At 41.4% G+C, this 144,179-nt stretch overlaps 2 protein-coding genes and 1 non-coding gene across 9 annotated transcripts; 1 reads left to right on the top strand and 2 right to left on the bottom strand.

Moving 5' to 3' along the window:
• The first annotated feature begins 30,002 nt into the window (after positions 1-30,002).
• Positions 30,003-89,244, top strand: NSMAF (neutral sphingomyelinase activation associated factor). 6 transcript variants are annotated; one of them, XM_061172152.1, is made up of 31 exons: positions 30,003-30,170; positions 47,361-47,450; positions 50,322-50,400; positions 50,498-50,565; positions 50,645-50,681; positions 56,338-56,388; positions 58,922-58,993; positions 59,292-59,339; positions 59,444-59,496; positions 65,575-65,704; positions 67,367-67,438; positions 68,939-69,047; positions 71,081-71,257; positions 72,299-72,378; positions 73,038-73,128; positions 73,228-73,291; positions 75,235-75,286; positions 75,395-75,515; positions 75,908-76,039; positions 76,766-76,808; positions 77,122-77,285; positions 78,745-78,844; positions 81,123-81,181; positions 83,403-83,470; positions 84,234-84,301; positions 84,695-84,818; positions 85,759-85,842; positions 86,702-86,852; positions 87,296-87,398; positions 87,526-87,635; positions 88,567-89,244. In XM_061172152.1, exons 1-31 carry the CDS (start codon positions 30,112-30,114, stop codon positions 88,659-88,661), a joined length of 2,754 nt encoding a protein of 917 aa, XP_061028135.1. In that variant the 5' UTR covers positions 30,003-30,111; the 3' UTR covers positions 88,662-89,244. The 6 variants fall into 6 exon arrangements, with proteins under 6 accessions (XP_061028135.1, XP_061028134.1, XP_061028133.1 ...); XM_061172151.1 differs by having other exon boundaries at positions 78,736-78,844; XM_061172150.1 differs by lacking the exon at positions 88,567-89,244 and having other exon boundaries at positions 78,736-78,844; positions 87,526-87,966.
• Positions 89,245-89,775: 531 nt separating this feature from the next.
• SDCBP (syndecan binding protein) lies at positions 89,776-122,004 on the bottom strand. Of its 2 annotated transcripts, none has more exons than XM_061171811.1 (9): positions 121,854-122,004; positions 105,543-105,608; positions 101,179-101,257; positions 99,950-100,059; positions 96,894-97,055; positions 94,954-95,129; positions 93,398-93,569; positions 92,545-92,636; positions 89,776-90,892 (listed from the first exon to the last, which is right to left on the bottom strand). In XM_061171811.1, the coding sequence occupies exons 2-9, from the start codon at positions 105,591-105,593 to the stop codon at positions 90,838-90,840; spliced, it is 897 nt and encodes a 298-aa protein (XP_061027794.1). In that variant the 5' UTR covers positions 105,594-105,608; positions 121,854-122,004; the 3' UTR covers positions 89,776-90,837. The 2 variants fall into 2 exon arrangements, with proteins under 2 accessions (XP_061027794.1, XP_061027795.1); XM_061171812.1 differs by having other exon boundaries at positions 96,894-97,052.
• A 13,918-nt stretch (positions 122,005-135,922) lies between these two features.
• On the bottom strand, positions 135,923-136,052 carry LOC133077505 (small nucleolar RNA SNORA33). Its single transcript, XR_009697773.1, has one exon. It is a non-coding gene; the product is annotated as a small nucleolar RNA SNORA33 (small nucleolar RNA).
• Positions 136,053-144,179: the final 8,127 nt, after the last annotated feature.

Below are 144,179 nucleotides of genomic sequence, written 5' to 3'. Positions count from 1 at the left end.
AATACATTAAAAGAATATCTTATAATAGCAGTGCCAATGAGAAGTATCAACAGCATATGAGAGATTTCGACAAATTGGCGGACCATGTAAAGTGGGTGGAGGGACTTCCCTGGTGGTCCAGTGGTTAAGACTCCACACTCTCAATGCAGGGGGCCCAGGTTCCATCCCTGGTCAGGGAACTAGATCCCACATGCCACAACTAAGAGCCTGCATGCAGCAACGAAGATCCCGAGTGCTGCAGTGAAGACCTGGTGCAGCCAAATAAATAAATATTAAAAAAAATTAAGTGGGTGGAATGTATTGTCAGATGAAACACAGCAGAAGGGGCAACCGTCAGGAATGTGCTCCAAGGGTGCTGCGCAAGAGATGGGAGCCGTCTGCCTTTGGGAACATGTATGATTCTCCAGGCTCAGAGTCAGAAGATCTGACAGAGGCCAGGAGCAACAAGTGGGGCTGAAAGCAGGGAATCTATTAAAGGTCTGGGTACACAAAGGATATACCCTTCAGTTACTCAGCCTGCCTAACCACTCAAAGTAATCAGGAAATCTAGCATTTAATTCTGGGGGAAAAAAAAAATCCAGAGGACTATTTACTAAAGATGTGAACGTTCCCTGGAGAGTTTTATAGCTTCTAGTGTGGGTTTTGGTTGCCTAGAGAGATCACACCTGATCTCGTTGTAGCATTTGGGGCTCCCTAAGCTTTCTCTTAAATAGGAATGTCAATCATAAATCACTAGGAATAGGAGAAAACCCAGCAGCATAAAAGTCAGACATAAAGAAAGAGAAAACAGAAAATTCAGAAAATAGAAAGAGGGGGCTTCCCTGGTGGCGTAGTGGTTAAGAATCCGCCTGCTAATGCAGGGGACACAGGTTTGAGCCCTGGTCCAGGAAGATCCCACATGCCGTGGAGCAACTAAGCCCATGAGCCACAACTACTGAGCCCATGCGCCGCAACTACTGAAGCCTGCGCACCTAGAGCCTGTACTCCGCAACAGGAGAAGCCACCGCAATGAGAAGCCCGTGCACCGCAACAAAGAATAGCCCCCACTCGCCACAACTAGAGAAAGCCCGCACAGCAACGAAGACCCAACACAGCCAATAAATAAATAAATAAATATATTAAAAAAAAGAAAGAAAATAGAAAGATTTTTTAAAATGTATTTTTAGTATACTCAGGAAGAACTGAGATATTATAACCACACAAAAACAGAACAGTGTGCCATGAAAGAGAATAATCAGGAAGCCAAGTAAGAGCTCTTGGGAAAAAATCTTTAATGTTAATAGTAAAAGCAGAGTTTGTAAAGCATAATAAGTGGGTAAAGATATCCCCTCAAAAATAGAGAATGAGAGAAAAGAGGCACAAAGGATCAATTGAATATGGAAAGTTGGTAAATAAAGTTGAGCAAATATCCCAGGAAGTAGAACAAAGAAGACTACAAAATAGGAGAGAAAATACAAGAAAAAGGATCATTTTTTTAGGTTCAACATCTGAATAAGAAGTCCAGAAGGACAGGACCTACCAATTGAACGGGACCATGGAATGAGTGGGGAAAACATTTACACACATTGCTATGAAATTTAGATCATCAGGATAAAGAGAATTTCCTAAAAGCTGCCAGAGAGAATGAACAGGTTACCTACAAAAACTCAAGGATCAAACTGATGCCAGACTTCTCATCAAGAACAATGGATGTGAGAGGACGATGGAGCACGGCCCTCAACGTTTTGACATAAAGTGAGTTTTAACCTAAATGCTGTACCCAGACAAATGATCAGTCACATGTGGGGGCAGAATAAAGACATACTGAGCCATTCAAAGAAAGACTTAGAAAATTTAACTCCTTCATACCCTTTCTTAGGATGTTACTTGGAAGATTAAAGAAAATAGAAGAAAGAGAAAGATGTAAGGTTTGGTTAACCATTGAGAGGTTGAGCAGTGAAGACAAACCCAAAGGTGACACAGTTCAGCAGCTCCAGAGAACACATGACCCAGATGGGGGCAGAGGACAAAGCATGGGGAGGACTCCCCACTGAGAAAGGGGACCCCAAGCAAAAGGGCCCCACACAACAGGTAGCACAACTGCAAGAATGTGAAAATATGAGGATGCGAGGATATCAATACTACTATTTTGTGAACAAGAAATAAAAGTTTATTAGAAACTCTAGGCAAAACCAAATGCTGTAAAAGAAAACTATGGTCCAAATTAGCAAATTCAAATGTAGTATGATTTTTATGGACCCACCAAAAAGGAAATATAATCCTAGCATACCACTTGGTCTAAAAGTAAATAATAATTTAGTAACCATAATAAGGTAACTGCTTATCAGAAGTAATTCAGCATATGAAGAAGGCAAGGTTACAGAATATAATACAATGGTAGCAAACTTTAGCAATATTTACAATGTGAAAATAAAAGTATAATTTACAAAGGAAGGCAGGTAAGGGGGAAGAAATTTAGATGTGCCAATATCTTCATCTTATATGCAGATGAAGATGAAATAGAGTTTTATTTCATGCAGATGAAATATGAGATAGAGTTTTATTAGTGTAAGTTTTTAGAAGAACTGAAAATAGTTGTCAATCAGAGATGAGTAGTATAGCTCAGCTCAATCTAAAATTAAAATTTAAATTTTATCTAAAATTTATAAATCAAGAAATTTTACTTAGTGTTCAGAAAGTAACCACTAGAAGAAATTAGCATACTGTAATAAATGCCTCTGCAGAATGAGTCTAGAGGGTGGGGAGGACCAGGGGGAGGTTGTTGCTTGTGTCAAAGCTGTTATCTACTATTGGATACTGTCAACGAAGGATTAATCAGTCCATTTAAGAAGGAAATGGAAAATTTTATTCAAACCAAATTGAGGATTAAAACTCAGAAACAGAACAGAATCTCAGAAAGCTTCGAGAACTGTTGCGCCCGTTAGAAGTCAAGGTGTGGTTATATAAGTTTTTTGAAACAGAGGGCTGTACATTAAATGATGTATTATTGACAGTTTACACAATCCAGATCTGGCCCCTTACATGATCAAGTAGGAATGTTATCTTCTAAGGATTTGTCCTGTTGATGTTAGAAGAATGTTGCTCTTCATGGTTAAGCAGGTATTTCTGCCGATGGGGCAGGTTTGGTCAATGCATTATGTAGATATACACAGTGCACAGAAGTGGGGAGAGAGGAGGCCAAAGGGCAGAGAAAATTTTTTATGTTTAAATTTTTCTTGTCTTGCCATAAATACGAATTTTATTTCACAGTACTTTACTATATGCATGTATTATCCTGATAGAGCTTTTAAAAATATTTTTCAAAAGTCATTGAGAAAAAAAAAAAAAAGTCAGTCATTGAGAAAAGCTATCTTTGTGGAAGATTGCCGAAGGACAGACAATCTAACCCTTCCTCTACTCATATTGTTGGACTAAGGTCAGAGTGTCCTAGTGTTGGTTACAGGGGCCATATTCCTTAGGCTCCCTACCCAGAAAGTTGCTCATTGAACTGTGATGGATCTCTATTGAGATCTTCTCTATAAGAAGCAGCCCTGAGTAATTCATTACTCTGTTTACAGTATGGATATTTTTAAAGATATTGTTCAGTCCACTGCTCCTGTCCTCCTGATAAGAACCGCCATAAAAACATTTTCTCTGGACTTAGTGCCAAAAATAAATGTGCTTCTCCTAAGCCGTGATTAAGTCTTCTCTTATGATCACTGACTCACCTGAGACACCACATTTCCTTCTCGATGTCATCATCTCAGAGTCCAAGAGGTGGTCCACTTCTAGATCATCCAAGCAGACATTATTTCAATTCACTTGCCCTATCTGAGTCTCTCTTTGCCCAAATTTACTCACTTAATTATCTTTACTTTTGCTTTATCTAGTGCATGTTTGTAAACTGCCTTAAATCCTTTCTGGAAAGAGATGGCGGGAAGGGAGTCAGGAAATTTAGTCCATAGATTGAATAATGTTCTTAAGGAGACCTTAACCCATTCAGGTACTTATGCAGAGAGAGACGATAAAAAATAATATCTCTATGCTAATAAAGAAATATTTTCTCTATTTATAGAGAAGATATTAATTTAATTTTACCAGTTAAGATGTTATAAATCTAATACATAAAAAATAAACTTTTGATAGTTGTAAAGAAAATTCTCAGAAAAATAAAAAAACAGGAATAGGTAATATATGGCCTACGGATGGTGCTTAGATCGCCCACAAATTAACTATAGACAAAATTCTGAAATCATGTACATATTCCAGATGAAAGAGTTCACAATTTTCATTAGAATTTCAAAGAGGTTTTTAAACAAATAGATCAAAGATCACTAAAAAAAGTCCAACCCCACCATATGTGTTCTTATTCAGTTAGGAGTTTAGAATAATTTCTTCCTATATACATTTTCAAGAATTTATCTATTTAAAAAAAAAAAAAACTCCTCCTCTTCTGAAAATTTATTTAAAGAAAATACAAATTCAAGGAAATGTAAATTTAAAGAACAATGAGATACTACTACACACCTATTAGAATGACCACAGTCTGGAGCACTGACACCTCAGTGCTGCTGAGGATATAGAGCAACAGGAACCTGCGCGTGGTTATTTACAGCAGCTTTATTCATAGCTGCCAAAGCTTGGAAGCAACCAACATGTCCTTCAGTAGGTGAGTGGATAAACTGTGGTACATTCAGCCAATGGAATCTTATTCAGCAGTAAAAAGAAGTGACCTACCAAGCCATGAATAGACATGGAGGAACCTTAAATGTGTATCACTAAGTGAAAGAAACCGATCTGGAAAGGATGTACACTGTATGATTCCAACTCTGTGACATTCTGGAAAAGGCAAAACTATGGAGACAGTCAAAAGATCAGTGGTTTCTGGGGTGGGCAGAACACAGGGGATTTTTAGGGCAGTGAAAATACTCTGATATCATCATCTTACATATATGATGAGTATATGTCATTATGCATTTGTCCAAACCCATAGAATGTACAACAGTAAGAGTGAACCGTAATTTTTAAACTATGGACCTTGGGTGATTATGATGTATCAAGGGAGGCTTATCAGTTGTAGCAGATACCCCACTGTGGTGCAGGATGTTGATAACGGGGGAGGCTGTACAGGTGTGGGGCAGGGGGCATATGGGAAATCTCTGAACCTTCCCCTCAATTTTGCTGTGAACTTAAACTGCTCTAAAAAAATAAAATCTTAATAATAAAAAAGAAACCATGAATTGTGAACTCTGCAATTAGTTCTTTTGAAATTGATTTTATAAATAACACCTTTTTTCTGATTATCAATACATACATACATGTTGTTTCAAGAAGAAAATAATATCATGTTACCATTCAACTGTTAACGAGTTGGACAAATATTCTTCCAGACTTCCTTCCCATTCATCAGATAGTTTTTTAATGTGACAAATGTATAGGTTTATGATAAGAGTTATCTGATTTTTTTCATAAAGCAAAAATACCATAAGCTATATCTCAAATAATGTCCCTGAACAGCTAGTCACTGTAGAGTCGTGGTGGAGCTAAAAGAACATGGGATTTGCTGTCCCATGTCCAGATTAATCACTCCCACAGTGGACGACTACAGCACCTTGAACCAGACACTGGACCTCCACAGGTCTCTGTTTTCTCATCCACATGCTGGGGACAATAATAATAATAATATCCCTTTCATCTACTTTTCTGCTTTGTTATGGTTAAATGAGAAAATAAAGTTGAAATGCTTTGTCACCTCTAAATATCTCGACACCTTTTTTTCTTTATTCCAAAAAATGCTGCTATTTCCCAAGACATTTTAAAATTTCCTCTTTGGGAACTGCCTGGAAAATCCATTTACAAGTTATATAGGAAAACACATCTCCTTAATTAAGTTGAGGTTTATTTTTGACCCAACTAGATATGATTCAGCTTTGCCCATCTATGTTATTAACCATATCTCTTCTGTCAGTTTCTGAAAACCAAACCTATTTCTGAAGACGGATGATTCTGCAGCAAGGAAGACATAACTCACATTCAATATTCGCTGAAGTAAAAGCCAGAATTTTAGATAAAGTCTTTCTAGTAAGTGTTTAATTTCCCAAGGTTGTGACTTTGAAAAGAACACTCATTTTGATATACATCTAGGCTTGGTTTTTTTCCGTTTTTGAAAGTTTTTCACAAGGTTTTCTGGTCACATCATAATGCGGGCCAATTTATCATTGTAATCCTTATATGTTTTATTTCATTTCTATATCAGTACTTAAGTGTTATAAGTAACAAGGAAAAGGGCATGATCAGACGGAGAGGAAAAAAAAAAAAGTCAAGTCAGAAAGGCACAGAAACTGCACACTTTAAAAGCGCTAAGATGGTAAATTTAATGTGTTTTTACCACAATAAAAGACAAATAGTAAATAAAAAGAAAGGCACAGAGACCTAGATCATAAGGCAAAAGAGCAATGTGAACACAAGTCACTGAGCTCTTTCTTCTAACGATTCATCACCAAGTAATAAAAAGTCTTGGAAGGAGCTAATAATTAGTCATATTGCCCCACTCTGAGACCTTAATATGAGCAGATATAACATAAAGCCAAGCACTTTCTCTACCTGCACCCCAGACTGAAAATTAGCCAAATTCAGCAAGCAGTAGAAATACAAAATGCATCCTTCAGAATGTTTTATAGTTCCAGGTGGAAGAAGAGCCATTTGCTAGAGTGGTTGTAACCTGCCTCCCCAAAACTCTCCTGTCCTTTTCCTGACAGTCACAGTTGAGTAATTATTCTTAATTTGTAAAGCTGAGCATCCCTCTGCTGCAATCTATTGCCCACATAACTTCTATTATTGTTTTGGTGAGCAGGTCTTAGCAATCACCGTGAGATGGAATGGATGCAGATGCTACAGATGGCTGTGTCATAATAGCTTTAAACCACCAGAAGGAGCTCTAAAACAGACTACTGGGAAATATTACACCTGCTGGCAAAGAGGGGGAAATAATATATTGTCTACAGATGGAGAGTTTAAACACCACATTAAAACTTAATAAAGAATTACAGAGTGGTTGAGGGAATTATAACACTAAAAAGTCTACAGAAGACAAAATACAGGTTTCTAAAGGCATTGGGTTAGTACTGTATTTGGTTTTATTTTTTAAGAGAAAAAAATACACAAGAAATATTGATCCAATTAGTGAAGCCAAACAAGCCATGAGAGTACATTTTCACGAGCTTCTCAACCCCTCCATCTGCCAAAATATTCCTTTTAGTGGAGTCAGCCTTTTGCATGAGCTTTGGAGGATGATTTGAAAGATGCTGAAAGTTTCCTTTACTCAGAAATCTCTCTCCTGATTAACTCCTGGTACCTGAAATTCTTAAGACTTATATCCCACCTTAAGAGCTTTAATTATGTCGTAGCATTCTTAACATCTTTGAGTAAAGGCTTTACCTCAACTTGGAGGGCTAATATTGATTATTGCCAGGATTTAGCTTAAACGGCTTAATCTTTTGCTATGCACCATCATATGATAGGAAGGCAAGGCTTTGAAGATTAACCTGATGATAATTTTTAATTATGGGGAGAAGGCCAGGTGTACAAAGCTCTGACTGTAGCCGGTGGAATATTGTGTTAGGAAATCTGCCAGGAACATGGGCATCTGTGGAAAGAGAACAGTATCAGCCACAAAGTAACCGCAGAGAAGCACAAAAAAGGTAACAAACTCCCTGTGCGGGTTTGCTTGCTAGAGGCTGTCATAACAAAGCACCACAGGCAGATAGCTTAACCATCAGAAATATCAATAGACTTTTTCACAGTTCTGGAGGCCAGAAGTCCAAGATCAAGGTGTCAAGGTTTGTTTTCTTCTAAGGCCTCTCTCCTGTGCTTCTGATGGCTGCCTTCTACCTGTGTCTTCACACGTACATGTCTGTGCCCAAATTTCCTCTTTTCATCAGGACACTGGTCATATTGGATTAGGGCCCACCCTACAGACCTCATTTTAACTAGAGACCACATCTCCAAATATGATCACATCTGAGCTACTGAGAGTTAGATCTTCAACATATGAATTTGAGGGGGATGCAGTTCAGCCCATAACACTCCCGTGCTTTCCAGCGTTGCCCAGTATTTCTTACAATTCTGCAGGGCAGCGGGGTGGCCACGAGGCAGTGGAGAGGGCTTGAGTGTGGCAGTTAGGTCCCTATTAAACGGCCGGCTTAAACATTTCCTAGCAGTGTGACCTGGGGAAATTATTTAGCCTCTTCTTAGCCTTGGTCTCCCCTTTTGCAAAATAAGGCTAAATATACCCTCCTTGCCAGGCAGCGGCGGAAAGCAGAAGGAGCTGATAAATGTGGGAAAATGGGCACAGCACTTCTCAGGTGTGGACGGACCCCTCTGAGGCTTCCACTGCCCTGGGGAGACGAGTCCAGTCCTTCCACAGCCCGCAAGGCCCGTGTGGCCCGACTCGGTCTCACCAGCAGAACCTGAGGAGCCAGGGGCCCCCGCCACGTAGAATTTTAGAGGCTGTGATGGAAAAGAAACCCCCAGAAAGATAAAACGGGGAGTGAAAAACTACGGTATGTTTTACAGTGTTTACTTACCACACCAGTGCTTTAAACACTCACATACTGTGACTGTAGACACAGCTTCAGCTGGAGAGACGGTCAGTCTAAAGTTGAGGGTCTTCTGAACTCGGGGCCACAGCCTTTTGCCACAGATTCCCTCACAAGTCTGCGCTCCTGCGACTCCGGCTTCCTTCACTTCAGTCTCCCTCCTGCCCCAGGCTCCTCGCTGGCCACACAGGACGGCGGGACAGTCGGTGTTTCAGGTCGAGCCTCCGACAGCATTTCCTTAGGGAAGGATCCCCGCACTGGGGACGTGAGCGCGCCACACGCACACGGGTCGGTTTCCATCACACCCTGACCTCCGAGGGCTGCGTGCTCAGTCTTTTCAGCAGTGACCGCAGTTGCCGTGACGTAACTCACTGCATCTGGGATGTTTAATCTCTGCCTCTGCTGCTGGAATGCGGGCTCTCCTTTCCAATCCCAAAGTGCGTGCAGGCTCTGCACAGCCAGTCGGGCAAAAGCGAGACCCGCCCTCCCTCCTGCGCCCACGCCCCGCCGGCTCGCGCCCCCTGCGCTCTGCCTTCGCCGCCGAGGACGACCCGTGTTCCCCAGTCAGGCCACGGCCTCTCATGATCTGTCTGTTTTATTCTCCCTGAAATACCTTCCTTGCCCTCTCTGCTTGGAGAAATCCAATTTAAGGCCTAACTCCTTCTTGAACTACGTGGCAGAAGGACATTGTTGCTGCTTCTGCCCCGCGCCCTCCGTTGTGGCACTTACCGCGTGGGTTCTATTTAATTGTGTACGTGTCTATTTCCTCCGCTAGAGTATACGTTCTCTGATGACAAGCAATCATTTTGTTCTGATCTCCGTATCTCCCATGTCTGGCCTAGGGTCTCGCACAATGCCTGGGGCAGAGTACATATTCTGCAGTGATTCTTGCGTTCAGTTCTTTGTTCTCATGGATGCTTGAGGTGTTTGAACTGACCGAGGTTTGAGGGATTTACGCCAGCACTCTTGCACACGACTAAGGCTAATGCTCTTTAGGCAGCGTGATATTACAACTCCTCTTAGCAGGTTTAAAGGTAATACGTGTATGGACACTTGCTTATACGGGTGTGCTTTGGTTGCAAGCCAAAAACTGGGTGTTTAGGCTCTGGTTAACTTGATCAAAAAGGAAGTTTTGTGGACAGATATCAGGAGTTGAGAGACTCAGTGGCTGGAGAAGCAGGGCTTTATGGTCGGAGCCCAGGTAGCTCCAGGGACCACTGACTGGAGCAATAGGAAGGAAATGGCAGCAAGAACAGCTTTTTCTAGTTTGTTCCTCTAGAAGAAATCACTTAAGTCACCCTCAGTTCTGTCATTCTATTCAAGATTTAAATTGAATGGAGGGTGCATCACGTTTGGGTTATGTACCCAACCATTGGCGTGGTGGGGCAGGAACATCTGTCTAACAAGAAGCTCCCCCAGATTAAATTCAGTGGGAGATCAGATAGTCCTCAAAAGGGAATGAGTGTTCTATGGGAAAGAAGCAAGGGAGGCTGGTTGCCAAAAAACCCACAAACGCCTTCTACATTTGTGTCCTAAAATTAACTGTAACCCAACACTATAACGATTGTTATGCAGTTATTATTAAATCATATGAGTTTTCATCTATAGCTTCTCACTCAGAGTAGACCCTTAATCCAATTTAAAAAAAAAAAGCTTTTATATTTTTTTCTAAACTGCTAACTTATGGGGACTTCCCTGGCAGTCTGGTGGTTAAAACTCCATGCTTCCAATGCAGGGCGCTCACGTTTGATACCTGGTCGGGGAACTAAGATCCTATATTGCTGCACGGCGCAGCCAAAAAAAAAAAAAAGAAAAAAACTGCTAACTTATGAGACAGTAGATGTGCTGTGACAGGACTTAAGTGAATGAGCAGTAAAAAGAACGGCCAGTGGTACAGTGACATCGGTGAGTTCTAGCCGTCCATCTGGATCCCCATCAAGTCGTTATCCCTGTGGCGGGGTGGTGTGGAGCAATGGAGTTCTTCAGCAGCCCTTTCGGGCCAGTGCTGCATTACAGCCCATTTAGCTCCTGCATGTACTTAGTGGAGCCCGAGTGATGAAGCAATCATTGGCTCAATTAACTAGCATTAAAATACTGTATCCCTAGAATCATAATCAGGGGAACATGATCATTTACTCTGGAAAATATCTGAGACATTTTCCCTGCTGGGTAGAGAGGGAAAATTAAATTACATGAAATGAATTCCCAGTTCTCCATATGTGGACTATTCACATGGCAGATCATCAGTTCAAGGGCTGTTATGTGTCACCATGGCCATGACCATGACCCAGCTAGTCAGTGACATGGCAGCTGAGACATTGTATGGATAAAAAATATGTTTTCCCTGGTTATTTACATTGATGGTATACTTTATAAAAACTACAGGAATAAAGAATGTTTCTTAAACTTGAGGTTTTATTTTAGCTGCCATATTACTCTTTTTGTTTCAAATATCCCTTCAGTCAAGTTAGAAATTCCAGTCTTTTCATGGTCTATAATTCTGTTTATCACAAAGTGTCTTAGCAGCTATTTTCTCTAGAATGGCTCCAAAACTCTTACCTTCTGGTATCAATTTCCATTCATTTTTTTCCCTCCTTTCTTTTAATAAAGTACCATTTTCCCCCGTAGCAAAGGATCAAAATGTCTTTCATACTTTTGCACTTTTTATTACATATAGGATAGGAAAATCTCTTTTATATTAAAGTAATTCATTTACAGTTCAGTTTATCACAACAACCAGAAATCTTAACAGTTGTGTGGATAACTGGAACTATTCTTAGAACCTTTATATTTTTAACCCTTCCTGAAATGACAGGTGTGTCAAATAAACAAGACATTTCTGGCTAACAAATTTTGCAATCTCTCTTTCAGAAGCTGTCAGATTCTAGAACTTCCTGATGGCTTTGTTTACTTAGCCGTTCTCAAACTTCCTCTCCCAAACCCATTACTCTCTTAAAAATTATTGAGAACTTTTGTTTACAGGAGGTTATATCTACTAATATTTACCATATTAGAAATAAATAGCGAGATGTTTTTAAAATATTTTAAATTGACTATAGAGGCTTCCCTGGTGGCGCAGTGGTTAAGAATCCGCCTGCCAATGCAGGGGACATGGGTTCCAGCCCTGGTCCGGGAAGATCCCACATGCCATGGAGCAACTAAGCCCATGCACCACAACTACTGAGCCTGCGCTCTAGAGCCCGGGAGCCACAACTACTGAGCCCGCGCGCCACAACTACTGAAGCCCGCGTGCCTAGAGCCCGTGCTCCGCAACAAGAGAAGCCACCGCAACGAGAAGCCCGCGCACCGCAACGAAGAGTAGCCCCCACTCGCCGCAACTAGAGAAAGCCCGCACACAGCAATGAAGACCCAATGCAGCCAAAAATAAATAAATAAATTTATTTAAAAAATTAAAAAAAAATAAAATGACTGTAATAAACCCACTGCCTGTTAAAATGAATATTTGCATAAAAACATGTTTTTGGAGTAAAATTGATTAGAAGAATAGCATTGTTTCATATTTTGACTCTTTCTTTAATGTCTGGCTTAATGGATTCCCACAATATGCTTGTGCATTTAATCCGTTGTGATATCTCATTGTGACTGAAGTATATGGAGAAAATCTGATCCCACAGGGATATGTAATTAGAAAAGGGAGGAGTATTTAATAACCTTCTCATGTATTGATAATTGGATTTTCTTCTTTGGTACAACACTGGAACTCAACAAGTGGTAACTTCTTAAAGGTTGGTTGAATGGGGAAACCAAAGCCATATCAGCGAACTTCTCTTCCTCTGTTACATGAAAACCCATCAATCTGTCTCCTACTCTGAATGGATCTTTCACCCACGTATGATTTTGTAACTTCCAAATGTTGACAAATTTCATTATTACTATGTTAACAAAAAATCACAGTTGCTAATATCCTCACTGATTTCATCAATAACACTCTTTTGAATATTAGGAAACTATCAAGCTCATGGCGGTATATGAAGGTTTTTAAAAATTCTAAATTTTTAAAAAATTAATTAATTAATGTATTTATTGGCTGTGTTGGGTCTTCATTGCTGCGCGCGGGCTTTCTCTAGTTGCAGCGAGTGGGGCCTACTCTTCGTTGCGGTGCGTGGGCTTCTCATTGCGGTGGCTTCTCTTGTTGCGGAGCACGGGCTCTAGGTGTGCGGGCTTCAGTAGTTGTGGCACACGGGCTCAGTAGTTGTGGCGCACGGGCTTAGTTGCTCCGCGGCATGTGGGATCTTCCCAGACCAGGGCTCGAACCCGTGTCCCCTGCATTGGCAGGTGGATTCTTAGCCACTGCACCACCAGGGAAGTCCCTAAAAATTCTAATTTTTGATTCACAGATGTGTGTGTGTGTGTGCGCACGTGTGTGTATGTTGCTACCTTAGAGTATTTAGAAAGAGAATTTCTTACTGACTGGAAAACTTGCTCTTGGGTCATGATTTTTGGTATGAGTGACCTTTGAACCAGATCTTTTTGCAACAAATCATTTCTTCTTTTGCCCACTTCCATTTGTTGTTGGCCAAATATTTTGTTAATATACAAAGTGATATATATTTGTTGTAGAAAAATTAAAAAACTAAACAAGTATATAGATAAATAGATAGGGGCTATATATATGTGTGTGTGTGTGTGTGTATATATACACACGCACACAGTGTCCCCCCCCTTATCTGCGGGGAATATGTTCCAAGACTGTCAGTGGATGCCTGACACGTGTAGGACCAAACTCCATGTGTACTGTTTTTTCCTATACATACATACCTATGATAAAGTTTAGTTTATAAATTAGCCACAGTAAGAGATTACTGAGATAAAATGTCTATGTGATGAGGTGGAGCGAGGTGAGTGACGCAGGCACTGTGACCTAGCGTTAGGCTCCTACTGACCTTTTGACGCGAAGTCAGAAGGAGGACCATCTGCTTTGGGTCAGCTGTCAGGAGCAGATGACATCTATGGCTGGGACCCTGCGTGGGGTGGAGATTTCATCACGCTACTCAGAACGGTGCACAATTTAAAACTTATGAATTGTTTATTTCTGGAATTTTCCATTTAATATTTTCAGACTGAGGTCGACCATGGGTAATTGAAACCACAGAAAGTGAAACTACAGATAAGGGGGGGACTGCTGTACCCACAATGCCACTAACTAAGACAACACTGTGAGCAGTTTGGTGCATATCATGTTGTCTTTTTCTCTATTTTGTTTTGTTTTTTGTTTTTTTTGTAAACTTCTGGGTTTATTTATGTATTTATGTATTTATTTATTTATTTATGGCTGTATTGGATCTTCGTTTCTGTGTGAGGGCTTTCTCTAGTTGCAGCAAGTGGGGGCCACTCTTCATCGCGGTGCGCAGGCCTCTCATTATCGCGGCCTCCTTGTTGCGGAGCACAGGCTCCAGATGCGCAGGCTCAGTAGTTGTGGCTCACGGGCCTAGCTGCTCCGCGGCATGTGGGATCTTCCCAGACCAGGGCTCGAACCCGTGTCCCCTGCATTGGCAGGCAGATTCTCAACCACTGCGCCACCAGGGAAGCCCCTATTTTGTTTTAAGTAGTCATTGGACCTGTCTAGAAAAAAAATAATCACAAGTAATTCATGCTCCAAAGTTACTTTCCTCATTTCCATCTAAATTAGATACAACTCTTAGCCAAGTTTTCACTGTTTTTTTTTTTTCCTTCTGGAAAGCAGTTCTATCACTTTTACAATACTATCAAGTTTTAGTTTCCTATGGCTGCTATAAACTCAGTGGCTTCCAACAACACAATTTATTATCTTACCATTGTGTAGGGTCTCACAGAGCTAAAACCAAGGTGTCAGCAGAGCTGTGTTCCTTTCTGGAGCCTCTGGGGAAGAATCTGTTTCTTTGCCTTTTCCAATTTATAGAGGCTGCCTACATGCCCTGGCTCACGGCCTCTGTCTTCAGAGCCACCAAGCATGGCTTGAGTGCTTCTCGACTGCCATCTCATGGTCACATCTCCCTCTGACCACAGCTAGGAAAGGGCCCATGTGATTAGATTGGACACATGCAGATAATCCAGGATAATCCTGCCATCTCAAGGCCCTTAATTTAATCACATCTTCAAAATTTCTTTTTCCATGTAAGGTAAATATTCATAGGTTTTGAAGATTCAAGTGTGGACATCTTTGGGGAACTATTCTTTTGCCTTCCACGATTATTGGCAGCATTCTGAGGAGGCTTCATTGTTTTCAAAAGCAATTGATACCATTTAAAAAACAGTATGCCATATCTGCATAGTCTTCACCAAATATCTTATTCATTAATCTGTGCTAAAGTAGATTTGGATGTTTTGTATTGTCCTAACCATGACTGTGTTCTAATTTCCACACTCTCTATGTATCCAGAAACAGGTAATCCGTTTACACCTGTCATTTGTCAATGCCCTTTAAATAAATGATTATATTAAATGTGGCAAGCAACACAACACTCAGTGATCAGAAATCTAGTCTACTTTTCAGTTAAAATCTCTTGAATGTTAAGGCCGTGTGTAGAGTGATATTTTCCACTCATTCACACAATGACAGCCAGGCCTGTTTTCAGTCAGCTTTCCAAGTTGATCTTAAGCCCTAGTGAAGAGATTAAGAAACAAAAGTAGGGTGAAGCAAGTAGTGCTTTTTGAATAATGAAACAAAGGGAGTCTATACTTATTAGGGTGGAGAAGGGCAACTGATGTGACTGAAACGATGGAAGAGAGAAGGTTCATTGGAAGAACAAGCTGCAAAGTGTGGACGCTTCAGTTTGTCGGGATATAGGGTCACACAGCACACACAATTCTAAAGCATGTGAGTAAGATGAGATGGATTTGGGCTTCCCTGGTGGCGCAGTGGTTGAGAGTCTGCCTGCCAATGCAGGGGACACGGGTTCGAGCCCTGGTCTGGGAAGATCCCACATGCCGCGGAGCAACTGGGCCCGTGAGCCACAACTACTGAGCCTGCGCGTCTGGAGCCTGTGCTCCGCAACAAGAGAGGCCGCGATAGTGAGAGGCCCGCGCACCGTGATGAAGAGTGGCCCCCGCTTGCCGCAACTAGAGGAAGCCCTTGCACAGAAACGAAGTCCCAACACAGCCAAAATAAATAAATAAATAAATAATAATTAAAGGTGCTAATAATTTAAAAAAAAAAAAAAGATGAGATGGATTTGTTAGCTAAGCTCAAAATACTAAAGGAAGGAGCACCCGCTGAAACTTGAACAAGGTAAGTACAATAAACTTGAACAAGGTAAGTACAATTTATTGTACTTATCTTGTATAAGATAAGTACAATAAACAATAGATAAGTAAATAAATGACCTCACAAAGCAGGTAATAGACCGCTGGAGTTGAATTTCTTATTCTTTCCGTCAACTTTCGTTGATAAGGTGTGCATGGGACAGACACTCGTGAATTGCTATGATTGCTACAAATCAGAAATGAGTGACATGATCTCTGTCCTGAAAGGGCTGTTGTGAGAGTTAGGTAAACAGGAATGTAGACCGATAATTACATTATAGTGTGAGCTGAACCTAGACTCTGAACGGGAGGCTGTGAGGACGCTCGAGCTTCCGAGTCTGCTCTGTCTCACTCAGGCTGCGGGTTGGTAAAAACGGTGATGGGGGAGCTCAAAGAGGAAGTGAAATTTGACTTGAATCGTGAACGGGAAGTCAGAGCACAGGGAAATGACGGAGTCAAAACAGCTTTGCAAAGGCCTGAGTGTGCGGACGAGCGTGTGCAGACTCCCAGTCGAAGCACCCCTGTCAGGCTTCTGAATCTTGGAGAAAGCAGAAGCCATGGAACCATATATTCAGGACCCCGAACTACAGTTTTCCCACCCATCCTCCCATTTCTCATCTATTTACTCCTGTTATCATTAGTAGCCCAAACTTCTCAAGCCATTGGCACAGGACACTCACTCTGAATCCCATCTCCTTGCCATTCTCCCCTATCCTCCCAAACTCTTTGTCCTTTGTCCTGTGTAATCCTGGGTTCTTACACCCAAGTACCTTAAGACCAAGAGATAAGCATCTTCCTTGCTCCATTTTGCTGCAGTCAAACGATTTCTTTTCCTTCCTCCTTCAAAAACCAGAATTCCTTAGAAGTTAATGACATCAGGGTTTATCATCTACTGACGTCTTGGGAATCCACCTGCTTCGTGAAAGGCTTTGGCTCTGGGCTCACCGAGTTCCTCTTTCCTACCCTCCTAATCATTACTCCTGATGACATCTGCACCCACACGGCTGACCCAGCCGACCTCCCAGTCTGTTGTTCTATGATCTTCTCACCTCCAACCATGTTTTCCTCTGCCCTATGACAGCTAGCTAGTGTCATCTTATCTCTTGTTTCTTTTGTAGCACTCATGATCTGCAATCACTTTTTTTTTTTTTTGGCCATGACGTGGCTTGTGGGATCTTAGTTCCCCAAACAGGGACTGAACCTGGGCCCTCGGCAGTGAAAGCGCGGAGTCCTAACCACTGGACCGCCGGGGAATTCCCTGCAATCATTTTATATGTTTGTTTGTTTATAGTCAGTTTTACCCACTAGATGCTCTGTAAGGGCTGGGATTATCTCTGCTTTGTTCATATTTATCCCCAGCCCTTCGCATTGTTTGGGTGCACAGATGTTGGATTAATGAATGAATGGACTACGAACTTTGTGTCAGAAAATATTTAGAGATACAGTGGGAAAGATAGACAGAGAAAGCCTCTTAAAAAGTATCATATGCCATGCTAAGAGCTGGGTTTTACCCTGGGAACCTCCAGGAGATAGCCCCCAGGACATGGGAGAAAATATATATTTCGGCAAAGACTTGTACTCAAAAATGTTAATAGCAGCTTTAGTCATAATAGCCCAAAACACTGAACACATCCCAGATTTCCATCAGCTGTTGAAGAGATAAACAAATTGTGGTGTATTCATACAAGGATTACTGTTCAGGAAAAAAAAAAAGAATGAACCAGTAGTCCAGGTAAGCACACGGATGAATCTCAAGAACACTGTGCTGAGGGAAGGGAGTCAGACAGGAGTTACTACATACTTCATAATTCCATTTATATGAAAGTCTAGAAAAGAGAAATCAATAGAAAGCAGATCAGTGGTTGCCAGGAACCAGGAAAGGACGCGGGGCTTCCTTACAACAGGGCACAGGGAAACATTTTAGGGTGATGGAAATATCTGTACCACAAGCAAGGTGGAGGTCACGGGGCTGTACACGTTTGTGAAAACGCATCGCGTGGCGCACTTAAAATTGATCAGTGTTATTGTATGTAAACTGTACCTCGATAAACCTGATTGAAACACAGATTTACAGATTTACAATATTTGTACAGATTTACAAATATTATAAATTACTAAGAGAAACAGAGGAAAAGCAAACTTTAAGATGATGTCAGAAACATGAGTTTGCCCTTCCCCCTCCCACCTTCTTCCCTTTGAAGCCACTGCTCTCAGGGAAGATTGTCCAGGAGCAGCTCTCACTCTTTGGGGCTCCCCTTGGGTGTATTGACAGGAGTGGAAAAATTTGTTTTCTTCCTGTGAGGTTACTTAGAGCTTTACTACAGGAATGAGGACTTCTGATTCTTAGTTTTTTTAAAGGCCTCAGAATTGCTACTAGAAATGTACAATTGCAAAGAAAGTAGTCTCTAGTCAGGCAGACATGAGATCAAATCTTGTCACTGTCACTTAGTAATTGACATTGTCACTTACCATTGGACATGTTATTAAACTGCCTAAAGCTTCAGTTGTTCTCTTCCAAAGAATGGAAATAACAGAGCAATCTTAGAGATTTGCCAGGAAGTCAAGCAGTTCCTCAGGAGTGGCCGGTGACAGCTGCTAGATCGTCTTGGCAAATGTCCCTAGATTTGGCTGGTATGGGGACAATGCACCCACGTGGATTTGGATAGTGTGTTACTTACGGCGGAGCAGGCAGCATGAGCTTCGAGTCAGCATCAGTCTCCTTGCCCCTCAAGTCACATGGGAGAAATGAAGAGGCCCAGTGGACGTGGGTGTACAGTGGTCCTGAGTCACAGCTCAGGAATACTGAGCTTCAGAAAACCCCAACCGCATCCAGAGGCTGCTGGCAAACCTGGCCACTCTGTGCTCTGGAGAGAACTGTTACATTAATTATCCTGAGATGTTAGCAAGTCTTCCCTGGGGCAGGGAGGGTGAGGTCTTCATCGTTACTCTCCTGGATGTCTCCAGGGAGAGGATGCTCTCGATCTTTACTCTCCTGGAATGGAAATACTTCTGAACAAATTGACTGATGATGCCTAACGTGGAGAAATGTGAGAGATTCATGGAGAATTAGCTCCCAACAGGATTGAAGAATAAATGAATGCAAAGTACTAAGCGTAGTGTTTGCTACAAAGTAATCACATCATAGATTCAGATGGCAATAATATTGACAATTATGATGATGAGGCAACACAGTGCGGGAAAAATGGCATCTTTCCTTTAAACCTGGCACACAATTCCTTTGAGAAAGGGAGCTGTATTTGTTGGGGAAAACGTGCTGATAAGTGCTTGCAGTTGCAGTAACATGTGAGCACCCCAGGGTTTGCGTATTTGCTGACACCAGGATGAATGGAAGGGAGTGGAACTGCTCTCTTTAAGACTGGAAAGGAATTTGTTGTTCTAAAGCAGTGTTTCTCAAAGAGCGGTCACAAGACCAGCATCAGTATTACCTGGGAGCTTAATAGAAATGCAGAATGTCAGGTCCCACCTCAGATCTACTAGATCAGAAACTCCAGGGTGGGCCCAGCAATCTGTGTTTCTAACAAGCCCCCAGTTGATCCTGAGGCAGAACTACTTAGTCCTGGAGAGGCTAGATGGAAGCGGGGGTGGGAATTTGTGAGCCTGGACTCTTTATGGAAGAACATGAGGAATCCTCAGCGGTAGACCTAAAATGACTAAGAAAATATTAATATGGATTTTTAAAAATTAATTATTTATTTTTAAATTTATTTTATTTTTGGTTGCATTGGGTCTTTGTTGCTGCATGCGGGCTTTCTCTAGTTGCGGTGCGCGGGCTTCTCTTGTTGTGGAGCATGGGCTCTAGGCGTGCAGGCTTCATCAGTTGTGGCACGTGGTCTCAGTAGTTGTGACTCCTGGACTCTAGAGCGCAGGCTCAGTAGTTGTGGCTCACGGGCTCTAGAGCGCAGGCTCAGTAGTTGTGGCACACGGGCTTAGCTGCTCTGCGGCATGTGGGATCTTCCCGGACGAGGGCTTGAACCCGTGTCCTCTGCATTGGCAGGCGGATTCTTAACCACTGCGCCACCAGGGAAGTCTGCATTTTGTTTTAATTTTCATGTATTTATTAATGAAGTTGACATTTCTGTATTTGAGAGGAGATAATGTATATCTTTAATCACTGTTTTATTTATCATTTCCTGCTTACCTTCTAATCTAATCTAATCTAATCTGTTCTAATCTCCGGTGGATAATGTGCCTGGTAAAAAGTTCCTGGATTTACAAAGTACAAGGGAGAAGATCCTAAATGAGGAGTGGTTCTAGCAGTTACCGTCATCTTTACTCACGCAGGGAAAATAAACTGTGCAGGTGACAGCTGACAGGTGCCCTTGGACAGCTGTCATTACCCGGGGAGGGGACACTGATGCAAGCATGGGCATATGTAGCTCCTGACGCACACAGTGATTTTGCAACTGGATGTAAGAATCAGCGCTTCAGAAACAATATTATCTACGTGGGAAAGTCATTAAAATTTTTTTTAATCTAGTTTGTAAGAATTGTCTGAGAAAATGTGAGGTCTTCATCCTCCAGTAAGCTCAGCACTAAATCAAAAGCCTTGACAGGCATGAAAGGGAGAAGGGGTGCGCCCCACATTGCTTACGGTGAGGAAACACAAGTGGTACCCGTGGTGCCTGCCTAGCACCTCATTGCTGCCTCACAACCTGGTCCTTCTCACATGCACATTTTCACTTGTTTTTCCTCCCCTTCTTCACTTAGCCCATATGCTCTGGGGAAAGCTGACTCCCACCTTCAACTATAGAGATGGCCTCCGTCTAAATCCCATGGACGATTCCATTTCCTTCGACAAAGTCTTTGACATACAAAGGGTAGCCATGACCTAAGGGGTCTGATCAAGGGCAACCCTGGTCTGTTGCTATGCACATTGGGCTACCCGTGACCTCTCGCCCTGAGGGAGAAAGTGCGCAGCTGGTTTGCTACCAGCAAATACCCATCAGCCCTGTGCGGAGGGGAATTAGACTTCCAATCCAGTTAAATGATGCTGAAGGTCTAACATAGATGGAGGGAAACTGTCTTCGATGACATTGTTAAGCCACTGGCTCAACGAACCCTGAAGCCCGTTATACCTCTGATTTCCAGGTACCTAAGCTGAACATTCTCTCTGTTATTTAAGCAAGAAGTGAAAAGGAAAAGAGCTGGTAACTGTTCCCATCGCACTTTTAAAGCTGTCCGTTTAGGTTCTGAGCTTCTATCAGGCTAGTTACACTGTAGTCAGATTTTAAAATTTAAATCAGATCATGTCACTCCCCTGCTCTTAATCCTGTAGTGGCTTCTGTCACACATTACTAACAATGACAATAATAATAATAATAATGATGATGAATCATCTAGCACCCTCCCTGGCCACATGCCATCTGGCCCCTTGTTGCCTCAGCCCCTCCCTCGGGGGCTCCAGCTGCTACAGCTCTTGTCTCAGGGCTGCTGCACTTACTATTCCTCTGTCTGGAATGCCTTTGCCCAAGGTCTTCACATGTAAGTCTCTGACTTCATTCATTTACCAGTTCAACGATCAGTCATCAGAAGGGGCTTCGATGACCCCCTTATCTAAAGCAGTACCTACCCCCTTCACACTGTCCCTTACTCTGCTCTATTTTTATTCTTGGTACTTATCCCTTCCTGAATTTATATCACTTGCTCTTTAAATCTGTCAATCTCACCAGAATGTAAGTTCCATAAGGGTAAGACTTTACTTTATTCACAACTGTGTCTCCAGCACCTAGAACATTTCCTGGCATACAGTAAACAGTCAATAAATTTTTATTGAAGAGAAGATAAAGAAGAAAATAAAAGTCTCTAAGAGTGATCTTCCTGGGCTTCCCTGGTGGTGCAGTGGTTGAGAATCCACCTGCCAATGCAGGGGACACGGGTTCGAGCCCTGGTCTGGGAAGATCCCACATGCCGCGGAGCAACTAGGCCCGTGAGCCACAACTACTGAGCCTGCGCGTCTGGAGCCTGTGCTCCGCAACAAGAGAGGCCGCGACAGTGAGAGGCCCCTGCACCGCGATGAAGAGTGGCCCCCGCTTGCCGCAACTAGAGAAAGCCCTCGCACAGAAACGAAGACCCAACACAGCCAAAAGTAAATAAATAAATAAAAATTAAAAAAAAAAAAAGTAATCTTCCTTAAGAAGAGCCATCAATGTCCAGTTGTTGGCTATTTTTATCTTAGTAATGGGGTACACACTGCTGGTCAGGTGACCCAAGAACATTCCCTACCCACTTCTTCCTGGATGCTTTCCACTATCCTGCTGGCAAATTTTATTATTTATTTATTTATTTATTTTTGGCTGCGTCGGGTCTTAGTTGAAGCATGTGGGATCTTTCATTGCAGTGCGCTGGCTTCTCTGTAGTTGTGGCCCGTGGGCTTAGTTGCCCCGCGGCAGGTGGGATCTCAGTTCCCCGACCAGGGATCGAACCCGCGTCCCCTGCCCTGGAAGGCGGATTCTTAACCACTGGACCACCAGGGAAGTCCCAAGCCTGCAAATTTTAAATACTTGTTTTTCTTAGTCTTCACTGCTGCTATGGGCTTGCCAATATAACAGTTCTGGCTGATGAGACGTAAGTGGGAGTCTGGAGTGTGTTTCTGGGAGTGCTTTTGATTGCCTGGCAAAAGGAACAAGCAAGGCAGACTGTCTTTCCTCCTTATTTCAGCTCAGAAGCCAGGTTGATCGTGGTGATGAAGCAGTGATCTTGTGACCAAAAGACTACAGGACTAAGAGAAAAGTCATCAGACGACTGAGCTATTCAAACAATACCAATAATGAGAAAACTCCACTTGTTGACTGAGTTTTCTATTACTTATAGTGCAACAAATCATAACAGAGTGGTGACCAAAAAAAAGTACAATATTAAATATTTATTGAGCATCATAAGTGCACAACGCTGTGGTGAGTGGCAATGTGGCTACAATGACAAACAACTCACTGTTCCTGGTCCCCAAAGATTCCAACCTAATGTGGAGACATACCCTAATAAGGTGGAATGGGATCACTGCTAAAGTCCCCACCTGACTGTGAGATTTGTGAAGTCACTACCCAGTGCCCACCACCTTGCCTGATGTATACAGGTGTGAAATAAACGTACTGAGTGAATGGATGTGAGATGAACTCCCCTTGGGTGCATCGGGGAAGACTTCAAAGTCTTGAGTGGCAACTTAAAGTATGGGTAGGATTTCAACAGGGAGAAATGGTGGGAGAAAGGTAAACAGGCAACTTAGGCAGAAAGAACACAGGCTCAAAGGCCTCATGGAAGGAACTCATAACATACATAAGAGAATGGAGATTGCCCTTTTTTTTCTAGGTAAAAAATAGGCATTTTTTCTAGGTAAAAAAATGTATGCTACCGCTTCTAACTTAAGAAAGGGTGATAGGTAAATATTTATGTCTTCATAAGATTCTAAAAATGAACTTAAGCAGATACACACTAGTGAAAAATATTTATTTTGCAAACAGAATACAGTAAAAACAATGTTCTTGTTTACTCTGACAAGTGATACCTTGCAAATGGGAGGTACATAAATTTGCATATCCTCATCAGCAACCAGATGCAATTTTTTTTTAAATTAATTAATTTATTTATTTTTGGCTGTGTTGGGTCTTCGTTTCTGTGCGAGGGCTTTCTCCAGTTGCGGCGAGCGGGGGCCACTCCTCATCGCGGTGCAGGGGCCTCTCACTGTCGCGGCCTCTCTTGTTGCGGAGCACAGGCTCCAGACGCGCAGGCTCAGTAGTTGTGGCTCACGGGCCTAGTTGCTCCGCGACATGTGGGATCTTCCCAGACCAGGGCTCGAACCCGTGTCCCCTGCATTGGCAGGCAGACTCTCAAGCACTGCGCCACCAGGGAAGCCCCCAGGTGCAATTTTTAAAGACTGATGCGTACAAAGCTCTTTAACGTTTTTAGAGCTTAGTCTGTGAAGTGAAAATAAAAACATTATCAAGAGCTCAAAGATGTGTTTTGTGTATGCAAAACAGCTCTGAATGGAAATTGTTTCAAGAGAACAAACCTCTGAGTTTTATGGGGATGAGAATCAGGGGGCCGGGAGGAAGGGATAAGGTCTCTCCCAGAGCTTACCGTATCTCCTGCGATGTGCAATTGAAACAGGAGGGAAGGGGGCAGGCACAACCTTTAAAAGAATGACATAGCTGTTGAGGACACAAGAAAAACTGGTTAGAACCAACTAGGCCCTAGATGGCAGAAGACTGAACTTCCAATAGACCTTGATCCTCATTATACGCTCATTGCAATACATCAGCTAAATGACACACCCGTGGGCACCATGACAGTTCTGAGTCTGACCATAAAAGGCCAAAAAGTGGGCAGTGACCCAATTCATGGAAATGTCTGCCCCGTCTCCAAAATAGTTGGAAGAATCCTCCCACTCATTAGCCTGTGAAATTACCCAGCCTATATTTCGGGGCATCTCACCTTCTGAAACGGCCCGCACTCTGTCTGTGGAGGGTGTATCTCTCTCAATAAATCCACTTCTTACCTATCATCTTGCCACTCACTGAATTCTTTCTGTGATGAGACATAAAGAACCTGAGCTCCATTAAGTCCTGAGACCAGGTGTGTGATCTCAATATAAAAGACAGTGGGTTCAAGTCCCAATCTGAGTTATGTGGTTTCACAATCACCTTCATTTGAGGTAGGTATTATTACCTCAAACTATGGTTGTCGGCAACTCAAGGTCAAGGTAAGACTGGCTCAAGGTTTTCCTCAGCTTCAGTGGAAGTCCAATGTTCTAAAACTTCTATTTCCTGAGGGGCATCCATTTCAAAGTAACCTCTCACTCAGCCTCCACTGAAAACTTTTACTTGGCTGTCTATCCTGAGATTTTTTTCCCCCATGTCTCCCCTGGTAGATATCCATGTGAGAAAACCATGGAAATTTGCTACTAAATTTAATTCACACACACACAAACGGAAGATGTTATCCTCCCCTCGCCCACCACCCAGTCACGGCACTCGTTGGAGTGACCTGTACAGTGAGTCCAGAGACTCAACATTAAGAAGTTATGCAGGAGAGAAACCAACCAAGGAGACTGGGAAAGAGGAAGAAGCAAGGTAGGAGGAAAGCAAGGAAACGGGGGGGTCTCGGAAGTAAAGGGGGAAGAGCCCCGGCGAGGAGCTGTGTTGAAGGCCATGTTCAACTGCACTGAATTCTGCAGAGCATTCAGAAGAGTCGAGGGTGGAGAAGTGACCAGTGAGTGTGGTGAACTGACAAGAAGCATCAGAGTGGAACCAGAAGTCCAAGTGGGATGGATCGACGACCAGGCAGGGAGAGAAAATGGAGACAGCATGGGAGGCAGATGTTTCAAGAAGTTTCGCTGAGAATGGGGAGATGGAGGGAGATGTGGGATAAAGGGAACATTTTTTGAAAACTATATTTAGGGACTTCCCTGGCGGTCCAGTGGTTAAGACTCCGGACTCCCAATGCAGGGGGCCCGGGTTCCATCCCTGGTCAGGGAACTAGATCCCGCATGCTGCAACTAAGACCCGGCGCAGCCAAATAAATAAAAATATATTAAAAAAAAAAAGAAAACTATATTTATATTCAGATGGGAATGGCTCAAAAGTGAGGGAGAAATAGACAAAGCAAGAGAGAGAAAGAGGGAAGAGAGAAAGGATAATTACAAGGGCTGAGTTGTTGAGTGGGAAGGAGAAGTTTGCCTTTGATGGGAGCAAATATACTTCGAAAGAGCAGGAATGAAGAGAAGGGAGCAGATGCCGGGGGCTGGTGATTTGGGGTGGGAGGGTGAGGGAGCTCCCGCCTCAGTTCTCCCCAAACACACACCCTGTGACAGCAGAGGCGTATCCTTCTGAGCTGTTGTTCAAGAAAATCCTTTTGGGTGAGTTTCCTCCCCTTCTCTTGTGGAAGATAAGGCTGGGAAGTGCAAAATCACAAAAAGTCGGTGTAAATGCTGTGTCTCCATCTGCTGGCTGGCAGTTGTCTTCCCACGGAGACCAGGAGACAGAAGCCCTGTCCTTCCTGATGACTGTATTTCGAAGGAATGGCATTCAAGTCCTTGAGAAAGGCACTGCTGGGTTGTAAGAGATACAAATACATCTCACGGGGTCAGAGAAAGAATTCACAGCTGTAAGCCCTTTTTAGTAAATGCCCTAAGAAACAGCAGTCGGGGGCCCATGTCAGGTGTTGGCTATAACAAACAGTAAATTCTTTGGGCAGCATTGAGCTTTCTCAGGCAGGCACTTAAGGGGGGTTGGGGTCATCTTAGGGATGAGGCCTTGAGCTGTCAGAAACTGTTAGTGTTGGGACTTCCCTGGTGGCGCAGTGGTTAAGAATCCACCTGCCAATGCAGGGGACATGGGTTCGAGCCCTGGTCCGGGAAGATCCCACATGCCGCGGAGCAACTAAGCCCGTGAGCCACAACTACTGAGCCTGCGCTCTAAAGCCCACGAGCCACAACTACAGAGCCCGAGTGCCACAACTACTGAAGCCCGCACGCCGAGCCTGTGCTGCACAACAAGAGAAGCCACCGCAATGAGAAGCCTGCCCCCGCTCGCCACAATTAGAGAAAGCCTGCGCGCAGCAACGAAGACCCAACGCAGCCAAAAAAAAAAAAAAGATAGTTGTTTAAAAAAAGAAAAAAGAAGCTGTTAGTGTTTGTACAAGTCTTTTGATGTGGCGGGAGGGTGGTGGGCAAAATCATTTGTGCTGAGGGTCTGTAGTTTTTCTAGGCCAAGGCTGAGGCCTAGTTGAGAAGAAAGCTCAGAGGGGCACGGCTAGAGTTCGGTCAGGGAGAGAATCATCACTCTCCACCCACCAGGGTCACATCATCCTTTATCATTTAACTAAATGAAGAAAACTTGCATGCTGTTTTCTTGCCTTATTCCAGCCAAGCTGAATTCTCTCTTCGGAACTCATAGCATCTATTGTAGTACTTCTCATATAGAAAGTTATCATGTTGTACCTCTTGGCAAATTTTATTATCTTATTTCATCATGTACCTGCTCATGTTTGTCTTGGCTACCCGACTACATCACAATTTCCTATAGGAACATCGGGCTAATGTTGCCAACATCTTTTTACAGTATAGATTCTGTGTAGCACTTGGTCATTACAAAACAGGAGGGAAGGGGGCAGGGCACAACCTTTAAAAGAATGACATAGTCATAGGACATGACAAAAATTGGTGAGAACCAACTAGGTCCAACTAGGCAGAAGATTCAACTTCCAGTGGACCTTGAGCTTCATACGCTCACTGTAATACATTAGCAATCTAAATGACACACCCACCAGCTCCATGACAGTTCTGAGGCCAACCATAAAAGGTTGAAAAGTGGGCAGTGGCCCAGTTCCTGGAAAACCCCACCCCTTCCCCCAAATAGTTGGAACAATCCTCCCACTCATTAGCCTATGAAATTACCCAGCCCGTATTTCGGGCGCTCTCGCCTTCTGAGATGGCCCACACTCTGTTTGTGGAGGCTGTATCTCTCTGAATAAATCAACTTCTTACGCATCACTTTGCCACTCACTGAACTCTTTCTGTGATGAGACATAAAGAACCTGAGCTTCATTAAGTCCTGAGACCAGGTGTGTGATCTCAATTAAAAGACCGTGGGTTCAAGTCCCAATTTGGGTTTTGGCTGGGTTCCAGTCCTGGCCCATGGGTTCAAGTCCTAATATGAGGTCCACGGTTTCAATTAGACTCAATCCAGGTCACAGGGCACCCATGTACCTTTATTCATTCCAAAAAATTGTAATGGTGGCCACCTTATGCATATTGTTTTCCACATACTACAGAGCTGAAATACACATTGACCTTGAAGCTTTAAAAATTTAACCCTTCAGAACCTGGTCTGTAAGACAATATTAGGTATGTGTCAGCATATATACAACTTAAAGTTTGTTATTTAAGAATCCCTCAAAGGTGAACAACCACAGGCTCATTCTTAGGATATATTAAGGAGTCATAACACATCCACTAGGATAGCTATAATCAAAAAGTCAGATAATAACAAGTGTTGCTGAGGATGTGAAGAAATTGGAATCCTTATACACTGCTGGCGGAAATGGAACTCCTAGGTATGTAGTCAACAGAAATGAAAACATATGTCCATACAAAAACTTTTACATGAATGCTCATAGTATTATTCATAATAGCCAAATGGTGTAAACAACTGAAGTGTTCATCAACTGCTGAATGGATAAACAAAATGTGGTAAATCCATACAATGGAGTATTATTCAGACATAAAAAGGAATGACGTACTGTTACCCGAAAACTGGGTTCACCTCTTGGTGGGTGTAGAGGCAAAAGACACAATCAAGCCAAAGACTGGGAGAAGAAAGGGTTTATTATGACTTGCAGTGAATACGGAGAACACTGCGAGTGTTTCCTAAAGCAGTGTCTCTCCAAACAACAAAATTAGGGAAGTCCTGTGCCATGGGTACATGCATATTCATGAAGGGGCTTGGGCAGTAGGCAGAGTCCAAACTTTAGCTGATTGAAGTCGAGGGTCAGAAAAGGTCACCATCATCATCCCTTAGATTCCACTTGATCTGGTGGTTGGGCACCGCAGGCGGGATTTAAATTCTGCAAAACAGCTCAAGGCAGTGTTTTAGGCTAGTCTTTACCATTGAAATAGAACTGGGAGTCTTTACAACTGATTTGTTATCTTTGCTGTTGTTGCTTCTCCTGCCTGATAAGTTTGTCCTTTTATTCTCTTAAGTTCATTATTACTGAGACCGGTTCAAGGACAAGCATTGTGTCCAGGCTTAGATCACAAAATGCTTATGTCAAGAAAGCCATGCCTGGTTCACTTTCTCTGTGGACCCCCTAACCCTCTCTGTTTACGGTATTGAGAGGAACCTTGAAGACATTATGCTAAATGAAAGAAGCCAGACATAAAAGGCTATATAATCTATAATTGCATTTTATGAGGTGTCCAGAATAGGCAAATTCCTAGACACTAAGTTGATTAGTGTTTGATGGGGTTGGGAGGCTTGCAGGGATAACTAAAGGGTATTGGTGGGTGGGTTTCTTCGGGTGGTGCAAATGTTCCAAAACGGTGCTGACAAACCCAAGTTCGCGGGCCTGACGCACAGTAAGGCCGGGCAAACTGAAAACGTCAGAGTCTGGAGCAGAGAAAGGCTAACTGCAGGGGCCAGCCGAGAAGAACCGGTGGCCCGTGCTCAAAAGACCTGAACTCCCTGGATGGTTTCCAGGGGAGAGTTTTTACAGCCGAAATTTGGGGTGAGCGACGAAGGGTGTGTGACTTATCTGATTGGTTGGTGGAGGTCACAGGGCGGAGCTCCAGGAATCCTGGGCTCAGCCTGAAGTTACCATCCTCCACCTGGTTGGGGGCCTTAGTTCCTACAGGATTCTGAGCTCAGAGATAGATTATGTGTTTCCCTTGAGGAGGAACTAGGAGTTTGCTTTGTAGAAGCACTATTGTTTGACTGCTTTCCCTTTGTTTCTGCCTTCCCTCACTTCCCTGAGTAGTAGCTGTTTGAATCTGCCCTTTGCAACTCAGGGAAGGCCTAGGAGACCAAAGCCTTTTTCTTCAAACAAAAAACAAGGAGCACAAGGTTTTGGTACCCAGGATCCTCCAGCCCCGCGGGTCCTGCTTAGTGTCAACGGTAATGATAATTGGACATACCTGTGAATATACTAAACACCATTGAATGGTACACTATAAATAGCTGAATTATTTGGCATGTGAGTTTTATAAAGCTGTTCAGAAAAAGAGAAAGTCATGTGACTAATTATTTCAATTACCAAGAGATGAAAGGCCCAAATGTTATTCGGAACCCCTGTGGCCAACAAATTAGCAGAGATTACGGGCCGGCTTCCGCCTTCAAGCGTAAAGTATCGAAACGGAGCTGCGGAGTGGCTGGTGAAGCGGCGGACGTTTGGGGCCTAAGGAGAGACCCTAGGCCGGCCTCTGGGTCCCGCGCACCCGGCGGCTGAGCTCGGGGCGCCTCGGGTGACTGCTCGCCCCTCCTCCGGCCTGAGTCACGGCGCCCTGAGTCCCCACGCCGAGAGGATGCGGCGGTGAGCGCTGCCGGACGCCGGGCGCAGCGTGGGCTCCGGGCCGCCAGCGCCGCCGCTCGGGACGCCAGGCCGCAGGCGCGCTCTCCCGGCCGGGCCTCGCAGGCCGGCTGCCGGGCCCGCCTCCGCGGCTCCCCGACCTCCTCGGCCGGCGGCACGCGGAGCGGCGGAGGAGTCCGAGCCGGAGCCGGAGCCGCGCGCCCCGCCCGCCCGCGCCGCCCTCCCTCCCTCCCTCCCTCCCTCCCTCCCTCCGTCCATGGCGTTTATCCGGAGGAAGCCGCGCGAGCAGCAGCTGCAGCTCTACTCCAAGGAGAGGTGAGCGCCCGGCCCCGGGGAGGGGCCGAGCCGCGGGCAGAGGCCGGGCCCGCTGGGGGCCCGAGGCCGCGGGGGCAGGAGCGGGAGCCGGACCGGGGCCCACCCCGCGGCGGAGCCGAGCGCAGGCGGAGCCGGGCCGGCCACGCGGGACCCGCCGCCGCGGCGCGGCTCACCCGGAAGGGGCCGCGCGCGGGTGAGGGGGGGGGCGTGGGGTGTAAGTGGGCTTGGCGGACCCCGGACGCCCACCCCCAGGCCCCCGGCGCCGGGTCCCAGCGCTCGGCCCCCTGCGGCCGGCTTGTACTCTCGGGCGGCACCGCGCGGCTCGGGGACCCCCCGCCTGCGGGGTAGACGTAGGTGCCCCCCATCACCGCGCCTTGTTACCGCCGACTTCAGCCCTGAAGCAAATGCCTGGGCAGATCCCTGCCCTCCTGGGCTGGGAGAGAGCCTCTGAGGGAGGCCTGATACTGAGAAAAGCCCAGTTCCAACCCGCCAGACGTTGTCTGCCGAGCAGTGGACCTTGTTGTAAGTGCACGTGAAGGCTCTGAACTCCTGAGCGCTGAGGCACGACAGTCATGATCACCGGCATCCCGGTGAGGATTTGGGGTCCCACGAGCAAAGGCTGCAATGGCCTCGAAGCAGTTATGGTTCAAGAGTTTCTGATCCTCAGCCTCCAAGGGGGTCCCGTATGAGAAAGCTCGCTTCTTCTAAGTAGACGTCCAGTGCATTTCTAGTGAAACAGCTTGCTGGTCCTTGGGTCTGTGCTCCCAGGTGCCAAAAGGAGCTGGGAATGTCATTTTACAGAGTATTTTGGATGTGGGAGCCAGTTCCTCGGAATGCTGCTAGCCCGTCCTGATGTTGTGTGATCAGTGGGGACCAACGAAGCAGATTGTACATGAGATACAAGGGCTTTAAGGCTTGTGCGATCTTGCAGCGCCCACACTTCTTTGTATGGGGATTGACTGGACCCCGGTGCAAACATTCATACCTTTTTCTCATCTCTAATGTTGGCCTCTGCCAGGATATCCATAGCCTGAAATTTCATTTTCCACTGTAGAGAAGAAGATATACCAAAAAAACGTATCTTGGATAGGGCTTCTAAGAACGATTTTGGTAGCGTGATTAGGCTTTATCCACAGACAGGCTTGTTTATTGAGTAATGATAACTGGATCCTGAATAAAGTAACTCACCCTTGTAAGAGGCTGTTGGGACTTCATTTGTAATGCTTGTTTCATGTGGAAAGAGCATGAATAGTTTCTTTGTTCAGTACCAACAACATTAAGACTTGGTGTTCTGTATTAAATAGATGAATGTTCAAATTTACATTGTAAGAACTTTGAAACACTTGAATTGCCATCATGTTCTATGATCTAAGAGTCATTTGTAACAATTCTATGGCTTTTTGATATACAGGGAATCTTGCTTTCTTTAGACCTGCCAGTTATTTCTACGACAGTAATTTGTGTTAGCTTGTACAGCTCTGCCGCGTCACACAGATCTTAAAGTCTGCACTGGCATTTCTGTGTATAAGCTGCTTTGTTGGTATCCATTGATCGGGCAGTGTGACAGGCTAGCAGCACTCAGGGATGACTGTAGCTCTCACAACAAAATAATTGTTCATCAGTCAGGAGGCAGCAACTGTTCTTAAGCATCGGTAATCTGAAAAAGTCAGTGCCACATATTTTTTTTTTTTTTTTTTAATTTTATTTATTTATTTATTTATTTATGGCTGTGTTGGGTCTTCGTTTCTGTGCGAGGGCTTTCTCTAGTTCCGGCAAGTGGGGACCACTCTTCATCGCGGTGCGCGGGCCTCTCACTATCGCGGCCTCTCTTGTTGCGGAGCACAGGCTCCAGACGCGCAGGCTCAGCAATTGTGGCTCACGGGCCTAGTCGCTCCGCGGCACGTGGGATCTTCCCAGACCAGGGCTCGAACCCGTGTCCCCTGCACCGGCAGGCAGACCCTCAACCACTGCGCCACCAGGAAAGCCCAGTGCCACATATTTTTATTTGAATCCTACTTCCTGACTGCCCCAATTCTCTAATGCCCTGCCCCGTGGCTTTGCAACCTTGGGTTGTTGGGTACACTAACCAGGATGGTGTCCCTAGAATAGCAGTTTAAATGACAGGAATATGTCTCACAATCAAGCAGTCTCTTTCTAAATCTTAGAATTCTTTCTGAAAGACAAGAGTATTTTATTTTTTTAATATTTATTTGGTTTTTTTTTTTTTTTTTGGCTGCATTGGGTCTTAGTTGCAGCACATGGGATCTTTCGATGCAGTGGGCCCTTTGTTGCAGCGCGCGGGCTTCTCTCTAGTTGTGGCGCGTGGGCTCCGGAGCGCGTGAGCTCTGTAGTTAAGGCGCATGGGCTCTCTTGTGGTGCAAGGGCTCAATAGCGCCGCAGCATGTGGGATCATAGTTCTCTGATCAGGGATCGAATCCGCGTCCCCTGCATTGCAAGACGGACTCTTAACCACTGGACCACCAGGGAAGTCCCAAGATAAGAGTATTTTAAACCAACTTTATTGAGCCCCAAGTTTATCGTGGCTGCACAGGTTTTTTCCCCTAGCTTATCTCTTTGTGGCAATAAACACCATTTAGCAAAATGATGGACAGAGATCATTGACTCCGGCATACCCAAGAGAACTGTTACTTTCCTTGGAACTGTTTCAGAGGTCACCATGAAAGCCTCACCTCTTTGGAGTTGCAGTTTCATTGGTCCCTGTCACGCTGCTTTAGAGATTTGAGATTTCTACTGCTACTCAATAATGACCCAGAAAGGAGAAACTTGAAGTCAGCACCAACTTCATACTAAGAGAAGTAAATGCTGATATATTTAGAATAAGTGATATTTCTACAAAAGTAGAAGCAGAGAGGCTGTTGGGAGATTCTTAGATTGGTGGCTTAGACCAAGGTGGTGGCAGAAGAAATGGAGAAAAATGGATGGATTTTATTTTTATTTTTATTTGTTTATTTATTTTTGGCTGTGTTGGGTCTTCTTTGCTGCACGCGGGCTTTCTCTAGTTGCAGCGAGCGGGGGCTACTCTTCGTTGTGGTGCGCGGGCTTCTCACTGCGGTGGCTTCTCTTGTTGCGGAGCACGGGCTCTAGGCGCGCGGGCTTCAGTAGTTGTGGCTTGCGGGCTCTAGAGCGCAGGCTCAGTAATTGTGGCGCATGGGCTTAGTTGCTCCGCGGCATGTGGGATCTTCCTGGACCAGGGCTCGAACCCGTGCCCCCTGCATTGGCAGGCGGGTTCTTAACCACTGCGCCAGCAGGGAAGCCCATGTGGATGGATTTTAGGTGTTTTTAGGAAGTAACATTGATAGGTCTTGGAGGAGTGGGCTGCATGTAGAAGGTAATAGAGGAAGAATCCCAGCTTAGAGTTCTCAGATAAAATACAGGATGCCCAGTTAAACTTGAATTTCAGATGAACAGTGAGTAACCTTTTATATAAGTATGTCCCATGTGATATTTGGTACATACTTATACTAAAAAAATGTTTGTAATTTATCTGAAATTCCAATTTAACTAGGTGTCCTGTGTTTTTACTTGCTAAACATAGCAGTCCTACTCTCAGGTTTCTGATTTAAACAACTATACAGTGGTATCATTTATTGGTGATGCTATAAAGAAATGCTTTGGGTAGTTTTCAGTATTAGAAAACAAGAGGTACTTGGCTATTTAGATTAAGTACACTGTTATCCTGCTTAAAACTTAGATGGAAAGAACCATATTGATCTTACTCGTGTTCTAAAATGTCCATTGCAGGTGTTAAGATAAATGCAAAAAAATCTAAAAAGACAATTCACATAGCTTCCCTTGGAATTGTTGGGAATGGCAGATGTGTACAGTGGGCTAGCATATGAGGATATTCTACAAACAGCTGCTATTTAAGATATTTCTATTTCAAGATTTAGGAGTAAGCTAATTGTATATTTTTTACCTTCACATCTAGGAGTGGTGTGGTGGAACCACAGCTGTTTTCTTTTTGGATGATCTAGAAATTGAGATAGTTGAGGCATGTCCCCACTGGAAGAGAGTCAGTTTTCTCTCTACAGTGTCACAGAACAAATTACTTAGCTGTGGCTTGTAAGCTGTCATTCCAGGATAAAACATGATGATTATGAGTTCTGTATTGGGCTCACATATTACATTAATCGTTTTACAGGCATTCCTTAGACTTCAACTTTGCTTCAAACATTCCATGTGTGGATAATTCTCTTGCTTATGCTGATATTAAATTTCTTGGCTGATATTAAATATCTTTTACTTAATAGGTTTATTTTGTCAATTGATTCTGTATTTGTTATACTGAAAATACTTGCTGAGATGGCAAAGTGATTTGTTAGACTCTGGTTTAATCTTTCGTTTTTAAGACTGGTCATCCTATTCCTTTAATACCTCTCTGGGATTTGCCAGGTGTCGAAAATGGAGATAAACTGCAGAATCAGCGCTCAGTTAGTCAGGACTGCTGATGGGCTGAGAGAAATCGACGTAAATCCTACTTCTTTACATCATAGTTATTTTTCTTACATAACAGAAAAACAGTGAAAGTGGACATAAATGTTGCTAATTTTTTGATTGACTTAGCATTTATACTGGCTTTCCCCAAAATCCGTTACTAGCCTATCACCTTATTCCCTTATTACTGTCTCAAATTAGCGTCTTCCAAAATGGCTACCATTTAAGAAGACACTGGAATCTCCCATAAATGGATTTTGAGTGTGTTTGCTGTATGGTTTTTCAAATGTGATATTAAATGGGAATGGGCATTTAAGGAATTCATCGCTTGGTTTTTTCCTAAATGCCACTGTGATTTCATCTTTTACTCATCAGATATTTAACATTTCCAACTCATAGATTTTGAAAATTTTCTTTTTGTTTTTTTTAAATTTTTTAACGTGTTCAGTGAATGGGGTCTGTATAACACTAATACTTTGAAATTTTGTATTATGACTTAGTATGTAGTCAGTCTTCACAAATGTTTGATGTGAGGTGGAAAATAGATGTATATTAATATTGGTACAGGATTCTGTATATATATCTATTATGATAAGCTTGTTGGTTGTTTAGATCTTGAATGAATTTTTTCTGATTGAGAGAGGGTTCATGATGCTAACTTCACCTTGTATTTCTATCAATTTCTGCTATAACTATTTTCAGGGTATGTTATTAAGTCTATTTAAGCTTAGAATTGATGTCTTCATAGCAGATTGAATCTTTCATCAATGGATAATGACCTCCTTATTCCTAGTAATGATTTTTTTTCCATTTTGTCTGATATTAATATATTAGTTTTCTTTTGGTTATTTGCATTATATATAATTTTTCATTCTTTTACTTCCACCTTTTCTTGTCCTTAGATTTTAGGCTTATTTCTTATAAACAGTTTGTAGTTGGACTTTTTATTAATTTGTTCTGATATTTCTTGTCTTGACAGATTAGTCCATTTACATTTGTTAATATTACCAATTTATTTGGAATCATTTTTACTTTTTTATTTTGTTCTTTAATTTTGTCTTATTTTTCCTTTGTTTGGATTAACTAAGATCCCCTTGTTCCCTTTCATTTTTCCTGAAGAGTGTGGAAGTTATATATTGTTTCTGTTTTTCTAGTGCTTACCCTCGAAATTTTGACATTTATATTTAACTTAAGGTCTGAGGCTAATCATTCTCCTTATCCTCCTTCCTAACAATATTGGAACCTTGGAACACTTAATTCCTGTTGGCGCATCTTAAATTATAGTCTGTTATTGTCTAGTATTTTCAATATATTTTAAGCCTACAAATTAGACATTATAATTATTTAGTTAATGCTTGTATAGTTTACATGCATATTTACCATTGTCTTGGCAATCCTTCTTGCATATAATATCTTCCCTACAGAATTTTCTGTTTCCTGAAGAATGTCCTTTAGAAGTTCCCCTGATGAGGGTCTGATAATAGTAAACTATGTTTGTTTTTGTCTGTCTGAACATGTCCCTGTATTGCCCTTGTTTTGAAAATCGGTTTTGCTGGATGTATACTTCTCTCAGCCTTTTGAAGATTCTGCAAACGAAGGCAAATGGCCAGGAATATGCATCAGGCTTTTGCTGGAGCAACATTGGTGGGGGAGACTCAACACAGGAGAGAGAGGTCAGTAACAGATGTGCTGTGCCCTCCTGGTGTGGCTCTTAGCTCCCTGGCAGGGTCAGGCTGCAGACTCCAGGAGAAGCCTGGACCCCATGGGGTGACCCAGGGCTGGGACGCAGCGGAGTTATGCTGTGATGGAACCTTGCTCGCCAGGCCCAGTGCAACATTTGTGGCTGTGGGTTGACCTGGTCCCTTCCCTGGCTTGATTGGGGGCTGTCTAAGCATTGCACTTGAGTCTGCATAATATGGCCGGGTAGGTTCACGTGTCTGTGTTCATGGTTAGCGAGCTGCCAACACTTCCTCTGGCATGATTAAGGTACTGGGGTCCAACCTTGTTTTTTTGTTTTGTTTTTTAATATTTATGTATTTATTTATTTATTTGGTTGTGCTGGGTCTTAGCTGCAACAGGCAGGCTCCTTAGTTGCGGCAGGTGGGCTCCTTAGTTGTGGCATGTGAACTCTTAGTTGCGGCATGCATGCGGGATCTAGTTCCCTGACCAAGGATCGAACCCGGGCCCCCTGCATTGGGAGCACGGAGTCTTATCCACTGCGCCACCAGGGAAGTCCCAGGGGTTCAATCTTGTTGACCCAGACTGTTGCCTTTAACACAGGTCAGGGCAGGTCTCTGTGGAGCTTAGTGGGCGGCCACCTTCCGTTCTGGGAGACCAGCCTGCAACAAACCCCTGTCATTCATCTCATTGCTATTTGTAAGGAATCTGCCTTTTCTCTGGCTGCTTTTTAAGATCTCTTCTTTGTAGTGTTTTGCTGTTTGTCTACATAGACATTTCCTTCTATTCATCTCTCCTGGATGGGGTTCCTAAAGCTGGAATAGTGTTGGAAAATTTGTAGCCAAGCCTTTAGCTCTTGGAATATTGCTTCTCCCCATTCTTTTAATATCTCAAAATGACTGTTTAATACTTATCTTGATTTTTTCTGTGCTGCATTGTGGCTTTTTTAAATCCATCTTACAGTTTACTAATTGTTTTCTTCTAGTTGCCTTTAAACTTATCCTTGTAATGATCAGATACAGAAAATAATTATCTGTAGCCTTTATAGGTTTCATTGAGTAGTTTGCTACTTGTACTGACCTCCATTTAGTAATCTTACTTCCTCACTTGATTTATTATTTTGGATTGTGGCCTTTTGTTCCTTGGGTTATTTTCGGGAATTCTTGGAGATCTGGGTTTAAAGTGTATTTTTCCAGAAAGTGTTTGCATGTATATCTGCCTGGGGCTGGGGGAGAGACCACAGTGGTTTGTTCTGAGTTTTATTGGGCTAAAAAGGTAGTGTGAATTCTAGCCCCAAATGTGTGTCAAGGCAGGCTTGTGGTTTCAGACGCTAAAGGAAACTTCTTTTGTCCCCAGCCCAGAGCCAAGGTCCTACCATATCCCTCTAGGGAAGGTAGGGTGGGTGGTTTTTTATTTCCACCCTCAAAGGGTGTTACTTTAGGGATCCTAGCTTTTTCTGCTCCCTCCCCCTCCCCCCATGACTGTCCCCTCCTGAATTCAGGCTCTGTTACTCAGAGTTGGGAAAAGACTGCTCCAGTGCCTGCTGACTTTTGTTTCTCTCTTCTAAGACTTTCCCTTACTTTTCCATCACCTCAGCCAAGCATTTGAAATTTTTAGCGATTTATCTAGCAGTTTTAGAGGATCTGTATCGAGATTGTTTCTTTGGACATCTAGTCTGCTGTGATGCCTGAAATGGAATTCCTGCTGATTTCTTTAAGCCCAGGTTTATTTAATTTATAAACCCATTGGTTAAGAAAGGACTTTTGAGGTAATCTAATCTATAGCTCCCTCCCCTCGCTTTGTAGCTGGAGGCCTGAGTAAGCAAAGTGGTTTGACTAAAAGTCCAAAAGCCAAGACATGGCTGCACTAAGCCTAGAGCAAATGTCCTCTGATCCAGCGCAGCCCCTTTTCTGCTACAGCATGCTGCTTCTGTTTTAAATTCTAGGCCAGTGCTTATTTTTATGGTATCTCTGAAACTTAGAATGATTCAGGAATGCGCCACGCCTGGTTTATGGCGACATTAGTACCTTGTTTCTAAATGTGGTCCATGGGCCATCCCATCAGCTCTGCCTGGGAACTTGTTAGAAAATACAGAATTTCAGGCTCCACTCAGATCTTCCACATCAGAATCTGCTTTTTTTTTTTTTTGTCTTCTTTTTTAATTTGATTTTTTTCTTTTATTTTGGCTGCACCACACAGCACGTGGGATCTTAGTTCACCGACCAGGGATCGAATCCACGCCCCCTGCATTGGGAGCACAGAGTCTTACCCACTGGGCCACCAGGGAAGTCCCCCAGAATCTGCATTTTAACAAGATCCCCAGATGCTTAAAGCTCGAGAAGCACTGTTGTAGATTACAGTAATTAAGCATTCATCTAGATTTCTTGTTGTCTGTTCCTTCAAACTGTCTTCCACCTTTATCTTCTTGATAGTGTAGAGAAGGCTCATGGAAGCATCCTCCCTGGGGCTGTGACCCTTGGTGAAGAAATTGAAAGACTTTGAGAGCATAGGTGATACTTTGACCATTTGTTCTCACAGGTTGTTGAGACTTGAAAATAGAAACGACTTGCTTTATGGATGGTGTCAGTGAAAGGGATTTCGATATCTGAACCATCTCGGCCCGGAAGTAACTGCATCTCACATAGTCAAAGGCGAATGTAATTTCCTAGGGTCTGATAGAGTTTTAAACTTACTCCCAAGGGAAGGGATCAGAAGGCCAGATGAAATAGTGAAATTGGTTACGCTGGGGGACAGCGGGCACGAAATGCTGCTCCGGGGGGGAAGGGCCAGTAATTTACATGAGAAAACAATTGGTTCAGGGACTAGAAATAATATTTAATCACTCAGGTGTCTCTATGCAAAAATGCATAGAACATGGATAATAAAATGAGTCAAGTTTTATTACAAAAGGGGATTAATATGTGTTTAGGTGTCACTGAAGCTTGATGGGATGGGACTCAAGATCAGAATCGAGCGCTAAAAAGCTGTAGACCTATTCAAAAAGGGGAGACCCATTAGGAGGTGAGGCAGTGGGCTCTGAAGGCCAAGAAGATCTGTGTCTGCAGGGGGGAGTCCATGAACCACACGGAAAAACCCAGAGGACTTATTGGAAAGAGGAACAGAGATAACATAGTTGTGTTCATTTGTTACAGGCCACCTAAGTGGGTGGAAAAAAATGGTGGATGTGTACCTGATGGAGATTGAAAACAGGAAGTGGCAACACAGAAAATGAGAGACCTTACCTAGCCAAAGCTTGATGAGATCTAATTCCCGTTCCTTGCCTTCCCTTGTTGAAGTTTTAAATTATTTTAAGGCAGAGAACTTGAGAACTTTTCAAAATTCTAAATATTAAAGAGTAATTAACCAAGTAGCAATGACAGAAACCATCAGAAAAGGCAGTCTATCAAGTTATTTATTGTTGAAGCCCAGGGGGATTAAGAAGGATTCTGACATGCATAGAAACTAAATTTTTCAGAAGGTAGATATTGTAAGTTTCAAGGAAGGGGAAAAAAACAGGATCATTACTGGACAGTTCTGAAAAGGATATTGACCTAGGAAGTTTGTCAAACTGTCAGAAATATAATTCAGAACGTCCAGTCCAAATGGTCTTTGGTGAAGAGTTACAAAAAATCAGACAAGCAAATAAACATAGAATGGTGGTACATGTAGTGTTCCTCCAAGCTTATAATTTAAAAAAATATATAAATAAAGCAAGAAGGGCAACAACCAAGGACAGATTAAGAGGATGTCACAGTGCTATAAGTTAGCATCAAGAAAGTTAAAGCCCCAGAGGAGTGCTGGCTTTAAACGATGCTACAGATTAAAATATATATATATATTTTTTAAGTCTCCTGAAGTTGTGTGTAAAACTAGGCTCCTGCCTAGGCCCAGCCCAGCAGTGTAAAATATTACTCATGACAGAGGAAGTGGCTCTTATTTTGTATTCTATTAATAATACCATCAGACTGAAAGTGACAGGCTAGACTTTCAGAAGATGGGTAAAGATGCAGAGGGCACCCATGTGCCTAGGTCTCCTGGTGTAAACTCCTGGGAGAGTTTGAGTTTGGAAGCACAGCATATTTCCATGATGTAGGAACTTGGAAAGGTGCAGAAAGAGCATATGTGCATAAGTAGGTTTAGTGCTAATTCTAGATCAGACAGATTTTTATAAACGGCTGGAAGAGGAAGTTGTCATCCGTCTCCAGCTTGAATTCAGTATGAAGTCATCTCATGCTAATCTGATCTTTTTTGACAGAGTTCTGACTGGTAGGTCAGGAAAATGCAGTAGATTTAGTTCAGCTGAACTCTGGCAGAGAATAAGGTTTGGTTTTGTGATGTCTTACTAGCAGAATTGAGAAAGGAGAAATTGATGTTCGTATAGTTAGGTAAGGTTTGTTTGACTATTCAGAGGTTGCTGTCAAATGTATTCTTGGGGGCACATTTCTAACAGTGGGTCACAGGACAGTGTTCTTGTCTCTTAAACATTTTCTTAATTCATTCCTTGTTTCAGAGGCCATTTTAAGAAGCTTACCAAAAATGCCCAGTTTCGTTCAACCAGCTCTCTAGGTAGTGGGGGCCCTACAGCCTAGCTTAATCCAAGGATAGTGGGGTGTTCAGAGGAGAGATGCAAATACAGGCCACTCGGGCCCTTTCTGCCGCCGTGCACATGTCACTAAGGTGTCCTGGCACTTCCTGTGGTCTCACAATCCTCCTCAGCACAGTGAAGCTACATCTGTGCTTTTACATCTCCAACTAGAGAAATGATTGACTAGCAAGATCTTCTGGCTCCATTATAAATACTGTTTATCAACAGGCTGTTGAATAATTGTTGGGTAGCCGTGAATGCAGGGTTACCTCTGAGGGCTGCCTGGAGTGAACTTGTTTTATGTTGTTGGTTAAGTGTTGAACAGTACGCTTTGCACTTTAGGTGACATGAGGATGGGACAGCATCTTTTTCAGGAAAGTTAAATTGCGGAATGAGTCAGTTTATCTCACCTCTGTAAAGATGGAGTAAACTAAGAAATACCCAGGAGCAGGGCCCCGAGTCTCCTAAAGAGATAATTTACAGTCTGATACACCACTAATGAGGGAGATCATAAAATTATAAAAGTGTTTTTATTTATTTATTTTTTTTAAAGCTTGGAACCTTTTACTCCATGGAATGCACTTTGAAAATCATTGTTCAGAACACCATGAAACTTTACTGTAATGCTTTTTACATACAAAAATTTTCAAGCAGGTATAACTGAATACTTCAGTAAAAAGAAAAAAATAAACTCAGAAAAGTTTCTTAATCCTTTGACTTTGAATAATATGATTTGGTTATATCCCTTTGTCATGTGTTTTACATTACTTACAAAATAGGCATATTGGTAAATTAAGGAGGATATAATTCATTTACCAAAATAATGACTTTGGTCGTACAATAGCTGATGTGATTATATTTTTATTGGCATAAAAAACACATAAGATACTTAAATAAAATTTTTAAAAATCCAAAAAGAAACTTAAAAAAACACACACCTAAGATTTACTATTTTAGCCATTTATAAGTCACGGTACAGTAGTGTTACGTATGTTCACATTGTTGTGCGACAGACAGATCTCTAGAACCTTTTCATCTTGCAAAACTGAACCTCTGTCCCCACTGAACAACTCGCCTTTCTGCCTACCCCCAGCTCCTGGCAACCACCATTCTCTTTTCTCTTAGTAAGAGTTTAACTACTTTAGATACTTCATGTAAGTGGAATGATGTGGTGTTTGTCTTTTTGTGACTGACCTATTTCACCTAGAGTAATGCCTTCAAGGTTCATGTGTGTTGTAGCATGCGACAGGTTTTCCTTCTTTTTTTAAGGCTAATATTCCATTCTGTGTATATGCCACATTTTCTTTATCCATCTATCCATCAACGGACATTGAAGTTGCTTCTACCTCTTGGCTGTTGTGAATGATGCTGCCGTGAACATGGATATGCAAACAGCTCTTTGATAGTATGTTTTCAGTTCTTTTGGATATATATTTGTAAGTGGGACTTCTGGGTCACATGGTAGTTCTATTTTTATTTATTTATTTATTTTTAAAAATATTTATTTATTTGGCTGCACCGGGTCTTCGTTGTGGCATGCAGGATCTTTAGTTGTGGCATGCGGGATCTAGTTCCCTGACAAGGGATCGAATCCGGCCCCCCTGCATTTGGAAAGTGGAGTTTTAACTACCCGATCACCAGGGAAGTGCCTTCTATTTTTATTTTATTTTTAAAATTTTGTTGGAGTATAGTCGATTTACAATGTTGTATTAGTTTCAGGTGTACAGCTAAGTGATTCAGTTATACATAAAGATATATTCATTCCTTTTCGGATTCTTTTCCCATATAGGTTATGACAGAATATTGAGTAGAGTTCCCTGTGCTGTACAGTAGTTCCTTGTTGGTTATCTATTTTCTGTATAGTAGTGTGTATATGTTAATCCCAAGCTCCTGATTTATCCCTCCCCCACAACCTTTTCCCCTTTGGTAAGGTTGTTTTCAAAATCTGTGAGTCTGTTTATGTTTTGTAAATAAGTTCATTTATATCATTTTTTAAAATTAGATTCCACATATGAGTGATATATGATATGTCTTTCTCTGACTTACTTCACTGAGTATGATAATCTCTGGGTCCATCCATGTTGCTGCAAATGACATTATTTCATTCTTTTTTATGGCAGAGTAACATTCCATTGTACATATGTACCTCATCATATTTATCCATTCCTCTGTCGATGGACATTTAGATTGCTTCCATGTCTTGGCTATTGTAAATAGTGCTGCAGTGAACATTGGGGTTGTATGTATCTTTTCAAATTATGGTTTTCAGGACTTCCCTGGTGGTGCAGCAGTTAAGAATCCGCCTGCCAATGCAGGGGACATGGGTTCGATGCCTGGTCCGGGAAGATCCCACATGCCGCGGAGCAACTAAGCCCATGTGCCACAACTACTGAGCCTGTGCTCTAGAGCCCACGAGCCACAACTACTGAGCCCACGTGCCACAACTACTGAAGCCCGCGAGCCTAGAGCCCGTGCTCTGCAACAAGAGAAGCCACCGCAATAAGCCTGCGTGCCGCAACGAAGGGTAGCCCCCGCTGGCCGCAACTAGAGAAAGCCCGTGCACAACAACAAAGACCCAACGCAGCCAAAAATAAATAAATAAATAAATTTATTTATTTAAAAAAAAAGAAAAACAACAAATTATGGTTTTCTCTGGATATATGCCCAGGAGTGGGATTGCTGGATCATATGGTAGTTCTATTTTTAGTTTTTTTAGGGAACATCCATACTGTTTTCTATAGTGGCTATACCAGTTTACATTCTCACCAACAGTGTAGGAGGGTTCCCTTTTCTCTACACCCTCTTCCAGTATTTATTGTTTGTGGACTTTTTGATGATGGCCACTCTGACTGGTGTGAGGTGATACCTCATTGTAGTTTTGATTCTGGCTCTAAGCATGGAGTATTGGAAGCCAAGCCTTTTAATGAACAAGAGTCCATAAAAATGTCCTGGTTGCTGGAGCAATTAGATGACTTGAAAGGGCTAAAAAGAATAGCTAAAGAAGCAGGTAATGAGAGATACGTGAATCCGTGAGGCTATGATGGAGGATAGAGGTCATCTGCCTACCGGAGGGAACCTGAATATGGTAGTTCTTTTCTTAATTTTTTGAGGCACCTCTATACTGTTTTCCATAGCAGCTGCATCATTTTACAATTCCACCTGCAATTTCTTCACATCCTCGCCAATGTTTGTTATTTTTTTAATAGTGTATGAGGTTTTGATTTGCATTTTCCTGATGATTAGTGATGTTCAGTGTCTTTTTCATACACTTTCTGGCCATGTGCATATCTTCTTCTCTGGAGAAGTGCCTATTCAAGTCCTTTGCCCATTTTTTAATTGGGTTAATTTTTGTTGTTGTTGAGTAGTTGTAGGAGTCCTTTATATATTCTAGATATTAACTCCTTATCAGATATGGTTTGCAAATATTTTCTTCAGTTTTATAGGTTGCCTTCTCAGTTTGTTGACTGTTTTCTTTGCTGCATAGAAGTTTGTAAATCTGATGTAGTCACATTTATCTATTTTTGCTTTTGTTGCCTGTGCTTTTGGTGTCGTATCCAAGAAATCATTGCCAAATCCAGTGTCATGAAGCTTTCACCTTATGTTTTCTTCTGGGAGTTTCATAGTTTCCGGTCTTAAAATTAGGTCTTTAGTCCATTGTGAGTTAATTTTTATATATAGTATGAAGGGTTCAATATCATTCTTTTGCATGTGAATATCCAGATTTCCTAACATCATTTGTTGAAGAGACTGTCCTTTCCCCATTGTGTGGCTTTGAATCTCTTGTCAAAAAGATCCAGAGTTATGAGAGTTTAGTTCTGAGCTCTCCATTCTGTTCCTTTGGTCTATATGTCTGTCTTTATGCCAGTACCACACTGTTTTAATACTGTAGCTTTGTAATATCTTTTGATATAGGAACTGTGAGGCGTCCAGCTTTGTTTTTCATTCTTGATTGTTTTGACTTTCTGATTCTGTATGAATTTCAGGATTTTTTTTTTTTTTTTTCTATTTCTGGAGTAAATGCCGTTGAGATTTTGGTAGGGATTACATTGGATCTGTAGATGGCTTTGGCTGGTATGGACATTTTAACAGTATTAAAGATAGGATTATATCTTAAAAATTATATGGAAGAGCTGGTTGTCTATGAAGGCTATTTTTATAGCAACAAAATTATGCCATTGTCTTGTTGACGAATACTTATTTTACCCTCTCTCTAAGAGGAGGAGTGAGGACAGGAAGAAGGAGGAGAGAGGGTTGCATAGCTCCAGCCCAAGCAAAAGGTTTCAACTTATTAATATACAAGCTAAAAGTAAGGGCCAAGGTACTTAGTATCTCTCTGATTTATACCTTCTTGGAAATTATTTCGGGCATCAAAGGACGCTCCTACCAATCTGAACTTTTGTGGTTGCACTGAAATTCAGAATAAGTACTAATAGTGAGCATTTTACACTGAGCTATGGCAGTTTAGCCTATGATTAATTCTTTTTTTTTTTTTTTTAGCCTATGATTAATTCTTGTTCATGGATTTTAAAATGTAGAACAGGCCAATAAAAATTGCCTGTTTTGATGGTAAAGCTAGTTCCCGCTGTCATCATTTTTAATTTATGAGTTATTTTTCTGTTGGTTCAGTTTGTTTTACAGCAAGCAGTATCTTGTTTCATGGATATAATTTCTTCTTTGTAAGGATATTAATTATAGTCTTTTGACCTTTTCTTCTGTTCATTGTCTCTAGTCTTTCAAGCTGTGTTCTTCTGCTTGCTTGGTCTAGTTCTTTCACATTAGAGGCTGGTGATGTTGGGGTGTCCATATTTAAGGGTGAAGCATGTAATTCTGTGTCACTGTGGGTAGGCCTTTTCTGTTGGACTTCAGTGTGGGATGATGTTGTAGAAGGTTCTTTGAAATGTTAGTATCCATGGGTCTTTTCTCTAGGGCTATTTAGTTTTTTTCCAAAAATAACCCACAGTCTGCTGCTTGGAGTGTTATATGTCTTCCTGCTTTCTGTTTAATCACTATCTTTTCATGCAGTAGCACTGCTCTCCACTGTGCTTGATGCCTAGTTTGGAGTCTCTTGTTTAATTTTGGTATTGAAAAACCATGTGTAGGGAGAACCATCAGGGGAGGAATCTTGGCTGCTGGCCTCATTTGGACTTTCAACCATCCCCCTAGGCTTCATCCCTACCTTCTTGGTACCTGATACCTGCAGTTGTAGAACTTTTGGTTTTCTCCTGGTTGGTACCTTTTCTGGAGGCATCTGCTCTTCTGGCTTCTGATCACTGCTGATTCCTCCCATCTGCTTTCTGTGTCTCACAAATTTATTGGTATCTCTCATCTGCTTTTATGTCTCTCCAATTTCCTTTAGTCTGTGGGTTTTACTATTTTTTTGGAGGGGGCGTTACTATTTAAAAAATATTTTTGTTCATATTGTAGTGTTTTTCCAGAGGGAGCAGAAATAAACATTTATGTTTATTCTGCCGTATTTAATCTAGAGGTCTTCCTCTAAGACACCGGAACTTCAAGATGCATCTCAAGTACCACACTTTTCATGAAAACTTCTCCCCTTAACTCTGGATGCCGTTGATGTTTCCTGGTCCTTACCACAAAACAAACAAAACAGTTGTTTTCAGTTCTTTGCCATATATTTGTTTCTGTGGCCATGCAACTAAATTAATACTTTTTCTGTTACTTTATTTTGTTTTTAAAAGTTTAAAGTACTTAAAGCTTTAAAAAGAACTGATTTTCATTCCCATTTGGTTCAGCTTACTTGTTTTATCTATTAAATACCTGTTGTGTACAAAGCCTTAGATTGGTTATAACAGGAATATCTAAAGATCTGCCTCTCAGAGGCACTGGTCTTGTGGGAGTAGCAGGAGAAACTCACCCACCCACGAGCCATGACAGTGGAGAATGGTATGTGGTGGGGAAGAGGGGGTGGGGAAGCCTCGTGTGTAGTCATGGGGAACAAAGGATGAACACTCTGTAGGTGGGAAAGCTCCGAGCTCTGTTCGGGCAACAGTAAGTTTTGTTGTTGTTGTTGTTTTATTGGAGTATAATTGCTTTACAATGGTGTGTTAGTTTCTGCTGTACAGTGAAGTGAATCAGCTGTATGTATACATACATCCCCTCCCTCTTGGACCTCCCTCCCACCCACCCCCATCCCACCCATCTAGGTCATCACAGAGCAGGTTCCCACCAGCTATCTGTTTTACACATGGTTTTATTTCATGAAATTTGGAGTTTCTGTAAAGGAATAATAAATCCACCTGGTAAACAATTTTATTTATTTTATTTTTGGCATAGCTGGGCAGGTCTGTCTTGATAGAGAAGAGTGCCTGGCATATAATATACACTTAATAAGTGTTTGTTGATGTAATGGATGGAAAAGCACTTTGGGAACACATGCTTGAAATATTCTGCTTTCTTATACTTAAAAAAATAATAAAATAAACATGTGGTTTTTTTTTTTCCCCCAAATTTAGATTTTCCTTGCTCCTGCTTAACTTGGAGGAGTACTACTTTGAACAGCATACAGCTAATCATATTCAGCGCAAGGGCAGTCAGAATGAAAGGTAAGGAAGATTTTCGGATCTCTGAAAAGGCCTAGTGAGAACGCAGTAGCAGTGAGCTACTCTGAATGCTACTCTCCACTAAAAGGAATGAGTGCTCTTTGGAGAAGTGTCTGAGTCTAAATCAGGGGAGGAAATGTGGGAGGTGAGCCTGGACCATCTTGTCAGACTGGAAAGTAAGGAAGGTATCAAAAATGACTGCATGTGAATTAAAAGGACACAAGGCCACCCTGAAGAGCTGGGCAAAAAGTGGGACAGATTGAACACCAAAAAAGAATACTGAGGGCAGTGGATTGAAATGTATCAGAAGGGCTCAAATCCATGAGTTCATAATGACGTATATGTAATATAAACATATTATTTCATATATGTGTGTGTGTATATATATGTATATCAGTTACCTCTGAAGAATACTAGGACACCAACTCATTTTTCTAAAACTTGATAAAAGTAAAGAATCAAGCATTTTTCCTGCTTTCCTTGTACAAATTGTACTTTAAGGTAACCAAATCACAGATAATTAAAGCTGCTCTTTGTTGATGAATTCTAGATAATAACACAGGGGGAATGTTAAAAATTTCAACCCCTAGTGAATAATGGATCTATATCAGGGGTCGACAGACTGTGGTCAGATCTGGCCTGCTACTTGTTTTTGTAAATAAAGTTTTATTGGAACACCCACTTGTTTACATATTGTGTGTGGTTGCTTTCCTGCAACACAGAAGTAGAACTGAATAGTGACAGAGACCAAATGGCCTGCAAAGTCGAAAATATTTACTATCTGGCTCTTTATAGAAGAAGTTTGCCAACCCCCGATGTAGACAGAATCTTCAGTGGCTGCTAAACCAGCAGATGAAAAGCTGCTGAGAAATTTTTTAATGCACGTATCAAGATAGGCATTACCTGAACCCACTGCGGCCTCCTGATATGAGGGAAGTACATGTGCACTGCCGCTGACGAACTCTTACCAGAAAATCAAACCCCAGCTGGTCAAGTCTTTTAATCTTAACCAATTATATAAAGGAAATGGGATAGAGGAAAACCACAGAGATGCGTTTAGCAAAGTTCGTAATGCGGGAAAATGAAAGTTGCCTTAGATTAAGAGATATTAAGAGACATGTCAACTAAACGTAATATGGACTTTGTGTTCCAATTTGAACAAACCAACTATAAGAACACACTTATGAAATAGAAAAATTTGAATCCTGGCTGTATCCTTGATGACATTAAGGAATTATTAATTTTTTTAGGTACGACAATGATAGGTCATTTATTGAAAGAGCTTATCTTCAGAGATTCATGTTAAAGTATATATAAATGAAGTATAGGGTGTCTGGGAATTTATCTGAAATCCAGCAGGGTTCTGGGGTGTTGTACACAAAACAAGAATGACTGCATGTTAACAACTGCAGAAACTAGGTGATTGTTACTTGGGAATCTTCTATTCTATTTGTATTTGTTTAGCAATTGCCATAAAAGTACTTTTCTTAAGTTATTATTAGGGAATTTAGGGTGTTAGGAAAGTAAATGCAGATAACAGCATGGAAAGAAATGATATAAAATCAAAATTTAAAAGAGCTTTTGAGGAAGAAGAATTGCAGGCTAAATCATGACCTTCAGCATGAAGAGCCTTCTTGTTCACTGGGTACATATTATCTACGTACACAGAGGTAGGCCTTTCTCAGATTGTGATGGGACTTTATCCTGTGGGTTAGAACGCCATTGGCGTACCTGTAAGCCAGGAAGGATGGGAGATTTCTTTGATAGAAGAAGAATTGACTCGGCCGGCGGGGTTTGGGGGTGGTGGTGGTACAGAAGCAGGAAGAGCAGGTTGGTCTTTCTAGAGTATAAGTAAAATAATTGCTTCAGTTAAGAGACCCTGGAATGGCCAGAGTAAGAAGCGTTCACTAGGACACTGAGGAATGACTGGCGAAAAAGTCCAGATGTCATACAAGTGATTTTAAAAAACATAAGATACTTAGAGCTTCACTTGTAGATAAAATGTACTCTTGGAAACTAATCTTAAGGTGATTTTTTTATAAGATGATGTTCCAGCATTTCTTAACCTGTGTTTTGATTACATAATAAGTTATTGCCTTGGTTTGATCAATTGATAAAAGTCATCTAGTCAATAAAAGACAATCAAGTGTGTAGATTTTTATTGGCTTCAGGCAAGTGAGGCACATTGGCCTCTAACATGCTCAGGCAGGCTTTTTCCCAAAACTCATTGGAGCCTTATAAATGTCCCAAGAAAGGAGGAAAATGGTGAAGCCATTAACTGATTTATTTGATATTATAGTAGTAGGCAGATAGTCTTTAAAATTGCTTATTATCATAGAACCAGTTTTTCCCGGAATTCCTATGTATCCCAGAATCACCGGTAAAAGCATTTTGTGTTCTAAATTCAAACTCTTGTTATTCTTGCGTGATTATAACTAAGAAAAAAAAAAATCCTCTACCTAATCAACGTTAGATACTTAGTATTGCTTTCTGAATAGTTCTTTAAGATATAGGAAATTAAAAGTCAAAGGAATTTACCACAAACAGGATGGAATCAGCGTTTCTTAAGGATCAGAAAACTGTTTCCCTTTCACAGTAGTTGTGAGGACCAGATGAAGTAATGCGAATAAAATACATGCGACAGCGCTCAGCCAGTGAGACCGTATTACAACACATGCAGATTCTTTAACCTCTAGGGAGGGGGAGATGAGGAAAATATTTTTCCTATATTTTCCAACCTTTCATACCCTTCTCTTTGTTGATCTTTTATTAGTTGATACTTTAGTCATCTACATTCTAGTTAAAATGTATTATGATTCTTTTGTGACTTTTGTTACGTTCATTAATAATAACCTTTTGTACTTTCATCTCTAGGAAAATCAGAGGCTCCTTAAAAATATGTTCAAAATCAGTTATTTTTGAACCGGATGCAATATCCCAGCCCATCATTAAGGTAAATGCATTTTAAATGTGAACAGAAACAGTCCTATTTTTTGTATATATTTTACCTTGGCTTATTTTTATAATATTTCTCTCTCAATTTTATCCAGATTCCTTTGAGAGATTGTATAAAAATAGGAAAACATGGAGAAAATGGAGCCAATAGACACTTCGCAAAGTACGTCATTGTCACAACTGCGTAATTTTACTTCTACCAAAAAATTACATATATTTAATAACTTTTATCTGCATTTTAGGGCAGTATCCGGGGGGATCTCACTCGTTTTCAGTCAGGTAAGAAGCACCTAGTAAACATTTTTTTCTAACCTGAATGAACATTTAAATGAATAAATACATACATATGTGTGTGTGTGTGTGTGTGTGTGTGTGTATACATACATATATATACACTTTTTTTTAAGCACAATGAAATTATTTGTAGAAATCTCAAATGAAGACCACAGGAAATGATGTTTAAATTCTTTTAAATTTGGTCATTGAGAACTGTGTGTTTTAAAAGATGTGATCCCGGATGAGCTCCTTAATGGTCATTAAGCGTGTGGTGCCTGCAGGCTGTGTGGGTTGAGATAAAGGACTGCAGGTGGAAGGTGGGAGGCCAGCGCCCCCTGCTTCAGTGAGCTCAGATGGACTCATGGTGACAGCCAAGGCCACGGCTCAGGATGTGTAGCCTTGTCTAATTATAGTATAATGCTTGGGGTCATGACCTTTTCTTCATTTCACATTTACTCAGTATAGATTTGCGCACCCAGTACTGTGTGAACACTGGCAATACGGAGATAAATTACACGTTTTTGCTCCTGTCATACACAACTGACCCTTGAACAAAGTGGGAGTTTGGGGCACTGACCCCCGTGCCCACACACACACACACACAGGTGAAAATTTATGTATAACTTTTGACTCCCCCCAAACTTACTACGAATAAGCCTACTGTTGCCTTACTGATGACATAGACAGTTGATAACACATATTTTGTATATGTATTATATACTGTATTCTTACAATACAATAAGTTAGAGAAAAGAAAATGTTATTAAGAAAATCATAAGGAAGAGAAAATGCATTTGCAGTATGTACTGTAGTTATCCATACTGTAAGTTTGTCATCTGTTTATAAGATGAAATCATGTCTGTCAGTACCTACATCAATATTGTCGTAATGTGATACAAAACACTGTAGATGTTAGATGTGTTACTAACATTAGACATCAAAAATGAAAAGATAATGTGAAAAAGAAATGTGTTATTCACAAGTATGATTCATGCACCGATAATGAAGAAGCAGCAAGATGATTGCTTTATCGTAGCCTGTGTCATCAATACGATTGCTTCCCAGTAGCCCAGCCTGTACACTATTGAGTGAATCATTATAAAAGTGTTATGGCATACAGTGTTGTATCAGATTCATAATTCAGTATGGGAAACATGGTTACATTTTATTTTTCAAATTTTTAAAAAAAATTTATTTATTTTATTTATTTATTTTTGGCTGTGTTGGGTCTTCATTGCTGCACGCGGGCTTTCTCTAATTGCGGTGAGCGGGGGCTACTCTTCATTGAGGTGTGTGGGCTTCTCGTTGCGGTGGCTTCTCTTGTTGCGGAGCACGGGCTCTAGGCGCGCGGGCTTCAGTAATTGTGGCTCACGGGCTCAGTAGTTGTGGCTCGCGGGCTTTAGAGCACAGGCTCAGTAGTTGTGGCGCACGGGCTTAGTTGCTCCGCGGCACGTGGGATCTTCCCAGACCAGTGCTCGAACCTGTGTCCCCTGCATTGGCAGGCAGATTCTTAACCACTGCGCCACCAGGGAAGCGCCAAACATGGTTACATTTTTTTTTAAAACCCGTGATGATAGAGATGATAGAGAAAGAGACATCTGAACAGTAATGTAATTCTTTGGAAGCAAAGTTATGAAACCAGGAAACTAACACATGATTAATCTTATATTAAAATCACTCCCCTTATGCCTATGCAAGGATAGGCTGTCCACTTCAGTACAAGTCTCGCACACGATGTTCTACACTATGAATACTTAGGTGATGATGACAGTGATGAACACAGAAATGTATCATACACTTCTTCCACATGGTTATTAGATGTTCACATGAAGACATACACAAACACAACAGGTGAGTTTATTAACTGCATGGCAGGATGATTGTTTACTAGTCATTAGGTGGGAGTGCAGCCTCACAGAGGTCTTCATTCCTGTCGTCTGTCTTCACGTTGAGCAGGAGGGGGGGGGTTGGTCTTGCTGTCTCAGGTGGCAGAGAGGGAGGAGGGGGGACAGGAGGGGTGGCTGGAGAGGCAGACACATTCAGTTTAACTTTACGGAAATACATCATGATTTCTGGCTGACTTTTCTGCTTTTTTATTTCTCTAAAAATGTTGCTATACGGTACCAATCCTTCTTCCACCGTTTGCTTTAGTTTCAGTGCCTGTGTCATAGAAGGGTCCATGTCATAAAAGAAGTCAGAAAGCAGTCTCAAAAATCAGAGCCTTCTGCTAGGTGGTCTCATGTCAGTTTGTTTCCTGGCACTGCTTCTTCTACATCTTCTTCCTCATCATCTGGCGCTGGTTTGGAAGTTCTCATCTCCATCTGGTCGTCTTCTGTTAATTCCTTGAGTGTGGTGTCCATTAGTTCTTGAATTTCTCCAAGATCCATATCTTGAAATGTTTCAACCCCATACCTTTTTTTGCCATATCCATAATCTGATTCATGATTTCCTTGATAGGCTCTGTTGTAAATCCTGTAAAGTCATGCACAGCATCTGGACACAGTTTTCTCCAGCAGGAATGTATTGTTTTTGGCTTGATGGCTTTCATGGCTTTTTCTATAACAACCATGGCATCTTCAATGGTGTAATCCTTCCAGACTCTCATGATGTTCTCTTCCACAGCGTTGACAGTCCTTTGCACAGAGTACCATATGTAATAAGCCTTAAAGGTTCTTAAGACCCCTGATCTAGAGGCTGAATTAGAGATGCTGGGTTTGGGGGCAAGTAGACCACTTTGACACCTTTGATGTTGAACTCATGGGGTTCTAGGTGGCCAGGGGTATTGTCCAGTTAAAAGAACATTAAAGGGCAGTCCCGTACTGGCAGAATACTTCCTGACTTCAGGGACAAAGCATCGATGGGACCAATCCAGAAAAAGGGTTCTTGTTGTCCAACCAAAAGACTGGCAGCTGGGGTTCCCTCTTCCCTTCAAGGCTGGGGGTCAGCAGCTTTATAGATCAGGGCGGTCCTGGTCATCGACCCCATTGCATTTGCACAAAACAGCAGAATTAGCCTATCCCTTCCTGCCTTAAATCCTGGTCCTCACGTCTCTTCCTTAGTAATGAACGTCCTTTGTGGATTTTTTTTTTTCTCTCAGAAGAGGGCACTTTCATCTGCATTCAGACCTGATCAGGCAGATATCCTTTCTCCTCAGTGATTTTCTTAATGGTGTCTGGGAGCTCGTCTGCTGCCTCCTGGTTGGCAGAAGCTGCTTCTCCTGTTATCTTGACATTTTCAAAGCGAAATCTCTTTCCAAAATTATCAAACCATCCTTTGCTGACGTTAAGTTTTCCAGCTTTAGATCCTTCACCTTCCTTTTGCTTTAAGTTGTCATATGATGACTTCATGTTAGTCATCACGCAGCCACCCTGCACCCACATAAAAGCTGCATTTTCAATACGTGATAAAAAGGTAGTTCACAAAAAGTGCCAGGTTCTCCCGCCTGCTGGGTAGCTGCCTGATGGCTTCATGAATTTCCTTTTCCTTTTTACAATGGTGTTTACACTGGATTCATTTATCTTGAAATGGTGGCAACCGCAGCTGCTGACCTCACCTCAATCAATGGTACATATCAAGTAATTCAACTTTTTCTCGTAATGTCATGACTTTGCTTCTCGGGAACACTGCCAGCATCACTAGTGGCACTTCGTGTGGGTCGCATGGTGTTACTCCAGGTTTACGATCTTACGCTAAACACGATGAAAAGTGCACAGCAACCAGGAGGGATCACTTTTTACTGTGAAGCCCGATTCACTGCTGCTTACGTGGAGATGAATAGCGTCCCGTAGCCTTCTGAGGTTACTCTCAACACTTGACCTCAGCGCAGTATCACGGGAGGCGGCTATGAAGTTATGACCGTGGTACAGTGTGAACTACGGTGAACGTATGCAGCTGTGATTTCATACTGCATCTTTACAGTTATTTACATTTCTCTCGACTAAGATTGGTGCCATCCATGTACGGTCTGTTAGCATGTGCATAAGTTTTGATAAGTTTTAACTTTTTATAATAGATTTGTGTATGTTTTATGGTTGTAAATGATATGATAGACTAGTATCTACATATATTTTATGCACTCATGACATAACAATTTCTTAATTTTTCTGATATTTCTAGGCTACACAGTTCATCTTCTTTCAAATTGTCCCAAATCTCCACAAACTTTTCCGGTATATTTACTGAAAACAATCCACATGTAAGTGGACCCATGCAGTTCACACCCATGTTGTTCAAGGGTTAGCTGTACTTAATTCCTCTGTAGATCTTTAAAAACTTACAGATGAGAGAGGAGTAGAGCTCATTACCACTGCCTCTTTGCTGTGAATCTCACCTTCCTCACCTTGGAAATGAAAGGGTAGAGGAGGTCAGCGCTGGCTCCACTCTCTGCGGAGCCCCAGCTCCTTGAAGTGTTCAAAGAAAAGGATCATTCTGTGATCGAGCAAGCGTGGGAAAAGCTGTGGGAAACAAAGATGCAGAGATTTCTTTACGCTAGGGCTGGACGCGAAGCGCTGAGATTCTCAAGGGGTGAATGGTCGGGAGCAGAGAGCCTCCGGTGGTTTTTGGGTCACTCAGCCCTCTTGCTCATGGCTCTTTTTAATGCATATTGAAAATTATTTTATGAAGCCTGGGAGATATCAGATTAGGTGATTTTCTAAGTCTGCCTTCGAAGATTCTAATAATTTTAGGAAGAAAACATTTCAGAGGCTATCTTTGACTTCATGTCGTTTTGACTGGCAGATATGAAAGCAGTTATGGCCGTCTGTCTGGGGAAGGAACCCCACTATTGACGATTCTGGTCCACGCCTGTGTTCTCATTATTTCTAGAGTATCGTTCTACACTGTCACTTTATTCTAGAAAGTCCATATCTTGAAAGGAGTAGGTACTTTTTCAGTTGAAAGTATGGTTTCCATTATAAAAGTATACATTTTAGTATAATTTTAATAAACTTGGGAATAAAGCCCCCAAATCCTTCCACCTCCTTTCAATAGTTTGTATAAGAGGTCTCGTATCAAATAAACTCAAAATCAGCTTTACATCAAGGCGTGACTAGATATAAGCTACTCTTGAAAGTATTAAGCTTCCTGGGTTAAGCACACAACCAAATAAACACAACTTTTGTGTTTTTTGATTACTTACCAGGTCACAGTGTTTCAGAAATATGTTACGGTTCTTTAGGCTTTTAGAGTTTTGCTTCCAAATATTCTTTTGCTGATAGAATAAAGAGGAGTGAGTGTGTGTGTGTGTGTGTGTCTGTCTGTCTGTCTGTGTCTGTCTAGAGAAGAGAGTTTTCTTTATGTTGATGAATGGATTTCATACCACAGTGACTTTGTTTTACTCATTTCTTAGAAAATCAGCCTTAGATTAGCTTCCTTCACTTGTCTGGTTACTGGGTACAAGTGATGACATTCATAAGACATCTTAGACATTGTATTTATCCAGCAGCGGTTGCTACCTTGTTGCCTTGATGAATCTCTTTTTAATTTAATGTTTGTTATTTTAACATCAGAACTTTAAAGCCATACTAATATTAATGCAAGTGCTTTTGGAAACAGATTATGTAACAATGATTTAAATTCGATTCATAACATCCTAATTAACAGTAACTCATTACTATGATAATGTTTAATTATTTTACAAGTATTGATTTGTCTTTCTCAGGTATATTTCATTAAAGAACACAACATTGTTGCACCATATAAAATAGAAAGGGTAAGTAAAGCTTTTCATTTATCCCCAGCAATTTACATAGTGATTTTGAGCAATAAGATTCTGTGTCTCTGTTCACTTCTTTAATGCAATATAATGGGTATTTAAAAGCTTGTTACCTAGCAGTTATAACAGAATTACCCAAGGGAATGACAGACTTTAGTCCAAGAGATTTCAATTAACTTTTTAACTTCAAAATAGGTGTGTCTATTAGGGGAAAAAAGAGCTTAAATTATTAGGTTAAAAGTTGAAATCAGAATATGCGTCATTTAAAAGATTATTTACTGGATATCACTGAGAACTTCTTTTAAATGTTTGAGAAATACTTATAGGCTATAAAATTACCCTTATTTAAGAGCTCAGTAATAATTTATAAATGCTGCTGATTGGGTAGAAGCTCTGAGGGGCCGTGAACACAGGACTTGTAAGTAGACGTTACATCCAACCATTCTGTGCTTTAATTAATGCTTTATGCTGCAGCTTAGTTTGCAGTAAAGGGATAACTCCTAGCAGAAGAGTTTACGAGACCTAGAGATGGGACTAGTGCTCCTATAAACGACACCTCTGAATTCGGAAGAGCCACCCTCTCTGAGCAGACGTCCGACAGGCTGGATGGCAGTTCCGGTCACAGGCCAGCCTGCGGGTTCTCAGCAGCAGCTTGGGGGGGACGCGCCAGCCACGTGCAGCCCCCTCTGAGTTTTATGTACAAGAAACATCTGCATGCGCCAGTCGCTCAGGAACGGAGAGTACTGAGATCTCGTCACTCACAGGCGGTGCTATTGGCACTTTGGGAAGGACGGTTCTTCATTGTGAGGGGCTGTCCCTTATATGACAGGCTGTTGCCACCCACGGAGTGCCCCCTCTGCACTGCCCCCCTTTGTCGTGTGGCACCACACATTGCCAAGTGCCCCGCAGGGGTGGTGGAACGCCCCCCCGCCCCCCAAGTTGAGAACCGCTGCCTGGTGTGCTCTCCCTGCAGAGGCTCTCCTGTCACCCACCTGAAGTGCAAAGCTGCTGAAAAGTTACGTAAAAGGAAATGAGTAAGGTTTTCTGAAGCAAAGAAAAGCTCTTGTGAATTAGGACACCAAAGGATTCTCAGGTTTAAAGGGGCGGGGTTGTGACTTCGACAATGATGATGAGACTTGGTAGAGTAGGAAGCCCCAGACCCTTGTTCCTCTTATGGAGAGACTGACTCAGTTCCCTTTGTGAGAAATCCAGAAACCAGTTAAGAGTGCCCTGCGCCCCAGGTGAGCATGAAATGAGCCACACTGAAGCTGTGGGAACACTGTAGCATCCTTTCACCGCAGTCCCTCCCCCGGCACTGTGTCACGTGACTGGAGGGGACTCCCAGCTCCCATCTTCTCCCTGGGGAGGGAAAGACAAGACGGGACCGTAGGTCCAATGTTCTGGCTTTTGGGGGCAGCTGCCTGAGGGTCTGGCTTCTGTCTCACCTGTCCTGGACCTCTGACAGGACCCCTAATGCTCTCGATGCCTGGGGACCCCTGGAAACAGGAAAGAGCTGGGCACTGTGCAGCTGCTCCGGGGGACCCTGCCCCAGAGACACAGGCAGATACAGCCCAGGAGACTCACCCTCAGGGGAAAGAGAAGAGTGCAGCTTGTGACACATGAAATTAACTGTCACAGCACTTGCACACCCAGCCTCAGAGCACCTGAGTGTGTGAAGCCAGCACTGACAGGACTGACAGGAGAGACTGACGGCAGCACAGGACAGAGGACACTTCTGTCCGTGCCCCACCGTCAGTAATGGGTAGATCATGCAGACAGAAGGTCACTCAGGAAACGGAGGACTCGACCAGCACTAACCAGATGGACCTCACAGACACAGAACATCCTGCCCAACAGTAGCAGGACACACACTCTTCTCACGTGCACACGGGACCTTCTCCAGGACAGGTCACAAAACAAGTCAACAAATCTAAGAAGATTACAACCACCGTGGAGTGAAATCAGAAATCCATAGCAGCAGGAAAACTCACACGGATGTGGAAATTAAACGACACTCTTGAACAGCCAATGGGTCAAAGAAATAAAAAAGAAATTAGACTCAAGAGGGAGGGGATATAGGTATACATATAGCTGATCCACTTTGTTGTAGAGTCGAAACTAACACAACATTGTAAAGCAATTAGAATCCAATAAAGAAGTAAAAGAACAAAAACCAAAAAACCTCAAGATGATCAAAACGAAAACAGAACATACCAAAACTGAGAAGATGCAGCAAAAGCAGTCCTAGGAGGGAAGTTTAGTGTTAAACGCTTACCTTGAAGATCTCAAATTAAAAAACCTAACTATACACCTCAAGGAACCAGAAAAAGAAGAGCAAACTAAGCCCAAAATTAGCAGAAGGAAGGAAATAGTAAATATAGCAGTAAACCCAACAGACTGCTCCCCCGGGGCCCTCATTCTGTGCGGGCTGCGGGAGGACATGCCAGGCAGGTCCCTGCACAGGTCAGCAGGGGGCTGCAAATGTCTTAAAGTGATGGGTCCTGACGTGCTTGGTCTCCCTCTTTTTTAGGGCACAATGGAATATGTCTTCGAGTTGGATGTTTCAGGGAAGGTGGAAGATGTCGTGGAGACATTGCTTCAGGTAAGCCAGGGCTTTTCTCAGACATTCACTGGCAAACTGAGGCATAAACTTTTTTTTTAAAGAATTTCATACTCATATGTCTTACCAAAACCATAACCTTTTGTATAAATCTGAAGCAGATTTACTTGAATATGTTGAACTTGAAAACTATACATTAGGAAGAAGCCATAGATATATCAGAGTCATTCTTACCTGTTACTAAGTAACAGAATGGTGGTTGTGTTTCATTGTTTCTAAGGAAATATCTTCAAAGCATCTGAGAGAAAAAATAAATTCATGTATATTTATATAATTGTAGCTTCACAGAGCATCCTGTCTGGACAAACTTGGGGACCAAACCGCTATGGTAAGAGTTTCTAAAGATCTGTATCTTTATTGTGAATGAACGTGTATTGATATGTCACTTATAAATCCTTATGTCCATACTTTTTAAATGATTCTGTTTTAAAGATTACAGCCATTTTGCAGTCCCGTTTGGCTAGGACGTCATTTGACAAAAACAGGTAAGTTTTCAATGATTTTGTTTCCTGATGACAAAAACAGTGGCATCGTCACCTCGTGCCTCATTCAGTGTGTCCAGAACCGATAGTGGATGTTACCACCTGCCTCACCCCAAGCCTGCGTGTTTGGGGGAATGGCCCCGGCGTCAGTGCCAGGGCAGCGCCAGGGGCCTCCTTGCCACTTCTCCCAGCTGACACCTGTCCGTCAGAAAGGCCTGGTGCCGGGTGCTCTCCACCATCTTCCCGGTCTACGAGCTTCTGTCTTTCCACATGTTAGTGCCTCCGTTCAGGCCACCAGCCCCTGCCACTAAGATCACGGTGACAGCGTTTAGCTTGTCCCCAACTCCAGCCTTCCCTGCTCCAATCCTGTTTTCCTCACTGTGTCGAATGTACTTTTAAAATTCATTCTTTCTAAAGAACTTATTTCTTTATACCACTTGTCTGTTTGAAACTCTTCCAGACTTCCATTGCTTTCAGGGTAAAGTCTTAGCCTCACCTGCACACGGGGCGCTCTGGTTTAGCCTTTGTTACTGGTCCGGCCGCCGGTGGCTCTTGAATGCTCTGCTCTGGATCTCTGCGTTCTGTGCGATTCCCGAGGTGCCTTATGGCCTCCTGCCTCTGAGCCTCTGCTCAGAACACTCAGCCTCCTGCCTCTTCTGCACCTGCCCAACTCTTCCTTACTCTTCTCATTTCAGCTGAGCTGGCAGTTGTTCTGGAAAGTCTTTCCCGTCCCGTCAGGCTGTGTTAGGTACCTTCCTAAGGTGTCCTGCAGGGACCTAGAGACCACATTCTTACTGATCTAATGGAGTTTTGTTTCGGTTTTTGGTTTTGGGGTGTGTGGGGTTTTTTTGTTTGTTTGTTTTTGGGTTTTTTTGGCTTTTCTAAGTATCCAATGTATTTTCTGCAAGTAAGTATACTTTTATATTAACCTGTTCTCTTATTTGTTTCTTGCCTTATTTTAAGTAGATTTCCTTCTATTAAGTAGATTTGGGCTATTTGTCTGTATCTCCATCTGCAGTACCACTGTATGAATTACTGTAGCTTTAGGACAACTCTTAATATCAGGCAGTGCAGGGTCCTGCACCATATTTCCCTTCTTAACTTATGTCTTCACTGTTCTTGGTCTTACGCACTTCTGTATAAATTTAGAATCAGTTTGTCAAGTTTCATAAAGGAAAAGCCTGCTGGGATTTTGACTGTGATTGCAGTGACTCTTTGCATTTATTTAAGTCTTCTTCATGATTTTTCTTTATAAACTTCTTTCTTCTCTTGTGCTAGATTTATTCCAAGTACTTCGTATTTTTGATGGTGTTGTAAATGATATCCTAAAATATTTCATTTTATTGTTGATACTTAGAATGTAGTAGATTTTTGTGTATTCGTTTTGTTTTCAGCAACCCTGCTAAACATTGTGATCCATTCCATTAACTTTACATATAGATTCTCTAATATGTACAAAATCTTATGTAGCGATTGTTTCAGTCTCTAGTCACTAGATATCATTTTTATCTTAATATTTATTTTTAGATTTTTGTATTTGGAATCCTCAGGCCTAGGACAAAGTAGAAAGTAGTGGTTGAATAGATTCATTTATGGATTATTATGTGCTAGGCTTTTGCTAGAAGCTTATGTGTATAAATGAGATTCGTTTGTAATATTCTGTTTTATTGCTACCTTTGTGAGATTTGTGACCCTTACACTACATTTTAAAATGTTAAAGAATTTGCCAGAAAAGCCATCTGGCCAATAACGTGTTTTCTGTGTTTATGTTTGTTTACTTCTTTTTCTGTTTCACCTATATAGCATTAATTTTCTTTTCATTTTTGTACTTGTAGGATATATTAGTTAAATGTTGGGAGGAAAGAATAGCTTCCATCTTAGGAAGGAAAAGGAGTAATAAGAATTAGTTTCTTTTGGCCTACTTAGAATGCGTAATTTTTCTAAGTAGCAATTTCGACTTTAATCCTGGGCTTCAGCATGACATTAATTTTAAAAATGGTTCACTATGGGACTTCCCTGGTGGCGCAATGGTTAAAAATCCGCCTGCCAATGCAGGGGACACGGGTTCAAGCCCTGGTCCGGGAAGATCCCACACGCCGCGGAGCAACTAAGCCTGTGAGCCACAACTACTGAGCCCGTGGGCCGCAACTACTGAAGCCTGCGCGCCTAGAGCCTGTGCTCTGCAACAAGAGACGCCACCGCAATGAGAAGCCCGCGCACCACAATGAAGAGTAGCCCCCGCTCGCCGCAACTAGAGAAAGCCTGCGCACAGCAACGAAGACGCAACACAGCCAAAAATCAATACATTAAAAAAAAAAAAAAAGGTTCACTATGAAACTTTTGATTTATCCAGTCTCCAAAGTGTTAGGCTGAAGAATTTGGGGAAGACTTTTTTGCAGCATGAAGTGAGATATTTCAGGATTGTATACTTCCTCTAAAAGAAAGAAGGTAAATTTTTGCTGAGATGAATTTTCATCATACTTCCAAGGAAATGCTTTTTTATTGAAACTGTATTTATTTTTCCCTATTGTTCATTCTGAAAAAGTTCAAGTCCTCACAAGTTGAAAGATAATATAGTGAACACAGATACCCTATGAGTCACCAAGCGTTAATTTGTCAACATATTGCTGAATTTGCTTCGGTTCTTACATGCTCATGGTCCTGCTTGCTGTGTGTGTGTTTGTGTGTGTGTGTGTGTACATGTATAAATAATGCATATATGTCTATATATATGTTATATGTATGTATATATGTATAGCTGATGTGCATATGTATGTACGTTTGTGTGATACATATAAAATATATGCATACAACTTTTCCCTGAACCATTTGAAATGACACTGCAAGACTTCCTGACACTTCACCCGTAACTAATTCAACATGTATCTATCACAAGAAAGTTCTCTGACATTCCTCCGTACTGTTATAACACTCAAGTAGCAATATTCTGTATGCCGGGTAATTTATAGCTCCATATTCAGGTTTCCCCATTTGTACCCCAAAATGTCCTCTTTAAAATACTTTGGACTAATTTAGATTTAAAGAAAAGATGTAAAGACAGTGCAAAGAGTTCTTTTCCCCTCATCCAGTTCCCCCATTATTATATGTTTAGTGGGTGTGGATGCTGTAATCCTAGATTTGTTGGCTGTAATCCTAGATTTTTTATTTTTTTGATGCTATTGAAATTTTATTTTCCAATTATTTGTTACTGGTATATAGAAGTAGTTTTTTGTTGTTGTTTTTTATTTTTTTGTTTTTTTAGAAACAATGACCTTGTATCCTGTGACTTTTCCAAATTCAGAATTTACTCATTAGTCCTAGCAGATTTTTTTGTAGATTCCATAGAGTTTTCTATATCCATAATTATTTAATCTGTGAATAATGACAGTTTCACAGAAATACTTGTGGCTTTTATTTCTACTTCTTGCCTCATTGCACAGTTTGATGAATAGACGCAGTGGGAGCAGACATTCTTGCCTTGTTCTTGATCTTACAGGAAAAGGGTTTAATGTTTCACCATTAAAGAATGATGCCAGCTGTAGGTTTTTCATAGATGCCCTTTATCAGAGTGAGGAAGTTTCTTTTTAATCCTGGTTTGCTGAGAGTATTTTCAAAAATAGGTTTAGAATTTTGTTAAGTACTTTTTGTGCATTTATTGAGATGATCTTTTTTTTCTTTAATTCTGTTAATGTGAATTATGTTGTTTTTTCAGTGTTAAAACAACCTTGTATTCATGGGATAAATCCAACTTGCTTATGATGTATTGTTCTTTTTACATATTGCTGGATTTGCTTTGCCAGTATTTTGTAAAGGATTTTTGCATCTCTGTTTATGGATATTGCTCTGTAAATCTTAGTGTATTTGTGAGGTTTTGCCATCAGGGTTATGCTAGCCACATATATGAGTTTAGAAATGTCCCTTTATCTTCTGTTTCCCGAAAGAGTTTGTGTAGGATTGTATTTCTTGCTTAAATTTTTAACCACATTTACTGGTGAAGCCATGTAGGCCTGAAGTGTTCTTACTTGGTCAATCTATTTGCTTGACACATAGGACTAGTTAGGTTGTCTGTTTCTTCTTTTATCTATTTTGGCAAGCTGCATTTTTCAAAACCTTTGTCCAGTTCATCCAAGTTGTCAGATGCTGGCATCAAGTTGTTAATGTCCTCTGAACGTCAGTAGGATCTGCAGTTATGGTCCCTCTTTCATTCCTTACGTTGATGCTTTATGTTTTTTCTTTATCAGTATTGCCAGAGGTTTGCCAATTTTATTAACCTTTTTAAAGATCCAACTTTTGACTTTATTGATTTTTCTCTATTTTTATATAAAAATCATTTTATATAAAATTGATTTCCACGCTTATGATTTCCTTCCTTCAGCTTACTTTGGGTTTAACTTGTTCTCTTTCCAGCTTCCTACAAAGTTTAGATCACTGATTTTAGACCTTCTTTTATAAGTAGGACTAGAACATAAATTTACCTCTAAGCACTGCTTAGCTGCATCCCTCAGATTTTGATTTTTTTTTTTTGGTTTTTTTTTTGGTTTTTTTTTTTAATTTTTATTTATTTATTTATTTATTTATGGCTGTGTTGGGTCTTCCTTTCTGTGTGAGGACTTGCTCTAGTTGCAGCAAGCGGGGGCCACTCTTCATCGCGATGCGTGGGCCTCTCACTATTGCGGCCTCTCTTGTTGCGGAGCACAGGCTCCAGACGCGCAGGCTCAGTAATTGTGGCTCACAGGCCCAGTTGCTCCGCGGCATGTGGGATCTTCCCAGACCAGGGCTCGAACCCATGTCCCCTGCATTGGCAGGCACATTCTCAACCACTGCGCCACCAGGGAAGCCCTGATATGTTTTTATTATCATTCATATGAAATATTTCATAATTTCCTTTGTCATTTCTTCTTTGACCCGTTGGGTTTCTTCTTTGGGTTATTTAGAAGTATGTTGTTTATCTTCTCTGTATTTGGGGATCTTGTTACTGTTGTATTGTTATTGATTTCTAATCTAATACTCTCTTGGTTCAGAGAGTATATGGTTCAGTCTTTTTTTTTTTTTTAATAAATTTATTTATTTAATTTATTTATTTTTGGCTGCGTTGGGTCTTCGTTGCTGCGCGCGGGCTTTCTCTAGTTACGGTGAGCGGGGGCTACTCTTTGTTGCGGTGCGTGGGCTTCTCATTGCGGTGTCTTCTCTTGTTGTGGAGCACGAGCTCTAGGCACTTGGGCTTCAGCAGTTGTGGCGCACAGGCTCAGTAGTTGTGGCTCACGGGCTCTAGAGCGCAGGCTCAGTAGTCGTGGCGCACGGGCTTAGTTGCTCCGCGGCATGTGGGATCTTCCCGGACCAGGGATCGAACCCGTGTTCCCTGCATTGGCAGGCGGTTTCCCAACCACTGCGCCACCAGGGAAGTCCCAGAGGGGACTTCTTTTTAGCTCAGTTATTTAACTAAGTAATTGCCTTAAACTCTTGATGATTTGGTTGTTTCCCTTCTATTATTTTTTTAAATTAGTAAAGCAGAACGAAAATGGACTTTTTTGATGAGTTAACATAATTTAGGAGGGAGTGGTGATCACCTTTGACTGGTTTTACTGCAGTAGATCCACAAAAGACTGTACGCTGGAACTGACATGCAAGTAATTGTAATTATGTACTCATAGCCTTATAGAATGTGGTGTGAAGTAAGTGCTACCCATGCCAAAACAGTTTCTATGACAATAAAATAGGTCTTAATGACACAAAAATAGAAAATTATGTTAATGTAAGAGTAGTTTCAAGGCCGACTTATTTGGGGAGGAGTGAAGAGTACCAGTAACAGGGTTGTTTGGTATTGTTTACTTGTCTGTCTTCTCTTCTTTGATACATAACCTCATCTGCTTTTAAAAAAATCAAGTATTCATTATACCATTGAAAAGAAAGTCAGTTTTATTTAGGCGACTGATTTATATCACCAGTTTTCTTGTATCAAATGCAGTGTTTAGACACCTGTTCTGCAGAGTCACTTTGTAGCTCCCTCATATAAAGTTAAATCTAGGAAGTAGATCGATTTCTGATTTTTTCTTGCTTTTGCTGGAAAAAACATATTCTCAGATTCCAAAGTGTTTCTGAAAAGCTGCACATGGAATGCAAAGCAGAAATGGTGACACCTCTGGTGACGAATCCTGGCCACGTGTGCATCACTGACACCACCCTGTATTTCCAGCCTCTCAATGGGTACCCGGTAAGTAGTCTGCAGGCTAGCGGAGGGCTCCTTTGGTATTCCCGTTTGCATCTTCAAGCTCTCTTTCCTGTGAACTTGACTTGACAGTTAGAGTGTTCTCACATTTTGGGGAGGGTCAGAATTACCCCCCGTCCCCATCCAGCGTCTGGTATTTAACAGGATCCCCGGGTAATCCTGATGCACCCTCACCCGTGTTTGAGCTCTTCTGACTTACTTTCTGTTACTTTGGGGGGAAAAGAAACCCCGCCCCTTCCAATTTTAGTAAAGGGTCATGAGGGGTTTATACCTTTCTACTCGGAAGCACTTCTGCAAGAGAGCAATGAAATACACTAAGGTTAAGAAGAGATGGATGTTTTCTGTGTACTTGCTTATATGTACACCTAGTTATATTTCTCATTTTCCCTTAATTACAAACCAAATCAGTAGATCTGCACCTGTCCCAGAGGAGCAGTAAGAAGTGGCCTCTCCAGCCAGTGCAGAGCTGCATGTGGCACTGCTGTCACTGGGCAGCTGCAGTCCTGCTGCTATGATGCTGGAAGCATCTCCTCTTGCACGATGACTTTAGACTCACGAGGCCAGACAGTAAAGATGAATTCAGATTTCTGCACTAAAACTCGTAAACACTGGCGGCTTTATCTAGATACGGACCCTTTTCAGAGTGGTTCATTGAAAGAACAGAAACCCTAGTACTCTGCTGGTGCAGTTGGACCGTTTGGCAGGTAGCTTCAAGAACAGGAGTGTTTTCTGCCATGGAAGAAATTCTCCAGGCTGGTCAGTCATTACATGTCACTGAAACGTGAACACTTTCCTAAGTGAAAGGTGATGCTGTAACAATTCTGTCCACCAGGTGGTGGGGCACACGCGCCAGGCCCTCCAGTGGACACAGTACACGTTGCTGATGGCATTCTTTGTGGCGTCATCAATTGGCTGGACCAACGCTGTTGCTGTGGCTTGGGTCAATACTTGAGCAACAATATCTGAGTATAAGCCACAGCTTCAGGGTCCCGGGTCTGGGCTGGGGGCCTTGGCCAGTCTTCAGGCAGCTTCCACGGCTACACTCCCTGCGTCTGCAGGCTCTCCCTCCCTCTTACTTGGGGGGAGGAGGGTGGACCTGTCGCCTTTTAGCCAATCTCAGTACCTTTTACGACCTTGTTCCTCTCTCACTAGCATTTTAAGGCTCCAGAGAAGCGAGAAAATTTTCCTCCTTACAAAGTTTAGAGGCCCTGCTTTATACTATAGCTGTTTATGAGCCTTATTACACTGTAGTTTAAGGAGCTAAAAGACAGGATTCTAAAAAAAAAAAAAAAAAAAAGCTGTATGTCAATTCTGAGCAAACCGTAGGTCTATAAAAATAGGAAAATTCCTGAGAGGAGGTCTACACCAATCCTTTAATATTTCTTACAACTCAGCAACCCTGCAGAAACCTGAAAGCTAGATGCCTGCATTATCATCCTGGGGGGTACCGGCGGGGGTGGTGGTCCACGGTCACAAAGCTAGTGAAAAGGGCAGACCGGCGTGTAAAGTGAGGCATGCCCTGTTCTCAGAGCTCACTTTCCAGGTGTTCAGGTGTGACCCATCGGGAAGTTAAGATGGGGCAGCTGAAGGGCAGCTTCTAATTGTGTCAGAATCTTGACGTTTGAGATTGTCTTTCTACTTTTAAAGAAACCCATGGTCCAGATAACACTCCACGACGTCCGCCGCATTTACAAGAGGAGACACGGTCTCATGCCTCTGGTGAGTTCGAGGGGAGCATCCCCTCTAGAGGATGACTGTCTTATCTTCGGTTTGGCCAGTGGTTTACTGGCCTGCACCCACCTCGGGCTCGTCTGAAAGTCACGGGTGTTTGTGTGTGAGCAGAGGGGCCCTGAGGCCCGCCGCCCCTTCTTCTGGCTGCGCTGGAAGTTTATGAAGGAGCGGCTCTCTGTAGGGGGAGGTGCTGTTGGGAAAAAGGCTTTGGCTCCAAGAGCAGGTGGCCTCAAGTGCCCTTGAGTTTCTCCCTCCCGAGTTCTCGGGGTCCTCCTGGGTTTGTGTGGGGATAATGGACGCAGAACTGGTCCAGTGATCCTTGCTGTCACCCAGTTACAGCAGCGAGGTCTCCGAGCAAAGTTTGGAAGCTGCGACAACAGCTCTCAGTGGAACTGTAGTATCCTCACGGTTAACTTGTATTAATTCAGCCTTCAGGCTTGCTGAGAGGGAGAAATGGATAAAATAACCATTTCAGTCACCTGGGCGGTCCTCCCGCCATTCTCCTGAATAAGCCCGTGTCCACACTTCTGCGAGTCTCACACGCTTACTGCAGAAACCAGTCCCCATGGAAGGTGTGACTCCAAGGGATTTTAGCTTGACATCGATATAAATCTATTTGTTCTCCTTCAAAGATTAACCAGTAAGTTGGTGGCATTACAAGAGCATTGTGGATATTTAAGCATCTCATTTTGGTGTTTTGTATTTATGAAATTTAACTGTTTTCCTGCCTATTTTACGTAAAAGGCGATTCTCCATTTCCAGTGCCAACAGAGGATTAGAGAAACAGATTCTATTAAAAATCTCCTCCTCCTTTGGGTATAGAGATGCAGTCAGAAAAAGAAGAAATTGGCATTGATTAAGTACCTTCTGCCTACTGGGCAATTTATGTACAATATTCGTTTGTCAGTGCAGTCCCTGTGAGGTAGACGATACCCTGTTTTACACAGGAATTGCGACTCCAGGAGTTCACTCCCTCGCTTCCCTCACTAGCAACGCTGGAAGCCTGTATCTGAACCTAGGGCAGCGCTGCGCTTTCATCCCTTCTCTGTCTAGTCCTGTCCCGTCTCGGCTTCACCCTCACAACATTCACGCAGCTCATAGTTTTCTTAAAATAACTGCATCCTACTAATTAAATGAGTTATTCAATTATCAGTTTGTTAAGTTGACATAATTATGATTTAATTTGTAAAAGAAAGCTAAACCTTTGTCTCTGAAGAAGATAGGTGAAGACACGTATCAGCTAATTTTGAATTTCGACATAATAAACTCACAAATGCTGTCATCAGTAAAGATCCTCAAGGCCAAAAGGGATTTTGTAAAGTTTAGCTGAGACACACGTCTTGTCCTTATAAATCGAATTTATTGCTGGGGAATATGCATACAAGACCTACAAATAAAAAATGCAAGTGTTTAGTTGAAAGGCTTTTGTACCTGCGTCACTCACATTGAGACGCCGTTTGTTTTCTTCTTCTCTTTCTGGATTTGTAGGGCTTGGAAGTGTTTTGCACGGAAGATGATCTGTGCTCCGACATCTACCTGAAGTTCTATGAACGTCAAGACCGAGACGGCCTCTATTTCTACATTGCTGCTTATCTAGGTTTGGCGCTCACTCTTCATTGTATCTGTTCATGTGAAGGCAGTTCAACTCCCGAGTAACTGGGATGGGAAGTAAGAGGAGAACAGTGCTGTATCTAGAATCGCCTCTCTGTGGTTCTGCTTATTTCTTCTCACCAGTAACTATAGTTAGCAGAATGGCATATTGAAAATTAAGGGAAATATAAATGAAGTTTGGTAATAGTTCACTCCAATCCTGTGTTTTAAAAACTTTTGATAAATATATTTAAATGTTTTTTTGTATCTTAACAACCCCCAAGTTGAATGGATTATATAAGAATCCACCTAATTATTTTTATGTCCAGTCCTGTCTTATGTTAGTTCATGAAAACCAGGACTCAGTTTCTTCATGTGAGACAGTGAGTTACCCAGTCATGTGTCTGTGATCATTAATTGTGGTCTTAATCACAAAGCTGGAAAACGGTACAAAAGGAACACGTGAACCTTCTATGCTCAGTATGGTACCGTGGGACTCAGTTTGCTTATAACTAATACTTCCTCAATCTTCCATGGGAAATGTGAATTTTCCCACTTTTATCAGAGAGAACACCTGTATTTTTCTTTTCAAGCATAAACATTAAGTTGTATGGTTGAATTAAATTATTCTTGTTTTCAAAATGGCCAGATGACTAGAATGGAATGATTTTTTAAAATCAACGTTGGGATTTTATTAATACCATCTTAGTTTGCTGTTCCCGTGTGCAGTGAAACCGTTTATGAGACATATAGTGAGTTACTCCCTTAGAAAAGAAGTTTTCTCTCAAGGAGGAATAGTTTATTTTCAATAAAGAACATATTTTACAGTAGGTTTAGAGTTCATATTTTTTTTCTTCTCTCACTAAGTTATTCAGTTTAACTTAATGCTTAAGTATAGCTTTGGTATAAGTTTACTGTTATCTCCTGCCTCCTGATTTAATTTTTTTCATTTAATTTTTCTAACTATAACAAGATGACAACAAAAAACTCAACTTTCATGGTGAGTCCTAAAATCTCAAGTCAAAAAACTTGCCATGGCCTAAAAGGTCTGCTTCTGTGAAGCGTCTGTTCTCTCTGAGTTTATTCCTGAGATTGTTCAGACTTTTCTCTGAGACGTTCTGAGAGTGGAAAATCAGAGGATAATTGTTTCGAGTTTTTAAGCCCTTTCCTGGTGGCTGATTAGAGAAGAAACTTGGCAAAGTATATAAGAATAAATATTGAATCCGCAAATGAGTTAGATAAGCTTGATGCAGCCAGTACAAAGCTGAAAGCAGGATTTTCTAAACAAAATAGAGCAGTTGACTCATTTTACAGGAACGTTATCATTGGTGCCACACCATCTGTGGTTCCTTCTTTCCTGAGGTTATTTCTGGGGGGTCCTTCTGGTCCTTCTAGTTTGAGAAATCTGACAGATACCTGTTTTCTCCTTCAGCAGTTTCTATTCTTTTCCTTATTCCTCACTTGCATAAATAATACGTAGTCAGTGACAAATTAGCCGTAATACCCCGCTTCCAGATCTGAAAGAAAACTAAAAGATTGTTTCGTTTTACTTTTCATAAGACATGGAGGAAATGAGCTTTTACAAATGGTCATGGCTTCTTAAAGGCATTAAAACTCGAGCATGTTTGGAAGGATTCTTTGTTAGTACATATTGTGGACTATACATAAATGTAGTAAATGTTACATATATTACCATATCATATTTATGTATTTGCTCCATACTTTCATATTTGTTTTATATCATATATTTCATAGATGTGATATGTTTTATATCATATATTTAGTAGATATGAGATGTTTTATATCATACGTTTAATAATTTCCCTCCTGGATCTTGGAGATGCTCATTCATACTTGACAGAACAACTCTTTGGTGAAAACAAACTGTAGCCTACTTTTCTGTTTTTAAAATGTACTTTCCAAAGATGGGTTGAAGGGTCTACACTGAAAGCCTCTGTAGCGCCTCCACATGCTGAGTGACCGTTGCCCGCACACGTGGAGCTCAGTGTGACCCGGGCCTGTCCTCACCTGTCCCCCCAGAGCACCACGTGGCGGAGCGCACGGCCGAGGGCTACACGCTGCAGTGGCAGCGCGGGCTCCTGTCCAACTACCAGTACCTGCTGCACCTCAACACGCTGGCCGACCGCAGCTGCAACGACCTCTCCCAGTACCCCGTGTTCCCCTGGGTCGTCGGCGACTACAGCAGCTCCGAGCTGGGTGCGTGCCACAGAGCCGGGCTTTCAGAGCAAAGAACACGTTCCCTCCTAGAACCACGCTGTGATTCGTGAACAGAGGAGAACCCGTTTGATTTCATTACTCAGGATGGCCCGTCTCCATGCCACGATACTGGATGGGTGGCATGGGAATTACGTGTGTGCTATATGTTTTCTCTACTGTCTCTGAATTTTTTTTAATTCTAAAAAAAACTACTCACATACTTCTTGAAAGCCACACCCAGAAGACATGCATGGGATCTTCAGCCAGTGTTACCACTGCTACCAATAAGTACTATGTTTTCAAATACTTAAGTTTTCACTTTGAAAATTGCGCCTCAGGTTACCATATTATTTTTCAATTCACATTAAAAAATGTGATTACCAAACGTAATAGCTGTTCATTAAAGAACACTTAGAAAGTACTGAAATACTCAAAGAAGGAAATAAGACTCATCAATAATTACATTACCGAGAGGAGAACCATTTTAACTTTGTGGTATATATACTTCTTTCTCTCTCTCAAATTATTTTACCAAAAATGTGATTGTACTGTAATTTTATTTTGTCATATCTTAAAATTAGATATTGTGAACACTAAATTACTTTTGACAGTTCACTGATTGCACCCTTGTAGTTGAAATAGGTAACAGATCTTCTAGGAATATAATTTATTTATCTGATAATATTCAGGTCCCCAGTTCTCAAATTATGCTATTATCACAGAAAAATAATATTCACTATAATTCAAACTTAAAAAGTAAATTTTGGTAGAATAATGGCTTTTGAAATTTATTTTTCGTTGTTGTTTTACTTGGAATATAGTTTTTTTTTATCAGTAGGTCTTCAAATTCTAACCTTTACAGCTATATTAATAATCATCGGAAATATTAATTCTAATGGATCTGTCTCAATTTTTAAAAAGCTATTTATTGTTTGGAAATAAATGTGCATGTGAATTCGTTCAGGGAGATAATGTTATTAAGTATAAGCTTGTTTGCTTTATTTATTTTAAGTAATTTTTTAAAATTTATTTCTTTTATAGATCTGTCAAATCCAGGAACCTTCCGGGATCTCAGTAAGCCAGTAGGGGCCCTCAACAAGGAACGTCTGGAGAGGCTGCTGGTACGTGGACTCAGATTCCTGGTGTCTAAGCAACCCGGGAGCCTTGGCGTATGTTTTGTTTGTTTGATTGTTTTTGTTGGTTTTTAAAAATTTATTTATTTACTTTGTGGCCACACCACACAGCATGTGGGATCTTAGTTCCCTGACCAGGGATTGAACCCCCTTCCCCTGTGTTTTTATAGTGCCTGGAACTCGTTTCTTCAAGACTTAGGGGAAGTATACCTGGCGAGACCGAAGTTTCTGAGCGTATTCTCTCTGCCTGCTGCCTTCCTTCCCCTGTGAATTTAGCTGCTCACCATCTGCATTTTTGCTTACAATTCAGGAGGTAGGAAGCTGAGGCGATCACAGGTTGACCCATTTATTTTCACGAAGGTGCTCTCTGGTGAACTGCACAAGAGATGCATAAAATTTCTTCTTTTCAGTCCTGCCCCAACAGACATTGTTACCATGAGGCCAAGAAAACCAAGATACTTGTCACAAGAATGCTGTGTTTACTCAGATTTTCCCCCCTCTTTTTTATCTTCTCCTTTTTCCTCTTTAGGAGAGAAATTAGGGGCTAGAATGCGTCCAAGCCATGATTTCCTTAGGCTTTTACTACTGGAGTCGGTTATTGTCTTCACAGCCAACACTCAGCAGGACTTTTTCTCCCTGTGTTGTAGACACGCTACCAGGAGATGGCGGAGCCCAAGTTCATGTACGGCAGCCACTACTCCTCCCCGGGCTACGTGCTGTTTTATCTGGTCAGGATTGGTAAGACCTCCTCACCGTCACTCCCAGGAAAATGTTACTTCACGTGGACTCTTCAGCGGTTCTGTGATCTTGCTTAACGCTGATTTTTTTCCCCTCTAGCACCCGAGTATATGCTGTGTCTGCAGAACGGAAGATTCGACAACGCAGACAGAATGTTCAACAGGTCCGGCATAAATGCCTCACTTACCACGTTTTAAACCTTCTCATTATGCATGTACAATGCGTTTATTTCAAAAAACCAGATATAAACAAAAATGGAAGGAAATGAATAAAAACACTACAGTAATTGTTGTATCTGTTCCTCTCAGGCTTTGTGTAGTCGTGTGTGTGTGTAAATGTGAGAACATATTTTATTTTTTAACATCTTTTTTTTCTTTTTGATATTTGTTCAATTGTGTAAGTATATTTTTTTAACATCTTTATTGGAGTATAATTGCTTTACAATGGTGTGTTAGTTGCTGCTGTATAACAAAGTGAATCAGCTATACATATATCCCCATATCTCCTCCCTCTTGCGTCTCCCTCCCACCCTCCCTATCCCACCCTTCTAGGTGGTCACAAAGCACCGAGCTGATCTCCCTGTGCTATGCGGCTGCTTCCCACTAGCTATCTATTTTACATTTGGTAGTATATATATAAGTCCATGCCACTCTCTCACTTCGTCCCAGCTCAGCCTTCCCCCTCCCCATGTCCTCAAGTCCATTCTCTATGTCTGTGTCTTTATTCCTGTCCTGCCCCTAGGTTCTTCAGAGCGATTTTTTTTTTTTTAGATTCCATATATATGTGTTAGCATACGGTATTTGTTTTTCTCTTTCTGACTTACTTCATTCTGTATGACAGACTCTAGGTCCATCTACCTCACTACAAATAACTCAATTTCATTTCTTTTTATGGCTGAGTAATATTCCATTGTATATATGTGCCACATCTTCTTTATTCATCTGTCGATGGGCACTTAGGTTGCTTCCATGTCCTGGCTATTGTAAGCAGTGCTGCAGTGAACATTGTGGTACATGACTCTTTTTGAATTATGGTTTTCTCAGGGTATATGCCCAGTAGTGGGATTGCTGGGTCGTATGGTAGTTCTATTTTTAGTTTTTTAAGGAACCTCCATGCCGTTCTCCATAGTGGCTGTATCAATTTACATTCCCACCAGCCGTGCAAGAGGGTTCCCTTTTCTCCACACCCTCTTCAGCATTTGTTGTTTATAGATTTTTTGATGATGGCCATTCTGACTGGTGTGAGGTGATACCTCATTGTAGTTTTGATTTGCATTTCTCTAATGATTAGTGATGGAGAACATATTTTAAATACAGTCTTTTTGTCCTGGCTTTTGTATTTTATAGCCTTTTGTTAGATCTTGAAGTTTTCCCCATATTATTGGATGTTCTTCAAAACGGTGATTTTTTTTTTTAATTAATGTATCACATCCTAACATATGCCATAATTTATTTTAACTATTTTAACTATTTCTCTATGGTTGGACACCTAGGCTGTTTCCAACATTTCATTATTCTAAATAATCTTGCTATGAATTGAATATAATCCCTGTGAGTGTTTAAATAATTTTTTTTATTATAAAAGTAATCTTTTCTTACCCCAAAAAGTCAGAATATGAAGAAGAAAATAAATTTCATGTGGCACCTGACCACACTGAGATAACACTGATTGTTCATCTTTTGGTCTGTTTCTTTCCAGTCTTTTTCTAAGCTCTACACATGTCTGTTTATAATCCCTTTTCGAAATGAGCCCTTAAAATAACTGCTGATTTTTCATGTTTAAGCACCTGCCCCGAGTGGCCCTTCGATGAGGCCACGTATGGGGGAGGTCCCCGGCCTGGACTTGGGGACATCCCCCTGGGTCCATATCCCGACTCCTTGCTCACTCCCTATGTGGGCCCAGAGTTTTCTCTTCTGTGAATCCACAATATTCACATGAGGTTCTCTGGTGGGGTAGCGCATGTGAATATTGGGGATTATGAATTAATGAGAGAGATGATGTAATTTAGGTAAAGTGTAGAATAGCACCCAGGAGCCTAGAAAGTGCTGCTGTTGCTGTTTCCATACCCTAGATTTAAAATCAGTTGAATTTTTTTTTCATATTTAGTATTGCAGAAACTTGGAAGAACTGTTTGGATGGTGCAACTGATTTTAAAGAGGTAAGCAGTTACCAAGCCGATGATTCACTGGGCTTGTGGTTTGTAACTGCTTTAAAAAATGTTTGTTACTGTTCTTTTTTTTTTTTTTTCTTCCCCTGAAACTTTCAGCTGATTCCGGAATTCTATGGTGATGATGTCAGCTTTTTAGTCAATAGTCTGAAGCTGGATTTGGGAAAGAGACAAGGAGGGCAGATGGTTGATGACGTAGAACTCCCGCCTTGGGCACGGAGTGAGTACCACCTTGGAAGTACTGAATTATAGAAATTCTCTACTTAGTCGTGCAATTGCAGTATTATTATTTAGTTGCTTAGATTTTTCAAAATAACAGTATAATCCTCCATCTAAATGAGATGGTAAAGTCTTATTCCAAATTGTAAGTATTCTATGAGTCTATGATGTAAAACCATTATTATGCATTCGAGAGAGCTAAGTGTCGTAAAAATGGTTTTCGCCTCTCCGCCCACCCCCAAAATGTGTATTTTATATGATTGGGGGGAGACTCATTAAGAAATATGTCCCTCTTGCCTGTCCCAGAAGCTCTGTCTGCATATGGATAGATGAAAGGAATGGGAGAAAGTAAAGTGGCGACTTGGGGTGTTTTGATCGAGTCTAACCTGCTAGGTCCCGAGGACTTTCTCCGGAAGAGCAGAGACGCGCTGGAAAGCGATTACGTGTCAGAGCACCTTCACGAGTGGATCGATCTCGTGTTTGGCTACAAGCAGAAGGGGAGGGATGCTGTTGGAGCCCACAATGGTGTGTAACAGTCACTGAAACTCCATTTAGCGTTTGATGGAAACAAAAGCAACCCCCAGACTGAGCTCAGAGCAGCTTATTTCCTTAGCAGAAGCATCTTGTCTCAGCGGACGGTGCCTCCTGGCTCAGCGACCCCAGATTAGATACTGAATAAAAGGCGGGCGAGAAAGTGCTTTTGTCTAAAAACACCCGCTTCGCCATGGTCCCAAGAGGCCTTTTGCTAGAGTCTTCTAATTTCAGCATGTACTCTCCATCCCAGTCCATCATCTTTACTAAAGCTCGGTCAGAGTAGGATGGAACAGTGGCCTTGGTTCCCACGAAGGCCCCAGAGTGCCTTTGTGACTGAGCGGAGAGAAGCCCGCGGTAGCCCCCTCCTCTCCGGGGCCCGTTCTTCCTCCACCGGGCTTCTCGGCGCTGGCGACGGGATGGGTGCGGGCCTGCCCCTCACACGCCGCACGGGGTGCTTTGTGCTGTCCCGGGAGAGGCACGCTGACCGGGAGGTACTGAGGAAGCAGACCGTCTCACCGCCGGTTACATCGCTGCTCAGAACAGATAATAGTTCAGCTTGATGTTTACCCAAGCTGGATATTATTAGGCTGTTTCGCAAAGTGAAAATCAGTTTCTTTGAATAAACGTTTAAAGTTGTTGAGTTTTTAAAATAAACAGAGTGTATATTATAACAAAACAGTACATCTTTCAATAGTGTTTTACATCTCTTATTTTCAGTGTTTCATCCCGTGACCTACGAAGGAGGCGTCGACTTGAACAGGTATTTAATATGTCAGTAAGGAGTTTCTACTTGAGTACAAATGACCTCTTCGTCTAAATGATTAGTGCAGTTATTTGATGATATTAAGGTATGGAAATGTTACAGTGAATTACAGCTTGCTTTCACCACTATGTAAATTACTGAGCCTCAGAAATTAAAGATGTGTGTTACGGTCTAGACAGTCCCAGCACAGTAGTGTCTGTTGCTGTTTGAGGGTTAATCTCTCTCCTGTTGAATGCACAAATGATCAAGTGATACAGCTCAAGGAGCTTGCACCTGGAGGTCACCACATGGTTTGTATTCTGTCCTAAAGCATTGAGGATCCTGATGAGAAGGTAGCCATGCTCACCCAGATCCTGGAGTTCGGGCAGACACCAAAGCAGCTCTTTGTGACACCGCATCCTCGAAGGATCACCCCAAAGTTTAAAAGCTTGTTCCAGCCCTCCAGTTATAATGCTTCCACGGCAGATTCTCCAGGTAAATTTTGAAAAGAGAATAAACCATGTGAGCACCTTCTGTTTCTCTTTTCTGATTAAGACGTTTCTGAGGATTCTGGAGAGAAGACCAATCGTGAACCCTGGGCAGCTTAGAGAGGACCTGTTTTACTGTCTCACTGCATTTCTCCTGCAAACAAGCAAATCTTTTCTGTTTTTTTGTTTGTTGTTTTGTTGTTTTTTTGTTGTTTTGTTTAACTTTTGACCTTAAAGGAAATCAAATCACTTTTACTTTCTGGTAATTTAATGAGACTTGGCAGTATTTTTCATTGTTGTTATGTTCTTTCTTTTCTGAGGTTTGCCCAGCTGGTGTTTGGTTCTTAGCCATTCTTGTGTTCTTGTTGATCCGCCCTGGCCGTGACTGCTGTAGCCCTGCTCGTTCCTGCTCTTTCCCAGGAATGACTTCCAGCGTCCTGACTCTCCTCTTCCACCCCGGCACACACATCTTGAATTCGGGGTGCTCTGTTTTCTTCATTTGATTCTGTTTTCTTATTCAGTCATTTGACAGACATTTACAGAGTGTCTATGCCAGGTGCTAAAATGAACTTGACTCTGTTCTCACGTCTGGTATTTGGAAAGGGAGGAGAAGATGCTCCCTTCATCCAGTTGCCCACGTTTTACACTTCACATAAGACAGCCTCAGACCCCCAGGCTCCCAGGAGTCTGACACAGTACGGAACCTCGGGAGCAGAGTCGCTTGATTTCTCATGTTCTCCCGTCCTGCGCTCTGTCCCAGGAGCGTCCAGGCTTCTCGGGCCACACAGCGGGGCTCCTCACAGTCAGGCGGCCCAGGGCTGGCGGCAGCGCTTCTCTGGAGATAAAGCCCCACAGGTTAAGTCATGAAGACTGCAGATTATCTCGTGATGCCCTTAAACCCGTGCTCTGCTTAGTCACCAGGCCCATCCACGAGGATTATCTTAAAAGGGAAATTGTTCCAGCCTTTCTTAAAACAGAAGTGAAGGGACTGCTTAGCTAGTCCTGTCCAGGAGCGCGATAGTAACTGGTTTCATCTCTTCTTCCTCTGTCTGGAAACCAGAAGCAAACGGCAGTGTTCTTAGGGAGCTGTCAGGTTTTTACAAAGATTGCTGACAAGGAAATGGTTACTCAGTGTCATATTTCCTGAAGTTCCCAATTTAGGGGCGGAGTGAAAACTCTGCAAACGTTGATAAAAGTATACAAAGACCCGCAGTATTCAGAGATACATTTTAATCTTTCTCCAAATGATTGTTATTTTATTTCGATTATGCACCTCATTCTTCCCCTTGACTACCATGGAGCTATCTAACAAGTACCTTTCGAAGCAGTTCTGTTTCAGTGGGCGTTTTGCTTTCTTGGTTATTTGATTTTAATAGAAAATCTTGTATCTCTGATGCTTGTCATCTCCGATACTGGTTAGAAATTTAGCTGACTGACTGAGCCGCAATTTAACGTAGTCTCTCCAGGTGAAGAGTCTTTTGAAGACCTGACGGAAGAAAGCAGAACGCTGGCCTGGAGTAACATCACGCGACTGCAGCTCCACGAGCAGCACAAAATCCACAAAGAGTAAGAGCGTCTCGGCCGCGGCTGCGCACATGCCGGGGTCTTGGCCTGGGGGTCTTGATTGGTTTTTATCCCCCTAAACCGTCCATAGTAGTGATCAGCCACCAGGGGTCAGTGTGGCACGGGAAAGCTTGGCACAAAATGGATGTGTGTCATTTCTGCTGTCGGTCATTCTAGAGCACGGGATGGGGTCTGCAGACAGCAGGCAGCTGTGTGCCTCTCAGAGAAGTACACGGCCCCTCCAGTCCTTGCTGGTGGGAACCTTCGGGAGGAACAGGATATGTCTTACCCACGTGTTGCATTTACTGATATTGTCAGGGAAAATGTATCTTTTTTAAAACATGGTAACAAATGTGTGTGTATACACACACAGAGAGAACATTGCAAAGTTCATTGCAGCACTGTTTACAATAGCCGGGACATGGAAGCAACCTAAGTGTCCATCGACAGATGAATGGATAAAGAGGATGTGGCACATATATACAATGGAATATTACTCAGCCATAAAAAGAAACGAAATTGAGTTATTTGTAGTGAGGTGGATGGACCTAGACTCTGTCATACAGAGTGAAGTAAGTCAGAAAGAGAAAAACAAATACCGTATGCTAACACATACATATGGAATCTTAAAAAAAAAAAAAAAAAAGGTTCTGATGAACCTAGTTGCAGGGCAGGAATAAAGACACAGACGTAGAGAATGGACTTGAGGACATGGGGGTGGGAGGGCGAAGCTGGGGTGAAGTGAGAGTAGCATCAGTGTATATACACTACTGAATGTAAAATAGTTGGCTGGTGGGAAGCAGCCGCATAGCACAGGGAGATCAGCTTGGTGCTTTGTGATGACCTAGAGGGGTGGGATAGGGAGGGTGGGAGGGAGGCTCAAGAGGGAGGGGATATGGGGATATATGTATACGTATGGCTGATTCGCTTTGTTGTGCAACAGAAACTAACACAGTATTGTGAAGCAATTATACTCTAATAAAGATCTATTAAAAAAACAAACTAACAAACCTTTTCTTCCCCAAAATCAGGCTTGCTGTTGGCCCTAGGGGGGCCATGAGTGTCCCTGGTCCCCTGTCTGCAGGGACGGTGATGGACTTTGGTGGGAAGGCTGGGGAAGCACTGACCTCACTGACCCATCCTGTTCCAGAAAAGAAAACTCAGGGCCAGGGACGAGGCCCACTGTTCTGCTCCAGGGCCACCGACGTCCTGTCTGACGTTTGATATCACGTACACTTGGCCATGGGTGGAACGGAATGGGCCGGTCCCCTTCCGATCGATGGCTCCAAATCAGAGCACAGCCTCCTGCAAAGCAACCCATAGTCCCACCTTATTCGTTATAACAACAGCTTTCCTTTGTCACCTTCTCTAAACGGCACGTAGAAAGGGGCCTTGTCACCCGAGGCAGTGAAGACATGAGTGAACCTTTAAGAGGACGTGCCGGGACTGATACCTATCAGGGTCCTTGGCCTCCTTAATCATTAGAAATTGATAAGAGGCCAGACAGGAGATTCAGGCAAGGCTTTATTGGGGCTCCTGCTGCCGCGGCGGGGAGGGGAGTGAGAACAAACAGCAGGTTCCCTTGCTGGGCCCACGAGGCAGTGGCGAGCTGGGTCCCTCTTTGGGGTGAGGGTGGGGTGTGTCCAGGGGTCGGCCGGAGGGGGGGCTTAGGTGGCGTGCCCACCCCTTGGGTGGTGCTGAGTGCAGGGGGCACGGGCAGTGCCCTTCAGAAGCGGCAGTTGGGTGTTCTGGTCTTTGTGTGTCTTGCTGCCCATAATTTGCCCCAGCTGCGCACGCACGCAGTTATTTTCAGTCCCTTAGCGTTTCACGGTTTCTCTGTATCTGTTGCTGGAGGAGACGTTTGTCCGGGTGCAGGCACTGCGGCAAAGGGTCCCCGGTGCCAGCCTGTCTCAGGACCAGACAGTGACATCGTCATTGGCCAGATGCTAAGTCATGAAGCGAGTGCAGTGACTGCTCGGGGGCGGTCACCTAGCATTACTGGTTATCCAGGGGGCAGACGTGGGGCGGCCTTCGCGCAGGGCGGCCCGGGAGCTAAGGGTCGGGGGGTTTTCTGGCCACAGGCGTTGCCAGGACAGAATTAGGAGTTGCCGAGCCGTGACTTGCTAACGCCTGGTGGAAGGTGGGACAGGTCCAGCAGAACGAGTTGTGACGAAAACGATGACAGAAACTTGGGCTGAATTAAATTAAATCAAGGCCTTGAAGGAGACCGGTGTCCTAGCACGTGGTTGACGGTAATTTATGAAACCTTGTTTTCCAACAGGGCAGTCACTGGAATAGCAGTCTCTCGCAGTGGGTCGTCTGTCTTCACAACCTCACAAGGTAGGTTTTCCTACCTGAAAGGGGGGTTACCTGGAATCATGAATGTCCAAGTTTCCTGACTCGGTGCAGGACTGTACCTTCATGTGCCGCCTCCACGTAAAATAAATTTTGAGCAGTTAGTTCGTGGTGTATTGCGTAACATTCCACTGTGATTCGCCAAGAACAATAATGAAAAATGCCTCTCTGTTGCTGATAAGGTTTCCCAGAATTTGGGGCGGCAAGAGCGTGTGCTGGGACCTTTCCCACCCTGAGGGCCGAGCCGCCCACGGGGCGTCGCCGGCACAGGGCACACGTGCTGTCAGCTTTTCACGTTCGTCACTCGGTGTGTGCTTCTGGGTGTTGACTGGAGGATTTAGCTCGAAATCTAATTCACACATTGTTAATGTCTTCTACGTTTTATACGTTATCAAAATCACGCAGAAGCCCTGCAGTGGCTGGTTGATAGGACTTGTAACTATAGCTTGATGACACACTGGAACTTCACTGTTTTGATCCTACAAAAGGGCTAAGCGTCAAGCCTCTGCTGGCAGCCACAGTGCTGCCTTTGCTGGCCGTCTACACCGTAAGTCATTGTTTATCTCGTCCCCGTCCTGTTTGAAGCGTGCTGACAGGCGCGCTGGGGGCAGCGGAGATGAGAAGTGAGTAGCTTAGCTGCCCTGCTTGGGCTTTACGACACCTGGTTTGGACAGAGTTCGTACCTGGCTGTGAGCGGCTGGCTACGGGCGCTTTGGTCGTCATCATAGGAAATTCTTTTTCATCCATTAAGTTAAGGAAAGGTGCTGTCCAGCTACACAGCTCCGGGTAAATCAGAGTTAACTGCTCTCAGATTCTGGGATCGTGGCTTCACATCCATAGCGCCCTTCCTTTCTCTTTCAAATATGATCTCAGATTTCGTAAAACAAGAGTTTTCCACAAAGCACAGAAAATGATCCCACTGTGGACCAAAGTAGGTTCGCGTGCAGCGTACACATGGGGCCGCTTCAGGGTCCCCAAGACGATGATGCTGTGACATGAGGGAGCAGTCGCGCTTTGCCAGGGTTCCTGCCAGCGTTACCACCCGAGACGAGACCCTGACCTTTTAGCAAAGCCGGCATTCTTGGCTGGATTTGTCTGTCATGGTTTGTTAAATCCCTTAGTTCCCTGTACTGGTCTGACCTTGTAAACCGTGAGTTTTACGAGCATCAGGGCTTTAACCCTCTGAGGCTTATTAAGCCTAGCACTTCTTTGTGAACTTGCCAAATAAGGGGGCATGGGGGGGTTCTTTTCAGTCAAAAGCTTTTGGTTTTTTTTTCTGTTTGTTTCTTCACTGTTAATAACTCATGTTACTGATCTATATGCATTTTTATCTACACCTGCATTACTGACTTACGTACACCCTGATGATCACCCCATAGTACGGTTCTTCCTCAGAGGTGCAGTGTGTGTCCAGGCTTATGGGCGACCCCACGGGTGACCCCATCACCTGGGGGACCAGCTCTCAGCAGCCTCTGCCGTGATTACCTCTAGTACGAGAGGGAACCTCTGATTTTGAAAAAAGCAGCTTTACACACCAGGCTGGCTGACCGTTTTCTGTAGGACGCCCCAGTGCACGTCTGCGTGTTGGTGTTGGCAAAAATTAGGTGGAAATATTAGATTTTACTATACAGAAGACATTATTTAAAGCTCATCTGACCTTTTATTTATCATGCCGTATGTTTTCAAATTAGGAAATGTAATGTTACATATTGCAAATATGGGATGTTTGGAGCACATTGTAATTTGCAGTCTTGTCGTTTAAGAGGTTTACCTTGATGCACTTCTAAAAGCTTCTGTTAGGCAAGGAAATTAAGAGCTTGGACATTGTAATCCCTAGTTTATTATTATTTAGAAAGTTAGTGCTTCTCTTCTGTAAATGGTCATGCACCACAAGGATATCACACCATAATTGGGCTATGTGAAAAAGAAAAACTTACATTGCCCAAATCTTTTTTTCTTTAATATTAAAATTGCTCTTTTCTTCCTCTTTAGCTTCTGTCAGTAATTAGGCTTAATTCTGCCTTCAGCCATGGCTCTAAGCTGACCTCCTTGCTGTGGAGCCGCAGATCATAGAATTCCACAGACCGTAGCGTCCTCGTCGGGGACATGGCCCTCGGTCGCCTCGCCTGTTACCTCTGCGTGTGCTGGTCATCTGTAAGGGTCAGGAAATCTTTCTTATATGTTTGCTTTGTCATTATTAAATTAGATTCCACCTTGAAAATGTTTTCCAAAGAATCCAAGATGCTACAAAGAAGTATATCATTTTCAAATATGGTGAGTTCATTTTAATTTTACATCAGTGTTACGGTGGCATTTCATGTAGCAGTTTGTTTTATATACACGCATACATGACAGTTTGTTTCTTCCCAAACAATCCGGTTTATTTCTGTTCAGAACGCCTTAGATAGATTCCTTCTAAATTAAATTAGAAATTTGTTCAGGTTGCCTCTTTCTCACGTTATCGTGGTTTTATTTGTAACCGAAAAAGTAGAATTCTCCTTAGTAAATCTTGCCTTTTTTGGAACTGTCAGACTAAATGTCTATGTGCTGCTTACATAACTTAATGCATTTCTGAGTTGATAGGACCTAATACTAGAAAATCAGTTCTTCTGAAAAAATACATTTTATTGTTAATGTAAAGCATCCGAAAGATTTTGAAATTCCCTAAAGACTTTTGGAAGCTTTCCCTCCCCACCTGAGTCTGTAACCCAGAGGCGGTGTTTGGATTCTTGAGGACAGTCCCCACCTGCGCCCCTCACGGCTCACTCTGATGTAAGTAGGGGTCCCTCAGCCCAGGGCAGTGAGGACCGTCAGGCTAGGTCCTCATGCACTCGACACCCTTTGACTTTCCTACATTTGGGAAGAAACTAGGCATCTGGAATTAACCAGATGAAAAGAAACTTCATGAATATGAGGAAGGCCAACATAAACGGAATTTGAGCATTAATTTTGGGGGGAACTTGTAAGACAGTTTTATACCCCATTAAGGATTCACTAAGTTTTGTAAATTATTAATGTCGGATCATTTGTATTTCAGGCTTTATCATCGTGTTTACTTTTACCAGGAGATGCCACCGTCGTAAGCTCTTCGTGGGATAACAACGTGTATGTATCTGTGCGGGCCCCTTCGCGGTTCCACGCGCAGTGCAGCTCCCTGTGTGCACGTGAAGCAGGAGAGGGCGCATCTCCCGTTGTTTTCAAAAGGGACAGATGAGGACAGCTGGATTTGGATGTGATCATCTGAATCTATTAATTTCTCCAGTTGGACTCTATTTTTCTCTAAGTTTTTAAACTGAGGTGAAAACACAGATGAGCCAGACCTGGAAATTTCTAGTTTTAAATTCACATTTTGAGTATTTGGTAACAAGTAATTTGTAATTCCAGTGGGCCTTAATAAGTATAGAATTAAATGATCTAAAGTTTCTTGAAAATGTATTTAAGAGTCTTAACATTAAGCTGGAATGCTGTCTTAATAGTTCTCATTATCTTTTACGTTAGCTATTTTTATTCCATTGCATTTGGAAGACGCCAAGACACATTAATGGGACATGATGATGCTGTTAGTAAGATCTGTTGGCATGACAACAGGCTGTATTCTGCGTCGTGGGACTCTACTGTGAAGGTTTATATACAATTTCTAAATTAAAATGTTTGGATAATACAAATATTATAAGCCATTCAGCTCCCTGCTGTTGGCGTGTTCGGTCACTTTTTCACAAAGTGTGAGTGATATATAAGGATGTGGAAGGTTATTGCCTCTGTTTGTTTAGTGTGTGCACGTCTTAATATAAGAGGACGTCTTCCTCAGTTTGTCCTGTGTGTCCCACTGGGGGTTGGGTGGTGCATTAGACAGCGGACTTGGAGGGAAACGCACAGCAGCCCCTCTTACCTCACGCAGCTGCGGAACTAGCAGTTGATCAGTAAATATCAAGTTAAAGTGGAGAATCACTGAAAGGCAAGACACTGTATTTAAAGTCAGAACACAGAAACACATTCCTTCACCGTTATTGACGTAGGACCATACTTGGCCTTTTCTTTGGAATGCTGCACAACTTGATTGCATAAACCACAGCAGTATTCATCATCTTTGGTTTCCAATTTGCATTTATATAAACAGAAAGCAAGAACCTAAAACCATTAGAATTCCTTCAAGAGGTTTTCATCATTTCTGTGCCCCCGCCCCTGAGGGGGGCATTCTTGTAGGTAAGTTTTCTTGCCTACGCGTGATTTCAGTAAATTTTTTTGGTGACTTGCCTTTTTGAGTTTTCTCAAAACCTTAATAGACACAACACTTCCGCACTCTGATTTCTTTAGTTCACACATACTTAAGCCACAGCAGCAAATGCAAGAGATGGAAGCAGACACGGGTACAGCGGACTCTCGGGAAGCACGTGGTGGCGGGAATAAAAGCTCAGGCATGTGGCAGAGGGACCGGGCCTCACGACACTTCATTTTGTTGGCAGCTGGGGAGTTGGTCAGTCAGGAGAGTTTTTCCTGCACGTGTTAGAAATGCTTTTATAGTAAGTGTTTGCAACTACCTTCTGCAATGTGTCCCGTCCTAGGTGTGGTCCGGGGTTCCTGCAGAGATGCCAGGCTCCAGGAGACACCAGTTTGACCTGCTGGCTGAGCTGGAGCACGACGTCAGCGTGAGTACCGGCAACAGAGCTGCACGGGAGCCCAGCTGAACCGTCCGGGGTGGTGGAGGTTCTTGGCTTCACCTGTGTGTTTATGATCTTTTGCTTTGCTTATTTTGCTCATCGGAGGAGAGCACAGGCAAACTCTCAGCTCTTTTCTTGGAGCTGACTCTTTGGGCTTCCCAGTCTTCTTTTTTTCTCCAGTTTGCTGTTTCTTTGAGAATTAGCTACCGTCCAGCTAGACTTCCAAAAGACCAGTGTCTGAGCACGACGTTGAATACCTGGGTATCCTCACACTATCTGGGCAACTAGAGATGTTTTCTGACACCAAGGGTGGAAAGGGGGCCTCTGTCTAGGGTGAGGACACCGACCTGTCTGCATGGTGCGTGCAGTGGGCGCAGGACAAAGCTGGCACCGCGTCCTCTTCCCTCGCTCCGTCTCCACGAGGTCACGGCTGCATCTCCTGCCCTGGCCTGCGGTACTGCCTTTCCTCTGCGGGTGTGAACTGGAGCCTAATCTGCATGGTCAGCAGACTGACTGGGGTTGAGACCTATTATTTACTATGTAGTTCAAGAAGGGCGCGCGAGCATAACCCTGAGAGATCCCCGCCTCCCCCAGATGGTTGTGGAGCCGCTGTGCTTCGGGCAGCCTGGCACCCTGCTACCGCTTATTACTCACGGAGTTATCATTCTGAGACTGTCAATTTTAGGCTCTTTTTAAAACAGTGTTACATTTACCCCAGCAATACTTCATCGTATTCACTGGCATATGAAGAATTTCACTTTTAAATGAAGTATCACTCAGTCGGTGGTGTTGAAAGAATGGGCCGGGGAAACACAGCTGAATGAGTACCGTCTGTTTTCTTCTCTAGGTCGATACAATCAGTTTAAGCGCTGCAAGCACACTGCTGGTTTCAGGCACCAAAGAAGGCACAGTTACTATTTGGGACCTCACTGCAGCCACCATATTGCACCAGATTCCATGTCACTCAGGGACTGTATGTGATACTGCTTTCAGCCCAGGTAGTATTAGCCTTTTTAATACGGATAACACCAGGGGAACTGGAATTATTATTTTGAAACATATAATAAGAATATAAAAAGAAAAGCACTGTTTGCTGATAAAAGAGGTTTTGCCTATGGGTAAGGCTGCTTCGTGGTAAAATATGGTATATGTGGTATTTGTATCTGTTAGAAAAGCAGTATCAGGTACTGTTCTTAATTCCTCACCTCACTGGAGAAATTAATTTATAAGGTGTAAATGGATTCACACCAAAGGGTCATCAGCCCAGTGTCTTAAAAAGAGAAGCATCTCGGGGAGAGGCTAGTCATCATTGGTTCAATACAACAAGTAGCTGTAGCTCAAGCGAACATTTGGCCCCTGGATTCAGAAGTAAAATCTCAGATTAATCTAAACCACACTTCTGCAGCTGTAACCCGTATCCACGTTCCGCCTTGTGTTACAGACAGTCGCCACGTCCTCAGCGCAGGAGAAGACGGCTGTTTGAATGTCGTCGATGTGCAGACGGGAATGCTCATCTCTTCTATGACTTCGGACAAGCCCCAGAGGTGCACTTTCTCAAGTTACTCGTGGTGAAGACATTTATGGACAGGCTCACGATCACGGCGCAGGGCCTGCTTTGGCCCTTCCTTCATGACCAACGATGAAAGGATGATTTCTGGATCCTTCTTGCAGGTGCTTTCTCTGGGACGGAAATTCTGTTTTATCCGGGAGTCAGTCCGGTGAGCTGCTTGTCTGGGACCTCCTCGGGGGGAAGATCAGGGAGAGAATCCAGGGCCACACAGGTAAGCTGTCTGCCGCTGACCTGACTCCACCAAACCTGCTTTTCCCACCAGTGGACGTGCCCTTCTCAAGCAGAAAACTCCCCGTGTGTCCTCTGTGCCAGGGACGTTCCCCTCCAGATCCTGCCTGGCCAGGTCATCTGCATCTTTTGGGTTGAGAGACATTCGACTCCAGAATGGAAGTTTTAACTTGCACATGGAGAATTAAAAGCCAAGTAAAAGCTGTGTGTGCTTTTAATACATGCACATGGTAGAAAGAAACAATACAGAAGTAATGGAAACAGTACAAAAGTAATGAATTACAGTGGAAACGAAGGCTTCCTCCCCCAGACCCCCCTCCCGGCCTCCTCCTGGGAGGGCTCTGCAGCTGGGTTTCTGGAGATGTCTCATCACTGAAGGGTGCGCTGCTGCGTGCGTCCTCGTTGTGCCCGTTGGTTTCTCCCTCTGCTTACATTTGCACGTCTTCCTCTCCTCTCGAGCACTTGGAGGATTATGGTTAATTCTTGTAATGGCTATGGTTCTAAGTATCTACTGACTGCCCACCTTCACTCTCTTCCCTCTGTCACTGTTGTGTGTGGTTATTTCTTCGTAACATTATACATTAAAGTGACTTGTCTGTGCCTTTCTTCCCCAGCTCACAAGCTTTAAATAACACTTTGACTCCTGATAGAAATGGAAGTAAACCGGCAAACTCACACCAATTCCCTGCTTCTCTCATCTGCTGCCTGACTTTTGTCACAGGTGTATATAATATTTGTATTCTGTTCTGCAACTTCCAGTTGCTTTAGCTTTACCTTCAAATAGTTTCTTATTCCTCCCTAGTTCCCTGTACTGAGTAGTTATTCTGAGTTCCTGCAAAGATTGTATTACAGGACGAGACCATGTGGTTACCTCCTGGTCCGCTCACCCCCTAAGCACACATCTCTTCCCGCAGGTGCCGTGACATGTATGTGGATGAACGAACAGTGCAGCCGTGTCATCACGGGAGGGGAAGACAGACAGATTATGTTCTGGAAATTGCAGTGTTAAGTGCCTTTCCCTTGAATATTACTGAACTCTGTGTAATGCATTTTTAAACCAAACTTTTAAATGAACTGGTGAATGTGCAATTATAGTAATTAGAAGTCTTACCACATGAGAAATTTGTGGTTTTAAACTTTATAAATCATGGTGACTTCACTGAAAGCCATTAGTTGTCATCCTCTAAGGCTGATGAAGATGTGGCAGTACTGGGGAGAAGAACGTTAACATTTGTAAGGCAGGTGGTCATCCCAGGATGACGATGGTCAGAAGACAAGTTTGGGTGGCAAAGAGCGCAGCTAAGAGATACTAAACCAGCTGGGGAAACTTCCCAAAAGCACCGAACGATTTAAGGACTTTCCAAGAAAATGTGAGTATTCTCTGCTGCCCAGTCACTCTATCATATGTCTTCCTCATCGACACAGTTGCTGCCCATTGGGTTTTGGGATGTGTGTTTCCATGGAGTGGTTACTTTCTATAACCAACTGGCCCCAGATTCTAAGAACCTGGGGAAGGAGTAGCAGTTCTTGTAACAGTTTACTGTGTATGGGAGCGGTTCATTTCATTATAGCTATTAAATGCTCATCTTTTCTATGACATTAAAAATATTTTTCTGTAATGAAAGCAGTTTCCATTTTCTCATTTAAATGATTTATTAACAAAGTACTGGGTCCTTCGAGTACTGATCCTTCTAGAAAACCATACCGAGCATCGTGACCATCATCCTGTGCTTCTGGAACTGTCTTCAGACCGAAGTCCAGAGAACGAGGGAGAGTCAAACTGAGAAACGTGCCTTGCGTGGCTTTTCTGAATTTCACAGGAGGTAAGCTGTGAAGCAGCAGCACTGACGACCTCTGAACCACAGAAAGGATGCGATGTAAGATTTTTCTACACTGTTGAAAAACCCTGGTGTATCGTGAACGTTAATGTGACTCGGCCTGGGTGCCTCCAGGGAGTCAGCAGGCGCGGTGAGGCCCTGCTGCTCAGCCTCAGTGTGTCTGGGCTTCCCGGCCGGAAGCACTTCTCCCGACACTCAGGCCCCCGGGTGTCGGCCGCTCTGGGAGATGACTCTCTCCCACAGGCCTCATGTTTCCAGTGATGCAATAACAGACAGACTAAAATCTAACTTTATTTATACATTTTTAATTAAAATAGAATAGGCATAAACCAAAGAGAAGGAAAAGCAAATCAGGATGACGTGTCACTGTCATTCTGTTTGCAGGGAGGGATCAGGAAATGGAACAAATTAACAGGATAGCAGTCTAAGACGTCCCAAAGCAGCTAGGTTACGTGTAAGTGCCAAAACCAGGTATTATCCCACTTAATCTACACACGAAAAAGAAGTCAAAGTTTATCCTACTTAGTACAAGAATTTTTACATTAAATATATAATGATTCATTTCTCAGAAAGTGATACCAGTAACTTTTAGAGGAATAGTTTCCATTACACAAGGACTAGAAAATCTCAAATGCAACTAAGCAGCTGTATGTACCGTTACACTGCTCTGGCTAGCGTCCATCTCAATTTAACAGAGAACTGCATTTGGGGTTTTAGAAAGGCAGCAATAGTTTGGCTTTTATTCTAGATGCTTAACACTGTTTGTTAAGGCGACAGACAGTCCAAGCATATTAAGTAAAGGTAGTTAAAATGTAATGATAGTCAATACAGTCTCTTGCAGCCTACATACACTGTATAGTAATGCTTACACGGAATGAAACCAGTGTTACTTAATCGGTGTTTTATACAAACAGAACTGAAAGAAAAAAGTAATCATTCTAAATGTACTACAGTAACAGTAAAAATGCACATATACCATAGAACTAAAGTGATATGAACAGCACTACCTGATACCCAGGACTGCAGGTGACAGGCTCCAACAAAGCAGAGCCTGTATCAGTCATTCTAATGACACGGGCTGTAAAAGCATCTGGTTTCCAGTAAAGACACTAGTCTATGAAAGTAAGTCTTTCAACTGTAAAATCAGGATAAGGCTACAACTATCTTGAAGTCTGAACAAGATATCAGATCAAACAGTAAGATTCCCAGCCCTACTGTAAGACAGGAAGGTCCTCATGCAGCATATGCTTGCTGGCTCCTAGAAAGCGTCATGTGCATAATATAAAGGTAAGTTGCTGGAGACGTAAACGGGAGAACTTCAGTGAAGTTTCCACTGTGCCGTGACTTCTAAACCTCAGGAATGGTGTGATCCATCAAGCTTTTCATAATGCTTGGTGCCATCCTACAAGAGAATCACTTTTATTAAATACTGAGGTTTGGGTTTCCAGAAAACTCCAAACTCAGCACCGTTAGCATCAAGTGGGAACGCGGCAGAAGGTTTTTGTTTTTTTTTGTTTTTTTGTTTTTTTTTAATGCTATTCTTGTCTGCTTACATTCTTTTTATGTATGTATGTATGTATGGCTGTGTTGGGTCTTCGTTTCTGTGCGAGGGCTTTCTCTAGTTGTGGCGAGCGGGGGCCACTCTTCATCGCGGTGCGCGGGCCTCTCACTATCGCGGCCTCTCCTGTTGCGGAGCACAGGCTCCAGACGCGCAGGCTCAGTAATTGTGGCTCACGGGCCCAGTTGCTCCGCGGCATGTGGGATCCTCCCAGACCAGGGCTCGAACCCGCGTCCCCTGCACTGGCAGGCAGACCCTCAACCACTGCGCCACCAGGGAAGCCCGGTTTTTTTTTTTAATGAGTTCAGATCTAAGGGTCTCAGGTAATCTAGTTGTTTGCAAAATACCCAGTGTGAAAAGCTATCTGCATCCTGGCTAGTAAAGTTAGATAAGATACAGAAAAGTCCTTGTATCTTTGTATATTAAGGCTGGATGGTTAAAAAGAAAGACAGAAAATGACAATGCCACTATTGTTGGCGGGAAGTGGGCGGGAGCTATTACTGGTTTAAGAAAAGTGAGCTCTTGCAGGATCAGTCCTGACAGCTCTCCCCGCCAAGACCCCAAGAGCGGCTAGCTGCATTCTACCCAGAAGCTGAAACAAACTTCATTACAGGGGGTATGTTTTTAATATTTTAAATTCTATTTCCACATGCAAGGTAGATTCTGAAAGAAGAATTCTACGCTGGCTTAGCCAAGCCAGCGTGTAAAAAGCTGCTGGGCAGACAGCCCTGGCCGCCCCCTTTCTGTTCTCCCTCCTCAGCTGTCCAGTCCCCATTCCTGAGGACGGACAGCACACCCCACACGCTTTGCCACCTCCTGAGATGCTCCCGGGAATCAAGACTGTTCCCCCAGGGCTGCCCTGGTGGCGCAGGGGTTAAGAATCCACCTGCCAGTGCAGGGACACGGGTTTGAGCCCTGGTCCGGGAAGATCCCACATGCCACCGAGCAACTAAGGCCGTGCGCCACAACTACTGAGCCCGCGAGCCACAACTACTGAAGCCCGCACCTAGGGCCCGTGCTCTGCAATGAAGCGTAGCCCCCGCTCGCCGCAACTAGAGAAAGCCCGCGTGCAGCAACGAAGACCCAATGCAGCCAAAAAAAAAAAAGAGAGAGACTGTTCCTCCAACACCCCACATGCAAGAATTCTTCGTGAACCACAGGTAGGTGTCTACTGAGTGGAGGAGCTGCAGGCATACCACAACTACGGTTTCACTGAAAACTGAGGTGAGAGCCTGCCCACCTCTGCTGTGTACCTTTTTCTACTAGGAAACATCAAAACTGAGAAAGTGGATTTTATTCCATACTTGGGAATTTGTGAGGGGTCATCCTTACCAACCAACTCCTCTGATTTAAATAATTTACTTCAAATTTCTAGATAATGCCAATGTCATCTATTAGGTAAAAAAAAAACCCAAAGGTTTGACAATTACAAGAAGCACAGTGCTTCTATGAAGTCACACGAACACAGCATCAGGTTGAAGAATTTGTCTACTTACCGTTTAATAATATGTTCAAATATAAAAGCAGGCATGATTGTAATAGTAACTACGTTCCCAGCTGTTGACAGTATGTCTGCGATTTGAGAGTCCTGTTGAAAACACACAATGAAAATTAATTCTACTGAGGCTTTAATTAAATACATATAAAACTAAGTTATTCTTGGTAAAAAAAAAATATATATGTCCTTTCAGGTTTTGCTAATTAATGTCTCTAAAATCCTGACCCTTGGTATTTATAGTTTTTCTAGTTTCTCTACCAAGTTTTAATTCAACAGAATCACAATTTCATCAGTGGTAACAAAACTGTTAAGTAAACTGAGTTGAAAATATTAGCCAACAAATCATTCTTTTCGTTACTTACGATTAAATCATTGTCCCCATATACAACATTACCACAGCCCCTCGGCTAACTGTGTATTCTTAACCCAGGTTAATGAAACGAGCAGGTCTTAATGAAAACCTTTAGACCTCAAAATAGTTCTATTTAGGAATATGTGGAGGGAATAAACCATAAGAATGAAGTACTAATCTGAACATAAACTATCACGCATTTCCTACAACTCCTGGATTGAAAGAAGCAATCATTCATCCAGAGTGTCCTCAAAATCTTCAATGCTCAGGTCTCCACAGTTCTAATCGAGGGACTTCAGAGATCTAGCCTAGCCCCCCCGCTACAGAAGCCACAATTCCAGGTGGGAGCCCCAGCCTGAGAGCACAGCCAGAGCCCAGGACCCCACTGAATTTCTACATTTTGGTCAATAACAGCACCAGTGAAACAGACAAATGAAAAAGACGCTGCTTTTGCTAAAATAAAACTGCAGCAGAGTGAGTCCGAAGTTCCGCTCCTGACCTTCAGTCCAATGACATTCTGTCCGTTGACCTCACAGATGCTGTGTTCCGTGAGAAGACCGTTTCTAGCTGCAGAACTGTCTTTCACTATGGATGTGATTTTCCCATTTTTAAAGACAAAGCCAACATGTCCAGTACTGTCCTTATGCATGGTAATTGTCCGTTCAAAGGGCCTGTAAACATAATGGCTTCAATTAAAACTTTAATTCCAAAGTAAGCATTTTCATGGATTTCCATTCTGACATACTGGATACTTTGTTACAATAAACTCACTGTTTCTGATAAGAGCTACTTAGTATGTATGGCACGGATTTTGTACATCTTAGTGCAAAAGATGACTTTTTAAGAAATTCTCTCCATCATGGTTTGCCTAACTTACCATTTCCTTCTTATAAGCATCAAAGACTTAATGCTTCATGCAGTTTATCAATATGCTCTTTCCTTGAAATTACAGTCCTCACTGTAATTTAACATGAAGATAGGTTTGAACAAAAATCAGTCTTAAAAATGAATTTTTATCTTTTTTAACTTCTTAGTATTTCCTGGAGCTTAATTTTTCTTAGGAAATACTTATTTTATTTAGAACCTTTAAAATATTTCTCACATCTTGATTTTGAAAACTTTATAGAAATTTTTGCTCTGTTTTAGAAGAACCACAGAAGCAGTGAGACGGAAGCTCCCCAGCCCCTTAGAAGAAAAGGAGCTTCAGCAAGACGGCCGTCGGCTTGCGTGCGCCGCCCGCCAGCTGCACCTGCCCACTCTGCGACTCTGCCGCCACATGACTGCACAGGTTTCATGACAAAATACGAACTGCATGTTATAAACTTCACAACAGTCATGTCTTCGTGTTAGTCCAAGTTACTTTTTGAAATTTTCCTTAGATATAAAACAAAAGTGGCATTCGTCTACAACACGTTTACTCAACACCTACCATGTGTGAGAAATGGAAACACACAGGTAGATAAAACAAGTTTAACTAAGACGGATAAAAACCCCAAAGCTAACAATGTGATACAGGTCTGCCCTCAACACCCATGTGGCCGGGAAGGAGGCCCGCAGTACATGTGCTGAATGTTTCCATTATAAATAAGCTAAAGAGAGCGTTCCATCCTCCCACCTGACAACTAGAGCCTCATCCACCCAAAAGGCCAGATTGGGTTTTCTGAAGCCGCAGGCCCCGTGGAGTGCTGCAGGGGCCCTGCACCACGTGTCTACCCTGAGCAGGAAACTGGAAAGCAAGGCTGAGACGCCTGCTGCTTAGTTACCTTTCTATCCTTCTTTTCTATTTTCTAGAGAAACAGATTAAGAAAGGAAAGTAACTTCTTAGAGGACAAATTTCTATAAGCTCTGAAATAAGGTGTATGCTAAACCAGAATGCTATTTTTAAAAAGTCAAACTATGTAAGAAAAATCTGCACTGCACAACTGCAAGAGTATAAGGCTAATCAATAACACTTGATCATTTTCTGCAACAAAATATTATATTCACAGAATCTTAAAAGCCCAAGAAAAGGAAAACTCGTCTTGAGTTTCCCCGTGAACTGTTTAGTCAGCTCACCTGTCACGAATGGTCATAGTAATCTTCTCTCCAAAAGCCTGTTTGAGCACCTTGTGTGCTCGGTCGGAGCTCCAGCCGGCACAGTTCTCCCCGTTGATCTGGAGCACCTGGTCCCCGAATCGCAGGCCGACCAACGAGGACGGAGAATTTGCCTGGACCAGCTGAACGAATACACCCTAGAGAATAAGAAAATCACCGTCATTCACCGCCGTCACATGTTCAAAAACGCTGGAAAATTAGGAACCAACTGGTTAGGAATCTACCCTATTAAAAAAAAAAAAAAGTTACATGAGAATGTGTCATCATCCCCAAGAAAGAAATCGAAAATTTTATCCAGGCAGTACCCTAAGAAATAGGTAACAAAGTGAGATCTCAGTGGTAATTTCTACCTCAAATCATGACCCACCCGACCAACCTCCATCACCCCCCCTCCATCTTGGAATAAAAAAGACTAAGGAAAATAAAGTCAGATTACTATAATAAATGTAAGCTTCTATGAGTTTGATAGAATACCAAACAGGTATTAGCACCTGATCATTATTTAGGGGGAAAGGGACTAAAGTGTTAGAAGTTGTGTGATGTCTCTTACAGTTTAAAAAATGATAGTCTAAGGTCAGAACTCCACCTTTTGAGCTGAAGAACTCCTTTACCCACTTGCTAAATTATGCATAATCACTACGATTAGATTTAACAGCCTAAAAAGGTGGGCACACTCAATACCATTCCAATTCTTAAAAGAATCTACTATGAAGTAAATACAGAAAACTCAAGTACAATTAACTGAGAACTAAACCCACAGGGATATTTTTACTTATGTAAACTCTCAATCTCAGATGTTGAGCACAATATAAATAAGCATAAAGGAAAAGGAAGCATGGTAAAATAGCAATACGAAAGCATTTATAAGGCTAGATCCTTTCTCCCATCTTAGGCTGGGTCAGACATGATATCGCATGTCTTACACTTCAGGGCGGTGCCTGAAAAGTAGGCGGCACCCAGCAAAGTGGCTGGACCAACGAGCTTCAGCCAAGTGGACAAACCCACTGCAAGGATAAGTGCTATGGGGGACGGGCTGTGACGAGTGTGGTCTCCTTCTTTAGGACAGAGGAAGGGGCAGCATTGTACTCTATTCACCGAACAGGAAGGGGGAGCAGAGAAGTCCGAGCTTCCCAGAGCAGCACGCTCATGTGTCTTGCACAAGCCACGAGTGTGCAAAGACAGACACAATGCCCTCAGCCACCTTCCACCATGGGCCACACCATCCTTTTCTATGTGCAAAGGTGGTCACACTGAGCTAACAAGACCGAAGACTGAAAAGGAATCCAATAAATAATGCATAAACCCACAAATCGGGGTAAAGACTCAGCACACATCCTCAACATTCCTAAATGCTTCCTCAGAGTAACCGGGTTTAATTTCTTCAATCTGGTAAGGTGAGAGGCAAAAGTAACTCTAAAGTACTTTTGAAAGTCACTGTTGCCTAGAAAATGCCTCATTAAACCCAAACTGAAGGATGGAAATAACAAACCTGTAAAACCACATTACAACAAGTTATATGATCTTCATTTAGTTTAAAAACACACATCATAAGACCACTGATTCTCACTGGTCAGTCTTCCCTTAACTTCCACATGTGTTGCCCTATTTCAATGCCAGAATTCTACTTGTATAAACTATGTTATGTTTACATGCAGACTAGTAAACTTTATTCCAAGAAAAGGACTCAAAAAAGAAAAAAAATTTCATTCAAGGTAATGGCTGGAAGTCCCAACTCTGCCTCTTCAGAACAGGGCGGCACCTCCAAGTGGAAAGTCAGATTTAAAATATTCTCGATCACAGAGCACCATTAAAATTAATTAAAGCATCTACATTTTAAATTATTCTAACGTTGATCACTTAACTATTTAGACAAATTCAAATAAATAGTAAAAAATACTTACATTATCTATGGATTTAAGCCTGAGCCCAATTTTTCCATCTTGATCCTTACACAAAATGACTTCCCGAATCCCTTGCTTAATTTCTGCTCTGCGGATTCCAGTATCATTACCAGTTACAGGAGCCACCATATAGTTCATACTGGAAGCTCTTGCTACCAACTGCTGACAGAAACATACACAACCTGTCAATATTTAGAAACATTCTCCCTGAAAAAATCTAAAATGATAATTTACTTGAATATATTCAGTTGTGGTTTCCCAAAATATAATCTGAAAATTATTTCCTTCAGATAAAATTTGATTTTTTGCAAAAATGACCTTTTTTTTTTTTTTTTAAACTAATTCTTAAGGTAACTTATTCCCACATATATGTCTCCAAGAGACTCTCTCTGTCTGCTGCCTCATGCATTCACTGGCATTTATTTCATGTGTACTTTGGCTTGTCTTCAACTCAAATATATTATCCTTGAACGTTATAAAGGCCATATCATACTTTTGAAATTCACTCAGCATTTTCCAGAGGGTTCTTTCATATGGCCTCATCTTCAACAATCTACTTACGCTTTCAGAGTTTCTATAAAAGGGAAAAACTTCTTACCTCACAGCTCCACTGTGAGGATTAAAAGTGCATGTTATACGAGTGCTGACACACACAAGACAGTCAAATGGTATTTCTCGTCCCCAATGATAAACATCTATGGATTAACCAACTGTATTAGACACACCAAACTGCCCTAGAATAGCTATACTAGGGACTCTGTCAGGTACCATTGTTTCAAGTTCCTCATTTTTTTCAAGTTTTCTTGACCAAAATCGGTTTATTGTTTTAAGTGGACCCTTTCCTCGACCAGAGACAGGGAGGGAAGAGCTTATTTATTCCCAAGGCTTCTTAATTGGAATCTGTCATAAAAAGCTCTGATCTACCTAATAATTGTGATGCTCAGAGCAGCAATGATAGGGAAAGAGGAACCTCAGTTACACACATACCACAGACTGCAAATTTTTTCATTCAGAATTCATGATAATTATGATACCATATTCTAAAGTTGATGGTCTATCGGAGTAACACACACACAGAGCTGTACTACAAATTAGAACACAATACCAGAAAATATAACTTTTGAAGAATTACAAAAAGTCAATGATTACAGCTATAAGAGCACAGGAAAATTAGGTACAGGATAGAAAACGAAAAACTTAATAAGCAAATGAATTATTTAGTTTAGCTGGAATACACGACAAAACAAGGAGCAGCTTTACTTCTGGAAAAGAAATCTTCATTCTTTCCAGCAAGTTTTGTTCAGCACTTGCTTAGTGGTTCTTACTAAGACCGCATGATCAACACCACGTGACCTCTGCCCCCTCCTGCCAAGGGCAGCTACAATAACCTTCCAGATAGTCTCCCTGCTTCCATCTTGCCCTCTATTCACTCGCCACACAGCAAGCACAGAAACCTTTTTTAAATAAATCAGATTATGTCACTCCCACAACTCAGAGCCCAATCCCTTACCATGGTCTACGAGGCTGCAGACCACCTGGCCCTGACTACCCCTCCAATGCCATCTGCTACCATGTTCTGCCTTGTCTGCCCATCACCTAGGCCTTGTCTCTCAGGTCTGCCAAGTTCACTTCTGCCTGAAGGCCTTCGAGTTCTCTGTCTGTACTGACATATGTGGCTAGCAAAGCCTAAAATACTTACCATGGTTCCCTTAATAGAAAATATTTGCTGAACCTCAATCTTAGGAAGAACTGCATCTTTTAAGGGGAAACTATAAGGAAGTGTGTGGATATAGTGAATGGTCAGAGGAGCGGGCAGCACCAGGTATAAGCTACTGTCAGCTCCAAACCCACCCTAGCTGGTGAGGCTGGGGCCTGACCGTGCAAATGATACTCCTCCGTCAGGGGTTTCTGGTTAGCACCCACAGCACACGCGCAAGAGGGCAAGCGTCTCGTCCCTCCTGCCTGCCCCTGCTCCTGGCAGCACTGCCTGGGTCTAGCCGCCCTTAACGCTGCTGACAGCAGTTGATTCCATTCTCCAGATTTTACTGACACTCCCAGGACCAGCCTCCCTGGTACAACCCCTCAGAGGCACCAGTACCCACAGCCAGGGTCCCCCGCTCCGAGGTCCGAGGCCCAGGTCACGGGGCTCTTCCACCATGCTTGTCAGCTCTGATAAGTCCAACCTCCACCCTGTGTAGCCCCAGGCCTAGGAGAAGCAGCTACTTTCTGCAATTACATCTGTGTTCCACTTTTGCTTTTTTAAATTCTTCAACCTGTCTGATTTCTTAAGTTATCTCTGTTGAAAAATCTAGTGTGGTTTGTATTGTCCCAACTGTCCTGACTGATGTAAGTAAGTTTTTAATAAATATTTGGTGAATAAATAAAAGCCAGGTACTGTGTTAAGCACTGGGGTCATGGCAAGAACACAGACATGGACGCCATCCTTCATGAAGTTAAGCATTTGCCTATGACAAGTGCTATAAAGTACTATGGTCTTATCGCAATAATCTTACCAAAAGACTGAGATACACTATATTTAAGCCGAGAATTTGGTGTCTAATTACAAGGAGCTTTAGTCTTAATGTTAGAAGATTATGAGCAAAAAGAAGATATGACAGACCTATATCTCAGAATGATGAGTCTAGCAGCAGCCTAGTACTGTTTGATATAAGAAGTTACTAGAGGAAAAGTCAGAGACTACTATAATAATCTAGGTTACAAGTACAGAAACCCTGAATAGGGTTATACCAGGACTGGAATGGATTACAAGAATAGAAGAAACACAGTAGAAACAGAATCACTAGGTCTTTAACTGACTGAATGCAGAAGATGAAGGAGAATGGACCAGTCAGAGGCATCTGAATCTTTAACTCCTAATAAATTAGAAAAGTGGTCATAGCACAAAGACTACGTAAAAAGTGATATCCAGAAGGCAATCTAAAATTCCTGAGGTCAACGCTAAAGTTATAAATCTGTGAGTCAGCCACAAAGACGAGTTAGCTTATATCTATGTGTAAAGTATGATTTTATATAATTCAAAATCACACTATACATACCCCCTGACTTGGTGCTCCAGGGACCATGGCCATATTTGCACGTATTTCTTCTTCATTTAAACTCAGGCCCATGTACTGAGAGAGCTCCGGATACAGTTTAGGATAGAGATCTAATATAAACGAATAAATGAATAAAGAAAAAACATTGGTAGAATATTCAAAAACTGTTGTTATTATGGACTTTTACTTGTGTTAAAAAATTACATTTAACTTATAAAATCTAAGATGGATTTAAATTAGCAATTTGGAAAATCCCACTCTCTCTGTAATGACAATTAGAAATGGAAAATACAGAAAAAGTTACAGATGAAAGTAAAATAAGACATTTGAACTGAAACCTCAGATTTCACAATACTCAAGAGTAGAAATAATTTTTCCAAATTGCCTTGCCTTTCCTTTTTCTTAAACCTATTTGATTAGGAATTTTGTAAACATACCACTGATTCTCCACTTAAGAACAACTGACCAAAATGTACACTGTCTAGTCAGCTACTTTTTAAATTCATTCAGTAAACACAGCTATGAAATGATTCTTCTGAACTACAAAACAACAAACTGAAAGCTTGTAAATTTATTTAGTGTCATATCATTTTAAGAATGTTAACCACATACCAATGAAATCTTGGAAACAGTACATTTAAATACTAACAGTATTTAACTGAGTAGTAAAGTCAGGTACTACTTCCAAAAGCTCTTTTTGACATGCTTTGTGACTTAAAATGAATTTTCTAAAAGAAACAATGTTATAAGATGACAGGCCCTAAAAACCCATTTAACACTCCTTTTGTATCTTAAGTCATGTTATTTAAGGGTTCTGTCCTGAATCCCTATAAACTTAGAAGGAAAAGGGACCAGGAAGAAGGATATGGAACCCGGGGAGAGATTCCAGGATTTGGGAAGTTCCCTCAAAAGGAGGTGGTTGGAAATTTCAACTCTACCAACCCCCGAGCCCTGCAAAGACAGAGGACAGTTCAGCCAGCGAGTTCCATTTAACTTAATTTTCATTAAGTCATAAAACACACCTTCATATTCACAGTTCACTTTCTTGATTAAAGGGTTATTTTTTGAAATGAACATTTTTTTTCTTCTTACTATTAGAGCTTTAGCCACCATTTCATGCCGTGTATGTTAAAAAAAAAAAAAAAAAAAACTTGGATTCCCTATTTCAGCAAAAGAAGGCTTAACAAGTATCTCTGTTCAAGGAGAATGACCCCAAAGTATAAACCTACTTCCATCTTGAGAGATGGGAGCAGAAGCTTCAGACAGAATTGCTGGGTTGGCAGGGTTTGCAGAAAAGGCAGTTTGAGCCTGAAAAAGAAAAGAAGAAAATTCTAACAACAATGCTATACAGATACTTAAACTCCTTATATAATTTATAAGTTAAATCCACTAATTCCAAAAAGAAACTAAAACACTTTAGTTTTATTCAAGAAATTTTAATTTCAAACACTTTCAGCAATATATTTTTCAAAGAAAATCCACAAATCAAAAATGTATTTCATACTATATTTAACACTATCATATAAAACTTGACTTAGCACCATTCTACATATAATCAATATTTCACAGTGCTACTGCAAATTAATATTTTCTAAATGCATTATAAAACGAAGGTTACACATATTACATTTTCATTATCCTTTTGCTAATTAGTCTAAGTATCTTATTTACATATGAAAAAAGCTTAACCGTATTTATATAAAAGTCTATATCAGAAAAACACCTAAAAATTTAAATATTTATTAAGTTACTTATATTTATTTTGCCATTTTAGCATATCCCACTGAAATAATCTTTATCTACATTTTAGCAAGTATGAGAAGGGGTTATGTTATACTAAATACATAAATATTACAAAGTATGCAAAACACACACTGTATCACTGACATAAAAATGACGGTAAAGTAATGTAATTTATAACTGTCAAACTTGCGGAAACTTTGACAGTGCGTACACTTATCAGTACGACTCATGCGCAGGCACGCCAGGAACTCCTCCTCCCAGGGCTGCCTTTGCAGCCTGTGTCGTTTTAAGTATTCCACTGAAGGAACTCCTTTTTCCTTTACAGATACATGTGACTTTCTAAAATAGACACATGTCATTGGTTGGCAGTAAGTTGTAAGATCCATCTCTAATATCATTTTTTACTTAGTCAGAAATATGTCGATTAAGTAACGAAGTTTATACCTACATATCAACCTAGCACTGAAATTAATGCTAAGAGTAGTCCCAAAGATGCTTGGAGAGATGGAAGCTTAATTAAATAAGGAAAGTCTACAAAACCACTGAAGGTCCTTCACTCTCTGGATTGTAAATGTTCTGATATGCTTGCTATTGAGTCATTCTTTAATATTTACTGTTTCATAATTTGTCACAATCTAAACTGAAATAAAACGCAGCATGAAAATCTTTATAATTTTAAATATATCCACAGACTCAAAGTATGCTGAATTATGAAAATTCTTTCACCAACTATCAGCTAAAAGGAGCTAGTGGCCAGTGGATTGCTTCCTGGCTAATCTCTGAGGAAAAAAATACTGTTCAGCGCTAAAAAGAAATGAGCTTGCCATGAGAAGACATGGAGGAATCTTAAATGCACATCACTGAGCAAAAGACATCTGAAAAGGCTCCAAACTGTACGATTCCAACTACAGGACCTTCTGGAAAAGGAGGGGGGAATGGACAGAGCACAGAGGACTGTGAGGGCAGTGAAAATATTCTACATGACACTACAATAGTGGCCATATGTCACCACACATCTGTCCAAACCAACAGAGTGAACAACCTCAAGAGTGAACGTCAAGTGTAACTCTGGACTTGGGGTGGCAATACTGTGTCAGGGCAGGTTAATCCACTGTAACAAATACACCGTTCCGGTGAGGAAGCTGGCAGTGGGGAAGGCGGGTACTGTCTGTGCTGTGTAGGTGGAGTCGGGGGGAGGTGCATAGGGAGGGGTCACTGGCATGGAAACTACCTTCCATTCAATTTTGCTGTGAACCTAAAAACTGCTCTGAAAAAATAGACTTTACTGATTTTAAAAAGTTGATCCTTGTTTACACTGATCTATTATATTCTGTTCTTTCATTCACTGCTATTGTTCTCATCCAAGGAATACTGAAGTAAGAACATATATAAAAAGCTCTCTGCAAGCAAAGTTATATATTTACTTACTATATATTCTGTAGTAAAAACAAAAGAAAGATGGTACAATAAGGGCTTAAGGACTATAAGCCATTAAATGTAGCACATCATTTCACACATACTTGAAATCTCAAACTATTTTAAAAAAAAAGGGTGGGAGGGGGATGGTGTCTGGAGGCAGGGGGTGTCCCACGGAGCGCACAGTTATGCCAGGGCGTGTTGTTTCTGCCATTACAGAAAGCATGTGGAGCCACCACGCTCGTGCAGCCACCCGTGTCAATCTCTGCTCACTGTGACAGGAAATGCATGAAATCACGGCTTCTGACCAGCTTGTTTGCACAGGTGTGGCAACCACAGTCTCCTGTTAAAGACTCAGAGCAGACAGGGAGGTTCAGGGACACTGAACACAATGACACTGACACGTATGACACTGAAAGCCACAAGCCCGATGGTTACTGCAAAACAGTTTACAAAACACGAACCGCCAGTTCACTGCTGCAATTTAGTTTTGCTGTGGTATAAAAGGCCAGAAGATGAGAAAATGAATACTACCTTTACAGAGGCATCTCAAAAACAGAAACCCAAGTATCACCTACCATAGAAAATGAAGAAAAAAATAAGACAAAAACAGCCCCAGACTGTAGTGGCTGGGTTAGGAATCTTTTTAAATCCAGTGAGAATTTAAAAACCGTGTGTCCCCCTCCTTACTTGCTGTTACATCTCCAGGCAGCTAGCTTTCTGCTCAGGACATAAAAAGTCCTCTAATGGAAATACCCATATAATTTGCTTCTCCTTAAAGAGGTCAGCCTGATGTAGATTGTAGCTCTCTTTATTTTCCAATCCAACATTTGCCAGTATCAACTGTTTCCTTCTCTTTCTGCTGCTTTCAAAATAAAAAACCTCTGCTCAAAGTCTACTACAGTTAATTGTAAGTTCAATTCCATAAAAACTAACAAAAAAGGACGTAAAGGAAATTAGTCATTTTCTCAGACCCATCTGCAAATCCTATCACTTAGTGCTCTGATATCATATTAATGGCTTAACTGTTATTCTTGAAGGGTAAATATTTCAAATAAAAGCTTTTTAAAAAGAAAGTGCCTGTTCAGATGAACTTTGTGGAAATAAAAACCATGAGAAAAACAATGACAAAATACCAAAGAAAAAAAAAGAGATTTCAGATGACTGAACAGTCCACTTAAAACGGTCCGGCATCAAAGCCTTTGCAGCTGAACAGATGTCAGAGATTTTACAAACCACCCATCCATAGGGGAGCTATGATGGATAACATGTGCTCATGATCTCCCCCCCATTTTTATCCAATCACTGCTACACGGCTAACAATTTCAGCTACACATTTGTTACTATTTTTGCTGGGGTTTTTTTTTTCACCCTAAAAGGGCCAACATTTTGCCTAAAAAACACTTGTGGTCTTGTATTCTTCTCACAAGTTTCTAATAAACGTTTTATGCTCATTAAATAATTGTTAAGAAGTAAATCTCATTTAGAGTAAACTGAGGTCAAGACCTCAAGTAAAATGATCTTTAGGGGAAGAAGCTTTGAAGTACTAAACAACTCAAAATGAATGAATTTCATCACATTTATCATATCAAAAAGATTTTAGGAATAAAGAAGTATAACAGGGAGTTCAATTTATCTTGTCAAATTAGAAGAACAAATAACAGCTGAAAAAATTCTGACTGAGAACAAGTTGAAAGTAAACTGGAAACACGATGGGTTCATTAAATACAATTATCTCTAGTTAAAAAGAAAAATAAAAATTTACAAAACAGCAAGAATTGGTCCCAATCACAAACTTTCTTCTTAAGCAGAAGCATCTATCTTCAAAGCTAATATTTACATAAAGGAATACAAAAATTTCTGACTTAATGAAATTAGAAAAACTGTACTAATACAGTCACTTAGAGCAGGAACAAGTAAACTGTCTGCTGCTTACATTTAAAAAGAAACAAATCACTGCACTTTCATTGTGCATTTACACTACTACTCTTCCTAAAGCAGCATGTACCTCCTTATTTCTATGATTTTTAACTTCAGAGAAGACAATTATGTTAAAGACTGGTCATACCTGAAAACCCAAAAGAACAACGTACGAATTTTAAACAAGACAATGAACGTCTAAGAAGTTGGAGTATATTTTACCAACTTAAAAATGTATTTAAATCTTAGTTATAAAACCAGGCTATCTTTGAAGAGTTTAAGTCCCGTTTCAAAGAAATAATAACCTGTACCCATTAATCCAATGAAATGAAGAATCTCTAGCTTTTCTAACTTTTTAGTTAGAAAAACTTTAGAAAAAATTGAAAAGTTTATAAAGTGTAAAAACAGACAAATACATCTACTATTTAAGTTTCTTGCTTCACTTCACCTATAACCAGAACGTATGGCAGAGTACATGGAAAAAAAAAAAAGTACTTAAAGGACTTAAACATACCTGAATCACCTTGTCTACCTTCAGGTCTTCAAGAGATGGGTACAGAGACATTTTTGCAGGATTTTCCTGAAGAAAAAAAAAATTTCCATGATTCAGATTTTATTGAAATTTAAACAGTACATGCAGCCAGCAACATACACATAAATGTGTATAAATGTTTAACACAAGAGACATTTAATTTGCAAAACACATGGAAAAATATGAGCGTGTAGCTATACTAAAAACTGCTGGCTGATGAACAGTTGCCAAACTACCTCTCCCTCCCTTCTGTGATCAAATTATATCCATTACAGATCCTAAACTTCCCTTAGTAAAAGTCCCTTCATTTCTGAAGTTTAGAAAGTCAAAGAGAACGATTATGTGATTCACCTAGCTTGCCCAAGGGCTTGGCAACTGAGCAAGTATTATTACATCCTTCTAACAAAAATCTACAGCAGCTCATACGTGTTATCTATGTATAAAACCTCTATTATTAGGAAAATATACATATACACATATTACATAAATATGTATATGTAAAAAACAATATACACCAACTGTTAACAATAGTTCTATCTTTAAGAGAAATGAATGAAATAGATGGTAAGGGACTGAGGGATAAGAGGGACATTTTTATATTTTAAACATTCTTATATTGTTCAATGATTTTTAGTGACCATGAATTGCTTTTTGTAGTAATTTAAAACAAAATTCTCTAAAAGAATTACAGGGATATACACTCCAAAATTTTGTTTAGCTGTTTTGAGATGAACACTTCCTTTAAACCCAACAAAACAAAATGTATTCTAAATTGGTACAGGGTTTGACATATCAATTTATTACCTCCCCATCAAAATCCACCCATAATTGGCTGCTCTGTGAAAATGGAGATGGGCCCTCTAATTATCTGCTCTTCTGCCAAGTGGTAAGATGCTGAGCTCTGTCAGCAGAGGAAGCTGGAGGTACACTGCAGGAGAAAGGGTTTTTTTCTTCTAAGTTCCAGTGTACGGCTCCAGCCAGGCGCAGCCAGGCGCCAGCTCGGAGCAGCCTAAGCACCCAGCTCCCGCAGTGCACAGCAGCCAACCGTCCCCAATACTCTGTCGAGGACGTTCCCAGCATGGTGTCACCAGCAAGGCATCCCTCACGAGTAGCTTTCCCTAGCACCCCTTCCTTGTGGCTTGCAGCGAGTTCCAAGGTGCAGCACGCAAAAGGGAGACTTATCCAGTAAGTTTGGTATCTCAGCAACTTCACCGTCCATTGAGTGACGGCTGCACTCTCTCCAACAAAGCCCAGATCCCGACACAGGAAGAGGACAGCTGATCCTGGGGCACTCTATCTCAGCCCTGGGGTAAGCAGACACTTATTTAATGTGCTCTTCCTGTATGCTTTAAAGTTCTCTTTACTTCTGACTGGCCAATCCCTGTTTCTTCAATCATGGTATCGTTAAAAATTCTGTACACTAAACTTTCACTGTTCAAATTACTATATGGTTTCTGTTTCCTAGTTGGATGCTAAATGACAGTTTTTTAAAATTGATACACTTCACATACCACAAAATTCACTCTTCTAAAGTATACAATTCGACAGTTTTTAGTACATTCTGAGTTGTGCAACCGTCCCTATCATGTAATATTATAACATTTCCATCACCCCAGAGAGCAACCCCATGCCCACCCATTCTCCCGTCCCTCCAGCTCCCAGCAAGTATGAATCTACTTTCTGCCTCTCGATTTGCTTGTTCTGGACATTTAACTTGGAATCACAGGACATGTGGCCTTTTGTGTCTAGTTTCCTTCACTTAGTATAATGCTTCCAAAGTTCATTCATGCTGTAGCAGGTACCAGTACTTCACTCCTTTTTAATGGCTGAATAATATTCCATTGTATGGATATGACACTTCTGAGTATCAGTCGATGACATTTTGGGTGGCTTTACACTTTCTGACTTATGAACAATGCTGCTAATAATGCTAATGAGCATTTATATCCAAATCTGTGTGTAAACATGTAATGCTTCATTGTCTTGGTATACAGCTAAGAGGAAAACTGCCAGGTTATATGGGCATACTCTTTAACTTTTTGAGGAACTGAACTGGTTTCTGAAGTGACTGCACCACTTTACATTCCCACCAGCGCATGAGAGGGTTCCAGTTTCTCTCTATCTTGGCCAGTGCGGTTGTCCCTCGGCATCTGCAGGGCACTGGTTCTAAGAGCTCCGCTCCCCCGCCCCGCATACACTAAAATCTGTGAAGGCTCAAGGCCCTTACATAAAACGGCATAGTACATACTCACTATCGTCTGTTTTTTTTATTACAGCAATCCTAGTGCATGTGAAGCAGCATCTCATTGTAGTTTTGATCTGTATTTCCCTAATGACTAATAATGCTGAGCGTCTTTCATGTGCCTACTGGCTACTTGTATATCTTCTTTGGAGAAATGTCTATTTAAATCCTCTGCCCATGTTATTTCTTTTTCTTGCCTAATTGCCCCGGGGTAGAACCTCCAATAAAATGCTGAATAGCAGTAGCCTGATAAAGTTTTGAAGAGGAAAATAGAGCCTAGGTTTGTGAATAAAATGCAAATTCTTGAGAAAGCACAATCAAACATGGCTTAACTCTATTAATCCGGGGAAACAAAATGAAGTACCTTTTGTGTCTCAAAAGATCACTTCCCTAGAAGCTTTCTCCTTAAACACATTTTATTTAAACTTTCAACCATTTTATCGACATCATAAACACAATCATTTTAAATTCACTGTAACTAATGTTGACCAGTAATCCAGGTGCTATTTCTATTTTTGGTTCTGCCACTGGTCACCTACAAGATCCCATTTTTCCTCATGAAAAATGAACTGGATGACTGGCTCATTTCAAAACTCAGAGTGGTTTTCTCAATTTTTTCCCCCATAGAAGCTTTTCTTCAAACTAATATTAACTGAAGTTGTCTCAACAACTCTGAGGTCACTCATACCCACACACTCAGGCCAAGAAAAGAAATGGGCTTTCCAGAATTTAAAAAAAAAATAACAAGTATCACCCCAGCTTATACTTTTTAAAAAATTTAGTTTGTTCATTTTAAGTATGTTGACCTTAATTAAATCTCACAATTCTTCTAAAATACAAAGGATTCCTCAATGTTTTTACTTCAAACTATTTCTTGGTCTCATTTCATCCAGTTTCTTCCCAAACATTACAACGTTCCAGCCACAAATGATTTGCCATTTCCTACCCAGGTCAAGTGTTTCGGTGTCTCCACATCTTTATAAAAGCTTTGTCTTCTTCCTGGAATATTCTCCCAGGACTTTTCTATCAAAATCTTAGTCAAGGTGACTTCTGTGAGGTCACCTTTGATGACTTCAGTCTGACATTATTTGCTTCTCTCAGTTTAGCAGTTTCACTCTGCCTTTCATTACAGCTAGTTTATGTTTAACTCTGCTACTTGAGATCAAGGCCCACATTTAATTTTTTATTTATCTAACACAATACCTTATCCTGACAGGAAACAAATGTTTATTAAATATTTTAGCCAACAGTATCAAAATTACAGTAAACAAAATATGGTTAAAACTTTTATTGGAAGGTTCTGATTGTCTCACCTTGCAAGTCTACTACTTTGTTGGGTTTGTGTTTTTTGTTTGTTTTTTGGGTTTTTTTGTTTTGTTTTGTTTTTGCCATGTCGAGCAGCTTATGGTATCTCAGTTCCCAGAAAAGGGATTAAATCCAGGCCAGGACCATGAAAGCCTGGAATCCTAACCACTAAGCCACCAGGGAACTCCCAACAAATCTACTACTTTGAACAACACTGTTAAAAGCGTTCCAGGAAAATAATAAATTTTTGTATTATTTTTCTTGAAGGACTCCATTAACTCACTTGTATAGTCTATTTAAACCTTTGACCTAAAGCTAAGTGTCAAAAATACTTAGCGCTGGGGACTTCCCTGGTGGCGCAGTGGATAAGACTCCATGCTCCCAATGCAGGGGGCCTGGATTCAATCCCTGGTCGGGGAACTAGATCCCACATGCATGCCACAACTAAGAGTTCACATGCCACAACTGGGAAGACCGCGTGCTGCAGCTAAGGAGCCCATGAGCCGCAACTGGGGAGCCTGCCTGCCACAACTAAGACCCAGTGCAACCAAATAAATAAATTAATATTTAAAAAAAAATACTTAGCCCTTTTTGAAGAACCACAAAGCTACTCTCGAAATCCTTTCAATTATGTTTGGAATTTCAGAATGATCAATAATGAGATTTAAGAGAACTCTGAAAATAATTCCATGACATGAGTGTGAGAATTCCCATTTTACTCTCACTTAAAACTCTATCAAACACTATGACTGTACCAACTAAAGACAAAATTCTCTTTGCAGGCCTTCCCTTCCGCTGACGAGCAATCAGTGAGAAGGGAGAGCTTACGGCTCTCGCTGGTCCTGAGATCAGTAGGCACAACACCTTTGCCATCTACTCTAACGGTCTGCTCACAACATTCCTGACAAAGTAACAACTTTGTTTCATTGGTCTAATTCCTGGAAAGAACTGGTGGTCTTCACTGACCCCTAAACCCAGGCTTGGCCCACTCTATGCTTCCGGCAACCTCCTTGCATCTCATGCCTCACTAAACGCCTCTGCACGCCGTGGTGCAGGCCTTTAGAAAATAACCCCCCAAATCAATTACTACTAAGAGATTTCTCAGTGCTTAGAACAGTTTCAGGGTTCTTCCAGAACTAAAGACAAAAAAAATTTGACTCTCCTGCCTCAGTATTAAGTTTTCTATCTGACCCTCTACCTCCTCAGGGCAATGTTGGGGTAACCACCTTAGTCTTTAAATATGTGCACAGACCAAAAAACTCTGAAATTCAAATACTGTATGTGATATTTTGGAACACCTAGTTAATTTGCTTTCTAGCAGCAATGCTCAGATTAACAAAGTAGAAAACATGCTAGTAAAGTCCAGTTAATATCACCTAAAATGGCAGTACTCATCATTTTCTGAGTGACTGCCTCATTCCTTCTCTCAAACCACCCACTACAACTGGTCTCCCCTTTTAAAAATGGTGTGATCGTTCAAGTTAAAATAATGTTTGTCAGCTTGTTTAGTCCGAGTTGTTTTTAAAAATTCTTGGTATGATGAAAAGTCAGGACTGCAGAACCACTGATCTTAAAAAAAAAGAAAATACGGTGCAACACATCTGGTGCTCCGGTTTTTGTAGCTGCCGCCCAGGGGACAAGCCCTTGACCGCCTGGCTCTGGCTGCCAGCAGGGCGTACGTTCACAGGCCCCACAGGGCTACAGCGTTCCTACTGACGAGGAGCAGGCGGCTGGGCTGGAGAGGGAGGAGGTCAAGACGGCTGCACGGAAGGGGCTGGACCTGTATGATACGCTCACCCCAAAGGTAGCTTCAGGTACGAGGAAGACCCTACCTGAGTCCCCTCCACCACCAACAAGCCAACAGTGCACTGCATCTGTGCAGAGGACAACGGCGCCATCATCTGGCTCTGTCTGCACAAAGGTGCGGCCCAGTGACGGTCTAACTGTGGAACCCATACAAGTTGGTGCCCCACCAGCTGGCCTACGGAGAAAACAGTTCTTAACAGGTTCTCCTCCAGGGCACAGTGTAAAGACAGCAGACTGAAATGCACCCCAGACTCCCTATAAAAGAGGTCGATTACCTTATCTTCAAAGCTGGGGCCTGAAGAGCAAGCAGGCTTGTAATTAAACACACACCCAGGGGCTATAATTCTCTCCAGAAACTGGGAGGGCCAGCAGGTACCATCTGTGCACTCTCCATCTGTCCCATCCGAGGCAGCCAGCGTCTCTGAGGAAGGACCTAGTGCCAGTGTACACGTCTGCAGCCCACAGGGGACATCCCTGGCTAGCCTGGCCCTGGTGGCCAGCGGGGCTTGTATTCACCAGTTCAACAGGACTGTAGCAAACAAAGCCACAGTTAACTGGCAGTCTTACCAGGGCTCAGTGCAGAGGGAGCAGACAGAAATGCCTACTTCCCAATCTTCCCCTGAAACAGGTAAATTCGCATACTTTTAAAACTGCTGCCTGAGAGTGTGGCTTCCCAACGGCCTGAATCTAGGTGCTGACCGCGATCCTCCCCTTCGGGCCAGTGACAGACCTTGACAACCCTCAACTATTGAGAGCCAAAAGCAATAAAGTAGGCTGCTTGGAAAGCTGAAAGGTTATGAGATACAACCAAGAGCTAGTGCAGGGTCGAACGAGAAGGCTCATCTATATGAGGCCAGTCGTTTAAGACTGGGAGAGGTGGCTGTTTTATCTAAACAGAGAAAGCCAAGGAAAATGAAGAACCAGAAGAATATGATCCAAACGAAAGACCAAGATAAAAGCTCAGTAAAAAAGACCTTAATGAAAGTGATTTACCTGATAAAGAGTTTTAAATAACAGTCATAAAGATGCTCACCAGGCTCAGAAGAACAATGGATAAACAAAGTAAGAATTTCAGAAGATAAAGAAAATATAAGAAGGAACCAAGTGGAAATCATAAGGCTAAAAAATACAATAACTTAACTAAAAAACACAATAGAGGAGTTGAACAGCAAACTAGACGAAGCAGAATAAAGGAAGAAATGAACCTGAAGAAAGGAAGAAACAAACCAGAAGACAGGGCAGTGTAACTCATCTGATCAGAGCAGCAAAAAGAAAAAAGAATGAAGATAGCTTAAGAGACTTATGAGACAACATGCTAACCAACATTTGCATCGTAAGGTTCTCTGAAGGAAAGGAGAGAAAGAGGCAAAAAACTTACGTGAAGAAAGTTTCCTTCACATAAGAAAGAAGAAACAATGACTGAAAATTTCCCTAATTTTGGGAAGGAAACAGACATCCAGATCCAGGAAGTTCAGGGAGTTCCAAAAAAGAGATGAAGATATATCCACACCAATACGTATTATAATTAAAATATCAAGACGAGAAGAGAATCTTAAAAAGTGACAGGAGATAAACAACTTGTTATGTACAAGAGAACTCCCAAGAGACTATGAGCAGATTTTTCAGCAGAAACTGCAGGCCAGAAGGGAGTGGCATGATATAACTCAAAGCGCTGAAAGAAAAAAACTGCCGCCAAGAATGCTCCACTCAGGGGACTTCCCTGGTGGCGCATTGGTTAAGAATCTGCCTGCCAATGCAGGGAACGTGGGTTTGAGCCCTGGTCCGGGAAGGTTCCACATCCCGCGGAGCAACTAAGCCCGCGCACCACAACTAGTGAGCCTGCACTCTAGAGCTCGCGAGCCACAACTACTGAGCCCACGTGCCACAACTACTGAAGCCCACATGCCTAGAGCCCATGCTCCACAACAAGAGAAGCCACTGCAAGGAGAAGCCCGTGTACCGCAACGAAGACCCAACGCAGCCAAAAATAAAATCTTTAAAAAAAAAAATACTCCACTCAGAAAAGTTGTCCTTCAGATTTGAAGGCAAGGTAAAGAGTTTCTCAGACAAGCAAAAGCTAACAGAGTTCACCACTAGACCAGCCTCATAAGAAATTTTATAGAGATTTAAGTTGAAACAAAAAGGTGCTAATTAGTAACAGGAAAACATAAAGTATAAATCCCAATGGTAAAAATAAATATGTAAAAAAAATTCAGAATAACCTAAAGCTGTAAACGTGGTGGATTAATCACAAAGCTAGAATAAAAGTTAAAAGACAAAAGTTAAAAAAAAAAAACAAACAACTAACTACAACCATTTGTTAAGGGAAACACAGATAAAAGGATGTAAGCTGTGACATCAAAAGTATAAACGGGGGTGGGGGATGTAAAAATGTAGTGACAAGGATGCCCACCTTGCCACTTTTATTCAACATACTCTTGGAAGTCCCAGCCAGAGCAACTAGGCAAGAAAAAGAAAGAAAAGGCACCCAAATTAGAAAGGAATAAGTAAAGTTGTCAGTATTTGCAGGTGAAATGTTACTAATATGTAGAAAAGCTGAAAGAATCACCAAAAAACTGTTAGAACTAATAAATTCAGTAAACCTGGAAGATACAAAACCAATACACAAAAATCTGTTGCCTTTCTATACACTAACAATTAACTACCAGAAACAGAAATTAAGAAAACAATTCCATTTACAATTGCATCAGAAAAATAAATTTAAATAAGGTGAAAGACCTGTACACTGAAACTATAGCACATTGATGAAAGACATGAAAGACAACACAAATAAATGGAAAGATATTCCATGCTCCTGGACTGGAAGAATTAATATTGTTAAAATGTCCATACTATCCAAAGTAATCTAAAGATTTAATGCAATCTCTGTCAAAGTTCCAATGGCATTTTTAAAAGAAAGAAAATAAACGACCCTAAAATTTGTATGCAATCATAGAAAACCCCAAATAATCAAAGCAAACTTGAGGGAAAAAACAAAGCTAGAAGCATCACACTTTCACTTTGAACTATATTACAGAGCTATAGTAATCGAAACAGTATGATACTGCATAAAAACACACACACAGACCAACAGAAGAGAAGAGCCCCAAAACAAACCCACAAACCCATGCATGTATGGTCAATTAATTTGTGAAGAAGGTGTCAAAAATATACAATGGGAAAAGTACATTCTCTTCAATAAATGGGAAAACTGGACAACCACATGGAAAAGAATGAAATCGGACCCCTATCTCACAGCATACACAAATATCAACTCAAAATGTATTAAAACTTGAACATAAGACCTGAAACCATAAAATTTCTAGAAGGAAACATTGGCAATAAGCCACTTGACATTAGTCTTGGTGATGACTATTTGGATTTAACACCAAAAGCAAAGGCAACAGAAGAAAAATAAACAAGTGGTACTACATCAAACTAAAAAGGTTCTGTACAGCAAAGGAAACAATAAATTGAAAAGGCAACCTACGAAATGGTAGAAAATATTTGTAAATCACGTATCTGATAAGGGTTAACAGCCAAGCTAAAAAAAGAACTCATATAACTCCACAATGAAAAAGTGAAATAAAAAATCCAATTTAAAAAAGGGCAGAGGAGCTGAACAGACATCTTCCCAAAGAAGACATACAGATGGTCAACAGATACATGAAATGGTGTTCAATATCATCAGGGAAATGCAAATCAAAACCACAGTGCGATATCACCTCACAGCACAGGAAACAATTGAAATGCTCTATCAGAGAAGTAACCTAAAGTACTTCCATATGGTAGTAAAGTAAAAACCTTCTTAAGGTCCTAAAACATTGTGTCTTCAAGTCCATAAGGATAACCTGGAAATCTTGTTAATAACACAGATTCTTGAGTCCTAGCCCCAGAAACTAAAAGAGTAAGTCTGGAGTAGAGTCCAGAAATCTGCCCTTTAACCCTTTGTATACCATCAGCGTCCAATGGACACAATTTAAAATTTTGACTTTCTTTTTTCAGAAGTTCTATTTCACGACTTTTATTCTTTCTTAGATAAAAGAAAGGGAGAGAGGGATGAACTGGAAAAAAAAATCTTTAAATAGAGTAAAATCACTCTACCTTACAAATATCACAAGGGTTCAACTGGACTCCTTTATAAATCTAAGATCTGTTATGGAATCTTAGTGAACTTATTTTTCCCATATCTTGAAAGTTTTGCTACTTTATCTAGGAATTACTTAATCATTATTCATCCATTATTCCCAAGTACGCCAAAGAAAAAACTAAAATGACAATAGGAACAAAAAGTAGAATCATTCTTATTCATTCTAGGAATACATTATGTCATCCTTCAGTATGTGTTGCCCAAAGTACTGCATCCTCTTCCAAAAATGTATAAAGTCTGGAGCCTTTGTATAAAGTCTTTGTAGCCTTTTTTCTAAACTGTATTCTTTGAACACACTAGAAAATGTGGGATTTTTCATTTTTCACCCATGATGGCACAGAGAATAAACTGGAAGAAGACATTTATTAAACAAATCAGAGATGAATACAAAGAAACAAACGGCTGTACTCTAGACTTTTATGATAATGAGGAAATTGATCATAAGCAAACCTCAGACTATGAGTTTTCAGATGAAGATATCCTAATGGAAATTCCTCAAACTTAAAGATCAATGAGTAAACAATATGCCTGTACTTAATTTAAAAAATACGAGTTTTCAGTTAGTCATTCCGAAGGAAGCACTTTATCATGCAATATTTTGAAACAAGTCCCTAGATCCTGTTTAAAAGGATATTTACCATCTTCTTTCCTCTTTTATATCTATACAGCAAAACTTACTTGATTTGGTTTGTAAGTAGCCAAATGAAGGCAGGTATTTAAACAAAGGTGACCAGATGAAAACAGCAATGTAGAGAAATTTTTAAAAATCTGTTGCACTGACTATTCTAATTGGTATTTATAAAAGTATAAATGAAAATTCTTTGCAAATGTAAGTTAGATGGTCATCCCTGCAAAATCATGAACCATGAAAGTTTGCAAAAATACTGCATTTTGACAACGCAAGTACAAAAATTACCAAACAGTAACGTTAGAAAATATTAGAGATGGATATGAAATCTAAAATTGTGTTTTGACAACCAAGTGCATGAAGAAAAACAAAGTAATTATAAGCTAAGATATATTAGAGATGTAACTGAAATCTGGAACAATATTTATAAAAAGGATATCTCCCAAATGTATGGATGACAGTTGATGAGCAATTAGTTATACTCAAAGATGTTGCCCGTTTCAGCTATATGTACCTTCAAACCCAGAAAAACTTAGAATAAAATTTTTGGTTTCTTATGTTCAAGTTGTTATTAAAATTCTGTTTCTAGTAAAACCGTGTTTCCCTATGCCTTTATTTTCACTTCTGCAAGTCATTCATAAAATGACCTAAATTATAAAAAATAAAAATAAAAAATATCCACTGGACCCAGATGATAAATAGTAATGATCATGTTTCCTAGTACACTGTGGATTCATAAGCATTCCAGATGATTCATATATGGTGTCAAGCAACACACTTTGATAAAGTCCTAACAGTCTTCATGGCAGTGTTTCTCAAACTTGGCTCACCACCAGATCAGAATTATTTGGGCACTAGTTAAAAATACTTTACCAAGCTGACACAGATTTCATGGAAAGACGTAGGAATTATTCTTTTAATAAATATCCCAGGAGACTATGATGATAAGCAATTGAGAAATATGGTCATATGAAGTCTACTCTAAGTATAACTTCATTTTACCCATAAGATTCCATTTCCCACCTACTGAACTGGCAAAAACCCAAAGCTGGACAACACTCTCTGATAATGAGGCTTTGAGAAACACTCATACATTACTGGTAAAAGTGTAAAGTAGTATAATTTCCACAAAGAGTGAGTTTGCAATATCTACCAAAACTGTAAATGCAGATACCCTCCAACCCAGCAATACCACTTCAGGTTTTAGTCTATAAATAAATATACCTACATACAAAAAGCAACAAATGTAAAATTTTATTCACTGAAGCACCAACTGTAATAACAAAATTCTTTAAACAAAGGAGGAAGTACTAGATACACAAAATAGTGAACGAGGTCCAAAATATTATCATTAACTGGAAAAAACAAAGCATTATTTAGTGCAGTATATAGAGTATGCTCAAATTTGTGTTAAAAGGAAGGGGGAACTTAAGGAACCAGAAAAAGAAACACAAACTAAACCCAAAGCTAGCAGAAGTAAGGAAGTAACAGATTAGAACAGAGATAAATAAAATAGAGAATAGAGAAAATAAAGAAAAATCAATGAAAACTAAATTTGGTTCTTTAAAAAGATCAACAAAATTGACAAACCTTTAGCTAAATGGACTAAGAAATAAAAAGAGAAAACTCAACATGTTAAATGAAAAGTGGGAATACTATCAGTTTCTACAAAAATAAAACATTAAGTCTCTCTACAAGAGAGCACTATAAACAACTGTACACTAAAAAATTGGATAAACTAGATGAAATGGACACATTCCTAGAAACACAAAACCTATCAAGACTAACTCAGAAAGAAACAGAAAATCTAAATAGACCCATAACTAGTAAAGAGACTGAATCAGAATCAAAAATCTCTCAACAAGGAAAAGCCCTGAACCTGATAGCTTCATTGGTGAACTCTACTAAACATTTAAAGAAGAATACCAATCCTTCTCAAAATTTTGCAAAAAAATTGAAAAGGGGACACTTTCATTCTATGAGGACAGCATTACCCTGATACCAAAGCCAGACAAAGACACAAGAAAGAAAACTATAGACCAACACCCCCTTATGAACATTGATGCAATCCTCAACAAAATACTAGCAAACAGAATTCAACAGCATGTTAAAAGGATTAGACACCTTTTAACAAATCGGATTTATTTCTGGAATACAAAGATGGTTCAACATATGAAAATTGTTCAAAGTAATACATATCAACAAAATGAAGTGAAAAAAACACAAGATCATCTGAATTGATGTAGGAAAAGCATTTGACAAAATTCAACACCGCTTTATGATAAAAACACACAACAGAATAGGAGTAGAAGAAAACAACTGCCACATAATAAAAGCCATATATGCAAAACCCACAGCAAACATCATATTCAAGGGTGAAAGACTGAATATTTTTCCACTAAGGTCAGGAACAAGACAAGCATGCCCACTTTCAACACTATTCTTCAACACAGTACTGGAAGTTCTAGCCAGAGCAAGAAAAAGAAATAAAAGGCATCCAAACTGGAAAAGAAGTAAAATTATCTCTGTTTTCAGATATGACCTTTTATGTTTAGGGTTTAGAAAACCTTAAAGACTCCACAAAAAAGCATTAAAACTAAAAAACAAATTCAGCAATGTAACAGGATACAGTTAATGCACAAAAATCAGTTGCATTTTTATACGTAAATAACAAGCAATCTAAAAAGGAAAACACAAAACCAAATCAATTTACAATAGCATCAAAAAGAATAAACTACTTAACGAATCTAATCAAGAAGGTAAAAAACTTGTACAATGAAAACCACAAAACACTGCTGAAATTGAAAACAATCTTAGAAACAAAACTGGAGAACTCACATTTCCTGATTCCAAAATTTACTATAAAGCTAGAATATTCAAAATGGTAACTACTGAAGCCCGCACGCCTAGAGCCCGTGCTCCGCAACGAGAAGTCACCGCAATGAGAAGCCCGCGCACCGCAACGAAGAGTAGCCCCCGCTCGCTGCAACTAGAGAAAGCCCACGTGCAGCAACAAAGACCCAGCGCAGCCAAAAATTTAAAAAACCAATCAAAATGGTATAGTATTAGCATAAAGACAAACATAGACCAATGGAATAGAACAGACAGCCTAAAATAAACCCTCGTATACATGGTCAAATGATTTTTGACAAGGGTGCCAAGACCATTCAATGGAAAAGACAGTCTTTTCAACAAGTGGCGCTGGGAAAATTGGATATCCACATGCAAAAGAATGAAGGTGGACCCTTACCTAACACAATATATACAAAAGTTAACTCAAAATGGATCCAGGATCTAAAGGTAAGACCTAAAACAATAAAACTCTTAGAAGAAAACATAGGACAAAACATTCCTGACATTGGATTTGGCAACGGTTTCTTCGATATGACACCAAAGGCACAGGTCACAAAAGAAAAAATACATATTGGACTTAATGAAAATTTTTAAAAATTTGTGCATCAAAGGACACTATCAATAGCGTAAAAAGGCAACCCACTGAATGCGAGAAAATATTTGCAAATCATATCTGATAAGGAATTAATATCCAGAATATTTAGAGAACTCCTAAAACAAAAAAACCAAAATCGGCAAAGAACATGAATAAACATTTCTCCAAAGAATATAGAGGAACAGCCAATAAGCACATGAAAGGATGCTCAACATCACTAATCATTACGGAAACGCAAATCAAAACTATGAGATACCACCTCACACCCACTAGAGTGACAACTATCAAAAAAAGGAAAACAAGTGTTGGCGAGGATGTGGAGAAATTAGAACCCTTATTCACTGTTGGCGGGAATGGAAAATGGTACAGGTGCTATAACACACAGTATGGCAGTTCCCCCCATAATTAAAAATAGAATTCTGTATGATCCAGCAATTCCATTACTGAGTATACACCCAAAAGAATCGAAATCTGGATCTGAAGAGGTATTTGTATACCTACATTCACAGCAGCATTATTCGCAACACCTCAAACGCGGAAGCAACCCAAGTGTCTATCGACAGATGAATGGATAAACAAAATGTCAACACATATATATGCGCGCACGCACACACACAATGGAACTTTATCCTGCCTTAAACATGGAAGGAAACTCTGCAATGTACTATTGATACAACATGGATGAACCTTGAGGACATCATGCAAAGCGAAATAAGCCAAACACAAGCAAGACAAATACTGTGATCCCACTGACATGAGGTACTTGCAGTATCAAATTCATAAAGACACAAAGTACAGCGATGGTTGCCGGGGGCTGGGGGGAGGAGAGAATGGGGCGTTACTGTTTAATGCGCAGAGACTTCAGTGTTACAAGATGAAAAGACTCAAGGGGATGGACGGTGGTGATGGCTGCACACCAACGTCAGTGTATTTAACATCTCTGAACTGTACACTTAACAATGGTTAAGACAGTAAAATTTACGTGTACTTTACCACAATTAGAAAAAAAGAGAAAAACAACAGAAGGGGGGAAAATATATTTATATGTTTGTACAGGTATAAAATATCCCTGGAACGATACCTAAGAAATGCCGAACAGCTGGCTCCTACAGGAAGAGAATATGGTTGGCTAGAGGACCTTGAAGGAAGGAAACTTTACACTGTATACCCTTTTTTGGCTTAAATGTTGAGACCTGTAACTGCTTACCTCCTCAAAAACTAAATAAATGTGCAAAAAAATCTTGGCAGCACTTGGAAAAAATTAATAAATGTGAATATAACTATGACTAGATGTAACAGTTGTTATTTTGGGGGGGGGGGGAATCTTTCTTTTTAGAAACTTAATGGCATTTACTACCTAAAGAAGTACCTAAATCCGACAAAACCAGGAAAGAAAAAATAGTTGAGTCATGCCCAATTTAAGGAACTGTTTACTTAATAGTACACTCAACCGCCAACTGTTAGTAAATGCTTCCTCTTTTAGTCACGATTTTCATATCCTTTCTTATAATGACCAAACGTAACTAAAAATTAATGGTGTCAAAATTAAATGTGGATTATAATAGAAGGACTCTTTCCTGAACCTATTAAAAGACATTCTATTTCCTTATTTTTACTCTGCAGTACAAACTATCTGATCTATAATATTTACACACCGTTTAAAGAACAAAAGTTTTGTAGAACGAAGTTGGTAACAGAGAAAATGGAAAAAAGCCACATTTTTACCGTTTGCCCTCAACCTCAAAGAGAAAAACTTAAAAGAATGGACACATTTTATTTAACCATTTGTATATACTGGCGATAAAGCTAACCAGGCTGCGGCTGGGTTCCCCTGTAACTTTCCTTTTTAATCAACTGTTTCTTCTTCTTTGAAACAACTGGATGTTGTGAGTTTCGTAAACCAAACGTACTTCCTAAGAAAGGTACATAATATTAAAAATAACCGGGAACGGCTGTGCAGATAATATACACAGACCAGATAAACCTAGAAATCTCCCGTTAAAAACTGGCACCTTACGAGCCTCCCTGCTTAAATGAATCCATTTTGGTAAAAAGGGAAAACTTTATCCATATCCACATGCCTCCGCCTGCCCCTCATTACAAGCGAATCCTGAAACGAAAGCTCAGAATCGCGACCCTCGAGGGAGGGTTCCTGCTGAGCGCACCCTGCTGGGGGCGTTTCTCCCTTTCCTCCAACTTCTCCAGAAGCCAGCGCCCCGCGAACACCTCTCCCCCTCCCCCTCCCGAAAGGCAAGGCTTCGCCCGCCCAACGAACACCTCCTTCCTCCGTCCACGTCCCGACGTTCCGAAGCGGCCACCGAGGAAGGCGACTCAGCCCAGCCCGGGGACGCGGCACCGGGACGGCCCGCGGCCGGCGACTCTCCCCTCACCGGCCCCGGGGAGCTCACCCGACACGAACAAAAAGGGTCGAGGCGGACGGCGACTGGGGGTGGCGGGCGTCGCCCCCGGCCGGGCCCCAGGCTCGCCCTCCACCCCCGGACGGGACCCCGAAACCCGCAGGGTCGTGGGCGCTCGGAGGGCGCTGCTCGCTCAAACTTTCGCCCCGGGCCCGGCCGGGCGCCGGGAAGGGCGCGGAGCGGAGCCCACGGAGGGGAAGGCGGCGCCGAGACGCCCTCCGCCCAGCGGCCCGGGGCCCCCACGCCCGCGCCCGGAACGCCGCGTGAGCGTCCCCCGTTCTCCCCAGGGCTGCTCACCAAGGCCGCAGGGACCCACGCACTGCAGCTGCCGCCGGTCACTGGCTCAGACTTCCGAGACCCAGAGAGACGAGGACGGTGCGCGCCTGAGAACCGCCCGCGCCGCGCGTCCCCGCCTTCCGCCCGCGCCTTCCGCCCACGCCTTCCGTCTCCGCGCTCGGTCAGGTGACCCGCTCCCCATGGTAACAGGGCGGGGGCGGGGCGAGGCGTGCGCCTGCTCCGCCGCTCCCGCCGCTCCCGCCCACCTGCTCCGCTCCCGCCCACCTGCTCCGCTCCCGCCCACGTGCTCCGCTCCCGCCCACCTGCTCCGCTCTCCAGACAGTTCCCTGCCTAAGGGCCGGGTGCACCCAGCTCACTGCTGTTCGTCCGCACTCACGGTCACTTAGTCCCCATCACCTCCGACACATCGAGAGTCCTGAGAACCTACCGTTCGCCCATTTCCCAGCCAGCCCTAAACTTCCACCACACCCACGGGCTCTGCAACATTCCTCCCACTAACCCTTCTCGACTCCTGCCTTCTTTGCGTTACAATTTTTTTCTTTGGCATTTATTACTCTTTGTCCGTCTAAGATGAAGTTTGCTGGTTGTTGAAGGTTATGTGTGGTAGTGCACAAAAGTAATAGCTTTATCCTAATACAACAACTGAAAAACTATTTCTTAAGGGCTACGTTCCAAGCACTGTCCTAAGAACTTGATGTATAGAGCAGTCTTATTTGGTCCTTACAGCAAAGACAGTTACAACATCTTCTTTAACATGCAAAGACACTGAGGCACAGTTTGCCTAAGTTTTCTGTACTTAACCATGGAGTAACAGAGTACTTGACAAAACAGCATTAACTTAGAAGCATTTTATTTCTAGCTAAATTATTTAGTGCCATAATAATTTAATCTATGGTAAAATAAAACTCTGAGCATAAAAGAGATGACAGTAAGATGAAAACTGCCCTCAGAGAGTCTGTGGTCTGATAGACATTTAAAAATAATTGCAATGGGAAGGAAAAAACAAAACTGGTTTTGTTCACAGGTGACATGGTTATGTAGAAAGTCCCAAAGAATTGACCAAAAAAAAAAAAAAACCCTAAAACTAATAAGCAATTATAGCAAGGTTGCAGGATTCAAGGTTAACATACAAAAGCCAACCACTTTCCTATATAACAACAATAAACAATTGGAATTTGAGATTAAGGACACAATATCACGGATATTAGCACAAAAAAAATGAAACAATACTTAGGTATAACTCTAACAAAATATGTACAAAATTTATATGAGAAAAACTATAAGATTCTGATGAAAGAAATCAAAGAAGATACAAATAAATGCAAAGATAGTCCATGTTCATGAATAGGAAGACTTGTTATTGTCAAGATGTCAGTTTTTCCCAACCTGACAGATTTGACACAATCTCAGTCAAAATCCCAGCAAGTTACATTTTGGATATCAACAAACTGATTCGAAAGTTTGTATGGAAAGACAAAAGTCCCAGAAGAGCCAACCCAAATTGGAAGAAGAAGAACAAAGTCACGGGCCTTGTGTGCCCAACATCCAAACTTACTATAAGGCTGCAGTAGGGACTTCCCTGGTGGCGCAGTAGTTAAGAATCCGCCTGCCAATGCAGGGGACATGGGTTTGAGCCCTGGTCTGGGAAGATCCCACATGCTGCAGAGCCCGTGTGCCACAACTACTGTGCCTGCGCCCTAGAGCCACAACTACTGAGCCCGTGAGCCACAACTACTGAAGCCCGTGCACCTAGAGCCCATGCTCTGCAACAAGAGAAGCCACCGCAATGAGAAGCCCGTGCACCGCAACGAAGAGTAGACCCTGTTCACGACAACTAGAGAAAGCCTGCACACAGTAACAAAGACCCAATGCAGCCAAAAATAAAGAAAAAAAAAAAAAAGGCTGCAGTAATCAAGACTGGGGGGTATCAGCAAAAGACGAGAAAAAATCGATCAATGGAACAGAATACAGAGCCCAGAAATAGACTCTCACACATACATTCAATGGATCTTTGACAAAGGAGCAAACGTATTCAATAGACAAAGGGTAGTCTTTTCAACAAATGGTACTGGGACAACTGGACCTCCCCATGCAAAAGAAAAAAAATTTAAAAAAAAAGAATCTAGACACAGAACTTACCACTTTCACAAAAATTAACTTGAAATAGATCATAGGCCTAAATTTATAACTCAAAACAATAAAATTTCTGGAAAGTAACATAGGAGGAAATCTAGGTGACCTCTGGTTTGATGATAACTTTTTAGATACAACATCAAAAGCACAATCCATGACAGAAAAAATTGACAAGTTAGACTTCATTAAAATTTAAAAATTCTTCTTTATGAAAGACACTGTTGAGAGAACGAAAAGACAAGCCACAAACTGGGAGAAAATATTTGCAAAATACACATCTGCTCAAAGACTTGCATCCAAAATATTCAAAGAACATCTAAACCTCAACAATAAGAACCCAATTTAAAACTGGGCAAAAGAGCTGAACAGACACCTCACCAAAGAAGATACATAGCTGGCAAATGAGTGCATGAAAAGAGGCTCAACAGCATGACATTAGGGAACTGCAAAGTAAAACAACAATTTGAAATATACCACTACACACCTTTTAGAAGACCTAAAATCCAAAACACTGACAATGCCAAATGCCAAATGCCAAATGCCAAATGCCAACGAGGATATGGAGCGAAAGGAACTCTCATTCATTGCTGATGGGAACACAAAATGGTGCAACCACTTTGGAAGGCAATTTGGAAATTACAAAGCTCAACATAGTCTTGACACATGAACCAATTATCATGCTCATGGATATTTGCTCAAACGAGCTTAAAACTTATGTCCACACAAAACCCTGCAGAGGAATATCCATAGCAGCTTTATTCATAATTGCCCAAAATTAGAAGCAAGCATGATACCCTTCAATAGGTAAATGGATAAATAAACCATGGTATATCCATAAATGGAATATTATTCAGCAATAAAATGAAACGGACTACCAAGCCGTGGAGGACGTGGAGGAACCTTAAATGCAGAGTGTGTGTGAAAGAAACCAGTTGAAAAGGCTACCTCTTATATGATTCCAACCATGTGACATTCTGGAAAGAAGCAAAATGACAGCAGCAGTAAAAAAGATCAGTGGTTGCCAGGGGTTTGGAAAATACAGGGAAGGATAAGGTCGGTGAAGCACAGGGGATATTTTTTTTAGGATGGTGAAGCTATTCTGTATGATACTATAATGGTAGATACATGACATTATGGACAATACGTGGTATAATTATATATGTATATATATATTTAGTCTTTCAAAAACCCTTGGAGTTTCATGAGTGCCAGTGTGTCCTTGTTATGCTAAGGAGATGGCTCATGGCTGAAATGTGGGTGGGGGAATAGGGGCCCTAGAAAGCTTCATGATGGAGGCTGGTCACCAGAAAGACCAAGCACAAGATTACAGGGTTGGTACTTTCAGCCCCACTCCCCAACCTTCAGGAAGGGGAGGGTGCTGAAGAGTGAGTTCATCTTTGGGCCAGTAATTTACTCAATCACGCCTATGTCATGAAACCCCAAATAAAAAGTCTGAACACCAGTGCTTGATGGAGCTTCCTGATTAGTGAACATATCAATGTACCAGGAGAGAGATGCACCTCCAACTCAAGAGACCGAGGCTCCTGCGCTTGGGACTCTTCCAGACCTTGCCCTGTGTATCTCTTCATCTGGCCATTTGTGTACTTTATAATAAAACCGTAATCCAAAGCATAGTGCTTCCAGTGGGTCACTCTAAGCACCAAATTTGAAGGTGCATTGTGGGAATCACCGAATTTCTAGCCAAGTTGGACAGAAGTGCTGACATCATGAGGATGCCATCTGTGGCTCCTGTGTGATGTGGGTGCAGTCTTGTTAGAGACCTTGTCCTTAACCTGTGGGATCTGACACTAACTCTGGGTAGCTAGGGCCAGATTGAATGAAACTGTAGGACACCCAGGTGGTGTCAAAGAATTGTTGACGGAATGGAACACACTGTACAATGCCAAGGGTGAACCCTGCTGTGCAACAATGGATCAACATGGGTTCATCATTTGTAACAGATGTACAACACTAACACAAGAGATGAAGGGTGAACTGTGGCGAGATGGGAGTACTTGAGAACTCTGTACTATTTGCTCAATTTTTCTGAGAACCTAAAACTGTTCTAAGAAATAAAGTCTATTAATTTAACATATAATAATTACACAAATAGAGTTGTGATGGGTGTTTAAGAAAAAGCTCAAGGGCATATAGAGAATGGATAAACAACAAGGTCCTACTGTATAGCACAGGGAACTATATTCAATATACTGTGATAAAGGAAAAGAATATGAAAAATAATAGATATATGTATAACTGAATCACTTTGCTATACAGTAGAAATAAACATTATAAATCAACTGTACTTCAGTAAAATAAATTGAAAAACAAAAAAGGTCAAGGGACTATGGAAAGATACAAGGGAACAAAAATTAGTCTAAGAGTTCAAGGAAGGCAAATTTGAAGATGTGAAATTTTAAACATTAAAGAGAAGATCCTAAAAGTTCCCAGGTAGAAGAAACAGGCCATATACCCATGACTGCGAATCAGAAGAGATTGGACTTCTCAACAGAAATGCCTGAAGCTAGAAAACAAGGGAGCAATGCCTTCAAAATTATGAGGGAAAGTGATGTCTAACCTGGAAGTCTATACTGGGCTAAACTATGTCATTCCAGTTTGATAGAGTGAAGACACTTTGATATCAACAAGGAATCAACAAGCTTCTCTCTCATGTTCCCTCTGTCAGGAAGTAAATGACAAAGGAAATGTACACTTTGCTGCACTTAGTAAGAACACTACAAGAAAGGAAAATGGGATGAGAAGGTTCCCAGAGCACCGGAGAGAGGCCTAAAGAGTTAAAGGACGATGTTGAAGGGAGATTCTAGGATGATGGCTGTGCAGTCCCACACGAAACTGGGTGATAGAAGGCTCTAGGAGGAATGTCTCCAGAAAAAGTAATAACTTGTTTTTGTTTTGTTTTTTTTGGCCATGCCACACAGCTTGCAGGATTTTAGTTCCCTGACCAGGGATGGAACCCGCGCCCTCAGCAGTGAAAGCGTGGAGTCTTAACCACTGAACCACCAGGGAATTCCCCAAAGAGTAATAATTTGAACATTGAGAGGGATTCTTGCTTCTGGGAGTGGGGAGGTGAATTAATGATAAGAAATTAGAGTACAAAGCAGTGAAAAAAAAGTGACGAAAACTGACCAAGAAATGTAATCATATCACTCTACATGACTCATCTTTGAATAATATTTATGTAGACATAGTAAGATCAAAATATTATTGGTTTAGAGTCAAACCGTGATCATAAATATATTAGCTACAGCTCAAATGTAGTTATTTTCCAGAACATGTTACTTTCTTTAGGACCTTTCAGTGGTCTGATACAAAAATAGACCCACAAATATGAATATACGCTAACAATTACCATGGTAGGGTATGACTACCCAAAGATATTACTGCACATTAAAATCTCTTTAATATTCCATGTACAGTGGAAACCTAAAGCACAGTGCTCTTACTTAAAAGGATGCCTCTTAGATATCTTTCTGGTTGATAATGTTGCTTATGGGAAGGAGTAAAGAGGTGAATGCATTTGTATTCAATTTTCGGAACTGAGAATTTTGTCTTTTTAAGGTTCCTGAAATATGAACACTATCTTAATTAGTAGTGTTGTTATCTCTGAAGATTTAACTTCACCATCAAGACCAAAAATAGTCAAACCCTTGCAGACCACTTGATCTGCTGAATTATGTAACTTCCTCTTCCTTTTAAAAATCTCATCCACATGACAAACCAGACTGCCCTAAACTCCTTATGACGTTAGCCTTTGTTCCGGAATACATTTCCCTCCTCAGGGTTTTATATCAACAAGGTTATGAACAATGCTTTGTTCAGAAGTGAAACTGCCACTCAAAACACTCCTCAGCTGACTTTCCTGGAACAAATTTGTTTATGTACCTTCTAGAGAATCTCACTTAAAAGGGAATATGTTCCTGAAAAAAAAATGTAAATGATATTTTGTCAACTTGATCACTTTTTAAATGCACAAGGGCTGCTCGCTGTTTAAAAAGAACATTGAAGCAAATCATTTTGTACAGCCTAGACATTTGTGAAAGGCGAGTAATTATTCCTTAGTAAATATTACTTTTTAAGTTTGGATTGAGTGTAGCTGGTTATTTGCTAATAGAAACATTCCTCTGTAAACGATAATAGTCTCTCGTTCTAAGTTACCATTTCCTCAGGTATTTACCATTTTTACAAAGCTATTTGTAAAGTTCTTTCATCAGAGATTATTTTGCCCCTAGTGAAGTGATCATCTGTACTAAAGATTCCATCACAGTCATGAGCCATGTCTCTGACATTTGATACAAATATGGTTGGTTGACATACCATTAAGTTCAAACATAACTTGCAAATATAAGTTAAATTAACTTACCGTATGGCATTTGTCTCCCCTTTCAAAGGTGTATGTTGAATTCTGCTTTCTTAAAAAATTAAAACAAATTTTACGATATTTAGAAATTTCTTTCCACCACAAAATATTTTGTGGGGCTGCTGGAAAACTTTAAAGCAAAGGTAAAATAACATGTGACTTTAAAAACAAGGAGCTTCAATTGTCAATTGGGTCATTTTCAAGGTTCTATTTTCTACCTTCTTGCATTGGCCATGATGGATAATAATTAGAAGGAAAGAAATTTAAATATATCTTACCCTCCTTGGTACAGGATTTCTATAACAGGAAATATAAAAATCAATAATACATAAAACTTTACTAGTGTAGGTCTGAAACAGCCACATTGGTAAAAGGAGGCAGCTCTTTGTACATCAGTATTCAAAACTATTATTATAGGAACACTACAGTATTTTGTGGCCACTTCTTATTCCGTTTAATTTTTAATAATATCTGGAATACTTAAGAGCATCTGGGTTCCATTAAGAATTTAAAATCACTGAAGTCTCTGAATACATCCACATTCCACAGGACATGTGCCACATGGACATTTGTGTTGCCCTGGGTTCCATCTTTTATTGGCTGGTGTTTCTCTACCACACAGGATAGTAACTCTTTCAGTATGTTAAAAATTGTATTTGCTTTTAACTGTGGAATTCTAGTTGAGATTCCTTCCCAAGTTGTGAATACACACACCCTTAGAAAGGATGCCAAATGTTCTGTTCCAAGTTACACGTGGCCAAAAGTGTTCCAGATGTTCAGAATCAACCATATTAGCTGTGTTTACACAGCCAGGAAAATGCATAACTCCTGAACCCTATTCATGTGGAAAATTACAGTAGTTTCTTTCATTCATTTAGTTCCGTGTGTGTGGATAATAGGGCAATTGTATTAATTTGACCTTTGGACCTCACCCTTGTCCTTCAGCTCTTGTTATAGCCCTTACCATATTTTACATGTGATCAGCAGTGGTCTTTGCTTTTCTCCCCTGTGGTTTCTTCTGTATTAATCATTACTTCATCTTATAGAAACTTCCTGAGGGCTGGGGCTATGCTTTAAAAGGTCTTTGATGCCTGGCACAATTCCCAAGAAACAAAAAAGCTTTCTAGAATTCTGGAATTACCGTATTTTCCTGGTTCTATGAGCCACATTTTTAACAACTCAGAACTTAAGATTTCTGTAATAATCAATGTCAGTAGAATATTTCAGCTGCCGGGAGAAGAGAAGTTGAGACAGTTTTCTTTGCCAGCTCAGTGTTCCCTTCAGCTCCACGGCAACACTGTGAACAGTCACCTAGCTGCATTATTAGCACTCCAACTGTTACATTTTTAACTTAAATTTGGATTCCTTGTTGTCACTGAAAATGCCTTCATAAAGATTACCAATGAAGAAACTCAAAACCACTAGGGAAGAAGCAGATGGCTTGTGCAATTAAAGGCAACAAAGCAAGGCCAGAAAGAATTTAAAGTCCAGAATTCCTTTCCATCACCCTGGGCAGTTTTTAGGGGGTCTCGTTTCCGCCAATTAGCCTCTTCTCCAGAGACTGACCCTAAGAAGGCCCACCCTCTGCAAGGGGGGCATATGTGACCGTAAACTTAACATCTGTAAAAGAGGTGGATCAAATGAGCAGGGGACACTTTGAGGTGGCAGATCTAGGCTGGACTTGGGAAATTGGGCGACAGAGGTGCACCGCTGTTATCTGAAGCCAAAGGTCTGGCTAAGGATACTCAGGAAGAGCAAGAGGAACGATCAGAATTTTATGCCCGTGGGAAGGTGCAGAGATGGGGCCCTCCAACCAGGATCCTGGGAGGCGGAGCCGCACTCTGTGCCTGGCCACTAGCACAATAGCAGGAAGTATTCCACGTGCGCAGTACAAGTAAATCTCCCATTTGAAGAAAAATCAAGTTAGAACTGGCTCCGAGTGGTCTTCCAGCTAACTCCTCAAGGTTTCCCCAATCGAGCTGCAACAGACCTTACGGCGTTACTTTTCCATCTGCACAGCCTCTCCATTTCCCCTGGGACCTCCCTTCCCAAGCCCCATCTGAGTAATTTACTCCTCTGTCAGCCTCAGAGCTGTTTTCTGGGGACTCTCCATCACCAACATCCTGGTCCTTACACCCCTGGTCTCCTGCATCCCGGACTCCTGCACCCCCCCTTCCTTCACACACCCTCCTGGCTTTGGAAGAGCTACATCCTCTAGTAGCTTCCTGAGAAAAGGAGTGCGAAAGGTAAAGTGTTTAAGGCTTTGCAGTTTTCAAGATTTTATTCTCGATGACAAAAGAAAAGAAAATCATGGAAAGTGGCAGTTTGGAAAGCCAACCTTGACTGAAGAATTAGCGTTAAGATGTGAAAGAGGAGTCTTTTTTGGTTATACTTTGCTCTGATGCTACTCCTACTGTTTCTTTTGAACAGCCAGTTCTTTATAAAGTCATACGTGCGTTCATTTAAAGCTTTGCATTCTCCAAAAGCATACACTAAAAATAACAGGGCATATGGGATAAACAGGGTTGGGGCAGACCACACCGCCCAACTTTATAACAGGAGCACCAACAAAAACAACAAACAATTATTAAAAAAAAAAAAAAAAAGCTCTGTCAATCTCCACTAGAGCCTGCCCTATGCAGCCTTTGAACTTGGGGGCTTGCATTTTCCTCTTTGAGATATAGGGGCATTTGTTTCTAAGAGACCAGATTTCTCAAAATTAGAAATCTGATTTAGGAGCCTTCATCTTTTTTTTTTTTTTTTAAAACACCAAGGAAAATACTTCTGCAACTTCATTCTTTGTCTTCATGGCTTTACCAGATAGCTTAATGTTGGGAAATGCATAGCAGTTCCTGAAACCACTAACCCAGCCCCTGCTTTCACTAAAGGAAGGTACCTCTGTAGGATTTCTTTCTTAAGGTGTTTGCATATTGCTATGGCTTGCTTTTTAATTGTGAAGAAAGTTTGCTCCTGGTCTTTTGGAAATCCCATATCAGCATCATTACACTGATATCACCCCGCATTTATCAATTGTGTATGAGCTAATTCCCATTCCCAAAACACATGTGATAGCAGAACAAACCGTACATTTTGTCCTTTGAAAGACTTTAGGGCAAACACCACCCCTAGAATCTTAACACTGTTTTGGTTTATTTTTTGCATCCTGTTTCCTCAATCCTCTCTCCATGTTTCTTTTCTTTTTTGCTCTACAAGCCAAAAAAAAAAAGAAAAAAGGCTTGATTTAGTAGTATTGTGTTCAGCTGTAAACAGAAACCTAAAATAAAGTAGCTTAAATAAGATAGACATTAACTTTTTCTCACATAAAAGAAATTCAGAACTAAGATCATCTCATAATACAAAATTCCTGCTGTGCTCCAGCCATCACATCCACACCCCAGACAGAAAGAAGAGGAAGAGCAGATGGGCCTAAAAGCCCCCCTCCTTTTATGAAGTGTTGGGGAATGGGAAATTTCCCCCTCTGCCCCTCTCGAGTTCTTGTGGCTGGACTCAATAAAATTGGCACAAGACAGATTAACAGGAGAAAAAGAAAAATTTTCATCGTGCGCACAGAGGCCTCATAGAAATGGGACCTAAGAAGTGGCCAAAGCAGGCAGCTTTTATACTTTTTAGACAAATAAACAATACATTTGTGAGGAACTGACAGGACAAATAAGCTTAGATTTGGGGTGCCCAATTAGTGAAGAATGTAAACTCAGTTTGGGCTTGGGGTTGTCAATTACAGAAGTAACGAGGTTTATTTACAGAGGCTTCTCGGCCCTGAGATCCAGATCTTTGGTGGCAAGGGTGTCCTTCCACCTCCATATGCAGGGAGAGCACCTTTCACATGAGAGTATATTTCCTGCTTTTGGGGAGACAGAAGGGAGGGTCAGAGTATTCCTCCTGTGTTGGCCATTTCCTAAGTAACTTTAATTTAAAATAATCAATATGCCATGTGAGGCACACTTACCCAACAGAAGCCTTCTGAGAAGCTTCAGAGACCGCTTAAATTATATCTCACTGGCCACATCTAGTTGCAGAAGGGTCTAAGAAATAGCGTCTTGTAGCCAAGCACATTTCCTGGGGTTTTGATATTAAAGAAGAAGGGAGAATGGATCTTGACAGGCAATTGGCATTCTTTGCCACAGTATTATTTCAAAATATTTAATGTGTATTGAGTGTTTTTAACATGCCAGAAACTGTCAAAGGTAAGTAAAACTTGATTTCTGTCAGTAGAGATAATATGATGTGCAAAGTTAGTCATAAAAATTCATGGTAAGTCACACAACGAGGATTTAAGCCCAGTCATGGGTGCACCACCAAAAACCACATTTGTTTAACTTTTCTCTTTATATAGAGAGATTGCCACTTGATTTCCAGTCACAGCCAGGGGCAGAAAAATCATCTTGAGGCAGATTTTTCTTACACAGGAGGAGGAAGAACCAGTTCAAGAAGTCAGAGACTTCTTGGAGGAGAGGAAGCTATACTCTAATCCTCTAAGATTTGAAGTTATGGAGTCTTCTAGAATCAAAATGATGACTTAGATAAAATTTCAGGGCTAGGTATAGAAAATGGGGCCCCCCAAATAGAGTTACTGTTAAGTTAGAGGGGGGACCAGCTCTGATCCCGAGTCAGAGAGAGAAGTGGAGAAGGGATGGTGCATCTGGGCCCTGTGAGGTCGGGTCCTGGGATGGGCCCAGTCTCCAGAAGGCACCTTGTGCTTGGGAAGCACCCACCCATCTGAAAGAGCCTGTTGTTTCTAGATGTAGGAGCTGGGGTGCAGAACTGTAAGGACGTAATCCTAGAGATTTCCTTCCCCTGTAGACGCACGGTCAAGAGTCCCCGGGGGAGCAGCCAGAGCAGAGCAATGAGCCAGGAGGACCAGGCCTTCCTCCCAGCTCGCAGGCATGGTTCCCTCGGGGCAGAGGGCCCTTCTTTGCCTGCTTCGTTTCCCCCACCTTTCTGAACAATATTTCATCTTTCACCAGCCCCAGTTCCATGCCTGGGCCATTTTGCATTTCCAGCAGCCAATAAGACACAACAGCACTGTTCCACGGAAGCGCACGCAAACCTCCACGCTGCCCCACCTGTGCGGTGACTGGCACCTGTCTGTTCTCTCGAGTCTAGGGCAGGAAAGGAGGAAGCAGGTCTACCTGAAGAGCTTTGGCCGGTTTGGCTGGGACCACCTTTCACTGAAGATGGCATGGAGAATAGGTAACCCACACCCAGAGACCACTGCTGCCGGAGAAAGATGCCACCTGCCTTAGTTTCCTGTTGCTACTGTAGCAAAGTATGACAAACTTAGTGACTTAAGACAGCACAGATTTATTATCTTGCTGTGCTGGAGGTCAGAAGTCAGAAATGGGTTTTATGGGCTGAACTCAAGGTGTTGGCAGAGTTGTATCCCTTCTGGAGGCTCTGGGGGAGAAGTCATTTCCTTCCCCTTCGGGAGGATGCCTGCATTCCTTGGCTCAGGGGCCCTTCCTCCATCTTCACCGTGCATCCCTCCAAACTCTGCTTCTGTGACCACACCTACCTTTCCCCTCCCTCTTATAAGGCCCCTGGGATTACGCAATAGTCTTTCCACCTCATGATCATTCACTTAACAGCACCTCCAAAATCCCTTTCCAATGTTAGCAGTGCTCTCTTGCTTCTTGTATTTACTTATTTGGGCTTGGAGGTGCTGTGAAATGTGCTTGCCTTCAAATCAGCTGTTCTGCCTATGTTTTGGGCTAACATTTCCTTCAGGCCTTTTTTTTCTGGTGGGGCAAAAAGCAGCTCGGCACCTGTGCACGTTGCCTGTGCACATTCTCAAGTTCTGGGGGTTGGAACGTGGACATCTTTGGGAGGTCGTTGTTCTGGCTACTACCACGCTAGCATGTGTGGCCTCTATGAAAACAGAGATTGTTTAGCTTCCTGCCTTGGACACCGCTCCCCACGGCCACCTGTGACTCAACCGGCAGGCTGTCTGCTGCTGCTGGGAATTCACCGAGGCAGGTCCTAGTGGAACAGGACCCTCCTCTGGGACACTCAGAAGCACCTAGGCAACGTGCACAGGTGCCGAGCCGCTTTTTGCCCCACCAGAAAAAAGGCCTGAAGGAAATGTTAGCCCAAAACATAGGCAGAACAGCTGATTTGGAGGCAAGCACATTTCACAGCAACTCCAAGCCCAAATAAGTAAATACAAGAAGAGAGCACTGCTAACATTGAAACATTAATTCCTAATAGCTAATATATAAATATACAGATATATGTTTTAGCTGTTAAAAGTAAGTGAACATCTGAAAGAGCAGGTTGCTTCTAGGTGTAAGGATTGGAGTACAGAACTATTAGGACATAATCCTGGAGGTGTGCTTCTATGCATATATTCCCCTTATATATAATTTCAATAATATATACATTATTTCAAATATACATAATTTCGAATACATATATGTGCATATATACCTACATATCTTCTATGCCACAAGAGAATGAAAATTAAATATAAAGGGGAAAAAAATCCCCTCAAGCCAACAAAAGTAGGAAGGGGATAAGAAATAAGAAAGTGATAACTGGAAAATAAAAAGTAGGATGGACAAATAAAAAGTAGAATGGACAGGTATGAGAAACCAAAATAAACATGAAAAGGATAGTTTCATTCTATTAAAAGACAGAAGCTCTCATTCATACTGTGATAAAAAACAAATTTCAGCTCTTTGGTATTTAAAAAGCACACATCAAAAAAATTTTTTTTTTTTTTTTTTTTTTCCAAAAAAATTTTAAATTCTAAGAATGGAAAAGATATTCAAGGCAAACACTGATATAAAGAAGATAAGTTAACAACATAAATATAAACCTAATTAGACTATATGGCAAAAAGCTTTTATTAATGAGATAGTCATTCCTTAATCATGAACCTATTCATTTGTCCCTGGGTATCCACTGGGGACAGGTTCCAGGACCCCTCATGGATACCAAAATCCACAGATGCTCAAGTCTCATATAAAATGGCATAGTATTTGCATATAATCTACATACATCCTCCCATATACTTTAAATCATCTCTAGATTACTTGTAATACCTGATACAATATAAATGCTATGTAAATAGTTATAAATACAATGTAAATGCTACGGCAGTGTGCAAATTCAAGTTTTGCTTTTGGAACTTTCTGGAATTTTTATTTCAAATATTTTCGATCCAGGCTAGTTGATTCCACAGTTGCAAAACCCATGGATACTGAGGGCTAGTTGTTATACCTATCAACACAGCTTCAAATATACGGTGATCAAAAATTGACAGAAGGATGAGGAGAAATTGACAAATCCTCAACCATAGTAGGAAAGTTTATTATAACTCAGAAATCAAAATATCAAAGTAAGGATATAAAAAAATTTAGTATAATTAATAATTCTTATTAAAAGAGATATAGAACCTACTCTTTTTTCTTTTTTTCTAAAAAAAAAATATGTGATTTTACTAAAATTGAGAAATTCCACTAAGTTGTTAGCACTAGTTATAATATAGCTTTTAAAAAAATCAGCACATCTCATGAAAATGCTTCCCACCATTAAAATGTCTTATAGCCATTTTCAGGGACCTTAAAGACTTCAATGTCTATAAGGCTCGTAACATGGCTTTCCTATTGCCAGCATTTTCTAAATTTCTGCAGAAACACATTCAGGTAAGCAGGTTCATTGGCTGGCTAGAACCTACTCTTAACATGTAAAAATATATAGTACTTTATTGTGAAATCCACATGGAGTACTCACCGAACTGATGATATATTAGGCCACACTGAAAAATTTTAAACAGAGCCCTAAAAGCAGAATTCATAAAAGATCACATTTTCTGACCACAATGCAGAAAATGTGGAAATTCACAACAAAATAATAATAATAAATCAAAACAAAACACACCGTTTCCTTTTGAAGATTTACAATCATCCTTTTGAACAGTTAACCCTTGAACAATGCAGTGCTTAGTTGGTGCTGACCCCCAACTCAGTCAAAAATCTACGTGTAACTTTTGACACCCCCAAAACGTAACTACTAATAGCCTCCTATTGACCAGGAGCCTTACCGATAACATAAACAGTAGATTAATACATATTTTGTATGTTATATGTATTATATACTGTATTCTTACAATAAAGCTAGAGACAAGAAAGTGTTAAGAAAATCATAAGAGAAAACACATTTACAGTGCTGTACTGTATTTACGGATACAGTAAGTTTACGTCCTCTGTTTACAAAATGAATCATCTGTCAGTACCTATATCAATAGTCTTGGATGATACATATAACATGCAGTGTTTTGTATTATAATATGACAAAAAAACTCATATTTACAAGTGTAACGATTCATGCACTGATAACGAAGAAGCAGCAATATGACTGCTTTATTGTAGCCTCATGTAATCAGTACGATTGCTTCACAGTAGCTCAGCCTGTACACTAATGAATGAATCTTTATAAAAATTTCATGGCACACAGAATTACAGTCATATTCATAATACAGTATTGGAAATACTGTTACACTTTAAAAAAGAACACTTACTTGTGATGGTAGGCTGACATGCAGTTCTTCCAATTATGACAGAGAGGCATACTGTACTGTAATTCTTTGAAAGCAAAGTTATAAAACAGTAAGAAAATATTAAATATCACTTACCTTATGCCTATGTAAGGATAAGGCTATCCACTTCAATACAAGTCTTGCACACTTTGTTCTCCATGTATATTTTTGTATATTTATTGAAAAGAATCTGCGTATAGGTGAACCCACACGGTTCAAACCCTTGTTGTTCAAGGGTCAACTGTAACTCTTGGGTAAAGAAAAAATAGAAACAAGGGCTTTAAATTAACTTACTTAGTGTATTTTTTTTCTATGTCAATTGAACATAAAAACAAAACACATACCAAATACTGATAGTTACTAACCATTTTTAACAAAGTTGATGGACTTGATTTTTATCGTTCATTATTCAGATTAGAATCAAACTTTACTTGCTTAGTCTTACACATTTTTGTTTACATAAACCAGGGAAACAATTTGATAGCAATCTACCGAATAAACCAGAATAAGAATTCACAACTTATTATGTGCCAAAAAGATTTAGGTAAAAAGGGAAACTTCGCTTTGTCCAAATGAACTATCTAGGAACTAAGCCACGAAGTGCAAAATTAATGGTCAAGTAATACCGAACATGCAATATGAAAGAATGTATGGTAAACATAACTTAAGATCTGGCAATCTTTTAAGCTGATCCTTTATTTTCCTTTTCCAGTATGTTTTCCTGATCCTCTTGTTCTTGATACTAGCAACTACTCTTCAAGGCTGGACTTCCATGTATCATATCTAGAAGAGACTCTTCGCTCTCCAAAAGGTGGCATGACTTTTAACTATCTGATAAACCCTTATATTTAGGAAAGACTGAGTGTGTACCAGCCTCCCCTTATTCGGTGGCCTCTATGTGGAGAAGCAGCCAAGGACTCTACTTACGTATTAAAAATGCCCAGTAATACGTTTAGGAGGTACCTGTGGGAAGAGGCTGAGCTGTACGGGAGCAAACCCACCTACAAAGAAGTGATCAAACTTTTCTTCGAAGTAACTGATAAGAGGAATCAATGCGCTGAAACAAATAATGTTGGTAATTGGTGTCTACACATTCAACTTTAAAGCAATATCTAGGATGACTGGCAATGTGAACAGAGTGAGAAGGTATACCAGAATATATCCAACAATATTTGAGTATAAACTTTTTTTTTTTAATTGGAGTATAGTTGCTTTACAATGTCGTGTTAGTTTCTACTGTACAGCAAAGTGAATCGGCCACACGTACACAATATACCCCCTCTTCCTTGGCTCTCCTTCCCATCCAGGTCACCACAGTGCACTGAGTAGAGTTCCCTGTGCCACACAGTAGGTTCTCATCGGTCATCCATTTCATACATAGTAGGGTATATATGTCAATCTTAATCTCCCGCTCCATCCCACCCCCTCTTCCCCCTTGGCATCCATACATTTGTTCTCTACATCTGTGTCTCCATTTCTGCTCTGCAAACAAGTTCAGTTATACCATTTTTCTAGATTCCACATATATGCGTTAATGAGTATAAATAAATTTCTACCAGCAAGGCAAACTATTCGCTGAGTAAAGAAATTCTTTTTCAACTTTGTATTTGTGGTATATAACAGGGATGCCATGTGGAGATGTTTCATTGCAGCCAATCCTTAAAAATTCTTTGGACTAGAGAAACAGGCAAACCCGGAATAAGAATGCATAGAAAGGAATAAACCCTGACCTGGCTGTAGGAATGGATGGGCTGGGACTGAGGTTGGATGGAGGGTGGGGTGTGGGTGAGGAGAGGTGCGGTGGGCAGGGACTGCGGGAATCTCTGGGCAGGGGTGCAGCTGTGCACAGCTCATGGTGCAATGTATCAGAGTTTCCAGTATTTAGCTATCCTTGTGGGTTAAGTTATCCAGCATAACACCTGTGCCCAATCAATAGCTGTAGCGGACCAGGTACAGACAACCTGTGGAATGATGAAACGTGTTCAGATAAACTGGAAAGTAGTGTTTCATAATGAGTCACGGTATGTTAAATATGTATGTCACACAGGAAGCAGAGTTGATAACAGCCAGATAATTAATAAGAGATGAAAGCTATGCCTCAGTTCTAGGGTATGATATCAGAGTCCCATGGTATGTGAAGATCTGAAATCTGCCCAGGAAGTTTCCACATCCTCAGAAGTATCAGTTCTCTGTTTTTCTTCTAACCAGAGGTCTTCGATTTTTAACTTATGCTGGTGATTGATGGTTTCCCTTTCTACATGGCTAATCCTACAGGAGATTTTACTGGCTCGGTTTGGGAACCCTGGCATTTCTGTCACCACATCTTCTGAAAAATATCTGCCTTGCTCTAAGCTTCAGGGACAGTGGGGGCCATACTGTACCACTACTGCTTGGGAAAATGCTGGGCAGTTCTTACATTGATCCAAAGAATGATGAATGATGATTTAATGAAAGCAATTAATGTCATTATCAATTATCAATATTGCTTTGAAGGCCACAGCCTGAGAGGCTATGGGAAATATCTCCTCATCGCCTGAAGGAAAATCAAACACCTCAAAAGGAGAATTTGATGTTTGGATCAAAACTATTAGAGCCAGAAATAACATCACTGGGCTCACCAGCTTAAAATTTAGATCATCTTTATCACTTTAAACCAAAATAAAATAATGTTATCTACTGCTGTATAAAAAGTCAATATGATATAGAGAGGCCATAAAGTTATTCATTAAACAAACCTAAAAACACGGTGGACACATTGCCTAATTAGTAACCAGTTTAGAACTCATAGATGGTGATCCCTAAAAGCAGCAGGGTAAAGCCACCCATGCCTGACAGCCCTGCCTTTGCATGTCATTATTTCACTGTTGCAGCTGAACTAGATAACAGCTATTTTCTTGCACTTCGTCTTGGCTAATGGCCAAATGCAAGGATTCATTATGCCCTAAATACATCCATCAATTTCCAATCAATAAATGCTGAAAAGTAGACTAGGCTAAGGAATCTTTAGAAATTGTGTCTCGCCAGCTAAGGTTTCTAGGCAATTTGCCATGTCACAATACTTCCTTCATTTGGAAAAAAAAGGGTAGACCAAATAAATTGTCACTTAGGAGAGCAGAGTTCCACACAATTTGAGGCCACGCCCTTCTCAAGAGGAAGTTTAAATAAATTATAGCAAAAGGAGGGAAAAAATGAGATGTGTTGCTGAATCATTATAGCTTGCTCTAAGTCAGGGAAATTCACTCTTGCTTGCTGATTTGGACCACATCTTTTAGAAAACTGAAGAAATATGTCTTTTGGTACTCCTAGAGAAATATTGAAAAGTTATGAAGTTAAACATTATCACTGCCAATTATTTCTAGATTCAATGACCAGGCTCTTTCACAGAGTTGGTCTGTGAAGATCTCTCTTCTGTTTGTGTCTCTCCCAGGACATAAAAAGACATAAAAAGGGGAGTTTCTTCACTGTACACAACTCTGAAATGATGTTGGAGAAGTCTAAACATAAGATGGTTGGGAAATCACAGCAGAGAATATTAAATTTCTTAATGATCTTAAGTGAAAAATAAATGGGACTGTCTTGAAAAACTATTTCATCTGAAGCCTCTCTCTTGGCATTCTGAATCTCACTGCCTTATGAAAAAACATTTACTTGAATACTGTAAAAGGAAAAGGGTGTTTCTGCAATCTTTGGTTATGAATTTTAAAAGTGTTAAAATAGTATTCAATGAAAAAATAGCCTTAAAAACAGACATTAAAAAACTAGAAAGATTGAAAATGAATTAGGCATATAATTCAGGAAGACAGGCAAAGTATATCAAATTACCCCCCAAAAAACAGAAGGAATCAATATAAAAGCAGAAATGAAACAGGAAACAAAAACATAGATTTGACCAATATCATCAGAAGTTTGTTATTTGAAAAACTCACTAAAATAGATAAATCTGATCAAGAAGAAGGATACATATAAACAACAGTAGAAACAAGAAAGAGATGTAAGTACAGGCATAGAGATTTTTAATGTTATAAAAAAAAAAACCCACTAGGTACATCTCTATTAACACACTTGGAAATTTAGATTAAATGATTACTCAGAGAAGTGTACTGAACTGGCTTATTGAAGCAGCTCTGTTTATTAGGGATGATAGTTTAAAATAGCTCATTTTTTCCCTGAATAGCCGAGGGTTGCGGGCAGATCCCACAGTTCCTCTTGTCTTAGGCGCAGATTATTTTCAAAGTTTGCTTTCTTTAGGTGCAGTTTAAGCCTTTCCCCTCCACCTGATAATGTCTGACTTGAGCTTGGAAACCTGCAGCGAGAAAGGGAGAGGCTTCGCACGTCTTCTGTCTCCTCCCTGACCACCCCCCCCCCCCCCCCCCCCCCCCCCGCCATCCCCGCACTGGAGGTCTGAGGTTCAGTACAGCCTCTGCCCCCGCCCTCCCTCCAGGCAGGGAGAGTTGTGGGTGGAGTTTAGAAGCTGGAGCGGTTGTCATCTGGCCTCCAACGTCTATTTCGGTGCTTTCTCCGATGGTCCGCTCGGTATAGTCTTAGCGCCCCTGTCCTTGGGGGACCTCCTACCAGCAAGCCCTTTTTTGTAACCCGCCCTCAGCTCCTGCTTTCTGAAGTTTCATCCCACGTGCACCCTTTCCTACTGGAGCTGTCTCCCTCGTCTCCCCCAGACCATCCTTTTGGGTGTGTCCTTTTCAAGATGACTAAACTAGAGACTCTCTCTGCCCAATTCTGGCGGTAGAGGCTACTTCCTACGAAGCTCTCTCTCCTCTCACTCTCGTGGCTCCAGCAAGTCTATTAGCTGTGTCGTCCAAATGCCAGGGGACACATGACAAGCTCCCGGAGTAGTTCTTTGAAACCCCCTGATTTGGTTTCAGGTGAGGGAAGAAAACCCCTCATCCTTCCATCATCTGGGGAGCACACAGCACATCAACAATTATCAGAGAAACTTCACTGCTAACCTCTTGAAGAATTCCTCCTTTCCACTAAAACCCCCAAAATACTAGACAAAAAAAAATTTTTTTGTTTAAATGTCTAAGCAATTTTTTTTCTTGTTAACTCTTTGTCTTAGGATGCAGCCTTCCGAGGGTCCTGGCTATATGTGCCTTGGTTGCATGCTCCAGCTTGCACAAATCAGAGAAATTCCAGTTCTCCCTCACGATTCTGATTTTCCATTTTCTGCCTCAGTCATATATTCAACCAGAGTCAGCTCTTGACCAGAAACATTCAAGCCTTCCTATTGAACCACAGTCCCCAGTATAGATTCTCTCACGATGAGTTTTTATTTCCTGCTACCTAACATCGATGAACTTAAATCTCATCATAGATGGATTCTACAAAAAGTAAGAAAAATCAAACCATCTTCAAGAAATAAAGCATTCAACAGATCCAGACTCAGAGATGACCATGATGTTAGAACTGACAGGGAATTGAAAATAACGATGATTAAAATGTTAAAAGATCTAGTGGAATAAATGGACAGTGGGCATTAACAGATGGGGAATTTCATTAGAAAGATGGAAACCATAAAGCAGTCAAGTGGAAATGCTAGAAACAAACATGGAATCAGAGATGAAGAATTTCTTAAATAAACTTACTAGCAGCCTGGAAACTACAGAAGAATCAATGAACTTGAAAATAAGTCGGTAGGAATCACACAAACAAACACAAAGAGAAAAAAAATAAAGAGTAACTGTGGGATAACAAACTAACATACATGTAATTGGAGTCCCAGAAAAAGAGAAAGGGGCAGAAGAATCCTTGAAGATATAACAGGCAAGAATTTTCTAAAATCAATGAAAGAACACAAGCCAGAGATTCAAGAAGGACAAAAACCCCGAAAAACATCACTGCCAAACTGCTGAGAACCAAAGTTAAGGGAAAAATCTTGAAGACAGTCACAGGGGAAGCACATTACATAGAGATCCAGCACCACCGCCTGGCAAAACAACCGTGTGGTCAGCATGAGTCAAGCAGCAGCTGTGACTGGCAACCTGACCCACTGCTGGGTTTCTCATCTTTGTCCGCATGCTACAAAAACAGAAAAGCTCACGTGGATGGGTCCTGGCGTCTCTGGGTTCGGAGCTTCTCCAGGGTCCTGCACCTTCCTGGGCTTGCCACCTTGTTTTGAGAACACCAGTGCCTTGGCTTATAACAACGGAATGGAGGCTCCACAAGCCTAGGTTTTGGTGGCTCCAAAGTGTGGGGTGCAAGACTGGGCTCTGTTTCTATGAGTTGGGTTTATACAGTGCTTTCTAGGATTCTAGTTCATGGTTCCATCAGTAAGAGTTAGGGTGGGTTACTCCTGGTTTCTCTAACTAGAGGAAGTGTCAGTGTACATGGCTGTCCACTAGAGGGAGATATAAGCATTAAGTTTTTAAAACATGACGCAATCACATTTCTAGCACAAATGTACATTAGCGAAAAAAGTAATAAATGAACTCTAAAACAACAAAAATTTAACTTCATATTACCTTCTGGTTTGTGTTATGGTTGGAACATGTTTAATATTTCCTAAAATACACATGAATAGGAGAAAAATCAAGCACATGTAAGATAAACATTATTGCTAGAGACATTTTAGGATGATAAAAGGGTTAATCCATCAAGAAATAACAATTATAGGTATATATTCACTTAACAACAGAGCCCCAAAATACATGAAGCAAAACTGACAGAACTGGAGAGAGAAATAGGTATTAAAGCCTCTATTTTTGTTGAATTGTCTAACTTTCAATAACAGAACAACTAGATAGGAGGCCAACAGGGATAGAAGACTTGAACAACAGTATAAGCAAACTAGACTTGATGTGTCTAACATATAGGACATGTCACACAACAACAGCTGAATACAACATCCTCTCAAGTCTATGTGGAACATTCTCTGGGACAGATATATGTTAGGTGAGAAAACAAGTCTTAATAAATTTAAAGGTTTGAAATCATACAAAGTATGTTCTCTAATCATGATGGGATGAAATTAGAATTCAGTAACAGAAAGAGATTTGGGAAATTCACAAATATGTGGAAGTTAAACAACACACTCTTAACTAATGGATCAAGAAGAAAACACAAAGGGAAGTAGAAAATATTGATACTTTGAGATGAATGAAATAAAAAAAAACCAAAATTAATGTGGCAAAAGCAGTGCTTACAGAGAAACTTATAATTGCATATATTAAAAAGATTTCAAACTAATAACCTTTCATCTTAAGAACCTAGAAAAATAAGAGCAAGATAAACCCAAATCAAGCAG

This window comes from Eubalaena glacialis, chromosome 17 (assembly GCF_028564815.1).
Source record: "Eubalaena glacialis isolate mEubGla1 chromosome 17, mEubGla1.1.hap2.+ XY, whole genome shotgun sequence".
NCBI classification, from domain to species: Eukaryota; Metazoa; Chordata; class Mammalia; order Artiodactyla; family Balaenidae; genus Eubalaena; species Eubalaena glacialis.
The sequence above is the reverse complement of the archived record's forward strand: the minus strand, read 5'-3'. Positions and strand labels throughout refer to the sequence as shown.

Excerpts from the sequence above, each read along its gene's own strand:
- SDCBP (XM_061171811.1), bottom strand. The coding sequence starts at position 105,593 with ATGTCTCTGTACCCATCTCTTGAAGACCTGAAGGTAGACAAGGTGATT. Across the intron at positions 101,258-105,542 it reads AGGTAGACAAGGTGATTCAG|GCTCAAACTGCCTTTTCTGC; the intron begins GTATGTTTAAGT and ends TTTCTTTTTCAG. Across the intron at positions 93,570-94,953 it reads ACTATGACCATTCGTGACAG|GCCCTTTGAACGGACAATTA; the intron begins GTGAGCTGACTA and ends TTATGTTTACAG.
- NSMAF (XM_061172150.1), top strand. The coding sequence starts at position 30,112 with ATGGCGTTTATCCGGAGGAAGCCGCGCGAGCAGCAGCTGCAGCTCTAC. Across the intron at positions 56,389-58,921 it reads CACCATATAAAATAGAAAGG|GGCACAATGGAATATGTCTT; the intron begins GTAAGTAAAGCT and ends CCTCTTTTTTAG. Across the intron at positions 76,040-76,765 it reads TGCTGTTGGAGCCCACAATG|TGTTTCATCCCGTGACCTAC; the intron begins GTGTGTAACAGT and ends TCTTATTTTCAG.